Source organism: Mustela putorius, unplaced genomic scaffold (genome assembly GCF_011764305.1).
Source record: "Mustela putorius furo isolate JIRA1106 unplaced genomic scaffold, ASM1176430v1.1 tig00000578_pilon_pilon_pilon, whole genome shotgun sequence".
Lineage (NCBI taxonomy): Eukaryota > Metazoa > Chordata > Mammalia > Carnivora > Mustelidae > Mustela > Mustela putorius.
In genome coordinates this window covers 3,960,571-4,066,402 of record NW_025421422.1, presented here as the reverse complement: position 1 = coordinate 4,066,402, position 105,832 = coordinate 3,960,571, and the positions used below count along the sequence as shown (strand labels likewise).

Below are 105,832 nucleotides of genomic sequence, written 5' to 3'. Positions count from 1 at the left end.
AGTTTTTAGGTTCCTTCCTACCTCTCTCTCTGGTTGCCTGGACCCCTCCCACTGCCCCCTCCCTGGCCCCTGGCTTTCTCTTTCTGCGGAAGCAGCTCTAGGGCAAGATGTGGAGAGCAGAACTCCAGAACTGAACCCCCTGGAGATTCTCAGACCCTGATCTCTCCAGTTCTTTCTCAGATGGACCAAGTCATTTACCTGGTTGCAGCAATTGAGCCCCAGGCTTAGCCTTCCCCATGTGTAAGCTGCTGTCTCCCCCTGCTGCCACATGCCAAGTGGTAGCTGGTGTTTGCACACCTCCAGGGACAGGAAGCTTACCCCTCCTCTGAGGCAGAGCCACCACTTGCCTATTCCCTGGGCTCTTTGTCCTCCCAAGATCTCCCCTGTTCTGAGGGAGAGGGGCCCCAGAACTGTCATCTGGAGACAGTACTGACCTCTGAGCAGCTCATCAGAGTGGCACCCCTGCCCCTACAGTGGGGTCATGGAGTGAGAACGGCACCCCAAGCCTGTGGGCCAAGGAGAGGGCTCTACGGTGGCAGAGAGGGGGCAAGGGGAGTGGGGGCCAGACTTTCCGAGCCCCTCCTGCCCTGGCCACCACGAGTTCTCTAGGAAACCAGGCTGTGATCCTCTCTGATATTGAGAGACAGGTCTGGGACAGGGTCCCAGGATGCCGGGGGCGGTGGGTGGAAGACTTCCTTCTGGGTCTCTGTCCTCCAAGGCTAAACTAAGCCTCCTACCCTGGTCCCAGCCAGCACCTCCACCCAAAGGCCTCCTAATGGGCCTCTGTGGCCCACAGTGCCCTGGTCCTGTCGAGCCTAAGTGATGATAAAATCGACAGCAGTTTAATTGGTAATTTTAATCCTGGACAGAGCAGTAATGGCGTTACTAATTGGATCGTTAGAGATTTGTGCTTTATGGCTGTGTAATTAGAGGAGCTGTGGGGAGCCGGGGTGAATTGGGGGGCCATGTGGGGCCAGGGGCAGGGAGCAGCAGGCGGGACCCTTTCCCGGCTGGGGCTGCGTCACCACTGGGACCTCCTCCTCGTCGACTGCTCCTTCCCAGCAGGGCCCCTGGGGTAACTGGGTGAGGTCCCAGTGTGGGGGACTTGTGCCCCTCCCATGCCCCATCATGTTAGGAAGAGGAGGCCTTGGAGACCACTCCACAGAAAGACCCCAAAGCTCACACCCCAGCTCCTTATAGAACAAGCTGGAGGGGTTCCCACAAGCCCAGTCCTTCCCCGTATCCTCATATGTGTGTTCCCTAAGCTCATGTGGGCTCACGTGGTTCTGTGCAGCCTTACCCGTGTGTTTACTGCATGCACCGAAGTTCCTGTCCACGCAGGTAGAGCCACAGCCCTGTGTCCTTGCGGTCTGGCCCCCAGGACTCTAGGTAGCCACAGAGTGTCCTCATTTAACATAGGGAAGGGTCTTAGGTCCTCTGACCCTGCTCGTTTCTCATACAGGGAAACTGAGGCCCGGGGAGGGGAGAGGACATTCTGCCTGTGTTCCATGCTAGTCTCATCCGTGCATGTGAGGCTTCCCTGCCCTGAACACCAGTGTTTGGTAGGTTTTCTGCACACGTGCCACTGTCATTCTGCACCTGGGTGAGGGACACGTGGGCTGACATGCGGGCCCAGCCCCCACCCCAGGCACCTGGGGCAGGCGTGGTGAAGTGTTCAGGGGAGGCAGGATGTAACGTCGTTTGGATTGAATTCACAAAAGGTTAGAACTGCGCCTGGTGCTCCACAAATATTTGCTGTATTAATTAATAAAGAAAAGAAAGAAAAATAGAAAAGAGAGGAAGGGATGGAGGGAGGACAGGGAGATCATGGGCCACGGCCCTCGTCACATGGTCCCTCTCCTTGGTCCCTAACCTGCCACTGTTTGTCCTTCTAAACTCTGGCGTGGTCCCCTTAAAACCCCACCATGGCATCCACCTTATTCCAAGAGAGAGTCAAAGTCACAAGGGGCCCAAAATGCCTCGCTCCTTAGCTCCTGGTCCCCACCTGCTCCCCGGCTCCCACAGCCTTACCCAGGTGCTCCCAGCAGAGTGCCAGGCCCATGCCTACCCCAGAGCCTTTGCACTGGCCGTGTTGTTTGCCAGGAATGCACTCCCCCTAGACATCTTCATCACTTGTGCCTTAAACTCTTTACTCAAAAATCACCTTCCTAATGGGCCTTCCCTGATCACCCTAGCTGAAAACATTTAAACACACACACACACACACACACAGAAAGACAAATGGCACCTATCCTCCACAGCCTTGCTTGTCCAGGCTTGCACGTACTACAGTGTACCATATTGTGGACTCTTCTTTCTTGCCTGATCCTGGATTCTGCTCACTGCTGCATCCCTAGTGTTGTGCCATACAGGAGGTGCTCATACATAGTCGTTGGATGAGTGAAGGAAGGAAGGAAGGAGAGGCTCCCTCCAGACTCGGCCCTGGAAGCCGAGGGCAGGTTTTGGGAAGTGTGCCGGCTGAGGGGGCAGGAAGCCGATGCCAGGCAGAGAAAATGGCCAAAGTACCCCTAGCTGGGAGCCCTTCCCTCTGGCTGGCGCAGCCCCCAACCCTGTGCAGTATCTCAGTTAGGAGATGGCGCCCTAGTGACCCACATCAGCAAATGAGGCAGGTGGGCATGGGGGAGACAAAATGCTCTGCCACGGTGTCCTCCACCTGAGGGCCGAAGAGACAAAATGCTCTCTGCCTCAGTGTCCTCCACCTGAGGGCCGACGGCCCAGCCTCCCCTCCCCTCTCGCCAGGTCATCCCATGATCTCTGACTGCCTCCGTCATCCTCCCCCCACAAGAAGCGACTACATCTGGGGGAAGAGGCTTGGGGACTCCCAGGAGACCCCTCTTCTGCTGGCCCTAGCTCCCTGTGCCTGAAGTGCCACCCCAGCCCTGAGGTGGCTCCCACATGGGCAGAGCACGGGGGTCTGAGCTCTCAGCAGTGCCCCACCCACCCACCCTGCCCGGCTTCCTTGGGCGTCAGGTGATGTACGGCCCACTGGCCCTGCCAGGAAGTGACAGCAGATGGATGGGCAGTGCAGAAGGGTGGGCTCAGAGCCAGGAGCAGGGGGGAGGGGGAGGTGCCTGGCTCCAGAGAAAGCCATTCCCGGAATGCCACCCTCCCTGACTGAGGGCGGGACTGGGAGTACCGGAGTTCTCTCAGGCATGGCTCCCACACAGGGGCCCTTCTTGTGAGGAAGTACAGGAAGCTGGGGGGCTCTGGAGGCTTCAGGGCGCCTCTCCCCAGGCCTCAGTTTCCTCATCTGTAAAATGACAACAAAGCACCCCTGGGAGGTGGCAGGCGCCCCTAGAGAAGGCACACCAAACACAGTCCCCAGACTCGGGGTGCTCTAGTCACCACCCACCCACCTTGCTAGGCTTGTTCCCTAAAATTCTTCTTCCTTCTCCCAGTATCTTCTGACCTGACCCTTTTCCCCATCTTCTCTCTCCTGGCCTTCAGGAGACTCGCACAGCCAGAAATGTATAGGATCTTGGCAAATTTCTAGTTTGACTTCCCTCCCATTTTCGAGAGGGGAAGACTGAGGTCTGGAGAGAAGAAGAGCCCGCTCAGGGTCGGTTAGGAGGGCCGGTAAGGCTCACCATCCCTTGCGGTGATTCCTGAAAGAAATACTTTCTTCACCATGGACCCAGGAAGGTGGTGAGTTGGCAGTGGGCGGGTCAGGGGGAGCTTGTGCAGCTGCCAGCGGGTGAGAAACGGCTGGCAGGACAGGGCTGGGCACAGGGAAGGGGGCTGGGGGGCGGGGGTGCAGTGCCGTTGCTTCGGCCAAGTCCGGAGGCGCCAGACGCTGCCATGGGCTCTGTCTGCGTCCAAGGAGACCAGGACACTGGGCGGGCGGACGGCATGTCCTTGCTGGCTGGTCCTGGAGGAGGGATGGGGAGTGTGTGGGGGGGTCATTCTGGGAACCTGGGCTGCCTGCAGGGCCAGGCAGCATCTCCCAGCATCTGTTCACCTGCCCTGCTCCCCAGAGCAGCCTGGACCTCACATGGGTCTCCAGACAGTTGTGGCCACGTGACCCAGATGTACACACGGCCAGGTCCGGTGGACATGTGAGGGGGTGTGGGCATGCATAGGTGCACATGGGCATGTCGGCACAGATGTGTGCGTCTGGGGCCAGGTTTGTGTGCATGCGTGGGGCTTGATATGCGCGTACAGGGGTCTTAATGTCCCGGCCCCAAAAACCTGGGGCATTGCACGCACCTGCAGGAGCATTGCACTTTGCACGCCCGGGCCTCTCCACACACTCCGGCGTGGATGAGAGGATAGCATGGATCAGTGGGTATGAGGCAAGACGTGTGTTCAGTTGATACCCTCCAGGTCCTCAGCGTCAGGCAGAAGGAGCGGTGTCAGCCCCCCATTGTCAGTGAGGAAACCAAGGACAGCAGCCTGTTTAAGGCCACTGGGGTTCCTGCCTATAAATCCTCCTTACCAGGTGGGGTTCAGACAGGAAAATGTCCCACCCAAGTGGGAAACGGGTTTGGCCCCGAAGAAAGGCTCTGCCCAGATCACAGGCCCTATTCTGGAATGTGAGGCTTGCTTTGGACTTGCTCTTCTGCGTAGGGACAGGGCGGGGGGCCATGGAATCCTAGGGTTGGATGGGCTTTTGGGGTCACTCAGGGCAGCCCTCTGCTGCTAACGTGGGGGCTGATGGCCAGGACCCTTGTAGAGGAAGGAGCCCCAGTTGGAGGGCCTCGCTTCCCCTACTCCTTGGAGGCTGCTTCCTCACCTGTAGAAAGGAGCTCCCCCTCTACTCCTTTGGGAGGGGGTGCCCTGCTGGAGGGCTGAGACCCAAGGTCAGCTCAGGGACAAGTGGGTGGTCCTAGCCTGCTCTCCTGCCGGTCTGGAAGGGGAGATGAGCTGGTGGAGTCGTTGGGGGGCGGCAGGAAGAAGGAGACTGAAGGGTTCTGAGGCAGGGAGGCAGGCCTTCCAGTTCAGTTAGTGAAGGGATTTGTCATTTTAATGATGTGATATTTCTTGCCTGGCTCTGGGCCGTGGCAGCACGGAGGGGACAGCTGCCTCCTTGAATGAGGAGGCGCCTGTGGTGGGGGCTGTCCTCAGGCTTCTGCGCTTACCCCAGACAAGGTCTGGGGACAAGACCCGGATACCGGGGGTTGGGGGACCATTGACCATCACACGACCCCATCTCCAGTCCAGCTCTGCTTCTCCCTTCCTGGGGGACCTGGACGAGCCTTTCCCCATGTCCGAGGCTCAGTTTCCTCATCGACGAATTGGGGCCAGTACTGTCACCCCTGGCTCCCAGCACTGACCACCATTGACTCCAGAGGCTTTCACATCCTCCCCTTTGCTGTCTCTTCTGGTCCCAACACCCAGAACCCCTCTGCTGCCTCTATATTTCTGCAGACCCTCAGTAGGTCCCCTCCCCCAAGACAACAGGGTCTTTTGGAAGTGCTGACCTGGCTCCCTCTCCCCCTGCCTCCCTGGCCCCCTACCCCATCCCAAGTCCATGCGTCTGCCTCCCCTCCCTGGCATCTCTCACAGCCACCGTCTATTTGTCACATGGGAGAGTGACAGCTGGTTTCCCATTCAGTCTTGCCTGCCCCATGTTCCGGCACATAGTAGGCTCTCGATAAGTGTGTGTTTGTGGAACGACTGGAGGGGCCACGCAGCTGCCCTCCTGCCCCTGGTGAGCAGCGGCGAGGTTGAGGGCTGTGGCCGCAGCCAGTGGGGCCCGGTGGGTGGCCTATCCATCAGCTTGGCTCTGTGCCTGACCAGATGGCACGAGCCCCTGGGGAGGGGAGAGGAAGAAAAGATCCATCACCCAACCGGCTGGTCTGCGGGTGTGTGGGTGTGTTGCACCTGCCCCCCCACGAGATCCCCCATTCATCATGCTGTCCCTGGGATGCTGGGACAGGATGAGCAGGTGGCACCCACCTCTGGCGGGCTCTGTGGGGACCCGAACTTTCAGGATGTCATCAGAGCTCTCCTAGGGCACGGGGGAAATTGAGGTCTGGAAGAGGGTGGCCGAAATTAAAAGTGGGGAACCTGGGGCCAGAATGACCAGTGTTTGAGTGACAGCTCTGGGACCCACTTCTGTGACCCTGGGTAAGTTCTCTGGCCTCTCAGAGCCCATGTCTTCATCTGTAAAATGGAGACACAGTAGTGTCCCCTCACCCAGAAGAGGAGAGGCTTCCCGGAGATGAGGCCCCCCGGCTGTCTCTTACCCAGCTGGCCCCCGCTCCTCTGGCTGATGGCAGAGGGGGTAGGCAGTAACTGGCCCACCAGATTCAGGTGGGACCCGCTCGTTGTCTGGGCATCAGGGAGAAGGAGACATTGATGGATGTCCCTCTGGGCCAGAGGGGCTGGGGAGGGGGAAGAGGGGCACTGAGTGAGGACCAGGTCCCTGGTGATTACAGCTCAGCGGATGGGACCAGCTGGCTAGGGGACATCACGCCCCAGACTCTCTCCCAGCCCCCCCTCAGCTGGTTTGCTGGGAAGTCACAGCCGTCCTCCTCCTCAGCATTTTAATGACAAAAGCAAACACTTTCTGAGCTAACCTTTCATCATAATCGCATAGCAGCCTAGGGAGTAGGGTAAGATCTTGGGCCTTAAGAGCTTCATTGCACAGACAGGGAAACTGAGACCCTTTCCCTCACTCAGCAAATATGGACTGAGCTCCTGCCTACTCAGAGCCAGGTACTGCGCTGGGCACGGGGGAAGTCGGACCAGGTTTTGGCCACCTGCTTGCAGCCGGGTATTCTGGAAGTTACAGGTGGATCAGGACTGAGTTTGGCATCAGTGAGGATGTGGCGGCAAGCAGCCCTTCGGGTAGCAGATACTGCACCCGGCAGTCACGGGGCGCACTCGGTGCCTGGCGCCTGAGGTGTATTGTCTCATTTCCTCATCCAAGGCAGGCACTGGCGACCCTGTTTTTCAGCCTCAAGAACTGGAGCTCCAAGAGCTGATGTGACTGGCTTGGAGCCCCCCAGCTGGGATGAAGCAGAGCCCACCTGTGCACCCAGAACTTGGGTTATTTCCACCCTCCCCCCGGGTCCACATATCTGGGCCAGGCCTGGCTCAATCAGGAGCTGCCAAGTGGGGGACTCAGGAATGAACTAGCCCAGGCATCCCAGCAGAGCTAAACCCAGCCCGGAATCCTCAATTCCTCCTGTGCCTTGGGGGGGCTTCCAGAATGTGATCCCACCTCCAGACAGCCCTTCCCACACCTGTCCTGTCCTGGGCTTGGCCCCACTGCTGGGTCCCTTCAGATAGCACATGGCCACCTGGAGGTAATGTAAGGAGGGGTGGGGGCTCTGTTCCATCCACTCTGAGCTGGGCCAGGGGGAGGAACTCTCCTCTGAAATTGAGAAGCAGAAAGATCCCGACGTGACCCTCCTGGGGGCCACTGAGATTAAAGAGAGAAACCCAGAACGCCAAGCCAAACACAGATCAGTGCTATCCTTTTCACACTCCTTAGTGTCTGGCCAGAGCAGGGTCTCAGAGGACCCTGTGGCCCTGACCCCAGGCAGACAGGGTCGGTCACTGCTGGGATGGGGTTTTAGAATTTGCTCTCCTGAGCCAGGCCTGGTGCTGGACAGGCCCGAAGGAGGTGGGGGGCTCTGGGAGGGGGCTGTGCTTGGCCTGTGCTGACCTACCCAGCGGTGCAGAGCTGGCTGTAATGAAGTGGGCTAGCCCCAGGCTGGTCCTGATTTCACGTCTCGGTGGCCACTTCCCAGCCTATAAATGTCATTGGAGAGAGCAGCCGTGGCACCTGGCATGGGACTGGTCGGGGGTGGGGGTGGACAGGCTGCCAGAGGGGCCGGGGATGCCCGTGGAATGCTGATGCTGGCTCAGGGTTCCCAGACCCTCCAGACACCCCTCCAGGTCCCAAGGGGCTGTGCCAACCAGCTGCAGCTGTCACCCACTCAGGCACCTTTACCACCACCAGCGCCTCTCCAGAGTCAATCTACAAATGGCCTGAGCTCCAGTGCTGGGAGGGTTCCCCCCGACCCCCACCCCTGCCATTGGCCCCCTCCCTTCCCCCCCCCACACTTCTTTGGGGTAAGCTCAGGAGGTTTGGAGAGAGGCACAGCTGCCCAGGACGCCTGAGTGAGAGGCTGAACTCTAGGAGAGCCTCTTCCCGCCCATGACAGCCCCTGCTGCCCTGAGCCGTCTCCTCTGATCACTGAGTCTAGAACAAGCTAATAGTAAAGGGCTATAAACCACACGGTGACCGGTCTTGTTTAATAAACTCTCGCTGCAGCAGGCACTTGCTCAGAACCTGGTGTCCGTGACCCTGTTTGTCCCCCACGATGACCCTGTGGTCAGTGGGAACTGATTCCACTGTGCAGGAAAAAATGTGAGAGAGCTAAGGAATGTGCCACAGGAAGCAGGATCCCACCCCCTCCAGCTCTGCTGTGCTACCTGGAGTCCTCGAGGCACCCTCCCTCTGCTCAGCTCCCCACCCCAGAGGAGATGGGGCTGTCTGCCTCGCATCGTCTTCATCTCCCCCTGTCTCCTGGGGTTGCCAGGAAGCAGGAGTGGGGATGGGAGGTAACCTGCTGTACGGCTGTTCCACCGCTCATCTTGGACTCTGAGCAGCCCTCAGCTTCGAATCCGGGCCAGTGAGTGCTGTGGGTAGGAAGACGGGGCGTAAGTCCCTTCCAGTTCTGAACCCAAGGAGGAGCTGGGCCTCCTGAAGGACTAGAAAGCAAGAAGGGCTGATGTGTCACCACTTACTGTTCTCTGCCCTGTCCCTGTGTCCCCTTTCTCTCCTAGAACCTCCTTTGAAAAACCACAATCTGTCCAATCCACACCCAACCTAGACTCAACATTTCCTGGGTGCACCCACCCTAAGTTGCACAGATGGGATCCTGGCTGACAGGACATGGGGGTGGCTGACGCCAGCCCTGCTGCTGGAGGGTCTGGGACCAGTGCGCCTGGGGCAGACATGTGGCAGCCCCTGAGTCAGGCGTGCCTGTAATGCTGTGACTTCCACATCGTGACTTCTGGGGCCCTTCAGCCCTGTGGGAGCCACCCCCCAAGTTATCTGTATTTCCTGGCCCCCTTCCCTGCCCAGGGAGCTCCTCCTCTGTGGACACCTATTGCCTTCCCAGGCCTCTCCACCCTACACCCAGCACTGGCTGGCCCCAGCAGAGAGTGGCGGATGGGGGTCCTGGCTTTGGCTCAGGGAGGGGGCTGTCCCTGGCACGGGGTGGTCTCTCAGAGCGGGGGATTGGGGGGTTAGGGGGCAGCTCACAGGCCTGCTTTGTGGGCAAGCGGTGCCCACTCCACCTGGCAGCTGGTCCCTGCTCCCCCTTCCACCGGTTCCCTGGACGCTCCCACATGGGGCAGGGAGCCCTGGCATCCCCAGCCGCTCTCTCTCTTCCATGGGAAAGAGGAGGGAGGAGAGAAAAGCCGTATTAATAAAAGAATAGGATACTGCGGACTAACTCCGCAGCGTGTGCCGCTCAGAATAGCAATGTGCTTTCTCAAGGCAAACAGAACTCCCCAGGTGTTAATGCAAATTCACTCCAGTTAAGATGAAAGAGGGTTGTTTCCCCCTTTGCTGGCTAATATGAAGGACTTAATAGATTCAGCTTCGGGAACTTCAGGCTGGGAGCAGGAGGCTGGGGGAGGGATGGAGGCGTGGGCGAGGAACGGAGGTCCCCATGGGATTCAGGGCACCGCGACTGCCACAGCGCAGCGGTCCGGCTCCTGCCGCCTCATCCTCTCTCCCTGAAGCAGACAAGAGCCCGGGCTCAGGAGGAAGCCCTGGGAAAGCCCAGGGAGCCCTGCCCCGTGCCCGCTGCCCTTCATATTAACTTGGGGGCTTACGCCACAATCGTCAGTCCTTCACTTGTGCCAGAGGAACGTGGAGCTTGGAGAAGGGACCGACTGGGGCGAGCCTGGCCAGCTGTGCAGGGCACCCGGTTCCAGGGTCCAATCCAGCTCAGTTGGCTGTGACTGCCCCTGTGGGAGAGAGGGTCCCTCACTTCCCATCAGGCTCCCTGGGTGGTGAAACTGGTTTGACAGGGCCTGGGGAGACCAGCCTGAGGAATTCCTTTAGAAACACGCGGTTTGAAGACTATTGGAACAAGAAAGGGCTTCACCAGAGTTCCTCTGGCCCAAACCTGACTTTTTATAGCTAAGGACTTGGAAGCCCAGAGAGTAGAGGGACTTACTCAAGGCCACACAGCTGCAAGCAGAGAGCCTCTCAAGGACCATACTCCAGACTCTGCTCTCCTGGAAGCCTGAGTGGCCCTTGTGGCACACAGTCTGGGGGACTCCACCAGCCACAGGCCCCTTCATCCCATGACAGAGGAGGGGAGAGTGGGGGCACCCTTCTCCCACCCCGGGCTCCCTGGGCTAAGCTGCCTATCCCAGACCAAGCAGATTTGGCACACAGATTTCCCCCAGAATCATCCTCCATTGAAAATTGCCCGTGGTCCCAGCTGGGCCAGTCCAGGGAGGGGAACAGGGACACCACACAGGGGCTGGTCTGAGGCTGGGACCCTGAGAGAGTGTCTCCTGGCTCCGCCGGGGACAAAGGGCAACTTCAGGGAGATCAGGAGGGGGAGGGGTAGTGGGGGAGCGAGGCTGCCCCCAACCTATCCTCTTCTCTCATCTGCATTTAATTCCTTTCTCTCGGGGCAAATGGCACAGCAGGTTCCCGAAAGGAGACACCTCCGCAGCCTTTTCCCTTTTGTTTACGGACTTAATTCCTTCGGATCAAAGAGTGCCCCTTCCTCCCCTAGCAGGCAGGCGGGGGAATTACATTATTTATATTGGAAATGGGCAAGACTCCATGGGGACTTCTTCCTTATGCCTGATAAGAGAAAATCAGGTCACTGCCATGCCTCCTTGGTGTCTGCGGTTAGGTTCTGACAGCTCGGGCACCCACAGGCTGGGGAAGAGCGCCAGGTGCGGAGCCGGTGTGGCCCACCCAGCCCCTCTCTTGCCTTGAGCCTCCGGTAAATTATTGACCAGAGCAGCGGGCATTAATGTAACAACACTAGAACATCCTTTCCATGCAGCCCCAGCCTGGGTTATCTATCATCTCCAGGGCTTTGCAGCTGGCACTGGGCAAACACAGCGAGGACAAACAAGCCAGATGCAAGTTCATTAAAGCTCCCGGCACAGGTGGAGGGACGGCTCCCCCCACCCCCCGACTGGGGGCAGCTGGTGGGCTTGACCCCTCGAGCCACAGCTTCCTCTGGTCACCACTGCTCTTTTCTCTGCTTCCTCCTTACAATGCCCACCCCAGCTCCCCCAACCCCCCTCCCCAAAGAGCCACCCTCAACCAAGTGGCACCGTGCTAGGAGCTCTCTTATTAATCCCCACAAAAGCCCTGTAACTTGCTTAGGGCCACACGGCTGGCAAGTCGCTGAGAAGGGATGGGGACCCAGGTCTGAGTTCCAAGTCAGGAAGGGCTGAGCCCTTCAGTTCTATGGTTTCCTTAGCCCTCTCCCCGGCTGGGTGTCAAGGAAAAAAAAAAAAGTGCCGCTTCACGAGTGCCGCTTCTATTACTTGTAAATAATGGTGACACTGCCCCATGTCCTCCCTCTTTTTCTTAGAAATCTGAGTACTGCTCAGAATCTGCTCTTCACGTTATTCAGACAACATTCCAGAGGTACCTAGAGAGGTCACTGTCAACCCTCTTTTTAGAGGGGAAAGCAGGTTTGGAGAAGCAGAGCCCCTGGCCCAGCAGGGACGGCAGGGACAGGGGAGCCTCTTCCCGCTCTGAATGCGGCACTCCTCACAGGTCTGGATTTCTTCAGCTTGGAGGCAAGATGCCAGGTGCTATTCTGGGGCTGCCGCCCCAGTGAGACGGGCATCAAGTGGGCACCGGGAGAGGACGAGGCGAGGGCTCCGCTCTGAGTCAGCTCAGGGGCTGGTGGCGCTGATGATCCACCCGAGCCGGCTCCCTGCAAGCGAGCTCCCGACTCCCCAGCCCATCGGGGACTGGACTGCGGCCGCAGCCACCTGCCATAATGCAGTCATGACAGGCTGCCAGGGAGCCCCGTCGCGGCGGGCCGGCCAAGTAGGGAGAGGAGAGGGAGACAGAGGATATGCGGACGGCTCAACTCTCCCTTCCCCGGATGTGCAAGAAATTGGATTTGACGCAGTTGCACCAATACCTTTCCACCCAGCGTCCTGCGGCCAGGATTCACCGTTGTATGTGGGTGGCACGCTATCCATTCCTCCAAAGCGAAGGCTTATGGGGCAGGCAGCTCTAGGAGCAGCCACCAGGCACTTGGCTCTCAGGCAATGACCAAAGGCAGACCAAGTGCTGGCAGGGAGGTCAGAAGGGGCCACTTGGGGACCCCAAGGGACCCTGCTGCAAACGCTTACCACTGAGCCCTTGAGGTCCGGCTAGCGGCTTTGGGTTTACAGGACAGTCAAGACAAACAAACAAAAAAAGCAGAGTAGAACTCAACTGGTGTCCCCAGTACCAAAATACCAGGTAATGTTATTGCTCTCACCCCATTTAATGGAGCTTTCAGGATCTGTATGGGAATATTACTATCTTTAGGAGGTTGGCTTTAAAAGGTCAGGTAAAAATATCGTCTGGGCAGCTTCAAATGACCAGTATTTACGAAGTACTTTCTCTGGCTCACACTATAAGGGGCAATCAAACTATTTCCAATCACTGAAAATAACAATCTACATTTTTTAAGAAGTGAAGCACCTCCATATTATTTAAGTCTAATTAGCTACTAATTTTATAAATTTAAAACAAAATAAATATTTTTGTGCCACATGGCTCGGCATTTCCTGGACTTGGAACACACACACAAAATAAATAAAAATTGTGGCCATTTTCTAATTCTATGCCTTCAAACATATCTTTCCAAAATAGATTTTAAAAACTATACTTATCTCCAACTCCTGAAATTTTTGTGAATTGTGATAGCTTATTTTCGGGATTGGCCTGTACAACAGAGACCTGAAATGTATTCCGATGTGTGGCAGGCCCCCGAAAAGGCCCGATAAGGCATTGTGCTGCCTGAATCTTTCATTTTAGGCTGCATGGTTTGAGACAGAGCTGTCCCATGGTAGTTGCAAGTCCTTATCTCCCACCCCCTCCTCTAGCGCCCAGAATGGGGACACCTGGACGCAGAAGCACCTGAAGGGGCTGCTGAGTCTAGCACCCTAGTTGTCAGGTCTGGCATTGAGGACAGGCAGGGAGGAAAGGAACCACAACGGGACCCTGTCCAGGGCCCTCTCCGAGACACTGAGTGCCCCACGGGGTGTGGTAGGGAAGGAAGGGCATTCCCAGGTGAAAGTACAGTAAGGGGTGATCTCGTCGACCCGGAAAAGGTGATCCTTCTGTTACAGGTGAGGTCCCTGGGGCAGGCAGGGAAGGTGGAGGCCAGGTTTCCTCAGCGCCCACAAGAGCGAGCCCTGCCACACCCAGGCTGGGGCAGCAAGCAAACCAAAGAAGCCCAAGACACTTTTGACAGCTTAGAATTTTTATTAAAACAATCATTTAAATTACAACAATCCCCCGGAATAGAAAATAGCCTTCCGTGGTCAGGCCCTGACAGGAAACGAGACTCAGACCTCACTGGAACAAGTGTGGTCTGACATCTTTGAAAAGGGATGGAGATTCCCTGGAAGCCCACGGGGGTAAGGGGGGGGGGGCCTGCCTGGCCCCAGGACAGCTGGGAGGGGCTGTCCCCGCACTGAGGTGGCCCCTGCAGCCCCAGCCCTGGCGGCAGCGGCGAGTAGCACTCCGTCCCAGTCCTGGCTGTCGGCTTCTGGATTTGCTGTTCTGATTGGTCAGAGAGAAGAGAGGGAGAGAGAAGCCTGTCCCCAAGATTACAAAACACTATCACTTGAGAAGTGTTACATAATGGCACAGGGTGTTGTCTAGCGGGGCCTGGCAGGTACGTGAATAACTGAGTGGACACCACAGGTCAAAGCGCTGCTGGAGCTGACATAGGGCCCCGGTCAGGACGGACGAGGTGGTCTGTGCACAGCAGCAAAGGGCCAACGGCGTAGCCACAAGTAGTGTCACCAGTGGGGCAAGGACCGTCAGCAGCGGCCGAATGAAATTGCTGCAGCTAGGGCCCTGCTCTCAGGGGGGCTCAGAGGCCTCTACCTAATAAGATCCCATGCCCCCAAAATGTTCACTCGAAAAGAACACAGTCACCTGAGCCACAGGCACGAGTCCCTGAAAACCACATTCCTCTTTCATTCCTTTTCCTTCTGCTGTGGCTCAGGGCCTTTCGGAGGGCCATCACCCTCTCCGCCCACCCGTCTCTGGGAGGTACACGCCAGCTCCCGCCTCCAACGAGGGCTGAAGTGTTCCTGGTTGAGCGAGGCTCTGCTGCCCACCGCACCCCCCCCCCCCAGTCTGCTCTTGGGCCCGAGGGTGCTCCTGCCACAGCTCAGATGCCAGCTGGCTCCCTTGTGGCCACATGGCTCGGCATTTCCCGGACTTGGAACACACACACAGCAGTTAAATAATAAAAAAAAACAAAGCCCGACAGCATTTATATAAACCACTACCATGCTCCTGTGCCCACAGCCACTGTTACAGATTCAATTTGCAGGTCGGAAAGAAAGGAACTCGTCATGGAAATTCAGGGGTGGGTGGTGAGGCCAGGGAGACAAAGCCTCAACACGAGAGCCAGGCCCTCCCTACATTACGAACGCCTCAGGACTCGCTTTACTGGGACCACATCTAGGGGGAAGAGGGTTTTGAGGGACAAGGAAACCCTGTCAGCCACAGCCATCCACACTTAGCACTGGAGGTGGAGTTCTACCCTGCATGCCCCAAGCTTGAGTACACACATGGTTGCCTTCCTCAGGGCAAGGGGGTCCCAGGTGTGTGTGTGTGGGGGGGGGCGGTGGCCAACAGGGGACACCATCAGGTCAGCCTGACTATGTAAAGAAGGCAGGATCTTTGTGAGTTTCTTGAAACCACAGAGGACAATCACAGACGCCCCCCTCTCCCAGGAAATCTCCAGACCCTCACTCACATGTCTACACTTAATAAGCCTCTTCTTGCTGGTTCTGACTTATCTCCTACTCTGTGTAATACCCCACTGGAGGGATTTGAATGGCCAGTGGGTCACAGCAGCACCACCAAACCAGAGAAGAGAAAGTGGCCCCGAGCTGAGCAGCACGGTGCCTGGGGTGGCTCTGGGACCTGCTGCTGCCCAAGCAGCAGAAAGCCATGCACAGCCGATGCAGAGCACCAACAGCGAGGGGACACCTGGCTTGTGCACCTGGCTTGTGCTGGGACCCCGTACGGCCCAAGGGGGAATATAAGATAAAGCCTGGGCTGCAAGGGCAACACCAAAAGGAGGCCCAGTACAATCAAGGCTTAGGAAGGGCTTGCTGGCGCTGGCCAGGACAGGTGATCTGGGTCAGCCGCACAGACGGGGGGCTCAGCAAGAAGTACCTGGGGGGACTCGAAGCCCTAATGGAGCCTGGCTGGGCTACCAGGGGCTAACTACCAGTGACCAGGGAGCTCCCCAGCCTGCCACAGGCAGGAAAGACTAAGGTTGAAGGGGGGTGAGGAAGACACACAGCTCCCGCCTGCGTCCCTTGGTCTGTGAGCGCGTGTTCTGTGGAGCAGATTCCCACAGCTCTGCTGGCCTCCCTGCCCCACTGCTGGCAGCCGGCCCGTCATCACAGCCTCAGCCTGAAGTCTTCCCCCCGTCACAGCTGTCTTCCCCCTTGCCCACCAGCTGGCAGCCAGAGCGCGGTCTCGGGGGTGCCTGGGCTGAAGACCCATTGTGTGGCCTGTCACGAGCCACACGCCAGCTCGCCGGTGACATGCAGCAGGCAGGCCGCTCCGGGCCTGGGCCTAGGCAAGCCACACTTCTTTCCATGCCAGTTCCTCACCAGTGGAGATGAATGTTCTGGGACCCAGGGTGGGGTGGGGGCAGAGGCACCAGCCTCCCTGTCTCTGGGGCTCCCATGCACTGCACTCCCTACAGCCACTTCCCTGGGTTGGGGAGGTCAGCGTTGGACAAGGACCCACATGCCCCAGGGTGCCTTTGACAAAGGAAGTATGGAACCCCACATCAGATGAGGAAAGACAAATACTTCTTTAAAAATTTTAAAAAGAGCTAGAACCCCATAAGAGAGCTCTCTGCAGGTCACAGTTCAAGGCAATTGCACATGAAGGGGGTTGGGCTCTCCACTCAGCTGGGGAAAGTTCCAGAGCTCCCACAGAAGCTCCAAGCCAGCACACCTACGAGGACTCCCACGGTGTCTGACCCATCCCTCTGGCGCTGGGAGCAGCAGACGTGACAGATCCTGGGGTGGCTGGGCACCTGCTAGAGCTCTTCAAAGAAGGCCACTCGGGACTTGGCGCTCTGCAGGGTGAGCTGCAAGGAAGCAGAGAAGAAGGTGAAAGGCAGCTGGATTCCTGCTTTCGCGACAGGTGCCGTCCTGCCTTGGGCACTAAGGGGTCCAACCTCAGGGCTGGTTTGGAGTGAAAGGGAAGACTGCTCAGAGACACCGAAGAAGCTGGCGGGCAGTCCCAAGTAAGTTTCCAGATTTGCCCAGGAACTCAAATGAGGAAGTGACAAATGAGGACATGCCAGGAGGGACGGCTGGTGGACAGAAGCATGTCAGCAGGAAAATGTCGTCAATGTCATCTTTTCACAGAGGGCAAGAGCTCCCTGGACACTGTAAGAGTCTCACGTCCCCATCTGCAGGAGTCTCTAATGTGCCTCTGTGGGGCCCTGCCTATGGTCATGTCAGCCTGGGATGCTCATAGTCTCCAGGGCTCAGAGGACCAGCTCGGCAGCACAAGCCTCAGGCAAGGCAGGCCTGTGTCAGACAAGGAGGTGTGTGTCCCTTCCACTGCTGGTTCCCCTGGTGGCCCCAAAGCAGACTTGCCCGTGACCCGGCAGCTCAGAGTGGGTTTCCATCTACGGGCTGGGAGGCAATGATCTTTCTAGCTAAGGCTGGTTTGGGCAAGGAGGATGGTGTCCAAGGGGCAGCGCTCTGTCTGGAAACTACAAGACCTTCCCAGGAAGGCTGCTGCCCTGAGATGCACAGGGTGGGGAAACAGCAGAAGGGAAGGGGAGGATCAGGGGTTGAGCTCTTGGCGTGCTGGCAAAGGCATGAGAGTTTGTGACCCCCTGGACTGCTGAGCCCCTATCCCCTGACTCAGGAAGCCACCTCCCAGATCTCCCCCAACAGAAGCATCCGACTCCTGACATCACCCACCTGGGTGAGACTGTGCTCTACATCCAGCTCCTGGACTTGGCAAAGGGGGTCTTTAGGGAAGGGGGACACTGATCACCTTCATATCCCCTAAACCCAGTTAGCTTACTGTTTCCTACCTAGTAGCAGCTCCAGTGTTTGCTGAGTGAATCAGACGTAGGCTAGAAAGGGTGGGATGCACAGGAAAGGCAAGAGCTCCACATGGGGCTGAGAAGATCTGGGCACTAATTCTCCTCTGTCACCAGCTTGCTGTGTGGCCTCAGTGGACCTCTCTGAGCCTCTTTCCGCTGGAGTTAAACCACAGAAGCCAGCTGGATGGTCTGGCCATTGCCTCGAGCTCTGGCAGTCTCTAAATCTGAAAAGTCCTTGGTACTATCTCTGCTCCCTAAAGGTGGGGGAGGAAGGCTCCAAACCCGTCGCTTCGCCATCAAACACAGGCAGCGTCGGTGTGCTCAGATGAGACAGCTTGAGAGCCGGCTCTTTAAACCCTGCCAAATCTTGTGGCCTTGAAGTTCCTGACTAACAAGCTGAGTGTAGGGAGGCGTCTGAGCTGTCTTCTTTGGTGGAACCAATTTCAGAAGCCCTCTGGAAGAGCCGGCTCTAATAAGACTGGAGAGAGCTTTCATTTCTTTGCTTAAATGGAACTCCCTCTAGAAGGGAGCCAAGTTTGGATGGGTTTCTCCCTAAATGCAGTCAGAGGAGAACGGCCAGGAGTTATGTGCTCTCTGATAATGGGACTCACAATGGTAACCAGGAAAGAACGAGAACCCGAGTCTCACTGGGACAAAATCCTCTCAGGGGAGAATTTAAATCAAAAGGTGTGAAACCAGGGGCGCCTAGATGGTGCACTCATGAAGCGTCCAACGTGGCTTCTACTTGGGTCCTGATCTCAGGGTCCTGGGATTGAGCCCCGTGTCAGACTCTGCAGTCAGGATGGAGTCTGCTTGAGACTGTCTCTCCCTCTCCCGCTGCCCCCTGCCTCCACTCATGCTCACATGCATGCTCTCTCACTCTCTCAAATAAATAAATACACTTTTTTTTCCCCCCTAAAAAAAAGGTGTGAAAACCCAGTGTCTCCACTGAGGTTTCTTAGACCTCAGGTGGGCTCCTCAGTGGGACAGGGAGACACCCACAGCCCTTCCCCACACTGAGTCACACACAGGCACAGCCAGGCTGCCTGATCCAAAGGCACTGACCAGCTGGGTGGCCCTGGGCGGGTCACTCACTCGCTGTGCCCTCAGCAGTCGGCTGTGAAGAGGGGTGGTGGCGCCCCTTCCTCACAGGGGGACACACAGTTACTGGGAAGCACCATGAGGCACTCAGCAACATGCGTGAGGTGCGCTGAGAACTCAACAGCTGTTGTTACTCATCACGACACCCCGCTTTCCCCCAGCTCTGGCTCCTCTCCTTCCAGGGGGGAGCAGGGCAGAGTGCAGGCTGGAGGTGGTGCAGGAGAGGGCAGGCTCAAGCTCTGTGCCGGCCCTCACAGCCTCCAAGATCAGGCACGAGGCTGCCCCCAAGAGACCTGGCCACTTCCCCAGGCAGGAAGCCCAGGCTGCGGGGGCCTCCGAGAGCCTTCCGCTCGTTTGTACGATGTTGGCTCCAAGAATTCCTGGATCCTCTACCCAAGTTGCATGCTGGCTGTCCCCTTGAGGTGCCAGGGGAAGGTTTTGGCAGCTCCGGCAGCACCACATTCCAGTTACTCAAGCCTGTGTTTGTTGGGATGCAAAACCCTGTTCCGGTGGGCCAGAGGCTTCCCTAGATCCGCACCTGACACTGCAGGCCAGGGACTCGGCCCGACTTCTTATCTTGCGAGAGCAGAAGTGGCACCCCAGTCCGAGGAAGGGTTTGGAGTGAAGTCAAATACTCTGGCCACACAGAAGTAGGAAAGCACCGTAGACCCATGCCCTCAGCAAGAGGAGAGAGCACCACGGTCTTCCATAAGGCACTAGGCTGCTACAGCGACAGGCAGACCCACCAGACCGAGGTGGCTGACCACACTGCTGCCACTGAGGATGCTAGGAGCCTCCCGCATCGGGCACAGACAGACTTGACTGTTGTGTGGCTCCTGGCGGTCCTAATTCCATTAGGGACCCTGCTGTCTGAGGAAATTACCTCCATAAGTCCACTTATCTGCTGCTGGAACCCATCCAGTCACCACCCTGGCCTCTGCCTGCTCCCCCTTTAGCAGCATTCTTTCTCTTAGACATCAAAATGTCCTCCTCCGGAGTCAGCCAGCCAGTTCTCCCTGTGCTCGTGCAGGAAAGCAGGTGGGGGAGGCAGCCAGTGAGAGAAGCCCTGGGGTTCCTTCCTCTGGGCGGCAGCTCAGAAGCCCAGGGGCAGAGGTCAGGAGGGCCTCCTGGACACTGCCAACAGCAGCTCCCAGCTGTGCTCCGGCCTGCTTCCTCTCACCTGTGGGATCTGTCACCACCTGCTATTTCTAGAAACCTCACTGACTGTCACGTTTACTGTACAGCTACAGGCAGGAGGTATTCATGAGAGAGAAGGGGAGGGTTCAGAGGATCACAGCACAAAGCAAGCCTCTGTGTGTCTTTGTGTGCTCATGAGAATTGGCTAACAAGCGTCCTGGTTTCCCTGCCACCCGCTCATGCCCTAAGGTGTATGAGCCCACATCAGTGTTTGGTCTGCCTTGTCGCTCAGTGACAGGACCGGCTCTCTCCTCACAGCACCACGGAGCTGGCCTGACGAATGCCCTCACCTCGCTCCTGCGGGTCAGCTCCCATGGGTCACACCGTGAGAACCGAAGCCAGTTTCTCAGCTCCCCCACCACCACCCTGCACTCTCTTTAGCGGCCCAGCGCTACCCCTCCTCACCCTCCTGCCTGACCTGCTACGGGAGGGGGGAGCACTGCCTCTAGGAGCCAGGCAAATTCCCCAAGGGGCGTGGGCTCTATGACCACACCACCACGGCTTATCTCCACATCTGACCAGGAAGAGGTCTCCTCCGAGCTTCAGTAGGTGTTGAAGCAGAAAAGCCTCAGGATGCCTCGCAGACAATGGCTGCATCATTCTGGAGTGGGCTGAATCTGGTCCGCCTTTTCGGATTCTTCCTGAGTACAGGCGGCAAGAGCTCTGTCTGAACACAACTAGTGACCGTGTCTGCCACGTGCCATTCAAAAGTCACACTGACTCCAGACAAGGGCCAGCCACGGGGCTCTTGGAGGTCATGCCCAGTGCCTCGGGGAAGCAGTAAACCACACAGGCCCTGCGCAAAGCCCCCAGCCCGCAGTGCTCTTGCCAGTTCCCTGAAGATGACTAAGAGAACATGAAGTTTCCTCACCAGGCACTGGGCTGACCCGCTTCTCTCTTCCAGCTGTCTCTTCACATCTGATTAAAATCAGCCGTGTGAATAATACAGGAGGAATTAAGTTCTCTCTCGACCGAACCGGCTGTTCAAGTCTGTCACTAATCCAATTCCACTCGGAGGAGACAAACTTCCTCTGCTTTCCCTGCCGCAGATCTATACAGCTTGGTTTTTATCTTACAGGGGCTCTGATCCACCTGTTGGGCCTGGACCCTTCTTCCTGCCCAGCATCAACAGCTTCGAGCCCGGTAGAGTCCCCCTCGCCTCCTGCTCATTCGTCCCTCAAACTGCCAGTTGTCTGTGGCCACCAGGCTGGGAAAGGGCAGGAGAGGAAGCCACCCAGAGAGCTACACCTCTTCAAGCAATCACAGGTGTGTGTGGTGTCACCACGTGAACACATCCTCGGTACTCCCAAGTTCAGATTCGGCAGACATATATGCCTCCTTAAAGAGACAGAGGAGGCTGGCTGCTCTCAAGCCTCGGCAGGACTGGGTGCCCAGCAGGCGCTCCCTAACCTGGGCATGCAGGCCAGATGCAGACTCAACCGGTTCCTGCTCAGGTCAGCATTTCGGGCAGCCCCTTGGGATACAATGATCTGGCACTTGCTCGCTCCTGAGAAATGGCTCCAGGGTCTGGGGACACCAAGCCTGGAAGGCACCTGTGACAAGCCCAGGCTCACCACCCCCCCTCCCGGGAAGGCTCCCAGCTACAAAGGATCCTCCAGTAGTGCCCCCTGCTGGAAAAACACAACAGGAGGCGATCTGCCAACTCTCCTTCCAGCTCTCCTCTAAAAGTCCTTTTGGGGGAATCATTTCCCAAAGTGATGGGAGGGTAACGAAATGTATTCCGGCACGGAGCCTGCAGCAGCAAGGCTGCTTGATTAAGAATGAATTACACTTTCATCAGCACATAGGGAAAATTGATTCACAAGACTGCATTGTGATAATCTTGTTCCTAAAGCAAAAAGGGGTGGCGTGGGGGTGGGCAGGACACAGAGCCACTTCGGCTATCAGTGACGAGAGAAAGGAAGTGCTACAATTAAGCTGGGAGAACAAAACTAATCAGAGCGCCAGGATTCATCCAACTCGTCTCTGGAGGCCTTGCCTCTATCCACGCATCCCCAGGGAGGAGAAAGGAAGGTGGGAGGGGGACCGTCTAATTCATTTTCAACAATAAGACCCACAATGCTGAACCCATTTTAGATACTAACCTAATAACTCTAGGCTCGGAGACTCTGCTTGTCCCATAAAAATGCAGTGGAATTGAAATGCAAGCCCTAAAATCATGTTATACTTCCTCTCCGCCACTACATATTGAAAATGAAGGAGCGGGGGAGGGCACAGATTCAAAAGGACATGCAGATTCTCTGGCGCTGGGATCCTCCAGGAGAGAGCCAACTCTGGAGCAGAAAGGTGACAGCCAAATCCAGCAGCGGCAAATTCCAACATAATCTTTGGTTTCGGGTATAATCAACATTCCCCCTTCCAAATCAGAGCTGAGGGAGCAGGGCCAGGGAAAGGGGACAGTTGCTGTAAGGTGGCCAGATTGAGCATTTCTGTCATCTTGCTAGTGATGGCTTGCACCCAGATGCCATCTGGCGATGTGCACGGGGAGAGAGCTGTGCGCACACTTACCCCTAAGCAGGGGTGGGATGAAAGGCCAAGTCCATCCCAATTAACACATTCATTCAATTTGCTATTCGCTTCTTCATCTGCTCTGGAGAGAAATTGGCCAGAGAAAACCCTGAGGGCCTCTTTCATACACTAATCCTTTAGGGACCTAAAGCAGGAAGATGCCTGGAAACTGATGCGTGCCTGTGTCTTGAGCTGCCCGTGTGATGCTGGCAGGGCCCTTTGCTACCCCGTTCCTCTGTCTGGAAAATGGACTAATCAGCCTGATTGACCTCCCTGGGCAGGTAGAGGCTAACTCACAGCTAAGGCATACTCTGAGCGCCAAGTACCTCTGCAAGAAGTTGCAGATATCCTGGTGTTGTTTTCAAATCGCCACTATCAGAAGGGAAATCACGGCAAGGATCGTAAGAACAGAACCTCCAGCCCGCAGAATGAGTTTGCAGCCCATCTCTTCCCTCCCACTGTTGCAGTAACAAATCAGGTGCTGGAGGAGAGCTGCACTGAAACACATCTCCAGTGCTGAGGGACCAAATGGGATGTTTTACTGCATCAAATAAGGCCCAATAATGTCCTCAGGCACTTCCAAATGGTTGTAAAATATCCTAGGAGGGCAAAGCAGGTTTTGTAGGCTCCTCAACGCCTCCCAAAGGGCAACTGCTTGACGGGGTAAAGTCTCCCCAACCAAAAAGAGGAACTAGGTCATGGTCTTTTGGAAGAGAGGTTGACAGAACCTTCTACCTAGAGAGCTACCTGAAACAAGCAAGAGAACAGTAAGCCCACCCCAATGGAGAGGCCCGTGCACATCTAGTTGGTGCGTGTATGAGGTAGGAGTGGCCCTGCTGGGGGGGTGAGCCCCGGAGCATCCAGGGAGACCACATTCCCTGAAACCAGGCTGAGCTTCCCAGCGCCTTCCCTGGGCTTCCCCCAGAGTGGGGAGGAGTTCGCCACTGCCCTCTCTTCCATGTGTTTTCTATCCTGCCTGCTGCTAGGCCTTGCTAATCCTTGCTTCCACCCTGTGCCCACCCCCCTTTCTTCTTCTGCCGGGTTCCAGCCTCTGCCGCCCTTCAACAACAGCAACAATAGAAGATTCTGGAGCCAGGGAGCCAGTGCGCTGCCTCTTATGTCAGGGAGGAGGATGCTGCAGCGGTCAGGGCGCAGTCTGCAAAGCAGGCAGAGCCACTAGGCTTGAGCTACCGCGGTCACGGAAGGGCTGAACACATGAACCACACACCAGCAACAGAAACTGTTCAGAGGTGGCTGACCAGAGGTCACCAGGGAGGCTCTGGCCGTTTGTTTTAATTGTGGGAGACGCCTTTCACGCATACGCAGTCTTGCCCTGTGATTTATCACTTCCCCGGGTGTTTTAAGTGTTCTACTTCACTTCGCCAGCCCTACGTCTCCAAGGGGAGTCCACGCAAATTGAAGATGACATTGGACTTTTATGTCTTCCTGATTCAAGAGGCAGCTACGGCTTCAGAGTACTGTCAGGGCTCCTCATTCCTGCTCTTCCACCAGCGCAAACCATAGCTGGACCTTGAAGGCTCAAACCATTTTACTAATAAAACAAGTGTTCTAAGCTCTATGACCCCCATGATTCTCATCTATCAATTTCCTTTGAAATCCCATGCTTCCTTGGAGATTGGGGGCACAAAACTGATGACAAGTCTGCGGGCACTCAGATCGGCTCGGGATCAGGGGAGTTGAAATGTGTCCCTTGAGATGAAAGCAAGACCCTGAAGTATGCAAGCTCCCAGACTGCATTTTCGCCTCCCAAGTGTGCAGCACAGCTGGCCACTGCTCACCTCATTAGCACTGTGGCTCTGAAGCCCATGACACCTGTGTTCCCCTCACCCCAGTCTCACTGCTAGACCTCGCTCCCTCACTCACAAGACTCAGAGGCCAGGAATATGTGTCACTGTCGCTCTCCCTGAGAATGAAATGAATCTTGTTCGGGGGTGGGGGAGATGGCTTTTGATCACTACGTGCCAATCTGGGTCAGGCGCAAATGTCAAACCAACTAACTGATTGTCAGTTGAGGGGGAAAATGTAGGGAGTTAAGATCGGCAGGAGGGGCAAAATACACCCTCGCAAACTCAAATCAGATAGTAAAAGAACCAGGGAAGTTAATTCTGGCTTTTTTAAGTTTTTACCTACAAATTCCTGGAAATTAATTGCTGAAGTCTTATGGTGAGCTATTTCCTGTGTATTAACTCATTTACTGCTCAAAACAATCCTGGGGGTTAAGGACTGTTTCATTCACTTTTTATAGTAGGTGAGGACACTGGGCTTTAAGAGTAAGTAAGAATTATGGAGAAAGTAAGTGGCAAAGCAGTGGTAAGCTCAGTTAACCAGACCAGACAGCCTCTTGGCATTTCTAAGGGAACACGGTAACCCCTGAACCAAAGGGTAAACCCCTGGAAATTAGCACCCCCGAGGGTACTGTGCAGACAGTGTCAGACACGGAAGCCTCACGGTTAGGAAGAAGAGCACTGAAGGCGAGGAGGAGGAGGAGGAACGTGCCCGGATCACGGTAGGTAGGTAGGCAGATCCATTCTTTCCTTGAAGAAATCAAGGATCAGAAAACATTAAAAACAAAACAAAAAGGAGGGCAGGCTGCTTTGAACCAAGACTCAGGAGTGAAACTCTCTAGTTCACCACCAGCCTTCCATATCCCGGACTTTGCAGATGGAGCTTTGCCCTTTACATTCTCAGCGGTCTCACTTCCAAAGCCCACAGTGGTGTTTTTTCTTCAGTTAGGCTCACTTTGGCCCAGATGGGAGCAGGCACGACCCCAGAGCTCCCTCTGAACAGGCAGGTGGCTGCTCGGCAAGTGTGGTCACTGGCTCCAGGGACTACCGAAGTCCAGGCAATGGAAAGGGTATCAAACTTCAGGTGTAGCAAAAACTCCATTATTTCATCTAGTGATCCTGAGATAAGTCCAGCTGTATTAAAAGCCAAGTACATGCTTTTATTAACCCTCGAGTAATCAGAATCCTTGATTAACTGGAACATGGCAGCCTGCTTTGAAAACAAGTTCACATCAAGATGTTTTTTAAAAAAAGGCTTCTGTGAATGTCCTAGGAGCAGTACAAATTTGACTACAAATCAAACCTCATTTGTCTATAATAAGAGCTCAGTGAGAACTGATGGTCAAAATCAGGCCCCTGAAGAATCTAACCGTTCTGAATCATTACAGAAAGAAGAAAGATGAAATCGTCTCAAGGTGGAATGGTAGGGTCATATGCAGGCATAGCTGACAGCACCGGCTGAGACAGGAAGGGACTTTCTGCTGGGCCCGGTGCCAGCCACAAAGTCCAGGAAACCACAGTGGATCCACCCCATGGTCTTCTGGGCACCACGGGGTCATGAGAACAGATGATCCCCCTGTCCTGCCTAATTCTGGGGTTCGGTCATATCGCCCTGCTCAGAACATGCACGTCTTGGTGCTGGGCCTTTGATGTCAATGTGTGGTATGAAAGCTGAAGAAACAGGAGTCTGCTAACTCAAAGCATCACACACAAATCGGGTTCATGCTATGGGATCTTGGAGCCACTGACAGATAGAATCCATCTTGTAATGCGATCCATCTGGGACTTTAATAGCGCACCTCTCTTGCTTGGATAATAACCGCAAATAAGATCTATCTTATGCCAGATCTCGCTTTTTGGTACAAAGCTTCCAATGTGGGGCGCCTGGGTGGCTCAGTGGGTTAAGGCCTCTGCCTTCGGGTCAGGTCATGATCCCAGGGTTCTGGGATTGAGCCCCACGTCGGGATCTCTGCTCAGCAGGGAGCCTGCTTCCTTTCCTCTCTCTCTGCCTGCCTCTCTGCCTACTTGTAAACTCTGTCAAATAAATAAATAAAATCCTTAAGAAAAGAAAAAGAAAAAGAAAAAAAAAGAAAGCTTCCAATGAGCTTATTTTATTCTAATAGCAGAAACTGTGCTGAGGACACCAAAGGACATGTCCTACGTGACCGTCGGGTGTCAGTGGACTCACTGGCTTTCATACCGCTGGGGATCAGGAGCACAGGGAGGGTGTTATGTTATTCTGGGCACTAAAATGCTCCCCTACTGCTGAGGCATGTTGGGAGGATGATGAAGCACTGCAGAAGGAAAGCAACAATCATTCCACTAATTCACTCAACAACCACTGACTCTGCTCATGTGCTGGGTGCCGGTGGCTGTCCCAATGTGAGTTCGTGCTGGCCACAGCTCAACCCCAGGCTATGGCGGAGCTGAAGCAGAGATGGCCTTTATGGTGCCGACGGACAGACGGTCCACTTAGACAGACTACAGATCAGACTGCTGTGCTGGTGGTTTGCTTGACTTGGAAAGAAAGAGGATGTGTACAGAAAGGGGAGGCTCTAACGGGAAACGAGGGAGTGCGGGCAGCCCCTTCATTCCACCACCAGAAGTGGCCCGCTATGACCATGGGTCTTTGGAAACTGTCACCACATGAAAGTCTTGATCTGGAGTTAAAGATGTCCCAATTTATCCCGTTTCCATGCTCGGGCTATTTGTCTAAGGACTACACCACTGAGACAAAGGACTTTTAGACAGACCTCACTGGACAAGAAGCCACGACCATCCCCAGCCCAACGATATAACACAAGATGTGAAGGACAGCCGGTCCTACAGCCCCATGACATGCTCTTCAGAACGAGGCAGCCTTCTGGACCCCTGGAGGCTGGTCTGGCCCCACAGGGTGGACGCCTGCTCTCAGGCTCTCAAAGCATGCTGCGGCCAGTACCCAGGTACCACCTGCCCTTGGGAGGGCTCGGCATGGCCCAGGGACAGAGACAGGCAAGCTCATGCATGGGTTAGTATCACAGAGGGTAGTACCATCACCACATACAGAGTACCTGGGAATAACCTACTTTGAGGGCTCAAATGCAGATAGGTCTTCTGCCTTGGGCTTGAGGCTAAACCAGCAAAATAAAATGAAGAAAAACAAAAACATACCCTGTGATATCAACAATGTCACATGTGCCATTTGCAAAATGCTCAGACAGGCCTGAAATTGTGACAAGTGACTTCATTTGTTTGTGTTTATGGCTGGGAAACAGGTCTCTCCGGCTTCCAGCACTCCAGGTCCCCATGGCTGAGGGCCCAGCTCACCGCAGCAGCTGCAAAGATGAGACTGCTTCGGGGGCCCAGACAGGGGATCCGGGGGCTGGGGAGGGGACGGTGCTGGGGTAGCTCCTTCAAGGGCGGACTGGCTCACTTGGCCCAGGGGTCATTTTACCTCTAGGCTCCCTGCGTGAGGCCTCACTTGACTTCTCCTTCTGTTAACTGTTTAATAATTTCATTTCGGAAGGGAAACCCAGTAAATGACGGGAGCAGAGGAAAGCAGAATGTGCACTGGGGTAAAGTCTTTCCTTTCCGGTTATGCTAGTAAAAGGAATTCTCTACCGGGTGCCAATACTAAACTGGAGTTCGGGAGAATTCCGGGCTCCTGACTATACCCATCAACAATGGCAAGGAGGTAAGGAGCCCTTGGGAATTTTCAGATACAGCTCAACTATTGAAAACAGATACTCCTGGGGCGCCTGGGTGGCTCAGTTGGTTAAGCATCTGCCTTTGGTTCAGGTCTTGATACCAGGAGTCCTGGGATCAAGCCCCACAGCAGGCTCCCTGCTCAGTGGGAAGCCTCCTTCTCCCTCTTCCCAGCCCTTACTCATGCTCTCTCTTGCTCTCTCTCTAATAAATAAATAAAATCTTTTTTTTTTTTTTTAATAAAATCTAAACAACAACACCAGATACTCCTTAACCTGGGACACCACTTTAAAGACTAAGGTAAAGAATAAAAAACCTATCTAAACCATCAAGATCGAAACTGAATGAACAGTCTAATCTTAATGACACCTCTTTTACAGGCATGTGCCTGACCCTGGGCTATCAGTCAGAAGCAGGTGACTAGTAGGATAGGCCATTTCTGCTTTGCCCAATGTGAGAGAAATACACTCTTGGGCTGACATGTATACGGGATGTAACCTCCTCTAAAATGTTGAAAGCTCAAAGTATCAGTAGAGAACGATCTGAAACTACTAGCAACATAAATGAAATTTCACTTTTTAAAACGTTAAGCTTCTTCTAGATAGTTACATGTTAAGTATGAAAAAATGTTAAAAATTCAGGATTTAGGGGGCGCCTGGGTGATTCAGTGGGTTACAGCCTCTGCTTTTGGCTCAGGTCATGATCCAGGGTCCTGGGATGGAGCCCCGCATCGGGCTCTCTGCTCAGCAGGAAGCCTGCTTCCCACCCCCCTCTGCCTGCCTCTCTGTCTACTTGTGATCTCTGTCTGTCAAATAAATAAATAAAATCTTAAAAAAAAAAAAAAATTCAGGATTTGGTTTCTTTAAAACAAGAACAGAATTTTTTTATAGTCCTTGCATTTAAAAACCCAAAAAGACCATTCTCAACAGCCTCTGTTTCGTTTTGCTTTCTCAAGAAGTAAGACAGCTCCCTGGGCAGAACTCCCCTTGGCTTAAAAGACAGAATCGCTTTACTGCTAAATGATGGATCAAAACCCATCTCGTAACAGTGATTCATTTCATCTGAGCTTTTAACACAGGCTCCCCTTCCATCAGGCCAATGGGTTCACAGTCATTGGTGGATTAAATTCCCTTTCTGGCATGAGTTAAAAAATTTCCTCAAGTACATATAAAAAATGGTAACAGTCTAATGACTCGGCTGCTCAGGAAACCAGATGCCAACCTCACATTTCATTAACAACCGTCCTGATCGGAGAAGGAATGGAGACTCCATACCTTTTTGATGGTATTGTGTTTGCTGCTGGTGCCACCCCGGTCGGAGTTCTCGTTGTGCAGAATATCCAAGGCTGTCTCCCTCTCTTTGAGTTTCAGGGCCTCGATCTCAGTCTTGAGTTCATTTAGCTGCTCCTGCAAATGCTTGCTCTTCTCCATGTACTCCACTCTGTCAGCAAAAGGACAGTGTGTGTCACAGCTTTTGGTGGCCCTGAAACATGGGATTCAGGGCCCCATGCAGTCCAGGGTCCACGTCTCTGCCTAGCCACTCCCAGGCTGAGAGAGCCTGGGCCCATCACCTAACAGGTCGGGGTAATGCTCACAGAGCTATGGTCAGAATTAAGTAAAAGCAAGTGCAGGAAAGGCCTCTGGTAAACTCTCATAAAGTAGTCTCTACAAATACCCATGACGGCAGAGAGCTTTGAGTTCTGCACAAGCAACGACACATGAATCAACACTCCCGGCAACCAAGACAATTTCCTTGTCTCAGTCCTGCCCTGGTAAGTGATTCTGTTCAAGTGACCTCTTCTGATAGGCCCTGGCCACATCCCGACTTGTTTTGCGATATCATCTCCTAAAGAGCATGCAACCCCAGGAAGAAAAAGATCCCCGCCATCGCCTGCAAGTAAATACTCTGTATCTGTGACGGTGAAAATCTGGAAATCATCCTCAAGGTGTCTGCCTTCAAGGGCATCAGGCAAACCACGCAACACAAACATAGGCACTTTCTGTAGCGAAGCCCATGGCTGGCATGTGGAGTCTGTCATGTACACCGGTAATAAGGAAACATAAAGTATAAAAAAACAGGACTCAACAGAAAGTAGCCTCACCTGCTCACAACCATGAAATGCTCCCTGTGCCTGGTCATCGGAGAAAGGCTGGAAGGGCAACTGGGACAGCAGATACCACAGATAAAGAGGCCGTGGCTGCTCAGCCTGGGCTCCAAGGAGACACTGTCCTGAGAGAGCAAGCCCAAGGATACTGGACAAGGTGAGAACCTCACACAGGCCTCACACAGAGACTCACATAGGCTTGGAGCTGAATCCTCGTTCTGCCCCTCACCAGCCCTGTGATGCTGGATGAGCTCATTAAACGATGTAGATCTCATTTATAAATGTCACACTAAAACCTACCTCTGATGTCAGCTTGATGTTCGTTAGCAGGAATGAAATGAGACAATGCTAGAAAGCCCCGCCACCCAGGCATTCTACATGGTTCTCCAGCAAGCCGTGGCACAAGCGGCCAATTTGGGGGTATAGCTCAGTGGTAGAGCATTTGACTGCACAAGCAGCCAATTTACCTACGGCTGGGAACTGGGGGAACTGCAGCCGGATTTCTTCTGCAGCGAGACTCCTTGCTTGCCTCGGTTCCACCAACCAGGAAAGGAAGGAGGAGCGCACAGCAGAAGCCGCTACGAACAGGGCAGGCAGGGCTCAGCTCAGGGCTGCCCCAAGCAGCAGGGCTAGCCTGACCCAGATGTTTGCTTTCCTCTGACCTTGAACCCAAGTCTCTTCCCTGACCCTCATTCTAAACCTGGGAAGTGCCACCCGCGCCTGTCTCAAGCGCCAGAGAAGACAACCAGGAAACCTGTTCTGTTCCCGTGTTCGGACATTATCACAGGCTCTACCTCCATGCGAACAGCAGTCTGACTAACTCGGAGATCCCTGACAAGCAGTCCTAGACTGTAGATGAGGTTTCAAGCCGCCATAAACTCCAGGTCACCAATCAAGGATCATTGTTAGCCTGCAAGACTGAATGCTGGCGTGATGTCCTTCACTTCTGATGAGGAAATTCTTCCTTCAGAGGGTGGGAACAGAGCAACCCCTGCAGGGCTAGTGACAGGCTCCTATGGTGACCCTCCACATTCTCCAGGTCCAGATGGCCCCACTCTAGCTGGGGAGGGGACAAGGTCAGCGGGGAGGGGACAAGGTCAGGGGGGACTACGTACTTTTCTTTCTCTATCTCCATGGAAAGCCGCTTCATGTCAGTATCCTTGAAGTCGAAAGACAGGCTGTCACCAATGAGGTTGAAGCTTGGTATATCAGGAGGCAGTGGTGCTGGAATTGGGTTCATGGGCTATGAATGAGAAATCTCCAGTTAGGAGGGCCAGGTTCTATGAGAACTGAGCCACTGCTGTGTTTACCATCCCCCTCCAGCAGCCACAGAGGCAATGGGCACAGCTCGGGCCCTGCTCCCACCCAGCACCACCATGGCCTCGCATCACCACTGTCACTCATTTCTCCTCCTCCAATCTACCCATGTTGGCTGCTGCCAGGTGATAGACCCCAAAGATCTCAGATCCAGGTAAATCATTACATTCCTCTCCCCTCAAACCTTTAACAGCTCTTCGTGCTCAGCCAAATTGAAAAACAAACTCCTACTCACTTCTTCGTTGAAGAAGACCCCGGGCCCTGGGCTAGGAGCTGGAGAGGCAGAGAACAAGACAGAGTCCCTAGCTTGGAACAGCTGAAAGTATTATCCAGTCAACAGAGGTGCTCATAGACCATCATGGTTAGGTAAGAGAGATGCTGTAGCCAGAGAGTAAACAGTGGCCAAGGGAGCTGGAGAAGGCTTGCTAGAAGAGATGCTGCTTCTGCTGGCACCAGATGATGTGCCAGAGGAAAAAGCTTAACCGGCAAGAGGCATGGAACTGGGCAGCGCAGAGAAGGCTCAGTGAGAACGCTGACGGAGGCAGGTGGGAGACAGAACCAGACCCTAAGGAGCTACCCTGCATGCTGAGGGGCTTGGGTTCAGATGGAGACAGAGGAGGGCTTGAAGCAGAGGATGAAGGGATTAGATGTGAGGACTTTCTCATCCCAAAACAAAGGGTCATCTCAAATATGGTCTCAATCTAGTCTAGCTTTTCCGAGGAACTGGTTGCCCTAACCAAACGTGAACAGTACCATTTCTGTTCCTTTGCTGAAATCACTGCTCTCCCTATACACAATCTCTCTTTCAAGGCCCTTCTCAAATACTAGGATTTCTCACCAAAGCCTTTCTAGACCCCTCTTGGCCAGATGGCAACTCTCTGCTATGCATTAACATTGTGTTTCTGGTTCTGTTAGGGCACTTCCCTAACTCCGCCCTGTAAAAAAAAAATCCCTTTTGGCTATGTCTTCTTCCTCACTGTTGGCAAGTTTCCTAAGGGCAGGAAGATCTGCCTCTCTCTTCACCCTTGGATCCTTGGCTGAGTCTGGGACGGCATCTGGGAAAGGGGAGAGGCCCCGAGTACTAATCTGAGATGATGACAAGGCCTGAGGCAGACTGCCTGCGTGGGTGTTGAAGGTGGTGCAGAGAGGGGGCTTCTGGGGTACTAGAACGTTCTGTTTTCTGATTTGGGTGCTGGATGCATGGGTGTATTGAGTTTGTGAGAATTCATCAAGCTGTACACTTATAATCTGGGCACTTCTCTGTACATACGCTATAGTCCATCAAAATTTCCGAAAAGATGGGCACAGAGTGCTGCACTGTGGGTGAGAACAGACACTGGTACGACCCCTGTAGAGAGCATCTCGACGGAAAACCTAACCCCACGGCTCTATTTATGAGAAGTTATTCTACCAGTATATTCACCGTATGTGCGAAGATTTGTGCTCAGGGTATTTTCTGTAGTTTTGTTCACAACTGCAGAAGAAAACAGACTAAACACTCATCCACAGAGAACCACTTAAATGAATTACAATCCATCCGTACTGCGAAATATGATTAAAAGACTGATATGAACTCCTCCACAACTTATTTATTTACCGCGTGTAGAGTGTATAAAGTTTGCTCCAGTGTGCGTTGTTTTATTTATTTCTAAGATTTTATTTTTGAGTTATCTCTATACCCAACATGTGACTCGAACCTGCCATGGCGAGATCAAGAGTCACATGCTCTTATCGACTGAGCCAGCCACGAACCCCCCACATCTCAGGTGCCCAGCCCAGACAGTGGCAACCTGCGGCAGGACCAGCAGCCCACTCAACCCACCGGGCCGTGAGAGACAATAAGGAATGGCTGGCTTGGGGTAACCTAGAGAACCGGAGCAGATGACAGGAGCACACTGCTCACATTTCCCTCCACCTCAAACCCTGAGCTACTTCAGTCGCTGTGCACCTCTTCACTGCCCATGCCGTACGAGTGGCCAGTGCGTGTGTTTGTGCCTGTGGGTTACACGCGCACACCTGTGTGGTGGCTGAAAACACCCCCCCAGTCTCTTGCCCACCTAGCTCGTTCTGACATCCCCTCTAAGAGCCTGCCCAGGTGCCACCCTATGCCTCTCCTGCTGCTCCTCAGGCTGGGCTACATTCTCCTCCAGGCCCCTGTGCACCCGGTCTGGGTACAGACTGAGCATCTGCCTGGTATTACATGGAACAGAATAGTCTACTGAACTGAATGCACAGAGGAAGGGGCAGGGAAGACTTCTCTATTCACTGTGTGGCCCTGTTAAATTTAAGTCTGCCTCCTTGTCCCAAAATTGAGTCTGGAAGCTTGTTTTTACGTGGCAATCATTCATTCTGAGGTACATGGGGTACCCCTTCCCAGAACTACAATGACAATATATGGTATATGCAGGTAGCTGAAGGTTACATTCAGCTTGGCATCCAGAGCCTATCCTCTTCTGAGGATAACCTGGGACTATACTACTTAGAATAAGAAAAACATTTCAGAGCTGGGAAAGGCCCTGCTGCCTGTTATCTAAGTAACTGAACAGGTGACTTGTCCAAGGCCAGACGGCAGACCAGGCATCCTCTCCAGTCCCCAGCTGCAGGCCCAAAGCAGCACTCACTCTGCCATGGCCACCCGGGGAACCAGAGAAAGCAGGGGAGCAGAAGGGCTGGGAGGGTAGGGAAAGCTGTGAGGTCTGCAGCAGCTCAAGGCTGGCAGCCCCCAGCCAGGCTCACCGGGTATGTGGGCTTGGTGGTGATTTCCAGGAGCTTCTGCTTGGCTCTTCGCTCTGCCTCACGGGCTTCCTGCAGGTCCTGCTTCAGCTGATCAGCCTCCTTAGCCCTGCAAGGAAAGGAGGAGCCAGTCAGCTCCACGAAGGCGACAGGTGGCAGAAAGCAAGCACTCTGCGCCACTATTCCCCTGGAAATGAAGGTCATGGGTTAATCCTGAGGATGGCACCAGATCAGGCAAACAAGGCCAGTGGCTGTGGGGGCATTTATATGAAAATCAGAACTTCCAAAGCAAGGACAACATTCCTGAGTTCTGTTCATTGCAACAGTAAATCTAAACCAGAAGAGCAGGGAAGCTAGTGGGCAGAAGTCAAGTTCAAACCTTTGCAGTTGGTGGAGTGGGAGGAGAAGTGGGGGAGGAGCTAGCAGCTTCCTCTGCTTCACTTCTGGGTGAGAGTGGGCTGGGCAAAGGTACAGTACAGTGGATCGGAGGTCTTATATTGGATTCTGAAGGGCAGCATGGGAGAAAACTGATTCTTCACAGCCCCTAAGTAAAACACCTGCAGGCCTGGGGCCAACCTCAAGCAAGATGACGAGCACCAACGCTGAGGGTGTCACACCTCACCCTGCAAGACACAGGACCCAGGGGGCCCGGCCCAACATGCATCAGTCAGCAGGGGAAGTGACCTGCACACAGAAAGAAAGGGGCCCGAAACAGGGCAGGAAACCAAGAACCATATTCCCAGAACGACATGCAAAAAATGGAGAGGAAACTGTAGTGAATGCACCTTGGTAGCAAAAAGCCAAATTCAAGTTTTCTGAATCAACAGAGCCAAACACTGTGGGGAATGCGCCAGTGTTAATCTGAAGATGACAGGGCCAGAACAATCCCGAGCCTAGAATAATCTTTGGGAAGTAGAGACTACAGTTGCATCCTTCAACCTGGTTGTGAGCTGGCCACAAAGAGGATCCTGGCCCTCCCCTCCTATCTGCCTCAGGAGCCTTAGCACCAAGAAGGGATGCAGGGAAGGGGGTTCCTCCTTACTTCGTTAAAGGTAAATAGCTGCTGTCTCCCCACAATTCCCCTAAATGAAAAGGGAAAAGAACCACATTTTTTTAAATATAAGAAGAGCCTGCTTACAGCTCCTCAGCTGAAAGCAGCTGGCGGCTGTGCTTGATGGCTTTCCTGCCAACACAACTCAGAGGGACGGCGGTTTATCACAGGCCCAAGCATGACCAGAGATCCACTCAACAAGAGAACTGTGTTCCTGAGCCTTTTTACTAATTCCAGCCCTCAAACCCTCTATCGGCTTAGGTACCAGTTCTCACCAACCTGTCAAGGGAGGAGCCTCCCCCCGCCCCAGAAGATGGAGAAGCAGCTTGCGGACAAGTGCAGTCAAGCTCTGCAAGACCGGATGGGCCTTCGCCTGAGCCCCAGGGCCCGGGACTCCCGACCTCTCACCTCCTCTCTGACTCCTCGGCCATCTTCAGTGCCAGCACCTCGGCCTCCAGCACCTTCTGCTCCATCAGGCGCTTCTCCTCCTCTGTCCGAATGGCTGTAGCCTTGATGCGCTGCATTTCCTGTTCAGCCTCTGCAGCCTTCTGTGCCAGGAGTTTGGCCTCCTCCTCTGTGATTTGGGCCTTTTCTGCCAACAGGTCAGCCGTCTCCTCAGACCGCATCTGGAGAAGAGCACTGTCAGCTGAGAGGGGGACCACGTACCCATCATCCCCCTCCAGCTGTGGCCTCAGACATTCAGGTCAGCGAGAACCAGGGTCTCCAGGGCCCTGCCACTGAAAGTCCCGTCAGAGGACACTTGGGCACGGGATGACAAGCCACACTTTCAACTGTTTGGAAAGGTTCTTCAGGTTCTGCCTACGGGGAGCAAGAAGAAAGTGCCTTTCTGAGTGTCCACTTGAGTTGAGGCATATGCCGTATGAGGAAGAAAACCAACTTTACCTTGTTTTTTCCTTTTAAATCAGTGGTTTAAACCAGTAGAGACTGCTCCCCTGGGAGACAGGTAACAATGTCTGGAGGCATTTTTGATTGTCACAAGTGGTGGGGGGGGCGTGCTACTGGCATCTAGCGGGTAGGGGTCAGGGACACTGCTAAACATCCTGTGAGCCACTGGACAGCTCCCACCATAAAGGGTGATCTGCCCTAAGTATCAACTGAGAAGCCCTGCTTTATTTATTTATTTATTTATTTTTTGAAAGATTTTATTTATTTGACAGACAGAGATCACAAGTAGGCAAAGAGGCAGGCAGTGGGGTAAGCAGGCTCACCTAAGAGCCCAATGTGGGGCTCGATTGTGATCATGACCTGAGCAGAGCCAAAGGCAGAGGCTTTAACCCACTGAGACACCCAGGCGCCCCAAGAAGCCCCACTTTAAAGGCGAGGCCCAGTCAAAGTGGGGCTTGGCCGCACATGAACTTCACCAGTCCGCCTCCGCCGACACAGGTGGAACTGATTTTTTTTTTTTTTAGCTGAAATGTCAAAGCATATGTTAATAATCTGTGGTCGTTGGGAGGCTTAACTTCCTAAACCCACGTGAGTCCCCATGTAGCCTCCAGGGGCCCAGACCCCCAAAGCAATCACCAGAGCTTCGTTGGCCATTGTCGCCTCTTCTTTCATCTGCAGCAGCCTCCTCTCCAGCTCGTCCCTCGTGCGCTCTGCCTCCTCCCTCATCTGCTTCTCTCGAGCAAGTCGCTGCCGCTCCATCTGAGGGCCAATGACAGTGGCCACTGAGTCACGGAACCCATGGCCTGCAGTGCCACAGAGGCCCGAGAATGCCCAGTGTCCAGAGTCCCCCAAGGAGACCCTCTTCTCTCCCCTTTACTTTAGGTTGCCAGTGTCATTCTTGTCACCCGCCACCCTTTGTCCTTCGAAAACAGCTGCAGGATCGAAGGCTGTGTCCCTTGAAAAAACGTCTAGAGGTGAGAGAACAAACACAACAATAAAAAGGCAAGCCCTGTCAAGTGTACCCAGATCAAAGGTGCCATTCTTCCACACTGTGTGCTGAAATGGCCACCCTGCCAATATCCCTTTTTGTTGGGAGACCTCATGTGGCTCTGCCCTGCAGCTGACAGGACACAATGCAGGTCCCTTCTCCCTGAGACAGAGCCCCAGAAACACACCGCTCACTTCTGGCTGGAAGAGCCACTTTGCCATTTCTCTTCCACACGGACCCCTCCCACATCTCTAATTTCTTCCCCAGTCGCTCCTGCCGCTGACCCATGGAGAAGATGGAATGGTTCTACGTGAGACATCGGGAGTTCACACAGTGTGTGTCATGGTGGGGAAGCTGCAATGCCACCATACAGGGGCCCAGCCTCACGCAGAGGCAGCTCCTGGCCAGGACTGTGACAGGAGGGAGCTGAGCAGGGAACACAGCAACCTCCCCCAACCCCGTCCTTAAGGCACCGGTACAAAGCCACTGCTGCCTCCCATGCCTTCTGGATCACTGTATTAATTGGGCCACATGCAGAGCTTAATAAGGGGAACAAGCACAGGACAAGTGCTATTCTCTGTGATCGCATGGTATTAACTGAGTTCAGAAAGCAGAAGCCAGAAGTGACCACAGCTCTATTTTCTTCCTTATATAGAGCACATTTAATTACTTCTTGCTTCAATCTTCTCCCAAACACAAGATTTTTAAGACTGCTGCCTTTTCTAAACACTGAGCCAAAAAAAGGGCATTGGGCCTCGAAGGAATAATGCAAAGACAGCAATAAAATACTGTAAATTCTTCTCCAATTTTCCACCTGCAGATCAGTGAAAAGCTTGGCCAATTTTTTTTTTCCTAATTTCCACTGCATTATGATTTCCATTAGGTAGATTACTGTACCTCCATTATTCTCCACTTGAAAAAAATCCCAGGAAACCACCTTCTGTTCCCAGCACTGCACTTTCCTGAGACCGCCACCCTCTAATAAGGGGCCTCCTGCCTACAAGGTCGTTTCAGTCTGCAAAGGCTTTCAGGGGCAATGGTCCTTTGATCTGAGACCGAGAAGACATACCATTAGCTCCACTGGACAGATGGGAAAACTGAGGTCTGGGAGGTAAGTCATTTACTAATGTCACATACTAAGTTTCCCATCTGGCTCCAAGGTCTGTGTCTATTCCACTGGGCCATGAAGTCCTCAGCCTGTGGCTGCCAGATGCCAGGGACATGTCTCTGGTGTTCTACAAGCAGTGCAGGCCAGGGCCGTTTGCATTCTATTCTCTGCCAACAGCTCCGAGGCTGTCGCACTCATTGCCATTTTCAGATCTCTCACTTCTAAGCTTTGCTTGTCTGAAAAGAGGTCAAAGAAGGCTCTTCTTGAAGTTGCCACCTAGACCTGTGCTGGCTCAGGAGTATTTCTTTGTCCAAGAAAACCCACTCCACCACCGTGGCCCCCAAAGCAGCCCAACAGTCTGTCGTCTCACAGAGCAAAGGGATGGAACGCTGAAGGCATGCTGGCTAAAACTGGGCATTTCGTTCCAAATCTCAGGGCAGGGAGCCAGCCTCACTGGAGTCCCCACATCAGAGAGCTGCACACAGACTAATGATTACACCTCTGAGCCTACAAGTCCTGAGGGCAGCTGACTGCAGCTGCTGCTACTCTGTCTAGGAGTTGGTCCAAAACCACAGTGGATATTCTCGGCAGCGAGGCTCAGATTAGTTGTGTGGATTTCGGTGAGTCAACATGATTTGTGAGTAGAAAACAATGATGCGGACTGTCCAGTCTGCTGATAAGCACTCCCAGCACCTCCCACCATGGGCAACATGCCGCCTGGGCTGACCTGTGGCAGGGAAGTGGGGCCGGAGTCTAATTAGCATTCCCTCAGCAAGCATGAGACGCTGCTGTGCATTCTACCACCATCTAATTAGAAAAGGACAAGGCTGGGCAAAGGAGACAGGCAGGCAGAAAGAAAGCAAGCTAGTTAGGTGGACAGACTATGGGTGGATGGATGGATGGATGGATGGACGGACGGACGGATGGACAGATGGATGGACATAGGCTTGCCTATCCCTTCCCAAGCCTGCATTAATCACACTTCACTTACTTAAGTGGGGAAATACTAGAAATGTTTCTTTTACATATGCTGTCAGAGTTTATTCCTCCTTTCAGAGCAGACACCCCATTGGCTGGGCATCAGCCAGTGAAGATCCAACAGAGATAAAATGAGAGAAGGTGTACCTATGGCTGAACGACACCTGTCAGCCCATGACCGCTGCTCACCTCCCAGGCCAAGACCACGAAGCAGCGACAAGGGTGGTTCAGACACGGTCTTGCTCACCTGCTTTCTAGCCTTCTCCTCCCTGGCCTGGGCTTTCATCTGCTGAACTTCCAAAGAATCGGCCTTCCTTCTCCTCATAAAAAGGTCATGGTTCCCGATACAGAGCTGGAGAATCTGTGGTTGGAAGCAGTGGCAATGTTAAAGCCAGAAGTTTACTTCACTGCCTACCAGCTCACTCGCCCTATGGCGTATTGGTTTCAGGGCTCTTGGGGTCAGCAGAAAACCTGAGAAATAAAGCACGGAGTGAAACACCGAGGCCCTCCCTACTACCGGCCTCCAGGGCTCTCTGCTCCGGAGATAGGCAAAACGGAGGTGCCTTAAGGATGCCAGGGGGGCAAAAATCACAAATGAGGAGAAGGACAGATGACACTTCTGCATGTCTTCTGGCTGCATCTCATTCTCCTAAGATGTAGCTCTGCAGAGGAGGGAGGGTAGGAAAGTTCATTCAATAGATTGGGCTGGGACAACAGGTGATTCACATGGAGAAAAAGAAGCTGGGCCCCTCCCTTACACCATACACAAAAATCAGAAGGATTAAACATTTATTTATTTTTATTTTTTAAAATATTTTATTTATTTATTTGACAGAGACACAGCGAGAGAGGGAACACAAGCAGAAGGAATGGGAGAGGGAGAAGCAGGCTTCCCTCCAAGCAGGGAGCCTGATGCGGGACTCAATCCCAGGACCCTGAGATCATGACCTGAGCCGAAGGCAGATGCTTAATGACTGAGCCATCCAGGTACCCTGGATTAAAGATTTATATATTTATTTTATATTAAGATTTTATTTATTTATTTGACAGAGATCATAGGTAGGCAGAGAGGCATGCAGACAGAGAGGGGGAAGCAGGCTCCCTGCTGAGCAGAGAGCCCAATGCAGGCTCAATCCCAGGACCCTGGGATCATGACTTGAGCTGAAGGCAGAGGCTTAGCCCATTGAGCCACACAGGTGCCCCGGATTAAAGATTTAAATGTGAAGACTAAGCCCTTGAAATTTTTTAAGAGAATGTAGAAGAGGGGCGCCTGGGTGGCTCTCTGCTCAGTGGAGAGCCTGCTTCCCCTTCTCTCTCTCTGTCTGCCTCTCTGCCTATTTGTGATCTCTGTCAAATAAATAAATAAAATCTTTAAAAAAAATGAGAGAGAGAGAATGTAGAATATCTTTATGATCAGAGGATAAAAAAAGATGTCAAGGGGTGCCTGGGTGGCTCAGTGGGTTAAGCCGCTGCCTTCGGCTCAGGTCATGATCTCAGGGTCCTGGGATCGAGTCCCACATCGGGCTCTCTGCTCAGCAGGGAGCCTGCTTCCTCCTCTCTCTCTCTCTCTCTCTCTCTGCCTGCCTCTCTGCCTACTTGTGATCTCTCTCTGTCAAATAAATAAAATCTTTAAAAAAAAAAAAAAAGATGTCAAACAAGACACAAACAGTACAAATGACTAAGGAAAAGATGTATATATTTGTCTATATTAAAATCAAACATTCTTTGTTAAGACCTTAAAAAGGGAGGGAAAACAAGCCACATGATGGGAGAAGGTATAACCAATATAGAGTACAAACATCCCTGAAAATGATGACCGAAGGGCATCAAATGCTTGACAAAAGAGACAATGAGCTCAGGGAGGGCATGTGTTGTAATAAGCACTGGGTATTATATACAAGACTGATGAATCACAGATCTGTAGCCCTGAAACAAATATATGTTAATTATTACAGACAAATTATATGTTAATTAATTAAATTAAAAATTTTTTAAAAAGACAATAAGCTTGACCAAAAAATATACAAAAAGATGTTCAACTTCATTAGTAAATAGATAGATGCACATTAACTTGCACTGAGATACTATTTCATATGCACAAGAGTGACAAAAAAAATGTTAAAGGCTGATAATATAAGCACGGAAGATTCAAAAAAGGAAGTTGCACCCACTGCATGGGATCTGCCAATTAATTCACCTTCTTTGAAAAACAACATGGTGTAATCCTGAATTTGGACAAACACTACAGCCTTGCATCTGTACTCCTAAGCAGATACTCTCTAGAGAGACTACTGCAGGAGGCAGGTACAAAAATGTTCACAACAGCCTGGTTAAAATGGCAGAGAACTAAAAGCAATTATTCATTAATAGAAGAATGACAAATACACACACACACATATATCCATAAAAGGAATACTATACAGCAATGAAAATAAAGGGATCGTATCTTGAAGCATCAACAGAGATACACCTCAGAAAATAATAATGTATGAAAAAAGGTGACAGAAGAACACAGACAGTTGATAGCACTTGGTATACTTCAAAAGGTCACAAAACTTAACAGTATATTCATTTTGCTATATATGAAGTCAAGTTCTGAGGAAAAGCAAGGGAATAATAGGCACACAGCTTAGAATGGTGATCACCCTTGGGGAGGTGGGTGGGGGAAGCCAGCGGGATGCTAACATGAAGGGTTCTAACAGTACTGGAAGTGTGTTGTTTCTTAAAGCTGGGTAGTGGGTACATAGATGTTCATTTTTGCCCCTTTTTATACCTAATACACATACTTATCCTTTTATATGTATAAAGTACCTCCATAAAAATAATTTTTAAAAATTTCACATCATGGGCACCTGAGTGGCTCAGTTGTTAAATGTCTGCCTTCAGCTCAGGTCATGATCCCAGAGTCCTGGGATCGAGGCCTGCATCAGGCTCCCTGCTCAGCAGGAAGCCTGCTTCTCCTTCTCCCACTCCCTCTGCTTGCATTCCCTCTCTCACAGTCTCTGTCAAATAAATAAATAAAATATTTTTTTAAAAACTCCACATCATAAAATCTAGGTTTGACTTGTTAGGTTAAGCTAAAGGGAAGAGTCTTTCAAGGTCTACTGGAAAAGCGTGTAGCAGGTGAGGTATCCTTCTACACTTCACTCGAGGTTATGGGGCTCTCTGCTCGGCTAGAAGCCTGCTTCTCTCGCTCTTCCACTCCCCCTGCACTCTCTCTCTCTGTCAAACAAATAAATAAAAAATCTTAAAAAAAAAAAAAAGCACTCAGAAAAAAGTATCTCAGAAAAACTACAGTTATCAGTAACAAAAACTGGGATCTCAACTTACCAGCTTATTAACACGAAGCTTTGACGAGTTAAATTTGAAGACATCGATTTTCTTATCCAATGGCTTAATAGTAAACTGAAAGAAGGAAGCAGAAAACAGTTTCAGTCTCACAGCCTAGAGTGTGAGCACCAACTGGGAAATTCCACAAAAGCAGCAACCAAGCTGGCAAAGACCCAGCATGAGGCTGCTGTGCCTTGTCCTGGCTTCCTGGTGCCTGGGCACTAAACCATGGTAAATTATAAGCGGCTGAGGGCGCCAAGTCTGGGGCTGTGGAAGTCCAGGATCCTGGAAGGTGTGCTGTCAGCACCATCTTGGGCTTTGTAACTTGAAACACCAGCCTTCAGTGGGCCCCACTGTGAGGCCAACAAATGGGAAGCCTATTGCAGAGCCACAGGCCCAGTTCTGCCTTCAGGAAGCTCACCACCTAGCAGGAACCAGACTAATGACGGTCAGTTACTCGAGAAATTACATCATCTATTAGTGCCTCACTGGGAAGCACAAATCACAAATGTCATGGGGGTTCAGCATCAACCTACCATAAGTGGGAGGGGAACTTCAGCTGGTCAGACAAATAGAGTATGAGAGGGAAGTTAAAAGGTCGGACGGAGGGCCATTCGGGACAGGGCAAGCAACAAAAATGAGGGAGAGATAAGGAAATGAGCTGTGTGTGTGTGTGAGAGAGAGAGAGACACACACACACACACTATTAGCTCTCTGATGACTAGCTGTCATGAGCTCAGACTGGGAGGAAGGCAAGGGTAGGCTGGGGTTTGATGGGGCAGCACACAGGTCATCACTCCAGGTTCTGAACATGGGGATTCTCAGCTAAAAGCTATTAATAAAAGGAATAAAGTGTGAAGAACAGACTGTGGTAGAAGAGGGAAACTGGTCCTGAAATCAAAGGGGAGAGAAAGCTGAGTAAGGACAGAGTGGTAGCCAAGTAGGAGATCCCAGGACCAGACCGCTAGGCACAGAAGCATACGAAGAACAAATGGCAACCGCTGTTCTCAACCATTCCTGATCAGACCAGTCGGATCCTCAGTTGCAAAGATGCACTGAGAAAAATGAGTACCTATTCCCAAGAAAGATGTGCTAAGCAGATAAATACGTCTGTGAAGATAAATTCTTGGGTATGTCTTTTGCATGTTATTTTGTCCGGGGAGGAGTCAGCACATGGAGGAAAATGATCCTTCGGTTAGCTTTTGGTCAAGCCAACTTGGAAGCACTATTGCTTTCATGTAGGTTATTTGTAAATTTCGTGAGCTTATTTTTGGCTTTGAAGTCAAACCCCGGAGCTGTCAGTGGGAAACCACAAGTAGTGGGGAAACCACAGGCTATGTGCTAGGTCCGGACGTGTACAAAGAATCAATGGATCACTTAAAATAAACCAACATTTCTGTTTTGACAGCACAGCTGTCATGCATAACTACTAAGACTACTTCCTATTATGTCAAGTCAGCTTGAGGTCCTCTTACTGCCTGAGTTATTGACGTGATGGAACATGATGGCACCCTGCCCCTGGAGAGGGTGTATTAGGGTTTATTGTGTCAGGCTGTACTAGGGGAGACTTTAAGCCTTGGATTCTGTGAAAAACGAGTGTCTTGGGAGCCTTTAGCACACAAATGTGTGGATATGCAGTAAACAGACTTTATGAAATTAGAGATAAAAAACTACCACACCATAGCATACCTACTGCTTTAAGTCACGGGGATCGTTCAACTGAAGTACTTTAAAAAAGAAACACCTAAGTGCTGCTCTTCTGGGCTACTTACAGAAAATTCGAGAGCCAGCATGTTTTGAATTACGCAGCTCGATCTGTCTCATCAAGCATGGCTGAGGAGATCTCAACCACATTACTGGAAACCAGGGGCCTGGGGTTCCCTTTCTCGAGTTACTATTAGGGAAGGGAAAACAGGAAATCTGTTCCAGTGGGGGCTCCACACAAGCCGTCACCATTCCTCACTCCACATTTGGCTTCCCAGCTCTGCGGGTGCCAATACGTCACTGAGCACCATCCGGGCCCGCTGCCTTCTGCCCAGTTCCCTGTGTTCTCAGGACTCATGCTCTGCACCCCCACCACCAAAGCCCCCCACCCCACCCCGGGGCCAGGACTTCAGGGAACATGGAGCTCAGCCCCTGCTAGTCCCTTCACAGATCACAGCTTGCCTGATTCCTCTGCAGCTCCGCTCCCTGTATCAGGCCCCTAATCTTGCTGCATGTTTTTAGGAGAAGGAATCAGAGTTGGGGTGAGAGCACCTGTGAGTGGTAAAACAGAAATGTACTGGGTCACCATCACCTGCACCATCAGTCAGGGCCTTGCTTGACTCTAACGTCCCTGGGGGCTGAGACTGGATTTCCTATATCTTTGTTATAAAACCTAACACAAAGCAGATGCTTGATAATTCCTTGAAAATTAACAAAGAACAAACGAGTGAAGAACTGAACATAAGATGACAGTGTTTGGGAAAGGTCACCATTCTGCATTGAAATATCTGACTTCTAACTTAGCATGTACAGCCAAGTTATTCGAACTGAATTATTCTCAGATTTTCACAAGTAGTTCTGATAGCCTTATTTGTACCATTGCTGCGACACACAGAGATAGACAGGTGGATAGATAGATAGATTAGATAGATAGATATCCCCACATGTATCAAGCACTGGACACTGAAAGAGGACTTAATGTCCCCCACACTTAAATGCACATAGCGAATTTCTCACTAGAAATAGCAAGGCAAGTAACAAGAAAAAGTTACTTTCTGGTTTGTTCACTATTCTTTGGAGGTTCTTCTGGACAAGCTGAGCTCCCCAGCCTCTTGTTAGTCAGCAGGAGGGGTTTAGTGATGCCAGTTGAATAAAAGATGCTGATACCATTCTCTAAACAGAAAACAACAACCCCAAACCCAAAGCCTGGGGATTAAAGGATTTTACTGGTAACAAGGAGCAGTCTGGCTGGGGACCGCTACAGCGAGGAGAGATGGGAAAAGCCCGAGAGCGGCACTGCTGGTGGGTCTGCATGCAAAGCACGTCCTACCTCCTTGTCGCTGTACGAGATGTTTCGGATTTCATTCCACGGGAAGGAGATCTTGGGGGTCAGCCTGTTCTCAGGGTCATAGATGTGAAGCCCCAGAGCATCCACTCCAAGCAGCAACTCGGTGCCCTTTTTATTCTGTAGATTCAATCAAGAGCAGCTACCATCAGCTCCAGCGGAAGTCTGAGATTTTATTCAACTTCCCAAAGAACCTGGCACACACTATTATATGTGACGAGTTCCAAGAGGTCCCAACAAAAGTCACAGCTGCTGTGTAACCCAGGGGGCCTCCAGCTTCCTGAAACTGGGGCAGGCAGAGACAAAATACCATTCTCATGACTCGTGTCCCAGAGAGGGATCACGGGGGGCTTCTGTTACTGGCTCAATGGCTTTAGTCGCAACCTAAGCACTGTTACCTCCAGTTAAACACAGTGGTCGTCCCCAGCCCCCTTATCTGTGGTTTGGCTTTCTACGGTTTTGGTTACAAGGTCTGGAGGCAGATGATTCTCCTTCTGAGTTACTGTCAGGTCAGTAGTAGCTTAATGCTGCACTGTAACACCTAAATCAGTCATCTCACTTCATCTCATCACGTAGACACTTTATCATCTCACATCATCTTAAGAAGGGTGAGTACTACAGTAAGATGTTTTAAGAGAGAGAGAACGCGTTCACATAACTTTTATTAGGGTACACTGTTATAACTATTTTTTATTGTTATTGTTAATTTATTACATTGTGCCTAATTTATAAATTAAACTTATCACAGGTATGCATATATAAGAAAAAAAGCCATAGTATATATAGGGTTTGGTACTATTCACAGTTTCAGACATACGCGGGGGAGACTATTAAAACCAGGTTATCATAGATGTAGAATAAAGACCTGTAGGATTGAATCTCTCTTACATTAAAAGAAAATATTGTACTACCAGAAAGAAAATTCTTTTTTTTTTATTTTTTTATTTTAAAGTATGCTCTATGCCCGAAGTGGAGCCCAACATGGGGCTTGAATTCATGACCCTGAGATCAAGACCTGAGCTGAGATCAAGAGTCAGAAGTCTCGGGGTGCCCGGGTGGCTCAGTGGGTTAATGCCTCTGCCTTCAGTTCAGGTCATGATCTCAGGGTCCTGGGATCGAGCCCCGCATCAGGTTCTCTGCTCAGTGGGAAACCTGCTTCCTTCTCTCTCTCTGCCTGCCTCTCTGCCTACTTGGATCTCTGTCTGTCAAATAAACAAATAAAATCTTTGGGGAAAAAAAAAAAAGAGTCGGATGTCTAACCAACTGAGCCACCCAGGTGCCCCACCAGAAAAAAAATTGGGATCAAAGTGCTGGGATCAAATGGTTTTATGTTAAAATGTATTCTCAGTGTGATAAAGTAAATATAGTAAAATGTTAAAGAACTCAGAAGTGGGTATATATGGGTATCCACTGTAAAATTCAACTTTCTTATATGTTTGAAATTATTTATAATAGGATGTTGGAAAAAAATTAAAAAAATGAATTGTATATAAATGATACCTTGGGGTGCCTGAGTGGCTCAGTCAGTTAAGCATCCGACCCTTGGTTTTGGCTCAGCTCATGATCTCAGGGTCCTGGGATCAAGCCACAGGTAGGGCTCTGTGCTCAGTGGGGAGTCTGCTTGAGATAGTCTCCCTCTCCCTCTGCTCCTCCCACCATGCTCTCTCTCTAATAAATAAATAAATCTTTAAAAAATAAATTATACCTCAATAAAGCTCTATGAAAATTTAACTGCTGGCATATACATTGGTCGGCAGTCAGAGTAGACAGAGGACAAGTGCCCTTCACCCTCAGGTCACTGACCCAGCTGTGGGCCTGGAGGCTACCTCCTTAGGCTGGAGGCCCAGTCACCTATGCTGTGTAGTGTGTCCCTTGTGTTGTGGTGGAAGGAAGCTCTCTGCACAATGACCTAAAGCGCCTGACCCGTTGCTGACAACTAGGACATCGAACCAGTTTCAAGGACAGCAAAACAGGTCTGCAAACCAAGAAGATGCTCAGACTGTGATGAGAAGGACCAATCGAAGAGCAGAGGTCAGGTGGACAAGTGAGCGCTCCAAGATACATCTTTTAGTCCTTCTAACTCTCCTTAAGTCAGGTGCTGTTACCAAACCCTAAAAGAGATTCCTCTTAGTCTGCAAAGCTCTTAAAAATACTGCATTTACATAAGTGAGGCTTTGTACTTTTAAGTGCTACAGTACATTTTGGAAAAGGAGATATTTCATTACGTTTGTGTCTGGTTTAAATTATTTAAAAAAAAAAAAAAGGGTTCTACCCTTTGATTCCTATCATGACCCCCAACACTTCTACAGAATAAACAGAGAGGCAAAGTTCAAGCAGTCTCTTCAATTGTTTTAAGCACTTAAGTTCCTTAGTTGATGTGAAATCACAGGAACTTGAACACAAAAGATACTAAAATATCTACCAGCTATGTCTACTGTGTAACACAAAACACACACACAATTGTGTATTTTAGTCTGACTACTGAGAAATATTTCCTAATACACTGTTTTTTAAGGGCTGTAAAACACTCCTTTTCTAAAATCTAGATGGTGGACATATGGGCCAAGAGGAGTTATGTTGCCAAAACCACAGAAATGTGTTAAACTAGCCTGCCCTTAAACAAACCAGACAATTAGCAAATAGAAATTAGTAAAACTTAAGAAAATAACCTTTTGCATTATTATCGAAAATCTTTTAGGCGCTTGTTTACTATGTGAAATAACAAAACTTACCAGTGTAATTTTATACAAACTAATCCGTTTTTTAAAAGTCTATATTTAGAAAACAAATCAGGGGCGCCTGGGTGGCTCAGTGGGTTAAAGCCTCTGCCTTTTGCTTGGGTCATGATCCCAGAGTCCTGGGATCAAGACCCACATCCAGCTCTCTGTTCAGCAGGGAGCCTGCTTCCTCTTCTCTCTCTGCCTGCCTCTCTACCTACTTGTGATCACTGCTGTCGAATAAATAAATAAATAAATCTTAAAAAAAAAAAAAAAAAGACAAATGAGGTAGAAAGCTATTATTTAAAATGTATTGCAATTTACTCAAATTTCATACAAATTTTTTTTTTAAGATTTTATTTATTTATTTGACAGAGAGAGCACAAGCAGGGGGAGCAGCAGGCAGAGGGAGAAGTAGGCTCCCGACTGAGCAGGGAGCCCAATAGAGGGCTCAATTCCAGGACCCTAGGATCATGAGTTAAGCTGAAGGCAGATGCTTAACCCACTTTGCCACCCAGGTGCCCCTCATACAAAATTTCTGCAACCCAAAAAAGGAAAGCAAACCATAACTATGGTGAGAAAGGTGGACCACAGGGGCACCTGGGTGGCTCAGCTGGTTAAGCATCTGACTTCTGATTTTGGCTCAGGTCATGATCTCTGGGTCCTGAGATTGAGGACCACCACCCTACCCCCACCCCATCCCAACCCCCACCCCATGTCTCTGCATTGGTCATGGAGTCTGCTTAAGATTCTCTCTCCCTCTCCCACCCACCTCCCCACCCTAAAAAAAAAGAAGGCAAAAAGGAAGGGGCGGGGAGGGAAGCAGGCCAGCCACTATGGGCAATTGTTCAACATCTACTTATCTGCAGTCTGGAACCAGCAAAGAAATGGCTGAGCCAATGGCCTGAATTCCTTTAGAGGGAGCTTGTAGGTCCTGCATCTAGCAGCAGAACCTTGGGAGAAAGATGCTGAAGGGGCCCACCCAGCCAGGACTGAAAACCGAAGCCTCTGGTACGGAAGCAGTGGGCTCCCAGAGGACAGTGGGACCATTAATGGTCGGAATAGAAAACCAATTAGCCTGCTAGTGAGAAGAAGAGTCCCACCCACAAATCAGTAATCTATAAAAGCAGCTTTACTCGCCTTGTGCCCTGGAGGAAGAAAGTATTTACAGGTGCTCCCTGTGGGCCAGATCTCACACAGCCAGAAATAATCAAACATTACACTCAGAGCATTCAAACAGGTTTCTGCTGAGCACTGGACAGGCCCAAGTCCCCCTGGGGGCTCAAACGACACTTAATTATCAAGGATCTAATTAAAGTCCAAAAATAGAAAATGAGGCTGTAAGACCCTCTCCCCTTCCTCTTCTCTTGTCCTCCACTGAACCATTAAAGAGTGTCACTCTGGAATAAGGAAATAACCCACTTTAGCTGTCTGCCTCTGATTCTCTGTTTCTACACAGGGAACTCCAAGGGGCTTCAACACACCCGGATTGCAAAGTAGTTCACACCGTACATCTCCAGGTCTTGAGCTATCTTCAAATATTCCATTTCAGCTTCGTCCCTGAGAGAAGAACGAAAGACAGTGTCACCAGAGCTAAGTGAGAAAACAGAGGGCGGGGGCACGCCAACCTGCACGCCGGAACATGTCAGCCAATGCAGACACCAACACGGCTCTTCCGAGCCCTGAGTCTATGAAATACACTGAGGTCAAGCAGAATTTCCCATCCCCATAAAAGCCAGAGAACAGATTCATTACAGCGTCTCTTGGCTTCAATTTCACGCTTTGCCCTTGGTAAATAATGACACCCGGCTCAAGGATTCAAGAAAAGCACGTGGTGTTATGTTCTTCCCCGGAATGGATTTGTACATGCAGATGTGATTTAAGTTGTTGCTTTATCTGATCGTGAACTTTCTTCACCTAGGTTTTGGTATTGAAACAATTCTCTCTGCAGGCTACCTGAGAGCTACCTTCCTGATTTCATTTCTTTGGGTGCTGTCAGAGGTCAGGCCAAGAGCTATCTGGGCTGTAAAACTCAAGCCACATCACCTACTTGTAAGCTGTGAGTCAAATTTAAAGTAAGCTCTTAAAGCAGCAATGACTTGCAGAAAACTCCCAAATAGATACACTCTTGAAATATTTTAACTGGATCTCCTGATGACCTTGCTCTTCTCTCTCTCCAGTCTCAAAATGCTCTCAAATGAATTTTTTAAAAAATTCAACCTGAGACAGAACACACAGTATTGGCAAGCATGTGGAGCAACTAGAAATCACACACACTGCTAATGTTAATTGGTACAATTACTCTGAAAAACTGTTTGCTGCTATTTATAATAGCAAAAACCAAGAGACAGCCTGACACCCTCAAGGTCCATCAACAGTGGAGTGGACAATTCATGCCTTAATATAGTGGAGTTCTGCACAGCAATGAAAATGAACATTTCACTGCTGTTACATACTACAAACCCGAATCTCACAATATGATGAGTAAAAGTGAGACACAAAAAATAGAGGCTGTCCCCCTGCATTCACATAAAGCTTAAAACAGGTACCACTACTCTGTGGAGTTAGGGATCAGAAGAGTGGTTAGCTTTGGGGAGGAAGGATGTGGAGTTATGGCTGGTGGCGGGTGGGGGGCGGCGTCACATGCTATCTTGTCACCTGGTGTTACACAGTGTTTTCACTTTGTGAAATTCACTGAGTGGTATGTTTATGTATTGTCCACTTTTCCCTCTACATACTAGGAAGTTGATTTGAAGAAGAGGAAAGTATTTTAAAGGCTAATGAAAAGATGATCAATTCCTACAGTGATCAGGGAAATGCTAACAAATACTAAGATACATTTTTTAGATTACAAAAATTAGATTGATAAAAATGAGTGTTGGGAAGAGAAACAGGGGAGGGGGGAAGACACGCACATACACTGCTGGTAGAGGTAGATAAGTATGACCTTTACCAAGGGCGATTTAGTGGCACCTGTCAACACAAAATGCTCACATCCTTTGACTCAGCAAGTCTTGTAAAGAATGTATCCTCAGAACTACTCATCTAATTATATAACAATATTAGATTGTATACTGCAGGAAGCAACAATCTATAGCTACTGCAAATGTCATCAGTAGAGGAATAGACACAAAAGCTATGGGATATCCATACACTCTAATTCTTAACATGAAACTGAGTCACCAGTGGAAGCAGTGGGGCTGTACATCTGGACAGGCTGTGCTCCTGCCTATCTTACACCATATGCGCTTGAGGGAGGACACACACAAAACTGAAGAGAGAGCTACTCCCAGCTCTCCCTTTTCCTTCTAACTACCTCAGGTACTGCCTTTTGTTCAACAAGCATGTCCTAATTTTGTAGTTCTTTGGAGAAAAAAAAAAGCCCATATGGAACTGTAAACCGATAATGAAGCAGCCTCACCTGGCTCGTCCTCGGTGCTCTGCATACCAGGCTGTAATTCTCTCCTCCCACATTTCTGGAGTCATTTGATACAGATTTATTACCTACCAAAAAATAGAGCAAAATAAAAAACCCACACACAAAAAAGTTTGGGTATTGTTTGCCATTTTTATAATTATGCATCATTTTTACAGAACAGCAAAGCTATTTATTACAAAGCCACATACAGGAAGAGCCAGTCACATTGCAGGGGTGGGCGTGTAAACAAGCGCCATTCAATATGAGTCACAACTTAGAAGGGTGTACCCTTCCTTGGGCCTAGGTGCAACCCTCACCCAGCTGAGGCCCCTCTTGCCCAGGCTGCATGTCCCAGAGGGAGGAGCTCAGCCAAGTGGAGTGTGCTGCTGCTTCCTCCCGCAGGAAAGCCATCAAAGGACCAGGGAAAGTCAGGGAGAGGTGAGAAGCAGGGCTTCATTACACAAGACAGATGAGTGGGACTATAAAATCAAGAGGAGTCAAAGGGTGGGAAGGCCTGCTTCTGCGGCTAATGAACAAGATGAACAGCACCAAGGATTAAAAACTACAATATCCCCCAATTCACCTTAACCCCCCCGCCCCTCTGCAAACAGCTCAGCTCTCTGGGCAGAAGATAAGCTGCTGCCCTCTTCCCCAGGAATCACATTCAAGGCCCTGCTAGCTCTGGCAACTGCAAACGGACTCCATGAACCTTTGCTTTTTAATATTCTGAACAGAGACTCTACATTCTTTACTCAAGACTGATTACAAAATATTTATTTAAATGATTTCGCCGTGTACTTCCAATATTCCTTCAAGTCCCTCAGTCAGCTTTTTCATAGACCACATCTCTGCTGTGCTTTCCCAAACAGGGGATTGATCTCTTACCCTTTTTGGAAGCAATTCCTCTTGGGCCAAAAATCCACGCTTGTGAACAGAGGGGTCGTAGTCACCGTACTGGAAGGAGAAGAAAGGGAGGGCAAGCGATAGAGATTCTCGAGACAACTGCCATTTCTGAAAAGAGCTTGACTATGTCTTATCCCCTCCTGGCTTGGGGAGCAATTCCATTACTATTCAGTTCCGATGACAAATCAAGATTTCAACCTTGCTAGTTTGTTATCCTTGAATGAAAATACAAAGCTGATTATATCTATGAACAGCGTTGCATAATCCCAAGAGGGATGGATGGGTGATGTGCTCATGTGACATTTGTATGGAAATGTAGCTGTTTTCTAACCCACAAAGAAAGCAGTCACTGCCAAAACATTAGCTTTTGAAAGGAAATAACAAAACACAACTGTGAAAGTTGTAATTAGCAATGTGTGATAAGAGTCTTACCTACAAATCCTTCTAAGTGGCTGGTAATTGGAGCCAATTGCTAGGTTGGGAGTTGGTAATAACGCAGGCAATAGTTTTAATACCTTTCATTCAGGCTCTGAAAAAAGCTTTGGAGAAATCTGATGCCAACGTTGTCATTCCCATTGCAAAGACAAAGAAAGGAGTCAAAGGTTTAATGAGTCAAAGGTTAACTGATTTTCCCAAAGCTGCAGAGCAAGTCACTACCGGATCCAGAAATGGGCCCTGTATTTGAAGGTACCCACCATTTAGGGATAATAACTTGGAAATTTGCTTTCTGATTTAAGGAAAAATATCCTCTCTTTCCTAGAAAACTTAAGTCTGACCAGGAAATAATAAAAATGAAGGGATCTTTAGCTCTTTCTTTTTTTTCAGAGAGAGAGAGTGTGTGTGCATGAGCTTGCAGTGAGGAGTGGGGGAGCAGGGAATCTTAGGCAGACTGCATACCCAGCGCTGAGCCCAACACCGAGCTCAGTCTCACAACCCTGAGACCACAACCAGAGCCAAAATCAAGAGTCAGACACTTAACTGACTTAGCTTCCCAGGCGCCCCCTAAAATAAAGCCATTTTTTAGAAGAAATTATAAACATATAAATGTAAAATCAAAGCTTATCTCTTGGGATAGAACAATGTTTATCAGCAACTTTAAACTGTGCCTCATTCCCATACCACCCTGCTAAAAAAGCACTGTAAATTTAATGTTTTTTAAGAATCTATTGGGGGGGGCGCCTGCGTGGCTCAGTGGGTTAAGCCTCTGCCTTCGGCTCGGGTTGTGATCTCGGGATCCTGGAATCGAGCCCCGCATTGGGCTCTCTGCTTCTTGGGGAGCCTGCTTCCTCCTCTCTCTCTGCCTGATCTCTGTTTGTCAAATAAATAAATAAAAATCTTAAAAAAAAAAAGTCATCATTATCTTTCAAATAGCAGAACTGTACTGCATCATTTTTTGTGTTAAACCAATTAATTCACCAAACTTAAATATTTAAAATATGCCAGTTTCTGTACCCCTGTCTAGGCACGTCATTTAAAAAAACCTGAAGGAACCTGGTCTCTCTTGATTTCCCAAAGGCCTGAGGGATGTAATGAGTTAAGTAACTAGATGGAGTTTTAAGGGCACTCTCTCAGGTAGGAGCCTGACTCTGGAGGCAGGCTGCGAAAAGTTCAGTCCCAGCTTTTCCACTTTTCAGCTGGGACCTTGGAAATTTTTGTGTCTCGGTTTTCTCATCTGTTAAATGGGGGATAATAACAGTATTTGTCTTATAGGACTCTGGGGGGATTAAATGAAATAATACCGATTATTAAATTAAAATTGTGAAAATATGCTTGACACAACACTCGATACAACCTGATACCAAAAGACAAAAACTCAGATTGTATTACCTCTGAGTCTGTTTCCTCATCCATCACGTAAGAGCATCAGTCTTAGCGGATTTTGAATGGGGAGATGCTCTGGTATCCCTCTGAGGCCTTAAGTAAGGATTCCTCTCTCTCAACCTCAGCTTTCTCATCTGGAAAGCCAGGGTCATAAGCGTGGCTGCCTCGTAAGAGGGTAACGAGGATGAAGATGATCTGGAGAAGCATTTTCCATACTGCCTGGCTCATGTAAATGTACTAGCGTTACCCTCTGCATTATTTATGACATTGGTCACTGTTTGCTTCTCTGATTTCTGAAGGGGTAGGATGCTAACGCAAGCCCTTGTTAGTCACATTTGCAAACCTCTTAATGGTGCTGACCAAACTCTAAATGCAGAAGTAAGCAGATATGCAAAGTTAAAGCTGTAAATTCAGGTTTCAAAGGCTTACGAGATTAACTTAACGACCCACATTATCATACTGAGCTCCCAGCTACTTCATTGATCAAATGATGCACATCTGAGCAATGAGGAGGCAGCAAAGACCCTGCTTAAAGAACTTCTGCCACTGGACTAACTCCACTTAAAACTTTAAAGCCACCTTGATGCTTGTGTCTACTCTCAAATGTCTCTTTAAAAAATAAAAGAAGGAGAAAATCCTTAAGTGGTGGCAGTTGGTTAATATAAAAGAAAGTCATACCACTCCATAGACAGAGATGGCTGTTCCTCATCCTCGCTGTACAGATACATTCTGATAACATAACCAGGAGTGAATTTATTTATTTATTTATTTATATTTCTTAAAATATTTTATTTATTTATTTGACAGAGAGAGACACAGTGAGAGAGGGAAACAAGCGGAGGAGTGGAAGAGGGAGAAGCAGACTCCCTGCTGAGCAGGGAGCCCAACATGGGGCTTGATCCCAGAACCCTGGGATCATGACCTAAGCGGAAGGTAGACACGACTGTGCCACCCAGGCACCCTATAACCAGGAGTAAACTTACTTTGAAACTAATGAAGTTTGGGTGTGAGGTCTCTGTATCTGTGTGGGCTTGACCCTAATTTTATATTCACAATTTGGTATTCTTACATTGAAAAGAAGACCCCTAAGTTCTATCAATGTCAGGCACCACAAAACCTGGATCCACCCCTGATATAAACCAATTGAATTTAAATTCAAGAAGGGAGTTCACCATTTAAAGGACTCTTGAAGTCAATTTTAGGTTAAACAGATGCTCTTTCTGGTTATGAAATACTATCCTCTGCCAAATACGTGAAATATCAGACCAAATGCTCTGAACAGGATTTCACAAATCTTTTAAGATTTGATCAATACATACACAGAGTAAATAGTCAGATTCCTACCCACGCACCAGTCTACTAAATTCCAGGTGGATTAAAGGTCCAAACCTATAAATGAAAATCCATAAAAATACCAGAACAAAATACAGGGCATGTGTATAACAAAACGGCTGGTGAAACCACTCTAAAATCACTCAAAACACAAAAATATTGACAAGTCTGATACATGTAAGAAAAGACAAAAGGTTAACACCCATACTATATGGCACTCCTACAAATCAATTAGAAAAAGATAAACAATACAGTATAAAAATGGGCAAGCTGCAAAAACTTGATGCACAGAGGAAAGAAATACAATCACCAGTAAATCTGTGAAAAGGTTCTCAGCTCACACGGTTATCAGGAAATAAATACTTAAAAAAAAAAACCTGTCAGATTAGCAAAAATTTTGAAAGACTGATAGTATCCACTGTTGATGAGGACGTAGAAAAACAGGTATTCTCACATGCTGTTGTTAAAGGTTAAATTAGGATAAAACTTTTCGAGGACAATTTGGCCATACATATTTAATGTTTTTCATTCTGATAAATACACAAAATTCACCATTTTAAGCAAACAATTCAGTGGGTTTTAGGATATTCAAAATGTTGTACAACCATCACCACTCTAATTACAGAATATTTCTATCACCCCAAAAAGAAATCCCATACCCATTAGCAGTTAAGTCCTGATTTCCTCCTCCTTCCAGCCCCTGGCAACCAGTAAATCGACTTTCTGTCTCTATAGATTTGCCTATTCTGGACATTTTATAGAAGTGGAATCACACAACAGGCAGCCTTTTGTGTCTGGCTTCTTTCATTTGGCATTATTTAAATTTTAAAGGTTCTTACCCTTCGGCCCAGTTATGCCATTTCTTGGTATTCATCCTAGAGAAAGACTGTTCATATGTGCCCAAAGAGGCATATGCAAAGATGTACGCTGCATTCATTTAAATAATAGGAAGAAAAACAAACGTACATATCTACCAACAAAAAGACATTTAAATAATCCAGTCCCTCCTTTTCAGGAAATACTGTTCGGTACTTTAAAAATGAAGTGGGACGATCTCTTTTGATGGTTTTCAGTAAAAATGACAGCTGTATGGGAGTTCCTCTGGAGTAGCCAGAGGAACTAGAACCAGAGCTAGAAGTGGGATTTCAGGGACTCGGAGATGGGGTATCCCCTCTTCTGATGGGTTCTTACTGCATCCATCACTCTACAGAGGTCATGCCAGTTCATAGTCCTTTTCCACCAGCACATGAACTCAAATGCTGCTCTCCTATTTAGAAATCCTGTCAACCTTATGGGTTTGAAATGGTATGTTGGTGAGGCTTTTAATTTTTCTTTTTCTTGAGTATCAGTGAGATTGAACATCTTTTTGTATTTACTGACCATTCTCACGTTCTCTTCTATAATGTACCTGTTATGCATGCCCTTTGTACCCACTTTTTTTGCTGTCTTTTTCTCATATACTCAAAAGTTCTTTATATTCCGGGATATAGCCACAATTCTGCTAGTAGAAATCAACCTTAAGCGGAGAAAGCTTTTGCACATGTACACAAGGACTCATATAAAAAGATTTTCAGTAAAGCACTGTTTATGATAGGAGGAAAAAGGAGGAACTAAACCTACCTCTTCCTTAAAGGGGGGATGGATCAGTAAATTAGGTTTACTCATCAATGTCCACCACATAACAATTTAGATCAACGTACATCTACACATACAACATAATACATCTCAAAATCAATGCTGAGTGGGGAAAAAATGTCAATGTCTAAAAGCACAAGCCAAAAAGTGGGGAGGGATATGCAAAGTATAGCACCATTTATATTCAACTTTTACATCCTGGATATTTTCAAGTTGGTCTCCTCCCATCCAACTGAACAATGCCTGAAGTGCGACCCCAGAACCTCTTACCAGTTCGACCACGATATAGCCTTCTAACAGGTCTCCCTGCTTCCAAACCTGCCTCACTCCAATCTGACCTTCACAGAGCCACCAAAGGGTCTGTCTAAAATATGAACCCTTCACTGACTCTGCACCACCCACATGATCAAGTTAAGACCTGATCATAAGACTTTATGACCTGGCCCCTTACAGACCTCTCCAGCCTCAACTCTTCACCTATACTTTACATATACCCAACCTTTTTTTTTTTTTTAAAGATTATATTTACTTATTTGATAAAGATCACAAGTGGGCAGAGAGGCAGGCAGAGAGACTGGGAAGCAGGCTCCCTGCTGAGCAGATAGCCTGTTGTGGGGCTTGAACTCAGGTCCCTGAGACGATGACCTGAGCCAAAGGCAGAGGCTTAACCCACTGAGTCCCACAGGTGCCCCTATACCAACTTCTTCTTCTTTTTTTTTTTTTTAATTTTTAAAAAAAATTTTTAAAGGTTTTATTTATTTGACAGAGATCACAAGTAGGCAGAGAGGCAGGCAGAGAGAGAGTTAGGAAGCAGGCTCCCCGCTGAGCAGAGAGCCCGATGTGGGGCTTGATCCCAGGACCCTGAGATCATGACCTGAGCCGAAGGCAGAGGCTTAACCCACTGAACCACCCAGGCGCCCATATACCCAACTTCTTAATTGCCTTTTGGCACTCTGTCCCTAACTGGCATCAAAGAGTACCAAGAAACACTAAGCCTCTTCTCCCACCATTCATTTCTCTCTCTGAACCCTAGGAGTCTATAGGCCAGCGCTACATAGAACTCTCTCCCAAAGTCATTTTTAATAAGAAAACATTTCAAACACCAAAATCCAACAGGTGGCTTAAAACATTGCAAGATGGCTTGCTGTGTCATATCAATGGACCCAAAAAAAACCCCCCAAAAAACAAAAACCAAAAACCCAACAAAACCCAGCTCAAACATTTTGATTCAAACATTCAAACATAACTCAAACTCTAACCAAGAAATACGGTTCTTGTTAACTGAACCATGTGATTAATATTTGTATTTATACTTTGAGGGTAATTGTTTCTTTATGCCTTGGAATTAGCTGTGTCTGTATCATTCGAACAGCTGAAATACTGTAATGAATACATTTGTGCATAATTACATTCCATGTGTTAATGAGCCCGATTCCCTTTCCGCAACCACACTTCTAAAGTTCCTTTCTGTTTCAGAAAGGTTGTGGAAGAAAACAAACTGAATATGATGGAAGGAACCCAGTATGGTTTGCTGAAAAGTTTGGATTTATGTGACCCTATAAATGAATTGGAATTTGGTACGAGGCAGTGCGTGCTTCCCAGAGACCTCCCTCACACGCTACACAGGGAGGCAAGAGCCGAGTGCTGAGTTAGGCAACTCGGATGTTAGGGTTCTCATCCTGGCTCCACTCTCACGTTCCGTTCTGCTTCAAATCCTGTCCATCAAGAAGTGGGCTATAAATTCCATTAAAAAGGAATTAACATAAAGTATTACGACATTAGACAAATTACTAATCCTTTCTGAGCCTTCAATTCCTCATCTGCAAAACGGGCATAATAGTCTCAAGCTGCGGCTCATGGAAAAGACGACGCTGAGTACAGCACGAAATATTCATGTGTAACACTCTGTAAAACTGTAAAACATTACAGGTGCGTCAGATCATATTAATACTGTAATCAGAGGCACCTTTGTAATATTAACCAACAGTTCTAGAAACCGGAAGCAAGCTATAATAATCTTTTGCAGACTTGAAGCCATAGATTACCTTTATTTGTAAGATCTTGAAAATTTACACCGGAAAAAACAGTTAGAACATCCTCCTCCATATGAACCACATATGCTGTCTGTGAATCACTTTCATCTCTAAATTAGTAGGATCCAAATTAGTAGGGCTTTCCTACAGTGAAATCTGTTTAAGCAAACATCTGCTGGTTCCCTGAAAAGTTTTTTTTTTTCCACAGGTGGCCTTTGAATTTGTGGCCCAAAATCCATGCAAAGGAAATGTAGCCTTTGAGGCTGAAGCCCTTCAAAGAGAGGTAATGTCCTTGAGAGTTTGGGTCTCCTCTCAGCTGGGGAGAAAGCGCTAAAAAGGAACTCGGTTCTGGGCCAGGAAGTGCTCGGATTTGATGAGAGTGACAATGACTGCTTCATCACTGTCGGGGCAATACTGATTGAAAGGACACATTTTTCCTGTTATTAATATTCTTAATCAAAGCATAAAAGGAAGCATATGTTTTAGTTGAATCAAGGCCCATTTTCTGTTTTTTCAATTACTCATTTTTCTGGGCAGCAGAAGAGGGGAGGCACAAAACACAATCCCATAGCCATGAATACTGCCCTTAGCATTACCCAAGATTGTCCAAATGACCTTGGGCAAATTGCTAAGAGCAGATACTCGCTTTTGTGTCTGTATCTATGACAGAGTCAACAATCCCTCCTCAGGCCTGATGAATACTCAGCAAATATTAGACGGGTCATCAAATCATTGAATTGATTCTGGTGCTTCTGTTAGTCTAACCAGCATGAACAGACTCTTTTTTCCCCCCAAATGACAGGCCAGTCATTTCCTGGCTTTGATCTGAAATTTTATTAAGCTACCCTAAAGAAGTGGGCTAAGAAGTTAAGAGTGTCTTACTAATTTTTATAACGCCCCAGGGAAATGGCTTTGTGGACACCTCTAACAAAAAAGGAAAATAAAAATGGAAAATATTATGCAAAATCACAAAAGTAATGAAAGTGCCCCAATTCTGGGGACCTTTCCTTATGCTGCCGTGGGAGACAGGAAGCAGCACAACCAAATACAAGGGGTACCTGAGGAACGTGAAGCGCCCCTGACTGCCCCTGCAGTTGGTCTTTTTTTTTTTTAACTTTATTTTTTATTTACTTTTATTTTATTTTATTTTATTTTTTGGAGTTGGTTTTATGAAAACAGAGAGGATAAAACACAAGAGCGGTGTGATCCTTCACCACAACTCCCAATCCGTGGTTACTTCTTCTCTGTGAACAACACCCCGGCAGCTCCACTGGGCTCAGGGCATCAAGGGGCCTGCCGTATCCAGCCAGGCAAGCGCGTCCGTCAGGGACCCATGAAGGAGGGCACTCTCTAGGCATTAGTGTGATTCCCGCATACAGGGTGGCTGGTCCTCGAAAGATGAGTTTGGGGCTTTTCTGACCTAAAGGTTATAGTGGGGCCCAAACTGGAGACCATAAGTTCATTTTCCCTGGTTAATAAAAAGTCCTGTGACTGTAATTAATCACATGTGCATAATGAGATTACACAGACAGACTTCTCACAAGAATTCTCACAAGATTACACAGAATCTGGGACAGGGATAATGGTTTCCCCCAGCCCACAAGTCCTAAACCTCTTCCTCCTGCAGAAAGTTTCTCTGAAGCCTAGAAAACCCAAAGAAACAAAAGATTCAGTGATTCCCGTGACACACATTAATGCCAAGGAGGGAGGCACTTGCCTTCTTCAAGCCTACCTTGGCCTGGACGGCGTAAGAAGCCAGGAGCACAGAAGCCTCAGGAGGACAGTAGATCTTTTCATCTAGAATCTGCTTCTTTACCTAAAAGGGGCAACAAGGGAGACATGACACTATGTGCGCGGAAGTGAGCTGTGCATGCTGGTCACGGCAGATGGCTGCAGGGTGTTCTAACGAGGGCTGCCAACCCAGCCTGTTAATGATTTTCTGACAAAGGGTACAATTTTTTTTATTGCTGCAGACAGGTTGGGAGTTCAGGAACTGAGAAGTTATTGGTAAGATGACTACGCATAAGAAAAACCCTTATCTCTTCTGTTCCTGATCAAATGCTGAAGAGGAAAAACACTTTTCTGTGGTTAAAACAGAGACTGATCTCCGGACTATGACAGAGGGGAGCTGTGAATTCGGGAAGTGTGAGGAGCATCTCTGGTGGTGATTGTGGCCTTGGCCCCTGCTGAGCGCACACAGCACTGGAGGAAATGGAGTCTACTTTAAAGTCTTAACATAAGAGAAAAGTCAGCAAGGCCACTGAGTTATGACTGCGGGGTGGTGGTGGGGAAGTCTATCACATTCAAAATGCCTGCTCTAAGGAAAAAGGAAGCAATAAAGTTTGATTGATTAAACTTTTAAGTACATGTGAGGTCCAGGAAATATAATTCTTAAGCTATAACGTCGAATTAACATATCTCATTGCATTTAACTTCTTCTTCTTTTTTTTTTTTTCATTTAACTTCTTAGAATGGGGCAGCGTGTGATGTTCCAGACACAGAGGCAATGAGAGCCTCATGGGGGGGCGGGGGGCACAGTGAAATAAACACAACAGGAAAGCCAACTTCCTTGTCACAGATGTCAACAGTCACCAGATTCCTAAGAGTAGTAAATTTTGCCTTGCTCAGCCACGAAAACACTCCAGTTTTTCAGTATGAGGGAAAATTAAGCCAAAGTCACATGTGGGATGGGCACTGCTTCTAAGGAAGCACTAATAAGAAAACCATCTCTGTAACGCTAGCACATTCTGGGGCCTAGGAGATCATTATGTGGTTTTAGTCAAAGCACTGCAAGTTTCTAACCCCTTGGTTTCTTTTCAAAGGGGGAAAAAAATCCACACTACAGAAAAACTGCAAGGGTATCCTTTTGAAGGAAAATATCAGGGAGAGGGATGTATGCATATATGTGTGTATATGTAAATATATATGCACTTGTGCTTTTTTTTTTTTTTTAATTTGACAGACAGAGATCACAAGTAGGCAGAGAGGCAGGCAAAGAGAGAGAGGAAGGAAAGCAGGCTCCCTGCTGAGCAGAGAGCCTGAGGCGGGGCTCGATCCCAGGACCCTGGGATCATGACCTGAGCCGAAAGCAGAGGCTTTAACCTCTGCTGAGCCACCCAGGCGCCCCACTTGTGCTTTTTTTTTGCAAAATAAATTATTTGGGGGTTTTACTACCTTTAACTTAATATTTACTGGACGTAATAATCCAGGGCTCAAACTAATTATACGAGGACTCTGTGACAACACACATACATCCACTTTGGGAAGTCATGTAACTTACGCCCCGGGCAGTCTTTTCTGTCACTGACAGCAAGCACCTTTGGGCACACGGGCAGCTCCAGCATCAATCACTACAACTACCCATGAAACCGGAGCAGCGCTCTGATCAAGCAATAAGAACACCAGCAAAACTGACAGGGTTTTCATCCTCCCACTAACGCCCACTCACTGTGCTCCCAACGGCCAACTAGCAGTCTTTGAACCCACAATTACAGAGCTCCACCTTTCTTCAATTCGGTTGAGCAGTTACTTCTGGAATGCCCACTGGGCACTCGGTGAGCCTTGCCTGTAAGGGGCTTACACTCTAATGAAGGAGCGGGAAACGAGTAAGACATTTATAGATAATGAGCGGCATTAAGCACAGTGTTTGAATTTCCACCATGTGTGGGATTAGCCATATGGAGTTAAACTCCAGCTTACTTGCATTGTGAAGTCCTGTCTCAATGACAGCAGATTTCAAACTTTTGGAAGAACTACTCTTTCTAAGACCCTCTCTTTGGACTTCCTTTGTCACTCCCAGGTACTTTCCACTCAGTGACAAGAAAAGAGGATCCATCCTCAAAGATGCTTCTGGTCAGGTACCCCTTCATACGTCACCACGGTTTTGCCATCTCCTCTGACACCCATCAACATCACTTGAGCTTAGCTCTAGCCTGAAGACTCTTCCCCATCACTACGGAACCAAACGGACTGACTTCCCAGAGGCAGAACATCTTCACACCGCAAAGGAGTCTGTGGTCAGCTCTGAGGGAGCCATCCAGGCTGTCCTGGCGACCAGGACTAGGGGAGTTCTCGCAGAATGAGCGGGACTAGCATGCACTTGTGTACCTGCAAGAAGAAGAGATGCTGCGTGATCTCCTGAACCAGCTCCTCCTCTGCATTCTCAGGATAAAATTTGGCCAGGAAGTGAAAAGTGACCGGCTCTTCCTTTGAAACATCATGATCCAGTACCTGCGCGGTTACAGAGCGAAGGAAGACAAGCTATGTTGGCACCTGTTCCTCCCCTGCCACCACCAAAGAGCCTTTTACAGGGAGCATATAAACATTTTTCCCTCTCTAAATTCATCACATTTCCCAAAGGTTATGATCTTACGGTTTGAACCATTCACAAAGCCATCTATAACAAGGGGGAATGTTCACCTCCCATGGCGTTTCTGAACCAAATTAATCAATATCCCCGAGGGGTGAGTGTAACTGAGATTATTAAGGCACAGATGTTCTCAAGGCCACAGAGATAGTTAAAAACTAGAAATTTTTAGCTCAAAGGTATTGGGCACTATCTTTTATAGTAGAATGAAGGGTTTTTTAATTTTCTAAACTCATGGAATCTTCCTTTTTTCTTTTTTCTTGCTGCTAACCCCCAATGTTTAGGTCCATATTGGGAGCGAGCTTAGAGATGATGGACCTTATCTTTGTGAAATCCCCTAAACATTAAGTGAGCAACAAAAGACAAACGTGTCCGTGGTGGCAACCCTTTGCTTCAAGGAACCTCTAGAGATGCCCTACGAAATACTTGAGCACAGTCAATAAACCAGGCTGCCTTTAATCTTCCAACAACTTCATCCACCCACTGAAAAGCCTGGACCATCTGCTCTCCAGAATGAATTTCATTTCAGGACATAAACATGCCATGTGACAGGCTACAAGGCTCCATTAACATGTGTCATAATTTATTTCCTTTGAGCAGCAAGGTTCCACGGCTCCTGATGCCCCCAATCTAATATCCATTTGGCCAACACTCAGGTATGATTTAAAATTTACTTTGCGAAAGAATCACAAAAACATACAGAAAATTCTGCTGTCTTAGATAGGTAGCTCTTTGTGCCCCTACCCAAATTCTAGGGGGCAATGTCCAAGAGACCCACAATAAGCCAGATCTAGGACACGCTCACTGACATTGGCACATGGTGGCACTCTGATGTTCATGATCGTTGGCAATTACCATAGGAAATTTATTATCAGCGGAGAGTCCAACATGAAGATTCAGATTACTGTGTACATATGGAAACACAAGCTTAGAGTCAAACTTGTAAAAAAAAAAAATAGGAAGCATTCATTGTCTATCGTGCCATGCAGCAGATGATAAAAATCAATTGCTGATGGTACCATTTGGGGTAAGGATTAGACACTGACTTACTTTGAGAGGGGTCTTTTAGTGGCTACTAACAAAAACAAATGGCTCCATTCCCAAATATCTTCCTGGTTAGGTAGGCAGGTAAGTAGGTAAGTGTGCCTCTGTGTGCACATGTGAATCCACACAGACAGCAACAATTCCCTATTCCCAGGCAATATCCATTTTTAAGCCACATTAGAACTGCCAGGAGCTCCAACTTGTCTTTCAAGCCTTAGAAGCCCCAGAGAATAATAAAGAAAAAATGGATAATTTCTTTCTTCACCACAGGAACCAGGGCACTCTCTATTCCTTAGATCATGTGAATGACTAAATTGAGTTGGGCCACAGTATTTCTCAAAGACTTAAAAACATTCCCTAAAGAACAGGAGTCCCAAGCAAACCTTTCAAAGATATAAACTATTAAAAAAAAAAACAGGTTATCATAGTAATTTTTATTCATAAAATCTGACTAGTGGTTCAATAAATTGAATAGCATAAAGCCAGAAGCTTTAGTGATGACGAGTAAAGAAGCCAGGGAGGGCAACAGTTTCCTCCTGGTTGGTTCTGTGGGCCTAGGAGAGTGTGTGAGGAGCAGAAAGCCTGTGGCGTCTCAGGGACCTGTTTTCTACACGACTTACTTCAGGACTTGCCCCCTTCTCTACTGGGTGTCCCTAGTGCCCCATGATGAGCAAAGAAGCTAGGCATAGGCTCAGGGAAAAACCGGAGCACACACTAGCCTCACTGATCTCATCAAGTTCCAGCCCAACCTTCTTGTCCATTTTGAGCCAGGCCACGGTGTCCTTGATCGTGTACTGCAGTCCAAAAAACCAAGTTTCCCGAAGCCCCAGGGTCCGGCATACCAAGTCGAAGAGGTCCTTCCCTTTCCACTTCATCTGGAATGTAACAGACCAAAAGGGAGGGTGTTGTGAGCGAAAGTCATAATCCACTTGAGCAAAAACCTTTTTTCTCTGCGCTCCCTGCTCTCAGGTTCCAAAACATGGGGATGACACTAGACAAGCACAGCAGAATCCCTCAATAATTTTAAAGCTTCCTACACAAACCATGAGTGGGGAAAATACCAATTAGAGCTTAATGGCTTAATCACTGCAAAGCATACACAATACCTCCCTTGGATAGTTCCTTATAGATCTTAATATCCCCAAAGCTGCTAATTTAGGAAAGCTGGTAAATAAGCACCTTCATTTAGGAGAGTCCAGCCTCTTGAGTTAACCCAGGGAGATGGCTAGCTTCTAGGACATTAACTGATTTTTTTTTTCAATTGATTAATTGATTTTTTTTCCCCTTTTAAAATCATGACACTGTCCTTTGATAAAAAGCTACCAGGGGGACGCCTGGGTGGCTCAGTTGGTTGGATGACTGCCTTCGGCTCAGGTCATGATCCTGGAGTCCCGGGATCAAGTCCCACATCGGGCTCCCAGCTCCGTGGGGAGTCTGCTTCTCCCTCTGACCTTCTCCTAGCTCATGCTCTCTCTCACTGTCTCTCTCTCAGATAAATAAATAAATAAATAAATCTTAAAAAAAAAAAAAGCTACCAGGTTTTTTGTTTTGTTTTAAAGACTAGACTTCCTGCAAGTTTTTTTTTTTTTTTTAAAGCAACAGAGGAGAGGAAATGGTAATTGAAGTCCTAAATCATGCACAAAAAGAACCATTAGCGACCAGTCAGCCGGACCACAGGTCTCTCCTAACCCAATGAAAAACTGAGGCTAAAGGAGAGGGGACTCAGCCACAGTCACACAGAGCAATTTCAGACTCTTGGTATTTAAACTTGGGGATGAAGAGACACCAATATACTGCAGCAAGCTTACCCCATAGCTTCACTTTCAAAAGAACCTAAAGCAAGGCTACTAAACCCTTTTCTCAGCTTCAAGCTGAGAAAATGGAAAAGCAAGTTCAACATCTCAATAAGAGAGGAAAATGCCCAGCCGTCTTGGTAAATGTTGCCACCTTGTGGTTTCCAAGTTCAATCACGCAGGATGTTCCCACACTAGACCCAGGCTTGCCCCTGGGCCCCCAGCTCCATTCCCAACCCCTCCATCTGGTGCACATTCAGATACACACCAGCTGCAGCTGTGAGCACATGAGACACATCCCAGAGATGGAGGTCACAGAAAGAATAATTTGGGGATTCAAATGCAAAGTCGCCAGACACCGGAAGGGCAAGACCACTCGGGTGCAAAAGCATCTCTCCTTCTGCCCTCATTAGAAATCTCCCAATGTCCTGGCACACGGAAGATGCATAATGAAAAGGACTGGGAGAAAATCTAGGGGTTAGAGACAGGTTATAAAAGCAAAAGGAATAAGTAAGTTAGACTTCTGATACCAGATTGACTTTTGCCAAAACCTGATTGTACAGAGGATTTTTCAAGTAGGCCTTCTATTTTTAATATATATGAATGAACAGTATGTTCTTTATGAGGTACTCAACAGGAAAGCCCATCCCTTCTCTGTGTTTACAAAGAGCAAAGTAGCAAGAGAGATGGAAGGGCACCAAAACCGCAGCAGACAAGTGGCTGAGATATGAATTGGCTTTTGTCCTTCACTGGGGCGATTTCTACTGTCTGCCCTTCCAACTCCGCCCCATCAGCTCCCGTGACTTCAGTGAGGCCCCTGGAACACTATAAAGGTTGAGGTCTTTAGAAATGATTTTGAGTAGAATAAAATAAAATAACAAGTTCTATGTATAAAAAAAAAAAAAGATCTGCAAGGCTACGAAATGTTGGCACACCCATTTCTCCAGTCTGATAACAGCCCAAAGGGTTTTTTAATTCACGGCAGGTTTTAATACCTACAGGCAGACTTCACTGAAGAAATGTTACTTTGGAAAACTAGAAGCTTCAGGACGCTGATTATCCTCTTGTCTCTATTTTAAGCCAGTACATAGTACATAAATTATAAATGACTACCTTTCTACAAGATAATGTAGCGCTAAAGAACAGACATTAACTTGGAGAAGTTGAACACCCAAGGGCCAGGAAGATCATGGCGTCGATTCCCAGGCTGCCATAACTCACAGCCACAGTGGGGCCCAAGCTCGGCCATGGAGGGGCTGTCCGCAAGCAGGACGAACACTGCATCTCAATCAAGGCTTCAAAAAGGATGAGTGAGTGAATTTCTTGACATTGGGGGAGTTTAAATTCTCAAGCATAGTATCATATGAATGCAGTTTTCCTGTATTCCTTTCTACTTCTTTGTTTTTAAAATGCAAAACAATCCCTGCCAAATGCAAACAGACAAAGTCTTTGTTCTCAAGAAGCTTCCAATACTGGGGGGGGGGGGGGGGATTCTCCCACCAATTCAGAATGCCCTATTTAGATTCTTAACTTTGACTCTAAGGATCACAGAATGTCAGAGTCAAATGTGACAGCCAGAGTAATTACCTACTGTTAGACCCTTCCCTTTAATTATAAATAAGGAAACTGAGTCACAGGTTCTTTGGCAGCTTTCTGAGTCAGACACTGGTCTTCTCCCTGGTGATCTAAGGTGGGCAACCCCTCAGTTCCTCAGTGGCCTCTCTGCCTGCTCTGAAGGCTTCCGTTTGTCTGGCTCTCCACCAGCACTTCCCAACCACCTTTTCCAGTAAGAAACTCATGTTGTAAACTCTTCTCCTGCCCTGAAACCAAACCCATTCTTGGAAGAGCCAGATACTGCTTCTTTACAGCTCAATATGAATTAAAGCCTCAGCTATCTCTTACTCTTTCAAAAAGCACTACAGAGCCCGTCCTCTGTGCCCAGCAATGCCAGTCACGGAGAATGCAAAATGTTGGACTCATGGTCCCTGGGAGACACAAGGAAGGACACTTAAGTGAGAAAGGGTGTTAGAGAACAAGTGAGAGCTAGACGAAGGAGGGAAGGAAAGAACTCTAAAAAAGAAAATCATGATATCTACAGGGAAATTCAAGTCATCTGATAGAGCTGAGACAGACAGCCTGAACTCAAGATGGGGTGTGGTGGGAATTCGGTGCCATGTGGGGCCAGGTGGCTCACCATGGAGTCCTTGAAGACTCTTGGGAAGAGAGGTAATAGGATCAGATCAGCGTTCTGGAATGTGCCTCCATCAACAAGGCAGAGAACAGGTTGGAGGAAAGGAGCCTAGAATCAAGAAAAGAAAAAACAGAGGCCAACTCTGCCTGGATGAAGGAAGTGGGAGAGAGGGAAGACAGACTGAGCACTGGAAAGGAGGGAGTCGCCGAGCTGACTCCTGAGTGCGGGTGGGGACTGAGGGAACAAGAATGACGAGTGACACCTGCATTTCTGGCTTGAGCATGAGAGATAGCAAACAGGAGAACTACACGTTTCAGGGGGAATAGATAAGCAACCAAGTGTTAGGATAAGTTAAAGTGCTGGAGGAAACCAGGTAGCAATGTGCTAAAGGCTTTTGATTGTAACTCTTATTAGCTCTACTTATAAAAGAAGATGCTCTATCATTAAGTAATTACAAAGTTTTTCTTTTGGGTTAAATCTAACCTCCAACATGTTGTGTACCTACATGAGCTTCTACTTTTCAACATGTCCTTCCCCAAGTGTATGAGGTTCACTTAGTCCTCCTAATTTGGGATTCTCCTTCTTCACAAACAAGAACCACTGGTCACAGTTACTTTAGGTGGTTCCCATGACACTCTGTGAAGAGAGGTCCTAGGTTGTGAATGGGCTTCTCTGGTGCCCGCTGACTCACCAGAATGTGACCGTGCCTGTCTTTACAGTTTTATCAGTGATCCCCTGCACTGTGCTGATGCTGTAACATGATCTGAATATCTCCTAAGATTGTAGGCGCCTCAGAGCAAGAGGGACATCGGTCATCCTCTGTTGCCCACAGCACCCAGCTGACTTTGTATATACAAGACACAGCAGGGGCGCCTGGGTGGCTCAGCGGGTTAAAGCCTCTGCCTTCGGCTCAGGTCATGATCCCAGTTCCTGGGATCGAGCCCCACATCGGGCTCTTTGCTCAGCAGTGAGCCTGCTTCCTCCCCTCTCTCTCTGCCTGCCTCTCTGCCTACTTGTAATCTCTGTCTGTCAAATAAAATAAATAAAATCTTTAAAAAAAAAAAAAAAGACACAGCAAACAACGACCATCCAACAGAAGACTTGTCTAATTCAAAAACCCAAAGCTCAAAAACTTAAAGCAAAAATTAGCCCCCATAAGGGACACCTGGGTGACTTAGTCGGTTAGGTGTCTGACTCTTGATTTCGGCTCAGGTCTTGATCCCAGGGTCATGAGACTGAGCCCCACATTGGGCTCCACACTGGGCATGAACCTGCTGAGGATTCTCTTTCTCCCTCTCCCTTTGCCCCTCCCTGGTTCCCCTCCCTCACAGCTCACACACGCTCTAGCCCTCTCAAAAAAATAATCTGGAGCACCTGAGTGGCTCAGTAGGTAAAGCATCACCTTTGGCTCAGGTCATGATCCCAGGGTCCTGGAATCAAGCCACACAATGGGCTTCCTCCTCAGTGGGAAGCCTCCCTCTCCCTCTGCTCTTCCCCCTGCTTCTGCTCTTTCTCTCTCTGTTAAATACATAAAATCCTTTTTTAAAAAAATGATTTTTTAAAAATCCTTCAAGAAATACTTGGTGAACACAGATTGTGTCTAAGCACCACCCAAGGTACAGGAGATAGAGAAAGAAGACAGTCTCTGCTCTTACAGAATAGGACTAGGGCATGAGTCAATCAGGAACAGATAATCACCTCCCTCACCCTACACACAATAATCAACTCCAGTTATGAGAGCCAAACAGGGACCCTCAGAGGGTGTAGGGACCCCTGAGAAAGAACCCTCTATCCTGGAGGGGTGGGAAATGGTATCTAAATCAACTATCACGGTAGGAGAGAAGCATCAAGTGAACACTGGGCTTGGGGAAGGAGCGAGCCGGGTAGTGTGTTCCAGGCACAGGAAATAGCATATGCAAAAGTCTAGAGGCAAAAAGCTCAGATGAGGGCACCTGGCTGGTTCAGTCAGTGGAGCATGTGACTCTTCATCTCAGGGTCGTGAGTTCTAGCCCCACACTGGGTGTAGAGATCACCTAAATGAACTTAAAAAAAAAAAAAAAGTGGGGGGGCATCTGGGTGGCTCAGTGGGTTAAGCCTCTGCCTTCCGCTCAGGTCATGATCTCAGGGTCCTGGGATTGAGCCCCACATCGGGCTCTTTGCTCAGCGGGAAGCCTGCTTCCCCCTCTCTCTCTGCCTGCCTCTCTGCCTACTTGTGATATCTCTCTGTCAAATACATAAATAAAATCTTTAATTAAAAAAAAAGAAACAGCTTAGATGGTCCTTGTAGGAAATGAAAGCATTTATAGTTCAGTTTGACTGGAGAACACTGCTGTACTTCTAAAAAGACCAAAAGTACCACCTAAAACCAATTCTTTGTCAAAAAACTCCACCTCTTGTTCTAACCACAGAAAGTGGTTACCTACCAAAAAGTTATTCAGGTGACTGTTTTCTCCTTTTTTTCTTCCAAAGGATGGAATATAACCATATCTAGATATTCTAGATACACGGGAGAGAAGTGAAATCATTACTAAGATGGCTGCCTCTGTCTACTAGGGTTTAATTCTTTCCAGGAGCCGGTCTAAGAGGCAAAGACAGGCGATAGTTACCTAAGATCAGTATGAATCTCAGCGCTGTCACTGTGTGACCTTGGGCAAGTTATTGAATTTCCTTGTGCTTCGCAACAGGGCTGATAAACAGACCCTGTCTTAGCAGACTGATCTAAGGATTAAGTGCATTAATATATTTTAGAAGCCTAAATGCTTTAGTAAATATAGTGCCCAGCCCATGGCAAATACTCAATAAAGGCTGGTTATTATTCACTCTAAGCCCTCCTCCTCTCCTTACATTCTCAAGTGGTGCCGTGTCAAGCCTCCCGGTCCTGTTTCACTCCAGGGATGATGGATGACAGATCAGAAAGGGCACCATCAATTCTCATCGAGCTACCCATGCTATCACTCATTTGACAAACATTTATTGAGCACCCACTACGTCCTAGTCATTGTGCTCGGCACAAGAGATAAATGACAAGACACTGTCCCCATTCATGTCTGACAGGGAAGAAAGGTAGGTAAATGAATAACGAAAACGCACCCTGGGAAATGCTAACAGAACAGGGAATACAGTTCGAGCCTGAGGGATGGGGGTCAGGGGCTTCACAGAGGGGACACTGTCTGAGCTGGGTCTGGGGAGCCAGGCAGTAGCTGGTACCCTGGTGAAGGGGCTAAAGAAAGGGAAGTCATGCCAGCTGGAGGGAACAGCATGTCTGCCACTCAGGTCCAAGCTGTTGCAAAGTGAAGGAATGTTCTTTGCACTTTTCTGGTATCTGACGAGCAGCCTAATTACGCTATCTGCAGTACTGAATGTTCAATGCGGTACTGAACATGCTTCTGCCCGATGCATGTGACGCTTCGGACTCCACAAGTTGACGGCAAACTACGCTGCTCGGTCCTCCGTTCTGAACAGCCATGCATCCCGTAACAATACCTGCCAGGTCTCTAAGGAGCTATGGCCAGGGGGATGAGGCTCATGTTTATTTTGTTACTAAAATATTTCCTTTCCTGATACCTTTTAGCCCATAAGCCTTTCAGGATTTGCACTTAACACTACTTAAAGGTCTTCTGCCAAAAACAGAACAGCTCCTGGGTCTATTAAGTGTTCACTGAGGCCCACATCTCCACCTGGCCAGAGTGTTTGAACTGCTCCACACACACCAACACTGCTCCCCTCTCAGCCCCTGAAGAGCAGGGACACTCACAGGCTGGTGATCATTTTGCCGACAGAAAGAGAGAGACGGCAGGACTGAGAAAGGCGATCTGCAGGGAGAAGAGCAGGGAGGAGTGCAAATCTGGAATCCACAGTGTGTCAGCTCCAGCTCCGTGGGCCTCGTCCTCAAGGTGCCCTTCAAGCGGGAGGGGGCTAATGGTAGCGAGCCTGGAAGTACAAGGCTTCTCACTTTGTGCCTCTGCTCTCCCATTACTTTAACAGGCTGCAGTGCTATTTCATAGATATATACTTGTGCCTGTATCAGAGATAGATGCGTATGAACTTTATAAACAGGACTAAGTGCTATCAGCTTGTTATTTTTCGTAGGGGCTGGATTTATGAGCTTTACCCAAAGTGAAGTGCTTATAATTTATCAACCTAGAATGTTTTAAGTAAATAGCACTAAGCACTCACCCTCTGCAGCAGGGAACAGAGAGCTTTTCTGCTGTAGGAAGCAACTGGCATCAATAAACTACATGTTGATTGGGGTCTATTACCCCAGGAAATTTATGAATAGCAACCACAATGGTCGTCTTACAGTTGGCCAGGTTTGGACACACAGCCCTAAAATTTCTTTCTTTTGAGCCTTCACACTGCATTCTCCCACTCCTTTCTCTGGGCCATGCAGCCATCAACAATCAAATCCCTCTCCTTCTTACGGATAGAACCAGGGAGGGTCAACAGGAAACCAGCCAGCCACATGGTGGGAAAAGGCCATGGCTGAACAACACGATTAAACGACAACTTTTTTGAAGAAAGAGAATCGAATTTGGCCGCCATATGTGAAATGCCCGAGAATTAGGCCACAGAGAAACTTCGACTTTACAGAGAAGACTCAGATCTGGGAAAAGCTACAGAGAAACAATACTCCATTTCATAGAGGTCTGGGGGACTACATATTTTGGCCACACAAAGAATGCTATTCGATTAGCTATCTATTACACAAAAGATGAAAGAGAACAACAGACCAGACAAACCCAGCATTCACTTCTTAGGGTTTAGCTCACAAGCTGCCCTAGTATTTGCCATAAAAACTGTAAAGAGGCTGGCCCCCTTACATATAGAGTGATGAAGGAACTGGGTCTCTCTGTGCTCAGGATATGTGCCACGTGCCTACCACTTTCAGAAACAGAAAACCAAGGATGACTGTGATTTCCCCTCTCAATATTTATCCCTGACCGACTTCTGCAGTCATGACTAGCCTACAAGAACTGGTTTATAAAAGTCTAGAAAACTTAAGATGTTAACCTAAAACAACTTTTATTTAACCATTTTGGAGGGAAAAAAACCTAGATGACAAATACTTCTATTTATAAGATAAACAAAATGGAAAAAGTTACAAAAAGGATTCTGCTGTGCAGTAAGTGAATGAGGAGCTCCATTAACATCTATTCTGGTTAATCAATGAGGATAAAAAAGTGTAGTATGCAGAGGTAAAACCGACAGGACCCATTTCAGGATGTGGTATCATCACACTACAGAAGCGGGTTCTTGTGTTTCATGAGCCGAAATTGCAAAACTATCGAGTCATGTCTTGGCACAAGTAAAGGATATCCCAAGCCTAATCAGCCATTATTTCCCAACACAAGGGAAAGGGGGATCCTCCAAAAAAGAGACTAATTTCTTTGCTCTATCAATCACAACCCCTACATCCCTCATCTAAATCCGAGCAAAAACCTCTTTGCAAAAAACCCCACCTCCAATCTCTTGCCTGTCAGTTTCTGCCTTAACCCCAGCCAGTAAATTTCCTCTCCCAGTCCTTAAATCATCTGCTGTTTGCCAAATCCATTTAAATTAATGGTTTCAAGGCCCTCCACCAATTACTTCCTCCCTGCAACCAATTACCCTGCTTGTTAAAACCCAGCCTGTGCCCTCCCCAGTCAGCAAACCTACGTGCTTCCATTTATCCAGAACCAGATTCTTCTAAAGTCCATCCCTCACCTCACTACTGTCTCCTCCCCCATCCAACTCCAGATAAGAGAGTCAGTATGTACTTTACATACACAGAAAAAGGAGGTGTTTGTCTTTCCCCAAGGTTCCTGTCTTTCCTCCAGTCTTACAGGTCACAAACTCCTTGAAGGCAAGGGTTACTACGCACACATCACACAGACACACACACTTTAGGTCTCCCAGAACCCAAGCAGGTGCGGCTTAACCTGTGGCCACCCTGTGCATGCTTCCGGTTGCCTGATGATGTTCATGGTGATGATGATGATGATGACCAAATGAGGCTTCTGAGGGGAATAGTCTTCTAAGTCATGATTGTAATGAAGAAGCAAGAAATTTATGACACTCCGTGTTAAAATTCAAACTGCAGAATTGGGCCTTAAGGTATGTATTTTCCCCCCTTTGGTGACACATACTAATTTCTTCTCTCTAAAAATTCCTTGGCAAGGAAATCCAAATCTCAGAGAACCAACCAAGAAAAATTTCCACAGAACCAAAGAAACGAGTAAGAAACAAGTCACAGACCCTTGGGAAGCCACAAAATGGAGGTTTTAAACCCTCAGTCTTTTGAAACTAAATGAATGATAGTTTTCTAGGGGAAAAAAGAAGTCCTTATTTTTGTAGCTTCTGGCATGTTTCCTGCTACAGTGGAGAGAGGTTATGTGAGCAGCAGTGAACCCAGAGAATGGATCTGGATCCTAAACTCCCTCCCTTTACCACACACACAAGCCCATATATAATCCTGAGTGAGCCACACAACTCCACTGGGCTTCGGTTTCTTCTTCTGTCAATCTCTTATGCCCCATGCAAGGCCCCAATTCTATGATGTTATGAAAAAAGATGAGGCATTTCAAAGTCAGCTGACAGATGACAGAGCGAAAAGAAACAATACAGTTATAGTGTTATAAAAGCAATACAGTCCCCCAAAAGCCAAGGAGACAATCTCTATCTTTGGAATTTAGCTCACAACATGAGAGCAATCACAGCCTTGTCAAATAGCTACAAAACCCCCAAACCTGCTGTGTTGGGAAAGTCACTTAACCTCTCCGGGTCTCAGCTTCCACAGTCATCAAGTGGTCTTGGAGGATTAACACCCTCTGAGTCTATGAGCTCGAGATGGTTTTGTATAAACCATGTGGCACTTTGTCCACTGCTGTAATAATTTTCTAGGGGTATTTTTTGTGGGTTTTTTTTTTTAGATTTTCTTCATTTATTTGAGAGAGAGCAAGCGAGAAAGCATAAGCAGGGGGAATGGCAGTGGGGAGGGAGAAACAAACTCCCAGCTGAGCAGGGAGCCCTCAATGTGGGGCTGGATCCCAGGAGAGGATGCTTAACCAACCAAGCCACCCAGGCGCCCCAATACTTTACTTTTAATTCTGTAACATTCCATTCTGTATCTTAAAGTCATTTCAGGCATGTAAATGACACTTGACACTTAATTTATGTGTGCTTTCTATGTGCTTTTTCCTTACTTAGGTCCTACTATTGCTGCTGTGTTTCTTACTCATAATAATCAAGAGCTGACTATATTAAGAATAAACTCTCTAATGTAACAAAAGTGGTCATTGTAATGCTGCTGAAAAATAACCTTCTTTTAGCACCTAGCACCCTGCTGATATTCAGCAAATATCAACAATCACAAATGTTGAAATACTGAGAATAATTCCGCAGAGAGCTACAAATAGGAAACAATCGTAGATTCAATGCAGGTAGACACAGAGCTAAATTTTAAATGTCTAAATAGATAAAACCAACAGACCGAAATAAAACCCATGATAAAGTATCAACCAATTGATTAACTCCTCCTGCCCTGGACATCACAAAAATTACAGTCTGTATTTAAAAGAACATTCTTTAAAAAAACTTCCCACCAAAACAGAGCTAGAGCATTAATCCATTCATGCAAACCGGCTCATGAAGAACCCCAGCTCTAGCCTGGAAAGAAATTTTTTAAAAAGATTTTATTTATTTGACAGAGATCACAAGTAGGCAGAGAGGCAGGAAGAGAGGGGATGAGGGAAGCAGACTCCCCCCTGAGCTGAAAGCCCAATGAGGGGCTGACCCAGGACCCCAGGATTACAACCTGAGCCAAAGGCAGAGACTTTAACCCACTGAGCCACCCAGGTGCCCCTGGAAAGAAATTTTAAACATTCGGGTTCCATTTCTAGGTTGACTTTTTAATTCCATTTCATAGTCATTGGCGATGTTGACACTGGTGTAACAACGCTGGAAGGATTAGGTATGAGTGCACAGGGCTGGTAAACACGTCTGCAAATGGATGAGAACTACTGTGAGTTGTAAATTTCTTTAATACATTTATGAGACCTTTTTTTTTAAGACTTTTATTTATTTGACAGAGGGAGACACAGCAAGAGAGGAAACACAAGCAGGAGTGGGAGAGGGAGAAGCAGGCTCTCCGCTGAGCAGGAAGCCCGATGTGGGGCTTGATCCCAGGACTCTGGGATCATGACTCGGGGACTCAAAATGATGACTCAAAGTCCAGGACTCTGGGATCATGACCTGAGCCAAAGGCAGACACTTAACTGACTGAACCACTCAGGCGCCCCTCTGAGACTCTTTTTTAATCTCCAGTCAATCTCCAATCAATACACTAGATAAAGAAACTGTTGCTGAATTTAAAACTTTAGATCAGTTCAGATAAGTTTAATAATGACTCTGGGCTTTGGTTTTAAGTTTTACCTGAAAGTCAAATGATCAAAACAACTACAACTAGGAGATTAAAACTGGCAAGGTGGATGGGGAAACTGTAAGTAACGTAACTCACTAACAGAGAACTTTTGGAAATTTCCAACGCTCAGTCCAAATTTGGCAAAGAAGGAAAAAGTCGGATGGTAGTGAGGGCTGGAAGAGGAAAAGGACCCAGTGACTTTATAATGTGCTCTGACCCCACCTAGTGGCGATTGGAGTGATTTCTAACGCCTTCAGTCTCCGCACTAGTGACTGAAGATTTAATTCGAGATTTTTTTCCTTCTGAAGTCAGCACTAGTTTGGTAATAAATTTTTACGTGCTAAAAATGTACTAAAACATGTGGATTTAGAATCTAAATTAGACAAAGCATAGACAGGAGGATGGAACACATCATCCTATAACAAACCAGAGAAGCCTCATCACCAGCTGGCTAAAAAGATTAGCAGCTCTGAGAAAACTCAATTCTGGGTTTTTAAGACCTCAAATGCCTTTAACTTCTAAAATTGAAAATAAACAAGCACCAAAAATGTTCTTGGACAAGAATGCAAAACTAGCAGGAATAACTGGAAAAGTCATTAGAAACAAAAAAAAAAGGGGGGGGGGATTAACACACTGGGGACAAAAGAACAGGGAGTAAAAATGGCAGAAGAGAATCCTGCTATCACAGTGGATATCAAGCTAGACAGAAATCAATTACAAATAAATCTTTAAACAGAAATATGGTGTCAGATACAGTTTATAATTAGAGTCGAAGAGTCTACAATTGCAAAGGCATGGATAATCTGAAAAAGATTAAAAAAAAATGAAGATGATTAAAGGAGAAAAGTCAGGGGCGCCTGGGTGGCTCAGTGGGTTAAGCCTCTGCCTTTGGCTTGGGTATGGTCTCGGGGTCCTGGGAGCCCCTGCGGGGAGCCAGCTTCCTGACCCTCCCCCTGCCTGCTGCTCTGCCTACTTGTGATCTCTCTCTCTCTGTCAAATTAATAAATAAAATCTTTAAAAATAATAGTAAAAATAAAAAATAAAGGAGAAAATTCAGAGTGCCTTCTAACATGAGAGCCTTCCGCTTTACTCCCACACTCCCATCTCATGATAACATGAGAAGCTAGTATTTACCAAGAGCTTCCTAGACAGGCCCTGGGATAAGTGCCCATAAAGGTCCACCTCATTCATTCACACTTTAAACAATCCTATATGAAAAATGGTATTTTTCTCGTTTTATAGATGTGGCAACTGAGGCTTAGAGAAGTAAGTCCAAGATCACTCAGACAGCAGGTGGCAGTGGTAGGACTTAAACCAACATACCCCTTTTATTGGGATGCCAGCTCTTGTTCCCTAAGCAATATCCTTCCTGTCCTCCAGCAGATTTTTCTCACACCTACATGCTCAAATCCTGAGATGGTTTCCTACTAAGAAGGAAATATGAAAGGGGGAGTTGTGCAATGAGCTTCTTCCGCCCAGATCACCTAAAATAGGATGCTAAAGCAGAAGGCCTTTGGAAATCAAGTTCTTTCCTCTCATTTTTCAGACTAGGAACTGAGGCCTAGAGTTGGGGGAAAGAAGAGACATGGCCAAGATCACACAGAGGAGCTCTGCCTAGAAGCTAGGGGTTGTTCAAATACCAGTTCAGGGCTCTCAACGGGTTTATACAAGTAACATCCTGATTACACACCCAGACCAGATACAGGAAATGTGCTGACCTCCTGAGCACTATGCTGGCTAGGCTTGACTGAAAAATTGCCTCCTGCTTGGCTGGCCTTGAGGCCTGAGGACCAGCTCTAGACCTTGGTACCGCCTGAATCTGGGGCCTAGAGTTCCCCTACTCATTCTTTGTCACAGAAGGCCCTGATCCCTGGCCTCATCCTCCTAGTGCCCAGGCCTTTGGATTCAGTCCAGTTTTGTCCCAGGCCCTAGCTAGTTCAGGTTTTGGCGTGACACCTGGCCCAGAATGTTTGTCTTCTAATTGGGCTCTTTGTTTCTAAACTCTTCCCATTCCCACCCCCAAACATTTCAAGTCAATCTGCATGGAGACCACTTTAAATCACCATGATCACTATGGAAATCTGGGACCTTCCCTCTTAAATATCTTTCTGTGTGCCGGAATGCCTTAAATATTGGCTATTCTAAACCTGAACTGAAGCAGGGAGTGGGGGAAAAGGAGGTGGATTTCAAAGTTAAATAACTTTTCAAAACACATGAAAAGGTCTCAGAATAGAGAGGTTAACCAATTGCTATTTATGTGCACACACCAAATTTAAGAAAATATCAGGCTGAATAATAGGGAAGAATATTCGGACCACAAAGCTTATTAAATATGCAACCAGAAAATACTGAACTGTTGCAAAAGAAGGTCAAAGGCAAGGAATATTAAGCCAAAGGCAAGGAATTGCAAACAGGATCATGGCAAGTGAAAAGGATTCACTTATGGAAAGTGTCCATCTGATTCAAAGGAAAACCAGACACTGATCCAATGCAACAGAGGTCATCAGTAACATCATCCACTGGCCAAAATTTAAGTCCACTGGCAAGTTCACAAAATGTTTTGAAATGGTATCTTATGGCAAATGCAAAAAAAAACAAATAATAATGCCATAGACAAATGATTGAGTTAGAAAGTCTAAGTACTTTACCAACGACTCAGTTTTAATCCCTGTAACAATCCCTTGCAGGAAGAATTATTATGCTCCCCATTTTACAGATGAGGAAACAGGCATCTGAAGAGGATTAAGGAACCTGTCTAAGGTCATTGAGCTGGTTAGGGCAGAGCCAAGAATCAGGCTCCTGAGACCAAGCTCTCCCCAGATGCTCATAACCTCCAGGCTGTGCTGCCTGTCTGTCAGAGTCCAGACAAGTAAACTGGAACTTGAGCTAAGACCTCTCCAACTAGGGCGCCTGGGTGGCTCAGTCATTAAGCATCTCTCAGGTCATGATCCCAGGGTACTGGGATCAAGCCCCGCATCAGGCTCTCTGCTCAGTGGAGAGCATACTACTCCCTCTCCTACTCCCCCTGCTTTGTTCCCTCTCTCGCTGTGTTTTTCTCTGTCAAATAAATAAAAACCTTAAAAAAAAAAAAAGACCTCTCTAACTGACTTGAAAACTTCGTTGTGAGGTTCAAATAAGCACTGGTCATTAGTGAGATTCTCCCGCTGCTGTCTAACAGTCCCTGTCCTCTTCTTTCTCTTTCAGAATAGACAGTGGCTCTGCGGGGACTTTAAGCAAGCTATGTACCCTGCTGGAGTCTCCAATTCCCACTCTGAAAATGAAGCCAATGACAAGACCTCCATCCTAAGTAGGTCTTGATCACTGCTACGTCCACACGGGTACTCAGTAAATATCTGTTGAATGAATAAGTGAACGAGTCTCTGTTGTATCAAATGAGATAGTATATGTAAAGCATTTAGCATGGGACCTGGCACACAGTAACTGTTACTCCCTAGCCCTTCCTCCTACAAAAGAGCAGACATGGGGGCCAGCAGATGGCAGCACCAGCCAGTGTATGTCCGGCTTCCTTCTATCTTCACCAGCACAACTATATCCAGCATTCACCTGACTGCCGATGTCCCATATCCGCAGACCCAGGCCATCTGCGGGCATGCAAAAACCCCATGGGAAAATACGGATAAGGCAGAAACAATCTTTCTTCTGAAATAAGAAAAAAGGTTTCTCGGGGCACCTGGGTGGCTCAGTGGGTTGAGCCTCTGCCTTCAGCTCAGGTCATGATCTCAGGGTCCTGGGATCTAGCCCCCCATCGGGCTCTCTGCTCAGCAGGGAGCCTGCTTCCTCCTCTCTCTCTGCCTGCCTCTCTGCCTACTTGTGATCTCTGTCAAGTAAATAAATAAATAAAATCTAAAAAAAAAAAAGAAAAGAAAAGAAAAAAGGTTTCTCAGTGCCCTCATATAGAGTCCCATTACTATACACAACTAGCAATGAAATGACCACCACTGCCCTCCAGAAGTCTGCATCCTTAGAAGGGAAGCATCTGCCTAAATCTTCAAGTGTCTGGGTTGTAACATCTTACTGAAAATACCAGGGTCGTTCTTTCTGTTTTCCCCTTTCAAAGGTTTCTACTTTTTGTCCACTTGTATGTTGGAATGATCTGTAATGCTGGTATTTAATCCAGTCATATTCCCACTTGGGTATGTGAAAACATTTGGGATGTCAACCAACAGAAGAAGGAGGCTTTGTTTCCAATATAAGATGGTATTAGAATCTCTCACAACTCAATTCGGAGAGCTTTTTCATATTGGCTCTTCTTACTGATAGATTGAATTACTAGAGTAAAATTCCAGCCTAGATAAGAAATAACATAACCGTTTAGCCTCCTGGCAAATTACGTTCAGCACCCACTTTCTCAAAATGACAAATATCAAATCTCTCAAGTGGAAAAATCCTCTGAAACAACAAGCCAACTGTGCAATGCAGCAAGTAGTGCAAGAAAGAGATTTATTCCCTATCTCTGCAGCAAAAAAGTCTGAACTTATTAGCATAAGGTAACATGATTCATATGTTAACTACCACTGAAATTGAATCCTTAGACCATCACCTACCCTTGACCTCAAAAAAGTCAAGAATTCATCAAATAACATCTCTCCTCTTTTTTTTTCCAAATGCATCTGTCATCTCCTTGCATTAGTACCTTCCTCAGTTAATGTACAACATAAAAATAGCAAGAGAGAAAGACTGATAGTTTCTTAGAGCTCTATCCTCATAAATCAAACTACTGTTACTGGCTTTTTTTTTTTTTAGATTTTATTTATTTGACAGAGAGAGAGAGAGATCACAAGTAGGCAGAGAGGCAGGCAGAGAGAGAGGGGAAGCAGGCTCCCTGCTGAGCAGAGAGCTGATGTGGGGCTCCATCCCAGGACCCTGAGATCATGACCCTAGCCAAAGGCAGAGGCCTAACCCACTGAGCCACCCAGGTGTCCCTACTGTTACTTTTTAAACAGAATATTTGAACATACTCATTTACAAACAGGTATTTACACTGAAAAGTCACTGAAATGCAACAGCTTGACAAATCATAACAGGGCAGTAACCATGGTGACCTGAGCTGCCTCCTACTTTTAGCCAACTATAGTCCCTTCTAGTTCTTACTTTCTGCCTGGCACTATGCATTCCATGAATCCTTATAAAATCTTGCAAGGCCAAATAAATAAATAAAACAAAAATTCCATTTTACTGACGTGGAAACTGAGGTCCAAAGAGCTTAGGTATCTTATCTAAGCCAGGAGTAGGTTAGCTGGAATTCAAGCCCAGACCTATTTTATTTCAAAGCCTATACACTTTCCACTAATGCTTTGCTACTCAAGGGGTGGTCCCTAAATCAGCAGCCCTGGCATCATTTGAGAATGTGTTAGAAATGCAGAATTCTCAGTCATACTATAGAAGTACAGAGTCAGAATTCTCATTTTATCAAGATCCCAGGTCATTTACTGGCACATTTAAGTTTGACAGACTCTAAGCTATACCATTCTGACTCTCTAAATATCACTACTCTTACCTTCTTCTATAGATTAGTGGTTCTCAACACGATGGCAGGGAGAGGGGGAGAAGAAAGGGTACTCCTCCCCGCCAGGGACACTTGATGATGTCTAAAGACATTTTTGGTTGTCTCAGCTGGGAGGGTGGGGAGGTGCTACTGGCATCTAGCGGTGCTTCTAAACATCCTACAGGGCACAGGACAGCTGCGGCCCTGACAAAGAATTATTCAGCCAAAATATCAATAGTGCCAAGGTTGAGGGGTGCCTGGGTGGCTCAGTGGGTTAAAGCCTCTGCCTTCGGTTCAGGTCATGATCTCAGGGTCCTGGGATCGAGCCCCGAATCGGGCTCTCTGCTCATCAGGGAGCCTGCTTTCTTCTCTCTCTGCCTGCCTCTCTGCCTACTTGTGATCTCTGTCTCTGTCAAAAAATAAATAAATAAATAAAATCTTAAAAAAAAAAAAAATAGTGTCAAGGTTGAGAAGCCCTGCGATAGCTGGTAATATTGTACATTCTCTTTGGGTCTGGGGTCTGTTTAAAGAAAAAAAGAAGGGTGCCTGGGTGGCTCAGTGGGTTAAAGCCTCTGCCTTCAGCTCAGGTCATGATCCCAGGGTGCTGGGATCGAGCCCCGCATCGGGCTCTCTGCTCAGTGGGGAGCCTGCTTCTCCGTCTCTCTCTGCCTACCTCTCTGCCTACTTGTGACCTCTGTCTGTCAAAGAAATAAATAAAATATTTAAAAAAAAAAAAAAAAAGAAGAGATTTTCATGGTAGAATTGTGAAGAATTCTCATACAAAATCCCTTTCCCTACCGGTCAGTCTCTCATAATCTCTCACAGCATTTGCCAAACAGAAACTTGGATCAGGGGGTCAAATGGCTGGCTCAGTTGGTAAAGCATGTGACTCTTGATCTCAAGGATGTGAGTTCAAGTCCCACACTGGGTATGGAGATTACATACATACATACATACATACACACATAAATAAGATATATTAGGGATCAGCAAACTATGGCCCACAACACAAAGCTAATTTGCCCTCTATTATTGTACCATCTGAGAGCTGAGAGTAATTTTTCCATCTTTAAATGTAAAATTTACTCATTTATTTATTTTTAAGATTTTATTTCTTTATTTGAGAGAGAGAGAGCACAAGCAGTGGGAGAGGCAGAGGAAGAGGGAGAAGCAGTCTCTCCGCTGAGCAGGGAGCCAATGTGGGGCTCAATCCCAGGACCCCAGGATCATGACCTGAGCCGAAGGCAGACACTTAATGACTGAGCCATCCAGGTGGCCCCTTAAGTGTAATTTCTGAAACATTTCATCACTTGTGAAAATTATATGAAATTCAAATTTCAGTGTTCACAAATAGTTTTACTGGAACAAAGTCATGTCTTTTGTTCCCATTTTGTCAAAGGCCACATCTTCCTTAACACAGCCTGAGATTTAACTCATGTACCTTAAAAATTCACCTATTTAAAATGCACAGTTCAGGGAACCTGTGTGGCTTAGTCAGTTGGGTGGCAGCCTTCAGCTCAGGTCATGATCGCAAGGTTCTAGAATCAAGCCCCACATCGGGCTCCCTGCTCAGTAGGGAATCTGCTTCTCCCTCTCCCTGACTCATGTTCTCACTCACTCTGCTCTCTCTCTCTCATAAATAACCTTTTTTTAAAAAATGCACAATTCAGGGGCACCTGGGTGGCTCAGTGTGTTAAAGCCTCTGCCTTCGGCTCAGGTTATGATCCTGGGGTCCTGGGATTGAGCCCCGCATCAGGCTCTCTGCTCGGCGGGGAGCCTGCTTCTCTGCCTACTTGTGATCTCTGTCTGTCAAATAAATAAATAAAATCTTTTTTTTTTAAATGCACAATTCAATGGTTTCTAGAATATTTACGGTGTTGTGCAACCATGGCCCCTGTCAATTCTGGAATATATTCTTCACTCCACAAAGAAACCTTGCATCCCCTGGCTATCACTCCTGTATCCCTGTACCCTTTTCCCAGTTCTAAGCAACCACAAATCTACTTTTCATTTCCCTACATATCCCCACTCCAGACTTGCTGATGAATGAAATAATAAGTGCACTTTTGTGATTGCTGCTTCCACTTAGCAATAATGTTTTCAAGGTTTATCCATTTGTAGCATGTATTTATTATTTCATTCCTTCTTAGTGCCAAATAATATTTCATTGTACTGATATACCACCTTTTATTTACCCTTTCATCAGCTGATGGACATTTGGGTTGTTTCTACCTTTTGGCTCTTATAAATGTTGCTATAGATACCTGTGTACAAGTTTCTCTGTAGATACACATGAATTTCTCTTGAGTAGATACCTAGTAGTGGGATTGCTGGGTCAGATGATAACTCTATATTTAACTGTTTGAAGGAATGGCCAGACTGTTTCTCAAAGTTGCTGTACTGTTCTACAGTCCCATCATCAGTGTATAAGGGTTCCAATTTCCTCATATTCTCACCAACATTTATTATTATATGCCTTTTTTTTAAGATTTTATTTATTTATTTGACAGAGATCACAAGTAGGCAGAGCAGCAGGCAGAGAGAAAGAGGGGGAAGCAGGCTCCCTGCTGAGCAGAGAGTCCAGTATGGGGCTCGATCCCAGGACCCTGGGATCATGACCTGAATAGAAGGCAGAGGCTTAACCAGCTGAGCCACCCGGGCGCCCCATATTATATGACTTTTTGATTCTAATCATCCTAGTGGTTGGCTCTTATTGTGGTAAAGTGGTATCTCATGGGGTTTTTTTTTTCATGTCCCTGATGACTCATGATGTTGAGCATTTTTCATGTGCTTATTGGCCATTTGTGTATCTTCCTCAACAAAATGTCTATTCAGATCCTTTGCCCATTTTTTTAAAGTAAACTCTATACCCACCATGGGGCTTGAACTCACAACCCTGATATCAAGACTCATGCTCTACTGAAAAGCCAGTCAGGCACCCCTCAGTTGCCCACTTTCTAATTGAGTTATTTGCCTTCTTATTACTGAGCAATAAGAGTCCTTCATATATTTTAGATAGAAGAGCCTCATGAGATACATGATTTCCTAATATTTCTTTTCAGTTCTTGATGGCATCCCTCAAAGCATAAAAGTTTTTAATCTTGATGAAGTCAAGTCTATTACTTTTTCTTTTGTTACTCATGCTTTTGTTATATCTAAGAATCCTATGCCAAATCCAAAGTCATGAAGGTTTATCCCTGTTTTAACGGTATTATAGTTTTAGCTCTTATATTTACATCTTTGATGCATTTTTAATTTTTGTATGTGGTATGAAATAAGGGTTCAACTTCATTGTTTTGCATGTGGCTCACCAGTTGTCTCAGCACTGTTGGGAAGTCTATTCATTCCTCCATTGAACGGGTAGTAAGTTTTGAAATAAGGAAGTAAGAGTCTTCCTACTTTCCTCTCTTTTACAAGATTGTTTTAGCTATTGTAGATCCCTTGCAATTCCATATAAATTTTAAAATCAGATTTTCAATTTCTACAAAGAAATAAACTGGGATTCTGATAGGGATTATGCTGAATGAGTAGATCAGCTAGGGGAATACTGCCCCCTTAACAATGTTAAATCTTATGATCTATGAACAAGGGATACCTTTCCATTTCTTTAGGTCCTTTAATTTCTACCAACAATGTTTTAATAATTTTCAGAGTATAAGTTTTACACTTCATTGGTTAAATTTGTTCCTAAGTATTTTATACTTTTTGATACTATTGTAAATAGAATTTTCTTTTCATTTTCATATTGTTCGTGGCAAGCATATAAAATTACAAGTGATTTTCGTGTATTGCTCTTGTATCCTGCCACCTTGTTTAACTCATTTATTAGTTCAAATAGTTTTATAGGAAAATCCCTATAGGGGATTTCTTAGGTTCTCTATATGTGATCATGTTATCTCTGAATATATTTTTATTTTCTTCCTTTCCAATATGAATGTCTTTTATTTCATTTTCTTGCTTAAGTGTCCTGGCTAGAACCTCTAGCACACTGTTGAACTGAAGTGGCAAGATAGGGGCGCCTGGGTGGCTCAGTCGGTTAAGTGGCTGCCTTTGGCTCAGGTCATGATCCCCAGTCCTCAGATGGAGCCCACATAGGGCTCCCTGCTCAGTGGAGAGCCTGCTTCTCCCTCTCCCTGCCACTCTGCCTACTTGTGTCCTCTCTTTCTGTCAAATAAATAAATCTTTTTTTTTTTCAAATAAATAAATCTTTAAAAAAAAAAAAGTGGCAAGATAGGGGCACCTGGGTGACTCAGATGGCTAAGTGTCTGCCTTCAGCTCAGGTCATGATTTCAGGGTCCCAGAATCAACTCCCACAGCAGGATACCTGCTCAGCAGGGAGTCTGCATCTCCCTCTCCCTCTGTCTCTGTCTTTCCCCTTGCTCATTTTATGCGCTCTCAAATAAATAAAATCTTAAATTTTAAAAAAAGTAGCAAGATATCCTTGTCTTATTCCTATTCCTGATCTCACTATTAAGTATGATAGTTAGCTGCGGGTTCTTCAAAGATACTCTTTATCAGGTTGAGGAATCTGCCTTCTATTCCTATTTTATTCAGTGTTTTTTTCATGAAATGCTGCTTGATTTTGTCGAGTGCTTTTCTGGCATGTATTGAAATATGTGATTTTTTTTTATTCTATTGATATGATGTATTATGTTAATTGATTTTCAGATATTAAACCAACCTTGAATTCCTGGAATAAATCTCACTTGGTTATGATGTACGATATACATATATATGTATATCATATAGATAGATAGAGAGATGCTAGATTCAGTTTGCTAATATTTTTGTTAAGAATTTTTGCTTCCAGGGGTGCCTGGATGGCTCAGTTAAAGCCTCTGACTTTGACTCAGGTCATGATCCCAGGGTCCTGGGATCGAGCCCTGCGAGCCCCTGCTTTCCCCTCTCTCTCTCTGCCTGCCTCTCTGCCTACTTGTGATCTCTGTCTGTCAAATAAATAAATAAAATCTTTAAAAAAAAAAAAAAGAATTTTTGCTTCCAGGAGTACTTGGGTGGCTCAGTTGGTTAAGCATCTGCCTTCAGCTCAGGTAGAGATCCCAGGGTCCGGGGATTGAATCCTGTGGTCCTGCGTTGGGGCTCCCTGCTCAGCAAGGAGTCTGCTTCTCCCTATGCCCCGCCCCCCCAGCTCATGCTCTTTCTCTCTCACTCTCTATAAAATAAATAAAATTTTAAAAAATAAGAATTTTTGCTTCCATATTTTTTTCTAAGTAATCTACACCCAACATCGCTGGAACTCAAAACTCCAAGATCAAGAGTCACATGACCTACTGAGACAGTCAGGCACCCCGTTTTGCTTCCATATTCATAAGAGATCTTAGTCTCTAGTTTTCTTGTGATTGCTTTGTCAGCTTTTGGTATCAGGGTAATGCCAGCCTCATAAAATGAGTTGGGAAGTAGTCCCTGCTCTCCTTTTTTTTTTTTTTTTTTTTTTTTTTAAAGATTTTATTTGGAACGCCTGGGTGGCTCAGTGGGTTAAAGCCTCTGCCTTCAGCTCAGGTCATGATCCTAGAGTCCTGGGATCGAGCCCCACATCGGGCTCTCTGCTCCGCAGGGAGCCTGCTTCCTCCTCTCTCTCTGCCTGCCTCTCTGCCTACTTGTGATCTCTGTATGTCAAATAAATAAATAAAATCTTTAAAAAAAAAAAGATTTTATTTATTTGACAGAGAGAGATCACAAGTAGATGGAGAGGCAGGCAGAGAGAGAGATAGAGGGAAGCAGGCTCTCTGCGGAGTAGAGAGCCTGATGTGGGACTCGATCCCAGGACCCTGAGATCATGACCTGAGCCGAAGGCAGCAGCTTAACCCACTGAGCCACCCAGGCGCCCTCCTATTCTTTTGAAAGAGCATGTGAAGAACTGCTATTAATTGTCCTTGAAATGTTTGGTAGAATTCAGTAATAAAGCCATTTGGGCCTTTAGTACATACAGTCTGGACATTTCTTTGTGGGCGTTGTTATTACCAATTTAATCTCTTCACTGGTTATAGGTCTGTTCAGATTGTCTGTTTCTTCTCGAGTAAATTTTGGTAGTTGGTGTCTTTCCAGGAATTTGTCCATCTCATTTGAGTTATCTAATTATTTGGGGTACAGTTGTCATTTTATTTTTGTTTTCTATGTGTTTCACGTTTTTGTTTCTCCATCCCTCCTTTACTACTTGTTTTTACATTAGGTGAATATTTTCTAATGAAGCATTTACATTTATTTAGTGATTTCTTCATCATGCTTTTTAAGTGTTTTGGGGGAATTTTTTTAGTGGTTGCTCCAGAGTTTACCAGATAATCTTATCAGAATCAGCTTGAGATTTATACTAGTTTAATTCCAGTGATATATACATCCTATATATCTATATATAGAGATCCTATATCTATATATACCTATATATCCTTTCACTTTTCACCTTTTTTGTAGATTATTTATATTTGAATATTAAAATTATATATGTTGACAAGTTTTTTCTTTGAGCACTTTAAATATGTTATCCCATAGCCTCTGGCCTCCACAGTTTCTGCAGAGAAGACAGCTGTTAATCTTACTGGGGTTTCCTTGTATGTTATAAGTCCTTTTTCTCTTGCTTTCAAGATTTTCTCCTGGTCTTTGACTTTCTGCATTTTCCCTTTTTCTATTTGTGGATCTCTTTGTGTTCATCCTCCTTGGAGTCTACTGAGCTTCCTGAATGTCTACGCTATTGTTTTTCAATAAATTCAGAAAGTGTCAGCTACTGTTTTTTAAAATATTTTTTCTCTCTCCTCTCCTGGTATTCCCATACATATGTACACTTATGATTTCCCACATTTTTATGAGGCTCTGTACATTTTTCTTCATTGTTTTTTCTATTTTTCAGCTTGCATCATCTCTATCATTCTATCTTCAAGCAGGCTAATTCTTCAATCTGCCTGTTTGAATCTACTCTGAGCCCCTCTAATGAATTTTTAACTTCACTTGTGCTGCTTTACAACTCCAGAATTTTCATTTGGTTCTTTTCTGTAATTCCTACCTTTTAACTTGATCTTCTCTACTTGAGGTGAAAATGTCATACCTTCCTTCTTTAATCATGCTTTCCTTTAGTTCTGAGAATGTATTTGTAATGGTTATTGGAAATCTTTTCTGCTAAATCTGACATCTGGTCGCTCTCATGGCAATTTCTACTGCTAGTTTGTTTCCATCGTCTGGGTCATATTTCCCTACTTTTTTGCAAGTCTCACAATTTTTTTGCAGGAAACTGGACATTTTAAGTAATATATCATCTAAATAATATAGATACTGGACTGGTTCTCCCTACCCCAGCCCCAGGGCTTTTTATTGTTCTTTGCTTATTTAGTGATGGGCTGGAATGTTTTAGTGAAATCTATTTCATTCACATAGTGTTAAGGCCTATGATGTTGTTGTTCCTCAAAGACACACAAATTGTGGTTTCAGCTGGGCACTTTCTCTTCCCCTGATCACACCTAGCTGTTAAAACTCCTTTAATGGTGTCTTACTATTCTATTATTTTCAACCAGACCCTGGGGCATAACTTGGTCTACAAAATAATCCAATCAAAGGTGACTCTTTTGAGGGAACAGTTTATTCAATCCCATGAGGGATCTTCCCCACCCCATCTTAATCTTTGACTCTCTCCTGCAAAGTAGTGGGTCTACAGCCTAGGCTGTATCTTCATTAAAGCCATAATCTCCTCCCAACTCCCCTTTTTTTTTTGTTTGTTTGTTTTTGTTGTTTTTAAGATTTAATTTATTTGACAGAGAAAGAGAGAGACAGCGAGAGAGGGAACACCAGTAGGGGAAAGGGAAGGAAGGCAGCTTCCTGCCCAGTGGAGAGCCAGATGTAGAGCTCAATCCCAGGACCCTGGGATCATGACCAGAGCTGAAGGCAGACACTTAACACAGACACTTAACAACTGAGCCACCCAGGTGCCCCCAAATCCTCCAGTTTTTAAGAGTTCCCTTAGTCATAAACTTCTCCACATTTTGTTGCAAATGAAGTAACTGTCTTTGGGAAGAGAGCAGGAGCCACAGGTTTTAAAGCCTTCTTCTCCTTCTAGGTAAAATCTCTGAATCCTTGATGGAAGGGGTGGGATGGCACACAACAGCCTGAGATTTTCTCAGTTTGCCTCCTCTGGCATGGAACCACCATTATGCAAGCTGGGTCTGGGATGAGAGCAACTGGGGAGCCCCAGTAGTCATGTGCCATGCTCAAGGCACAGCTCCCATTCTGTGAGTAGGAGCTGGATAGAAGAAGGAAGACTCATATTTCAACTACACACACCTGGGACTGTCTCAGTAACAAATAGGCTTGAGCAGGATAAGAAACACTGAAGTACTGCTCCTCCTGGGAAGAAAGTGGTCTGACAGGGAGCTAGGGGAAGAGGGAGCCCTGTGTTCTGGACTGCAGCAGTCTGGAATGGAATCTCCACCTTGCTGAGTTGGAAGTGGGGAAGAGAGGTAGCAGCCTTGGTTCAAATACTATAGACTCTCACCTTTCTTAGCAAATTTTCGGATTTTCTTGAATAGATGTTTAATTCATTTGATAAATGTTTGCCCTTAGTGCCATTTCCAGATGGTTTAAATTGTTGAGTTTTTTTAAGTAATTTTCACCAGTCTTACAGACGAGCAACATCAATGACACCCCTCACACTGTCATGCTGGAAATGAATCCTAAGCTGCTTTTGTGCTATAATAGCTGAGCTGAAGAGCTAAGTGGTTGTAACAGAGATCCCATGGCCTGCAAAGCTGAAAGTATTTACTACGTGGCCCTTCACTGAAAAAGTTTGTCAATCCCTGACTTAGGTCACTACTGTCAATGCTGCTGTTTCACAGACCACACTTTGTACTAGCCAGGACTTAAATTACTTGAGAGACAGTACTTTTGGCTAAAAGTTTGACTTAAAATCCCACTTTGTCACTTACTAGATGATATATGGTTTGGGGTACCTACCTCATTGGGTAGTTGTGAGAATTAAATGTAGGAGCATCTGACACTTAGAATATATTCAACAAATAGTAACTGTTAATCATCATGATGTAAACTGCATCAAAAGTATTAGTCATCAACAGTTTCCTTTAAGGCTTTTGGAAAAGGGAAAGAAGTACAGACTTTCCAATATACAAGATGCAACTTTTAATGCCTGGGGCACATAATAATATCTAATGAAGTAAAATAAATAAATAAATAGACCCACAGAGCTGGAACTTAAGCCTGACACTGGAAACCAGAATTCGCCACCACGGATGCTTCCAGCCTCTTGAAGCAACAATGAATGAAAACCTTCAGGAAGTGCTTCCAAACCCAAAGCCCTATGAAAAATGAGCAGCAATTATCTTTAACGTGAGTGGGCCTAGATGGCTCCTTCCGGTTCTGGTCACCTCTGTCTATGCTCAGAGATGATATAAGCTGAATCCCTCAAGCTTCCACCTTGACTGTCAACGCAGCAGGGGCGCCCCAGTTGGTGCCCGACCCACGACGGGGCCCGGCGAGCGGGGATTCCGCCGGATTCCCCCAGGCTCCCGCTTGCCGCAGCCCGTCGGGGCTGCCAGCCGGTTACCTCGCAATTGAACTCCATCTCGGCGTCCATGGTGACGATCCGCACGGTGAACGTCTTGGGCTGCTTCCTCTTGAGAGAGCTGAAGCTCATACGGGAGGCGATGGCCCCGGCCATGGCGCGGGGCTCAGACCCGGGACCCTCGCGCCCCGAGGCCTGCGCTCTGGACCTGTTAGCCCCCCTGGAGGAGTCGCACAGGCCTCAGGGCCACCATGGTAGCCAACTGGCCGGCCTGGGAGCTGTCTGGTCGGCACGGGCCCCCAGCGGCCAGCATGGGCCGTGAGGACCCTGCCCCGGGAGCGTAAAGGGGAGTTGGGGGCGGGCCCTTACGGCCACGGAGACGAAACACGAGCCAGGACCGACGGGGTGGGCTCAGCCCGGCGCTCAGGAACTCGGGCCCGGGACGCTGGGGACGCCCCGGGACGGGGCCCCTAGACGGCAGCAGCCTAGCCCCCGCGCGCCTCTCAGCGGCCGGTGAAGGTCTCGGGGCCGCGCTGCGGCCAGGCGCGCACGTGCGCGCGTGGCTGTCACCGTCTCCGCTCCGCGCGCCCGCAGGAAGCGTCCCCTCCCCACAGACCCCGGCCTGCTCCCCGCCCCGCCCTCAGGCCCCAGATCATTACACACAGCGCAACCGAACAGGCGGCTCCCGCCCGGACTCTCCGGTTGGCCGAGAACCCCTAGGGAGGCGGGACTTTTCCCTCCCGTCCGCCCCACTTCAGAAAGGCCTCACCAATTGGAAGTTCCGCTGTGATTGGAGGCGCGGGCCTGGGCTAGGCGTTGAGTGGTCATAGAGGCAGTCACTCCGAACGCTTTTGTTCGCAGGGAGTACGCCTACTCTAGCAAGATTGGTTGAGGCATCGGAACTCGGCGCGCCTTCTCCCGGGAACCACGTAGCGGCTGGTCAGCAGTTGCGTGTAGGTCAGTGAGGGACTGCCAGTCAGACCAAGTACCTGCCGAGTGTGGCGCCCCAGCCGACTGTGTTTCGGACACCCGGCGGATAATCCTCCTTGGCACTTAATTGCATATACTGAGCTCTGTGTTTCTCAACTTTTAAATCACGTGGAGGCTGCTTAGGTTGCCGGTGCTCTCTCCCAGATCCTCTTTTAGGGAGAAATTGTATTATTACCAAGGGAGGATAATAATTTTACCTACCTCGTGGGGTTGTGGAGGAATTTAAGGTAGTTAAAACATATAAAGCTTTAAAGCGGTGGCTGGTACATACTAAATTGAAACCCATGAAATTGCGCTTTTTTGTAGGTATAAATTGGTCGGAAAATGAAAGCTTTTCTCGTTTTGTACTCTGACTTCCATTTTCAAACCATGTATGTGTTTTCTTTATTTCTTAAGTGTCACCAAGTTAAAATGGGTGTGTTGTGAGATGGGGAATATATAGTTTTCTGTATTAAAAAAAAAAAAAAAGCTTACTTTTAAATAACTCTTTTTTTTTTTTTTTTGACAGATAGAGGTCACAGGTAGGCAGAGAGAGAGAAGGAAGCAGGCTCCCCGCCGAGCAGAGAGCCCGATGTGGGGCTCTATCCCAGGACCCTGGAACCATGACCTGAGCCGAAGGCAGAGGCCTCAACCCACTGAGCCACCCAGGCGCCCCTTAAATAACTCTTAATGGTTGAGTAGAGACAATTTCCTGTGTTTTGACTGAAGAATAAGCAGTCCTTAAATGTTAACTATCATTAGCATCACCTCAGTACAGTTGGGAAAAGTGAGAGAAGCTCAGCAGGACAGAGCCACATGCTAACTATTATCTAGATAATGAGAAGCAAAGATGGGACTGAAAACCCAGATTTATCTCATCCAGAGCTTGCTAGCATTACTATTTTAAAAAAAAGAAAAAACGATTTTATTTATTCATTTGACAGACAGAGATCACAAGTAGGCAGAGAGGCAGGCAGAGAGAGAGGAGAAAGCAGGCTCCCTGTTGAGCAGAGAGCCCAATGGGGGGCTGGATCCCAGTACCCTGGGATCATGACCTGAGCCGAAGGCAGACGCTTTAACCCACTGAGCCACCGAGGCGCTCCAGTGTTACCATTTCACTGCCCTGCTTCCCTAAGTGTGGCTGCCCAGTTGCTCCCTGTCGCAGCCCCCCAAACCATGAACTACCATTCTGGAGCTCGCAGCAGACACCATTGCTGTAACCATACCATAGCATAAATCTAGATCTCTACAGGCCCCTTTGGGGCCATGAATCACCAGCGTGTGCTGCCCTACCCAGCAAAGCTGCTGTGGAGGAACTTTACATCCTGTCTACTGCTAGCAAATTCTCCCCACCAAAATGATTGTTCAGAGTAGTGTGGACTTGAAGCGAGAGTGTCTTCATTTTAATTGCTTCAGTTCTCCCCCATAGGTGGGAGAATGAGGGTGGATTCTCCTAAGGGCTCCCCCACACATGGTCAATGACTCAGGGCTTTAACCCAGGGCCAGGACTGCTGACAAAAAATAAGTGATTCTGGGATCCTACTGAGGAGTAGAAAGAGGATGTAGATCAGATGGCAGGGGTAAAAATGACATTGATGGCCAGTAGTAGCTCCTTTTTATGGAAGGCTTACTAGGTGCTAGGCACTGGGTTAATAGGCCAAACATGCCAAATTTAAACATTCTTGGGGAGACCCCAAGATAGATACATGGGTCTGGATCTCAGAAGGGAGGCCAGGATGAGAAATAAAAATAGATGTAATGGAATATTATGCTAGCATTAAAAGGGCCAATCACAGGAAATAAACACAAATGATAATACCTACCAGCTAAGGGCTTGAGAAGGAATAATTCAATCAGAGCTCATTAAGAAAGATCTGGGGGACCCTGACTGGCACAGTCAGTAGACCATGCAACTCTTTTCTTTTCTTTCTTTCTTTCTTTTTTTTTTTTTTTAAGACTTTATTTATTTATTTGAGAGAGAGAGAACACAAGTGAGGTAAAGGGCAAAGGGAGAAGCAGACTTCCCCACTGAGCAGGGAGTCTGATACCCTGAACCGAAGGCAGATGCTTAACCAACTGAGCCACCCAGGTGCCTTGAGCATGTAACTCTTTTTATTTATTTATTTGACAGAGAGAGACATAGCAAGAGAGGAACACAAGCAGGGGGGGTGGGAGAGGGAGAAGCAGGTTTCCCGCCAAGCAGAGAGCCTGATGCGGGGTTCCGTCCCAGGACCCTGGGATCATGACCTGAGCTGAAGGCAGATGCTTAATGACTGAGCCACTCAGGCATCCCCCTGAGCATGTAACTCTTGATCGTGGGCTTGTGAGTTTGAACCCCACATTGGGAGGTAGAGTGTACTTAAAAAAAAATTTTTTTTAATTTTTTTTAAAAGATTTTATTTATTTGACAGAGACACAGCAAGAGAAGGAACACAAGTAGGGGAATGGGAGACAGAGAAGCAGGCCTCCTGATGAGCATGGAGCTGGATCCCAGGACCCTGGGACCATGACCCAAGCCGAAGGCAGGTGCCCAACAACTGAACCACACAGGCGCCCCCAAAATATATGCATACTTTTTAGAAAAATAATTAAGGGCCCCCGGCTGGCTCAGTGTGTGGAGCATGTGACTTTTGATCTCAGGTCATGAGCTCATGAGTTCATGAGTTCATTGGGGTTAGAGAATACATAAAAAAGTAAAACCTTGAAAAAGAAACAAAGAGGGGCACCTGGGTGGCTCAGTGGGTTAAGCCTCTGCCTTCAGCTCAGATCATGGTCTTGTGGTCCAAAGATCGAGCCCCTCATCGGGGTCTCTGCTTGGCAGGGAGCCTGCTTCCTCCTCTCTCTCTGCCTGCCTCTCTGACCACTTGTGATCTCTGTCTGTCAAATAAATAAAATCTTAAAAAGAAAGAAAGAAAGATCTGGACACACAGAACCCAGTTAGTAAATACATGTTGAATGAAGAAATAAAGGACATAAGGAAATACCTAATGGTCTCACCTATGGAAACAGTATTAATAGCTACAATATCTTAAGTGCCTACCATATACGGTACTCTGGAAAGGGCTTTGCACACTTTATTTCTTTTGATCTTTATCAAAACCCTGTTTGGTAGGTACTGTATCCTCAGTTTACACATGAAACTGACTAAGGCTGAAAGGAGGTAATTTACCCAAGATCATAACTGGAAGAGATGCAATTTGCATCCAGGACAGTTTTTTTTTTTTTTTAAGATTTTATTTATTTATTTGACAGAGATCACAGGTGGGCGGAGAGGCAGGAAGAGAGAGAGGGGGTAAGCAGGCTCCCCGCTGAGCAGCGTGCCTGATATAGGGCTCAATCCCAGGACGCTGAGACCATGACCTGAGGTGAAGGCAGAGGCTCAACCCACTGAGCCACCCAGGTGCCCCTCCAGGACAGTTTCTATCTAGATTTCACCTTAGTTACATTTGGTTCCTCCGTTCTTCCGGAAGATCGGTGGCTCTCAAAGTAAGGTCCATTCTCTCCAGGAGACATTTGGCAACATCTAAAAGTTTTTTTTTTTTTTCTTTTTGATTGTCACAAGTAGGGGATGTTCCTGCACTCCATGGTAAAGGCTGAGAATGCTCTTAAACATTGAACAATGCACAAGACAACCTCCCGCAATGAAGAATTAGGCAACCCAAAGTATCAATAGGGTCCAGCTAAAGAAATCCTTCTCTAGAGCAATTATTCTTTTTTTATTTAAGATTTATTTATTTGAGAAGAGAGAGAGCACAAATGGAAATGGCAGAGGAAGAAGGAGAGAGAATCTCAGACTCCGTGCAGTGCAGAGCTGGACACTATCACGATCTGAGTTGGTTTAACTTACCATGCCACCCAAGCACCCCTAGGGCAATGGTTCTTTAACTGTTTTTGTGGGCTTTTTTTTTTTAAGTCAAAAATACTCTAACAAAAATCTGATAAAACCATTGACTTTCTCCACAAAGTTACTGCACATACACACACATACACACACACACACATATATGCACAAAACTTTAGAAGGTTCATAAAAAGACTCCTCCAAAGCATATATTAAGCCCCAACGTAAATCAGCTCATCACCAAGATCGAATCAACTCTTACCAGATGCTGCATGTGAATGCAAGATTATAAGCTGTCTGCCAAAAATTGAACTTTGTTGTTTCTGGAATTACTTTTACTGTAACTTGGCATGATGCCATTGGCCCGTGCCATTGTTCCCATGAGGAACAGCCCCGTGGAGCTCTGTCTTCAGTAGAGATTTAACTGACAAAGGTACACGCAGCATCTTTTCTAGGAAGACTTGCAAGAGAAATGTCTCTTAAACTCTGGCACTTATATTTCTCATGGGAGACTGGTTTTCTTTCTATTTTTTTAATAACATTCATGGTGTTTTCCTTATCTCAAAAGTAATCCATATGTGTTACAGAAAAGAAATAGAAAGTACAGATAAGCAGTGTGGTAGACATAATTCTAAGATGTTCCCCACTGAGGCACCTGACATGGTTCAGTTGGTTAAGCGTCTGCCATCAGCTCAGGTCATGACCCTGGGATCCTGGTGTCCATTGAGCCTGGACTCCTTGCTTAGTGAGCATTCTGCCTCTTCCTCTCCCTCTGCCCCTCCTCTTGTTTGTGCTCTATCTCTCTCAAATAAATTTAAAAAATCTTGAAAAAAATAACTAAAATTTTTTAAAAAGCAAAAAACAAAATGTCCCCCATTGATCTATAGACTTGCACAATCCTCCCCATTGGCCATGGGCAAGATCCAATAGATATGATGGAATATTATTCCTGTGATTATGTTGCTTTATACAGCAAAGGGAATTTTTGCAGATAAAATGCCCTAATCAGTTGTGTTTATCAAAAGGGAGATTATCCCAGGAGGATACCGAACTCATCAGGTGAACTCTTTTTTGTTTTTTAATTCCAGTATAGTTAGCATACAATGTTATATTAGTTTTAGGGGTACAATATAGTATCAGGTGAATTTTTTTTTTTTTTAAGATTTTATGTATTTATTCAAGAGAGAGAAAACAGAGCCAGGGGCAGGGGCGGTGGGTGGTGAAGAGGGAGAGGGACAAACAGACTGTGCCCTGAGCACAGAGGCCTGAGCAGTGCTTGATGCAGGGCTCGATTCCATGACCCAGAAATCATGACCTGAGCTGAAATCAAGAATTGGACACTTAACCAACTGAGTCACTCAGGCGCCCCTCCAGGTGGACTCTTAAAAGGAGATTTAGGGATCAAAGATAAAGGAAGTCCAAGAGGGGCGCCTGGGTGGCTCAGCAGGTTAAAGCCTCTGCCTTCGGCTCAGGTCATGATCCCAGGGTCCTGGGATCCAGCCATCCATTGGGCTCTTTGCTCAGCAGGGAGCCTGCTTCCTCCTCTCTCTCTGCCTGCCTCTCTGCCTACTTGTGATCTCTGTCAAATAAATAAAAAAGTAAATAAATAAATAAATAAAAATAATTAAAAAAAAGGAAGTCTAAGAGATGAGCTCCTCCTGACCTGGAAGAAAGGAAACAATATCTATGCTGTGACGCTGCTTATAGGGCCTCATAGCAAGGAACTCTGGGTGACTTCTGGGAGTGGAGAGTGCCAGCTGTTGGATTTGACAGCTAGCAAAAAAACAGGGAATTGAATCCCACAGCCGTAAGGAGCTTACTCCCGAGTAAGCTAGGAAGGAGGATCCTGAGGTCCAGGGCAGAACCACAGAATGGCTGACAGTTTGATTTTAGCTTTGTGAAACCCTGCATAGAAGATCATACAAAGCCATGCCTGCATTCAAGACCCACGATCACTGTCAGATAATAAATGTAATTACCACTAAGTGTGTGGTAATTTGTAAACACAGCCGTAGAAAATTGACACCAGCAGAGAGAAATAAACAAACAAAAACAACTAATAAAATGTTTTATTTTGAAGTAATCAGACCTCTCCCATCATGTCCTCTACCCAGTTTCCTTTTTTTTTTTTTTAAAGATTTTATTTATTTATTTGACAGAGAGGGATCACAAGTAGGCAGAGAGGCAGGAGAGAGGAAGGGAAGCAGGCTCCCTGCCAAGCAGAGAGCCCCATGCAGGGCTTGATCCCAGGACCTTGAGATCATGACCTGAGCCGAAGGCAGCGGCTTAACCCACTGAGCCACCAGGCACCCCCCCCCTTTTTTTTAAGATTATTTATTTGAAGGCGCCTGGGTGGCTCAGTGGGTTAAGCCGCTGCCTTCGGCTCAGGTCATGATCTCAAGGTCCTGGGATCAAGCCCTGCATGGGGCTCTCTGCTTGGCAGGGAGCCTGCTTCCCTTCCTCTCTCCTGCCTCTCTGCCTACTTGTGATCCCTCTCTGTCAAATAAATAAATAAAATCTTAAAAAAAAAAAAAGATTATTTATTTGACAGAGAGAGGAACACAAGCAGGAGGAGTGGGAGAGGGAGAAGCAGGCTTCCCACCGAGCAGGAAGCTCCATGTGGGGCTCAATCCCAGGAACCCCAGATCAGGACCCAAGCCAAAGGCAGACACTTAATGACTGAGCCACCCAGGCGTCCTTCTACCTAGTTTCCTTGATGGCAAAACCATCAAGGAAGCTAGAACTAGAGCCAAGGCCACAACTGGGATCAACAGGCCTTTTCAATGATCAGAAACACATAGCAACACCCAGCAGATTTAAGTTACAGCTAATGATATAAAATGTGCTGGTACAAACCATTAAATCCTTTAAAGACTAATTTCCCCCCAAACTCCCTCTCACCAAATTGTTTGGCTAAACTAACACGTGAGTGATAGTTGCTCCTTTGTACTGCACACATGGGATAATTTCCCCCATTCATTTCGTTTGCAGTTAATTTATTAAAATAATTTCAGGGGCATCTGGGTGGCTTGGTTGGTTAAGCACCTACTCTTGATTTTGGCTTGGGCCCTGATCTCAGGGTTGTGATCTTGGATCAAGCTCCACACTGGGCATGAAGTCTGCTTAAAATTCTCTGGGGGCACCTGGGTGGCTCAGTGGGTTAAGCCTTTGCCTTCTGCTCAGGTCATGATCTCAGGGTCCTGGGATCAAGGCCTATGTCGGGCTCTCTGCTCGGCAGGAAGCCTGTCTCCCCCTGGCTTTGCCTGCTTCTCTGCCTACTTGTGGTCTCTGTCTGTCAAATAAATAAATAAAATCTTTAAAACAAAACAGAACAACAACAACAAAAAAACATTCTCTCTCTGCCTTAGGCATCTGGGTGGCCTAAGTTGGTTAGGTGTCTGCCTTTGGCTCAGGTCATGATCCCAGAGTCCAGGGAATTGAGTCTCATATCAGGCTCCCTGCTCAGCTGGGAGTTTGCTTCTCCTGCCTGCCATGCCCACTGCTTGTGCTCTCTCTCTCTCTCCCTCTTTCTGTGTCAAATAAATAAAATCTTAAAAAAAAAATTTTTTAAACATATTTTCTCTCTCTTTCTGCTCCCCCCACCCAATAATAAAAAAATAATAAAACACAGCCCATGGGGCGCCTGGGTGGCTCAGTGGGTTAATGCCTCTGCCTTCAGCTTGGGTCATGATCTCAGGGTGCTGGGATCGAGCCCGGCATCGGGCTCTCTGCTCAGCCTCTCTGCCTGCTTGTGATGTGTCCGTCAAATAAATAAATAAATAAAATCTTAAAAAAAAAAAAACAACACATCCCAGATCTCAACATAGCCATATGTGTGTGGTTGGCACAATGCCCTCCGGGGTCCTGGGCTGATGCTGAGAGGGGGCAGATGCAGAAAGAAACAAATTCTAACTTGCATCATCCCCTGGCTAACTTTTCATATAGTCCATATTGTTTTGTGATTTGCTAATTGTTACTCATCAATATGTTGTGAATATTTTCCATATCATTACATATTCTATAATAAAGTTTTCTAAGGGCTGCATAGGATCCTATGTATGGATATAATTTAGTTTTTCTCTCTTAATACACATCGTATATCGTGTAACCAATCCCGTTTCCTTCTTGGAGTTTGCTGTTAGGAAGCTCAGAGTCAGATTTACAGTCAGCCTCTGGCAATTGCACAGGCCTTGCCTTATCTGTGGCTTTCCTGCCATTATTCCTTACTTTGCAGTAACTTTTTCCCTACCCACTCACTGTTTATTTGTTGCACTATTTGTTGTATTTTTACTCAGTTATGGATCCCTTAACTAAAGCTTTTTTCGATTATTTTTCTTAAGTTAGTATATATATTATATAAAATTATATTATATATTATATAAAATTAATGTATTATATAAAATTTATAAATATATATAAACAAAGTATTGTTTACATGTATCTAATTTTTTAAAGTAAGCTTCATGCCTAACATGGGGCTCGAACTCACTACCCTGAGATCAAGAGTCATGTGACCAAGACAACCAGGCACCCCAGCATCTAATTTTTTAACTTTTATTATTTAAAAAAATTTTTTAAAAGATTTTGTTTATTTATCGGAGAAAGATATGCACAAAGATACACACACAAGCAGGGGGAGCAGCAGGCAGAGGCAGAGGGAGAAGCAAGCTCCCGGCTGAGCAAGGAGCCCCACAAGGGACCTGATCCCAACACCCCGAGACCACGACCCAAGCCAAAGGCAGATGCCCAACAAGCTGAGCCACTCAGGAGTACCTACAAATTGTTTTATTTTTTAATTTTTTTAATTTTTTATTTTTTTAAAGATTTTATTTATTTACTTGACAGAGAGAAATCACAAGTAGACAGAGAGGCAGGCAGAGAGAGAGAGAGGGAAGCAGGCTCCCTGCTGAGCAGAGAACCCGATGCGGGACTCAATCCCAGGACCCCGAATCATGACCCAAGCCGAAGGCAGTGGCTTAACCCACTGAGCCACCCAGGCGCCCCCTTACAAATTGTTTTTAAAATTTATTTCACTTTTTAAAGATTTTATTTACATTTTTTTTTTATTTGACAGAGAGATACAGCGAGAGAGGGAACACAAAGCAGGGGTAGTGAGAGAGGGAGATGCAGGCTTCCTGCTGAGGAGGGACCCCAATGAGGGGCTCTATCCCAGGAGTCTGGGATCATGACCTGAGCCTGTAAGGGCCTATTTAGCCAGAGTGACTCCATCTCGGTTGAACAGCCATTTTGTTGTTTATGCAGTAAAACTTAAACTGACCCTGCTCCCCCCACCCCCCCAGGGGACTTACTTAAAAGAAAGTCCGGGAAACTAGTAAAATATGGTCAACCAGTCCCAGGTAACAGAGCCCAAATACAAGGGCGGGTCAGGCCAGGTGGAGACATCCAATCAGTGGGGAGTGCATACTGTCATCCTAGCTACCAAAGAGTGTGGGCCCTGCCTTTTGGGCGCTTTTGGAGAGCCTTTTGGGCACCAATACTGACCAAGGTGATAGGCTAGTTCAAATAGCTACTATGGGGTGAATTGTAATTCAATTGGCCACCCATGTGTGACCTAGCATGGCTATGCAGCTTTCTATGTGTGTTGCAATCTCATTGGCCACCTGTGTGTGGCCAGGATCAACCACATGGCACTTGCTCTATAAAAATTAGTCTGTGAAGCTGGGAGGGGTCACCCTCTCTGTAAGAGGTGGCCCCGACCCGTCGGTTTGATTCTCGATGCTTGGTGTGAAATAAAGCTTTGCTTGACCTTCGCTTTGTATCAGTCTTGCTCCTTTGATCATGGACCCGTCAAGCCTAAGGCAGACGCTTAATGACTGAGCCACCAAGGCACCCCTAAGATTTTATTTTTAAGTTACCTCTACAGCCAACCTGTGTGTCAAACTTGCAACCTCGAGACCAAGAGTCTCACACTCTACCAACTGAGCCAGCCAAACGTCCCTTAACCTTTTGAAAACTAATATCAGACTTAAGGTTTGCAAAAATAGTAGTTTCTCCATATCCCTCACTCAGCTTTCCCTAATGTTAATATGTTACTTAATCATAGTACAATGATCAGAATCAAGAAATTAACACTGATGTACTACTATTAACTACAGACCATGTTCTAGTTTCACCATTTTCCCACTAACGCCCTCTTCTGTTCCAAGATCCCAGCCAGGATTCCGGGTAACATTTGGTTATATCTCTTATTCTCCTGCAGCCTAGAACAGTTCCTCAGCCTTTCCTTGTTTTTCATGACCTCGACCCTTTTAAAGAGTATTGGGCAAGGATCTATCAAATGTCTCTCAAGTTAGGTTTGTCTTAAGTTTTCTCATTCCAGATATATTTTTGTAAGCTGCACCATATTCTTTTTGGAATGGGGTGGAAGTCAAAATCCAAACAAACTGGGGGGCCTCGGTGGCTCAGTTGATTAAACATCTGACTCTCGGTTTCAGCTCAGGTCATGATCTCAGGGTAGTGAGATCAAGTCTCGCTCAGTGAGGGGTCTATTTGAGATTCTCTCTCTCTCTCTTCTCCCTCCCCCTTTAACCCTCTCCCTCTTCATGCATGCTCTCTCTCTAATAATAAAATAAAATACAAAGAAAGAAACAGAACAAATGAACGGGTTCTGGCCTGTCTGCAGCCTGAGGCTCAGGGAAGTGATCTGATTCATGAAAATCACCCTGCGAGGTGGTCTGAGACCTAAGACTTCTGAGGCCATGGCCAGGAACCAGTGTTCCAAGGTGCCATCCTGAGGCACTGAGCCTAAAGACAGGCAGACTGCAGGGAACAATCCTATCTGAAATAATAACAGGGGAAGGAACCTGGAACAGCTTAGGAAATCACTAGCACTCATCCTGTTCCCTTTGGGCCCAGAATTGAAGATCTTCGGATTTTCCCAGGATGTCCCTTGCAGTGTTAGAGAGGCAGGCAAACCTGAGTCAGAATTTCTACTTTTCTGTGATCTTGGACAGCATAGCTTCTCTGAGCTGCAGTTACCTCATCTGTAAAAATGGGCATTAATAATAGATGATTTATTTAAGAGCCCTTTTAAAAATAAGAATTGATGGGCGCCTGAGTGGCTTAATGGGTCTTGATCTCAGGGTCCTGGGATCAAGCCCCACATCAGGGGCTCTGCTCAGCAGGGAGCCTGCTTCCCCCACCACCCCTGCCTGTCTCTCTGCCTACTTGTGATCTCTGTCTGTCAAATAAATAAATAAAAATCTTAAAAAAAGTAAGCCTGGGTGGCTCAGTGGGTTGGGCCTCTGCCTTGGGTTCAGGTCATGATTTCAGGGTCCTGGGATGGAGCCCCGTGTCTGGCTCTCTGCTCAGAGGGGAGCTTGCTTCCCCCTCTCTGCCTACCTGTGATCGCTCTCTGTGTCAAATAAATAAAATCTTTATTTTAAAAAAAGTAAATTAATAAATAAAAATTTAAAAATAAGAATTGATAATTATTGAGCGCCCTCTAGGTCTAAAGTGCTGTGTCACCTTGCAAAGGTGTTTTATCATCTCTGGAGCTCCATTTTACCATCACTTAAAATGGGAGAATAGAAAATGGGGTTGCAAGTAGCAAAACCTCAAAGCACACATTTATTGCACTTTTACTGAGTGATCATTTCTGTACCCATGCATTCTCATTAAATTCTCATGGTTAAATAGGTTATTATGCCCATGAGACAGTTAAGACAACTGAAGAGCCCAAAGCTGGCCAAACATAACAGAGAGACTGGATCCTAAACCCAGGTTTCTAGCTCCCAGCCCATGGTCTTCCAAGGATAGCATACTGCCGGTAGCAAGCATCCCTTTGTCTATAGCAAGTACTGAAAAATGGCCGTTGTCTGGCCTAAAATTTATAACTTGCCTAACTGGCATTTGATGCTATTTCTGTGTTCCTTCCTGCGGTAGATACTTTTGAATCTCAAGCTAACAGTATGTATTAACTTCCCAGAGCTGCTATAACAAAGTAACACAAACCAGGCAGCTTGGAACAATAGAAATGTATGGCAGCATTCCTCCAGCCTGTACATGGCCTTTCTTTGTGTCTGCATATCATCTTTCTTCTGTGGATGCCTGGCCCATGTTCAGATCTCCCTTCTCCATGTAGACACTGGTCATGTTGGATGAGGACCCTCCCTAAAGACCTCATTTTAACCTGATTACCTCTGTAAAGACCTTATTTCTAAATAAGGTCACATTCTGAGGGCCTGGGAGTGGGACTTCAATATCTCTTATTTAGGGGGCATGAATGGGTAAACACTCTTATGTTTCTCCTTTACTGTCACTCTCCCTATGCTTCTGACACTAAATCTGGGGCTTTTCCACACCAGGACACCAGCTGGATGTCCCACAATTCAATTCAATTCAATTCTGACACTAACTAGAGTTAACGCAGACCCTGTTGGGTAAGGACACAGTCCTATGAGACTACTCCTCGTTCAGACACCAATTCTAAGTCCTGATTGTCATCTGTACTTCTAACTTATTGGCTACAATTTGGGGTTCTTGTGACCTCCTCCTTGGACTTGGTAATTTGCTAGAGGCTTGCAGAATTCAGGGGGAATACTTGGGTTGTTTTCTTTTTTTTTTTTTTTTAAAGATTTTATTTATTTATTTGACAGACAGAGATCACAAGCAGGCAGACAGGCAGGCAGAGAGAGGGAGAGGAGGAAGCAGGCTCCCTGCAGAGCAGAGAGCCCGATGCGGGACTCGATCCCAGGACCCGAGATCATGACCTGAGCCAAAGGCAGCAGCTTAACCCACTGAGCCACCCAGGTGCCCCTTGGGTTGTTTTCTTATATAATAAAGGATACAGATGAACAGCAAAATGAAGAAGTATATAGGGAAAAGTTAAGAAGGATCCAGGGAGCAAGAATTTCTGTTTCCACAGAGTTGGGGATATATGGATATGTTCACCAAGCTGGAGGCTCTCCTAACCCCTATTTTTGGAGTTTTTATGGCAGTTTCATCTTGTAGGCATGTTTGGTCATTAACTCAACCTCCAGCCCCTCTCCCCTTCCAGGAAGGAGGGGGCTGGGGCTCAAAGATTCAAGTTTCTAATGATAGCTTCATCTTTCTGACAACCCACCCCCATCCAGGATCCCACAGGCATTGCCTCATTAGAACAAAAGATGTTGCTATCACCCAGAAAGTTCCAAG

At 47.3% G+C, this 105,832-nt stretch overlaps 1 protein-coding gene across 6 annotated transcripts; it reads right to left on the bottom strand.

Moving 5' to 3' along the window:
- Positions 1-13,442: 13,442 nt before the first annotated feature.
- Positions 13,443-92,554, bottom strand: NF2 (NF2, moesin-ezrin-radixin like (MERLIN) tumor suppressor). 6 transcript variants are annotated; one of them, XM_013063492.2, is made up of 17 exons: positions 91,909-92,550; positions 65,214-65,339; positions 63,162-63,284; positions 60,787-60,870; positions 52,216-52,284; positions 51,334-51,416; positions 49,397-49,472; positions 45,181-45,315; positions 42,147-42,221; positions 39,064-39,177; positions 36,379-36,501; positions 35,245-35,462; positions 33,789-33,894; positions 30,851-30,978; positions 28,906-29,071; positions 26,998-27,057; positions 13,443-16,334 (listed from the first exon to the last, which is right to left on the bottom strand). In XM_013063492.2, exons 1-16 carry the CDS (start codon positions 92,020-92,022, stop codon positions 27,022-27,024), a joined length of 1,776 nt encoding a protein of 591 aa, XP_012918946.1. In that variant the 5' UTR covers positions 92,023-92,550; the 3' UTR covers positions 13,443-16,334; positions 26,998-27,021. The 6 variants fall into 6 exon arrangements, with proteins under 6 accessions (XP_012918946.1, XP_004766525.1, XP_004766524.1 ...); XM_004766468.3 differs by having other exon boundaries at positions 27,013-27,057; positions 91,909-92,549; XM_004766467.3 differs by lacking the exon at positions 26,998-27,057 and having other exon boundaries at positions 91,909-92,549.
- Positions 92,555-105,832: the final 13,278 nt, after the last annotated feature.

Bases quoted from the DNA above. Each gene is read 5' to 3' on its own strand.
- NF2 (XM_045081513.1), bottom strand. From the start codon at position 92,022: ATGGCCGGGGCCATCGCCTCCCGTATGAGCTTCAGCTCTCTCAAGAGG. The intron at 52,285-60,786 runs GTAGGCTTGAAG...TTCTCCTTCCAG, and splicing joins CTTACGCCGTCCAGGCCAAG to TACGGTGACTACGACCCCTC. The intron at 42,222-45,180 runs GTAGGACGTGCT...TCCTTCTTTCAG, and splicing joins TCTCGTACAGCGACAAGGAG to TTTACTATTAAGCCATTGGA.